General features: G+C 46.8%; 1 protein-coding gene across 1 annotated transcript; it reads left to right on the forward strand.

The window, feature by feature from the left end:
* The first annotated feature begins 8,357 nt into the window (after positions 1-8,357).
* On the forward strand, positions 8,358-79,331 carry LOC108921211 (reticulon-4 receptor-like 1). Its single transcript, XM_029251496.1, has 3 exons — positions 8,358-9,802; positions 76,899-77,350; positions 77,711-79,331. The coding sequence occupies exons 1-3, from the start codon at positions 9,790-9,792 to the stop codon at positions 78,575-78,577; spliced, it is 1,332 nt and encodes a 443-aa protein (XP_029107329.1). The 5' UTR covers positions 8,358-9,789; the 3' UTR covers positions 78,578-79,331.
* Positions 79,332-116,002: the final 36,671 nt, after the last annotated feature.

The following is a 116,002-nucleotide window of genomic DNA, read 5'->3' on the forward strand; positions in this document are numbered from 1 at the left end:
AAATTCTTGTTTAAAAATTTCACCATTGCTGCAGTGTAGTTCTTATACTATTCTTTTTTTATTGCTTTTTCAACACAAGATGATTTATTGTTCAAATAAAAAATGTTAAAATTTTAATTTGAGAGAAAGAAGGTACAGATGGAGGCAGGGAGATGAGGACTGCTGATACGGGAAAAGGATGGAGAGGAAAGGTCAAGGAGCTGTCCTCCTCCTGTCCAGCAATCTGACAGAGATGGGCTGGGGCCTTTGTTAGCTGGGCAAAAGTTTACAGAAAGGTCACACAACCTGCCTGGGGTCAGATGTCAATCAGAGTCAGTGCAGTGAACATCCAGGTGATATCAGTAGGATGTTTCGTTAACACCTTCAATGTTAATCAGTTTGGTATACAGAAAAAAGTTTGACGAAAGGACACACACAGATACACACACACACACACACACACTGCAAAACAGCTTCAGCATTGCTGTTTCCAGTCATATCATTGAAGTCCTTGGGGCTTTAATGCTATTTATTGATTTCTTCAGAAGAGGCTTTCATCAAGCATGCACATACATGGGGGCTGAAAGGTGAAATCACTGTGTTCATGGAAGCCAGGCTCGATAAAGATGGGCATATTAACAGCGGGAGGAAAAACTTGGCTGCAAGCCACCAAAGAGCAATTTATAAAATGACTACATATACACAAAAAAAATCATTAATTTGAGTCCCATAACCAACTGAATGTATGGCTGAAAATTCAGGAGCCTATAGCCCAAATAAACTGCGTAGCGAACCTTTGCATGATTCCATGGCTTACAAAGCCTGGCAAAAACTGAAAACTATTTGAAAACAGCTGGAGGCTTCTTTGTCAGACAACTTTAAGTATTCTCAATTTGATATGGAAACTTAGCAAGGTACTGACCCTAAACCACTTCAGACAGCCAGTCAAGAAAGCCCTGAGCTGGAGCTCCCTCCGGGTATAAGAGCATCAGCAATGCAAACAATCATATTATAACACCTGGCGCCAGGACTGGGATGAACTTGCCTCCACGCTCCATGTCAGCCAGGTAAACAAAGCCCAGCTCCTACTTCAGCTCCATCACTGGGGCTGAAACATAGCTCATCCTTTTGATGATGAACCAACATCATTCCCCACTGTACGTGAAACATCACAACACATTCTTCATTTGCCAAGTAGATTGAATTTTCCAAAGGGACTGACATGGCTTTTTGCAGCTGGATATTTGCCAGAGCAATGCAGATAAACTTCCGCTGATATAAATGCAATTTCCCATGTGGGACTGGAACCAGCAACCTCGCGGTCACAAGGCTGGTCCCTTAGGCACCGCAGCATCTGCTGCCCTATAGGGCTCACGGTGTGCTTGTTTTTGATGTGTCGTGTTGTTGTGAGCAGATGCATTCTTTTGGGTCGCACGCAAGCTGGTGCGTTTATCTGTCAGTCCTCTTGGGAAACGCCGCAGAGACTCAGAAGGCTCCTGGAGACACGCAAACTTGTTTTGTCTCTCGTTTTCATTTTTTCTCCATCTCTCTCATTTGCCTTTTCCTGCTTCTCCCCCCAGTTTCAAAGGCACAACAGAATGAGGCAGACTGGCACAGGGAGAGTGTATGCGGGGCGCTGGGGAAGGTGACCACAGCTACTGTAACTTGATTAGAGAGACATGTGGATCAAAGCAATAAAAGAAACCCAAAGGCAGAAAATGGAAAAAAAATACAAAAGGGAAAGAAATATAAAGAAATAAAAAGTTAAATGCATCCTAGTATCTACTGACCTGCTCAGACAACGTTCTTTTTATTAATTTTAAAACATCGAAATGAAACATGGTGAAATATAATGAAAACAAATAGTGTGAATGTATGTGGCAAAAAAATATTCCCTGTTGCCTAAAATGAATAAATGACTGTGATTTTCATGCAACAGACTAATCTGTAACCACTACATTTTGAGACTAGCAATAACACTGTAAAGTCACGTCTAATAAACCGCACACGCACGCACAAACACGCATATTTGTTGACTTTACAAGAGATTAACCCCTTGCTAAGAAAATGCATTATAATCATTAAAAAAAAAAAAAAAAAACTGAAAATTTGGCAAACCAGAAATGAAGGAAAAACATCCAAAGGTTCTGAAGTTATTTTTCGATTTGGTTCTTAAAGCTCTCCCTTCTATGGGCAATACTGTCTCCAAGCAAAAGTTAGTCACTCTTGATGAGAAAGTATCTGCATACATCATTAACTGTGAGGCTAAGGTGACATGACACCCAGTTTGATAAGTGCCCCTTTCTGACACACTCCGAATGGATCAGACTCACTGACCTTGAATCACGGGAGCGCTGAACATTAATAGTCAGAAGTGATGGATGCTACAAGCGAAAGACATCAACAACTTCTCCTGACTAAAGGTTACGAAAATCCATCGGAAAGGTAGAGTCGAGTCACTGAACACGAGCATGTTTCTGAATGCCACTTTCATCAGTGACTACCTACTCTTCCGTCCGGAGCTGGTATGGCTGGTATGGAGAAGGATGCCGTTCTGGTGAGATTGAGCTTTCATTGAATATAGCAAGGCTGTGCAATAATGCCCTAGACAGAAAATATCTGCAGGCGGTAGTGTTATTACATTCCAGGACCAATATAAATCTTCAAATTCGGAGGGAAAATCCGGCTTCTGCAGGTGATCATGTACGGAATTGTTCCACGTTTCTATTAGCAACTACTTTTTGCCTACAAAGCTCTGGTGATGATTTTTTCTATCCAAGCAATGGCTTTAGCTAATGAGTCAACTGCTGGGACAGAATGGAAAACCGCGCACCCCATAACCCTTGCGGAGAAAGCTGAGGCAGAGCATGGCAGAAGCTCAGGCCTCAATTCTGAAAGCAAATGAGCTGAAAAAGTCCTTGTGATGAGCGAATTTTCACAGTGTCTAAACCAGCTGGCGTGTCGTCACTTTGAACGGCGTAGAGGGCGAGAGGCGTATGACTCACATGGACTCCCTTGCAAGGAAAATGTCACAGAGGAGGGAAAAGCAGGGTGACAAGCGTAGGGGGGAAGGGGTTGGGGGAGGAGGCATTTTATACCCTGTCGAAAACTGTTTCTAGCGAGAATGATTTCTGGTACAGGTTTGACAGCTGTGTTTTTCCACAGGTGACCAGAGGCTGGTTACGGTTTGTGGACTCAAGGTTCTGGCACTTGAGCACAAGTGTGAAGGGCGCTAAAACCCCTGGGAACGACGTGCCTCATGAGGCAAGAGCAACAGGAGAGCGTGCCTCTCACACGCTCCCTCTCCGTTGACGCACTCCCGTAATGGTACACTAAAAAAACAGAGGGTGTAGTATTTAAGATACAGTATGTGTTGCTTTATATGTTCCTAAAGGTTGCACTTATGCTGCTTCTTCAGATCCCATCATCACTGCGGTTGATCGCTTAAGAAACGCCACCTCAACCGGTTCAATAAATTGCTTGCTTTTCAAATGGTTAAAAACTGTCATACTGTGACTTATGTAAGCCGCTCTGGATGAAAGCATCCACTAAGTGAATAAAAAAAGTTATGTTCATGTCCACACCTGCAGCATGAGATGGGTCAGCAGTCGGCAGCAAAGATCAATTGCCCCGTTCAATGGAACCCTCCATTCATATTTGTCTCAATCTGTTGTGGCAAATGAATTGCCAGAAAGTTGGAAGCCAGGTACATCAATCAAATACTTTATGACCGGCTCTTTTGGGAGGTTACCATTTGTTCTGATTGGTCCGTGCTCTCTGCTCAGTAGCACGCCTGGGGACAGTGGATTTGGGAGCATCTTTGGTGCTCCCAAGAAAATATTAAACATATTTTTATGTAAATTAAAACATTTACTACAAATCCAGTTTCATATATTGCCGTGCATGATTTTTTAGAAATATATTCGATTTTGCTACGTACATGCATGAAAATAAATATTTTAAGGTGACATTAACATTTTTGATATATGTGAGATGCATTTAAAAATGCACTAACATTTTTATTGTTTGGATTTCAAATCTATACACTGGAAATTAATTTTGTGCTAGAATTCATGTGTTAAGTATGTTAAACCAAGTGATAACAATAATTAGAACAAAATGGATAATAAACATTGAAAACTGCTTTAGATGCAAGAGTGCTTTAATAGGATTAACTCTTCTAACCCTTTCTGATATTGTCAATTTCAATACATTACAAGGAGAATATTTCATATTTTGTAAGATCACCATCATTCTCTATGCTTTATTTTTTCATTATCTCAGAGGACCACTTAAAGTAAATACCTACATCTTAGCTAGAATCAGATGTGTGCATGCAAACTAAGGACTTGAGGACTCAACATCTCACTGCCTGACATACATGCTCTAACCAATACTCTATACCACACACCTCCTCTCTCTAGTTAGTCATAACTGAGTCAATTGACATTTCAGCAGGCTCAAGCTTGAGTCCGCATCATAAACAACATGTGCACTTCAAACGAGGGAATCTAAAAATCCTTGTGATGATTAAGAAGGATCTCAGCTGTCCAGCCAAGAGTCCCAAGTCACATGCAGTGAAGTCATCTGGGACTTTTAGAAAGTAGACAGGGCCAAGGCAGTTGGACAGTCATCGGCCGGTTTACATAAGAACTTGCCCTTATCTTTCCCAAATAAGTGAGGTAAGATGTGGAGGTGCATAGCACTAAAATACAACCTGCGTCTTGGTAGAATCTTGAACTGCTTCTCCGTTGTGAAATCTTGGAAGATATAAAGAGCGTATTCATGTGCTCTTTCACCTGCATTCACAGAACTGCCAGGGTTGTAGCAAGTGTTCCCTTTCAATTTTCTCTCCACGTACACAAGTACAAAGTGCAAGTGCAGGCACATGAGGAAAAGACCTGCACACGTGTGTTAAATAATCACACTGTTTGTCAGTGAACTGGCACACATGAATATTCCACAGTGGGCCAGGCCTGTTGCATTAAGACTTTCACAATGACACGTGCATGCCGGTGCCAGGGGAACAGCTGAACGCAGTGTGTCTCTCATGGCACGGCTCGCTATGGCGACGCTCCTAATCAAGGCAAATTGGCTGCGATAACGGAGCCCCTCCTCCTTGGGGAATGCAGCTGGCCAAGCTCATCAGTGCACCAGTTTCTCCGCCTGTACACCTGGGCACATATTTACCTGTCTGCTGCCACTAAAACCACTATAGGTCACCATACTTCAGTACCCAACATATACCATTATATACTTATACTTCTGATACCAGTAATGGCTAGCTGGTGGAATATTAGTAAGAGCTGCCACCTTGCATTTCAAGGAACCAGTTTTGAATCCCACCTCCTGCTGTAGAGCCTTTGAGCAAGGTACTTACCCTGAACTGCTCCAGGAAAAAAATACCCAGCTGCAAAAATGAGTATATCATTGTAAGTAGATTCACATTATAAATTACTTTGGAGAAAAGCATCAGCTAAATACATAAATGCAATACTACTGCCATTTGACATATTTTAGTCCTCAACTCCTTTTTTCTTTCTTCATAATCACATTCTCATTGGTTTTATAACCCGTGAGTTTCTATAGATCTTTCCCATCTTAAACTAATTTCTTCTTTATCCATTACAACTAATCAATTTTTCATATCCCTCTTTTACCAAGAATGCTTGTCTGTTAGTATTTAATTTTCTTTGACTGATGTTACATTCAGACCCACGTGCTGAGAGCCTTGTGTTTCTGCTATGTAAAGATTCTTAAAACACTGACCAACAGATAACATTGGCCTTTTTGACCGCTGTCACTCCTTCATTTTCTGGGACCACTTGTCCATCTCAGAATGATGACAGTCCAGAACCTGTTTCAGAAACACTGGGCACAAGGCTAGTAGGGGATATCCTGGATTGGACACTAGTCCATCACAGGATAGCCACACACATACACTACAAGCAATTCTGAGCCACCAATTAACTTGAAACAAATACTTTTGGATGGAGGAAGGAAACCCACACAAACACTGGGAGAACATGCAAATTCTACATAAACTAAGCTGGATTCAAACCTATTCCCAAGCAGTTCCAGTGCTGGAAGACAGCACTGCTCCCCACTGCATCACCATTCCACTCTCCGTTTTAACCACGACCCAACAATATTTTGAGTTCATCAGCTAATACTCACACGGGCAAATGCAAAGAGACCCAGCATGGCTTCTTGGTGTGCCTTTAGCTACCAAACTACCTGCAAACATTTCCCAGCAGGACTGGCCTGCATTTCACAGGATAAATCCATGATCCTTCATGGCTGGGATTAAAACAGCACACGACTCACCTCTTAAATTTTATGACGCAGTTGTGATATGGAATTTCTGTGATCTTAAATTAATATGCGCCGACCCAAAACATAGTTTACAACATCAAAGAAGGCCTAAAGCTATTATGCTTCCTTACCCAACATAAATAATGTTTAATTGCCTTTGAAGAATTAGGTTTATAACTGAACTAAATATACACAGAAATATGTTATGTATGGAACAACCGCATATTAAGATGTGAAATGTAGTAACACAACAAATGGAATTAAAAGCTGGAAGTCATATTAAAATCAACTACTTCTGTTAATATCAAGCATTTAGACTTTTACATCAAATTTAACATGAAGTAGACGGAATCTGCGTAACGAATATATACATATCAGACAGACTAAACTGAATGACCTCAAAGATGGTGTTTTCTTTCTCTGGAGGACACCTGACTATGGCTGTTGTGGTGGCAACAGGAAAGACAAGTGTGTCTTAGAAACCAGCTGCCCTTCTCTAGGCAGCTCAGGCGCAATGAATGCTTTCTGTATGGAAACATTTGGTACGCCCAGGAAGCCTAGGTGTATCAGCACAGCAGAGAATTCACATGAGCATAGACACACAGGCATGACAATCAAGGAAAAAATACAACTATGTTTTCCTTTCGGGGGGAGTGGTGGTGCAGCGGGTTTGACTAGGCCCTGCTCTCTGGTGGGTCTGGGGTTTGAGTCCTGCTTGGGGTACCTCGCGATGGACTGGCGCCCCATCCGTGTCCCTTCCCCTTCCAGCCTTGCGCCCTGTGTTGCCAGGTTAGGCTGCGGTTTGCTGCGACCCCACTTGGGACAAGAGGTTCTGTGTGTGTGCGTGTGTGTGTGTGTGTGTGTGTGTGTGTGTGTGTGTGTGTGTGTGTGTGTGTGTGTTTTCCTTTCTGGCACCATGAGAGCTTGATAAGGGAGTGCCAGGTGGCCTGCTGCTGCTGGCAACAGAGGGTGGTATGGTGAAATGTCAGGGAGGACACGCCATCTGAGATGTACTTCACTCCATCACAATGGGATACCTTTTAACACCATTTAAAGTTCTGAATAAAATTGCCTACTAGGCAACAGCCATCACCATCGTCAACCTAGTCTGCACTATATAGCCGTATTCATTAACATTTACTCATTTGTCGGACACCTTTCTCCAAAAACGTAGTCTTAAGCTGACGCCTTTGCCCAAGGTAACTTGCAGTGTAGACATAATACTCTAACCCTGCTAAAATCTTTATACAGCTATACCACAGCAAGGTCGCACGTGCGCAGAATTGGCAATTCGGAGCGACCGGATAAGCTGAAACACACATTTTACTGTGGCAAGAAACCCACACGAATATGGGGAAAACATGCAAACTTCACACAGATGAAAGAAGGATTGAACCCAGGTCCAGTTGCATGGTACGGGTTCAACAGGGCACCAGCACTATCCACTGTACCACCTATGCTCACCAGAGTACAGCTTCTCATGTTCTAGACCACAGTGTGCTTTCATTAACATTACATTTACTCATTTAGCTGACATGTTTCTACAAAACAACTGAGAATGTTAAGCTACTTACAATTATTTACCTACTTATACAGTTAGTTATATTTTTTCCCGGAGTATCTTAGGGTAAGTACTTTGCTCAAGAGCACTACAGCTGGAAACCAGCGTTCTTTGGGTCCAAAAGCAGCAGCTCTAACCACTACACTACCAGCTGTCCCCATTACAGTAGCAATATAAGGTAAGGCACAGATAGAGGCCATTATGTTAGAAACCATTAAGAAGGGGGTTCCAAACTTTCTCTCGTTTTCACATGCTTTACTGTCACGTGTCTTCAGTGATATTTCTTGCATTCATTATATTAGCCTTCTTTAGTTTAGTTTAATGTAGTTTGTCAACGTTGGAATCTTTGCTCCGTGCGAAACCGTTAAGAAGACGACGTAAATAAAAAAAAAAAAGCGGGAGCGGAGTGCAGGAGGGCGGGAAGAGACGCTTTTAGCGGGAGCGCGTCACGTGCCGCACGGAGGACCGCGCGAGGACTTCGGCTGCTTTCCTTTCCCTGCGAGCTGTGAGCGGAAGGCGCGCGAGCGCCGGTGGCCCAAATTGGAAGCTTCCCGGGGAAGTCATACGGTCTCTTGAGCTCCACGTTTTCTCGGAGGGGGGGAAAAGTATTTCGGAGTAATTCTTGAAAACCGTCTGTATTATTATTGAAAAAGAAAATATATATTATATATATGAAGTGATACTCGCTTGAACTAAATTAATTATACGTGTAAATATCTGCATTCAAACAGGTGACCCTCCTGCTTACGTGAACGCACATACAGCAGTTCGGAGACGTGTGAGAAGTGAGGCACTGAGTGTCACAGTGTCAGGCCGGTATCCCGCAGGTAACGCGCACGCAGCAAAGTGTCTTGTGTGGCGTGAACTGGGACACACGGGCCGGGCGCGGCGAAGTATGGAGAGCCGGTCCACCGAGTGTCCGCGGACAGAGGAAGGCGCCGGAGACGAGCCGTTGTTGCGCTGAGGAGGAGCCGCCCGGAGCCACGGTTCACATCGCAGGCAGGCGCGCTGACTCGGAAGAGGAGTGGAGAGAGACCGGCGGGGGAGGCAGACGGAGCCTCCTGCCTGGGCGGCACAGCCACACAGCACTGCACTGGCTCTCCGCGCTGCCGACCGACCCGACCGCTCTCATCCATCACAGCAGTCACACCCAGCGGAGGAGCGCAGACAGCTGAGCGGCAGCGCTGCTCGGGACCGCGCAGGAGCGGAGGAGGAGGTGTGCCGACGGCCGGTTCCGAGCATAACGATTAAAAAAATGTGGGAAATGATGTGAAGGAAGCGGTTCCTCCGGACCGCCTGCCGCGATTCCGCGAGCGCTGTCAGTAAAGCGGCACTTCGGACCTCCAGCTCTCATTGCGTTTGCTTTCCGCCGCAGTTCCTAAATAACAAAACTTGGCATTCTCCTCGATATGTGGCCGTAATCTTGATTTCTGCAATTTATTGCCGTCACGTTTGGCGAGAAACAAAAAAACAAACACGCGTATGTGCCACCCGCCCGGTTCTTCCCCACACCGGCGTCATTTCGAAACCGTGCCGAGATATTATATGGGTCACTTTATATCGAGCTAGTCAGATCGTGTCAAAATATAAGTGAACATTTCCGAAAGTATGTGCTGTGTTGATAACGGAATATAATACTATGGGAGGAGAGGAAAAGACGACGTTCGGAGCACCTATTTCACTGGATTCGCGTGCGGAATGGATGGATACCGTCTTCTGCGCGAGACTTCGGGGGAATTGCCGTAATTTGAATTACTAATCAGTATCTTCGAGGCATCGGCAACCTGGAAGGGGTCGAGATTCGATAAGATCAGATGCAATAACAATATCAGTCACCGATGAGCTAGTCCCCCCGGCCGATAATGAGACGCAGGCTTTGACGGGAATACCACAGTTCGTGACTGTCAGAGGCAGCCGCCCAAAACACGTCCAACATGTTTAAACGAGGTAAGTGACCAAGTCAATCTAAAGAATTTCTGTGGTGTTTGCTGATTTTTGCAGCCATGTGATGATGATGTGGTGGAGGGAATTCTTTGCATTTTTGGAGAGTTCGTCGCGTCGTCAGATGTTAGGCTGGGGCAGAGGGGGGCTGTGCGTGTGTGAAGTCGTGCCCACGCCTCACTTCGGGGGCAGAGCCGGGACGCGCATTCGGCTGCGAGCGCCCCGCTCTTCTTAGCCCGAGATTCGGACATCTCAAGCGCCTCAGCCGGGCGCCTTGGGAACCGAGTCCCACCGCCGAGCAGGTGCTCCACGTGAATCAAATGTTTACCCGTTCCGCGTAATATCTATCGTACTGACGAGCCGACCATTCGTGCCGCAGTGCAGCTGAAGAGTTGTTTTTGCACGTTTTTTTTTTTTTTTCCTTCCCCCTCTCCGTTCTTACGCTGCGCTCGCGAGCCCCCCGATTGATCCACGCGCAGAGCGCGCGCTGCACTGTCTCCAGGAAGATGGTGGCGCGTCGCCGGCGAGAGAAACACTTTTCACAACGTGTTTCTTTACCCGTCGGGAAAGGTGGTCATGGGGTCACTCAGGGCGTGTTTAAAAAAAAAAAAAAAAAAAAAAAATAAATAAATAAACAGGGCACTTGACTTGTACACGAATATTCAAGAAGATCTTGTTCTCAGAAACCATTAATTTAATATTGTTCTTTTTCCGTAGAGTAGAACCAGTAAATGATGGATAACTGCGCGAGACATATATATATATATGTAACAGCGTACGTGGTGAAACTTCGTTGAAAAGATTAGCAGTTTCTACTGGTTGACCTTAAATATCGCCGTCTCTGGGTTGCTGCCCATGTTAGACTCACTGCTCAGCAGTAGTTTTTCTTGTGAAATTTAAGTTCCAAGTTTAACCAATATTTTTTTCTGTGTTTGTCAGTTATGTTCAAAGACTGGAAGTGCGTTTCTGAACGAACCCGAGGACTTGAATAAATAATTAAATCTGAGCTGTAACCTATGTCCCAGCCTTACAGTTTGCTCTTTTCTCCCTTAAAGGAAAGACATAGTGTACAGTGTAGGTATTTAATGTGTTGTACAGATGCTAATACATATGTTTCTTTGGATTTTAATATTCAGATGTTTTTTTTTTTTAAACAATAAACGCTAGTTATCTATGTAGCCTCTGTATATAAGATCACATTGCAGTTGTTTTTCTGAGATGGTTGCTGCAGGAGAAGCATTTTAAATCAACTTCTAAAACATCACAGGGCCCCTGATGTGCAACAGGAATATATGGTGATTTTTTTACAGGAACCTCTTTGTGTGTGAACTTTGACAGAAATATCAGGGATGAGTGCAAACTGACAAAGATGTCAGAGTGATTGGCTTCATTTTCCTGCCAACAGAAGTCCAGCAGAGATCAGTCAGGTAAAGTAGTTATACAGCTTGCAAAAATGGCAGGGAAAAAAAAAATGAGTATCCCACTTAACATTGAATCAATATCACAAGGAAGAAGGAGCAGCCACCACTGACATTCACTCCCACAATACCGCCTTTCTTAAATTATATAATCTAAAGAAACACCTTTGTATGGAACTTTCTTTCAACACTCATTTGTAGGTGAGAAATTCAACTCTCTGCAACCAGTTAATAAATGCATACTAAATGTAATTTTTATGTGAAACATCTTCTGCCTTTAACTTCTATTTAGTAATCTGTATTATTATGGGGCTCAAAGGTGAAGACTGAAATATGACTAGTTGTCTAAACAGAACAGAGAATACAAGGACATGTATTTGTAATATGGGCAAAATTATTTGGTCTGTTTTAAATTTCAAGTCTAGACCCCTTTGTTGTGTAGTCCCCACTGCATCCCTACCAGTCTACCATGTTTGACCCCGTACCATGCTGTACCTTAATCATCTACCAGTAGCAGGCAGCCACAAAAGGAACAGTACCAGGCAAACACTCAAGGACTGTGGTTGCCCACTTTTAAAGGGGCAGCAGGCTACTGCTTTTAAAGTTTGTCTGATGTGATGATGCAATGTATGCTTTTTGCAAGCAATCGTGGAAATCAACATATTTAGGACAGGCCACTAGTGCGTGTGTGCGTCTGCATGTATGTGTGTACTCGGCCACGTGTGTCTGCGCTCTGTCACTGTCCAGCCTGTATCTTAACATGATAATTATCATCTTACATATACTTTGTGGGAGCCTTTCATGAGAGCCACCGATCATACACCGTTTCACCTTAAGTGTATTATCCGAACAGCATATCCTGTACTGGGGTTTTATTTTACAATTAGTCTTTGGAGTCAGTGAGTGAGAAGGCCCAGCAGCCAATACAGTATGGCAGTTATGTACAGAAACAACCTCAGGTTTATGTATTTGTTTTTTTCCTTATACCTTTATGGAAATTAAAAAAAAAAAATCTCTGAAAGGATATCAGTACTCCCAGTGTGGCCATTTTGAGGAATATTTCCACAAAACAAAATAGCTTTTTATTAAAAGTTTACTTAATAAGTAGAAATGCCTTCTGTCATACACTTTCATGTTTGGAATTATAAACTGGGAATAATTTAATTCATTAAAGTGAATAATTATAAAATCCCCATTAAGTCAAGTAAGGGAAAGTATGTGTCTGCGTGCAAGTCCAGCATTCATGACTTTATGGCTCTGGATTGTTCGATTTCAGCTGACGGGGGTTTTAAAGTCCACGGTATGAAGCAGAGGGGGCTGAATACCCTGCCTTGGTGTACATGAACACAGGTTTTCTCAGACAGCAAGGTTGTACACCAATTAAAGAAGTAGGCTCCAATGTTAAAATACTTCAGTAAAAATATCCACCTGCATAAATGGCAATATACTAAGCTAACAAAATAATGCATATAGTTCAGGAAAAGAGCAACAGATATATTAATACATATTCTCAGCCTGTCTGATTGGTCTTTCAGACCACTATTAATGAGGTTCATCCTTGACTTTTTCTATTAAGTTAGATAGATCTATACATGGATTACATTTGCATTTGTAATAATGTTCACCTAAAATGGAATACAGTGCATAGACATTTATCAGGTGAGACAGGTTAATACTAGTTCCTATCACAGTTGAATATTCAGCCACAGTGCCCTCACTAGTGTGTGAGTGAGAGCGGATTTGATGAGAGCGGATCTCATTGGGTTCATTCTAAATGATCAGTCTATTTTTGGAAAGCCTACCAGGGTAAGAAGTATTAAACAGAAACCCAGGCAGTTTGTTACAGCTGTTGGTGAGTGTCATTTAGGCCTGCTGGGACCCAGATAAGCTTTTTTTCGCCTTATTTCATCTCTCCCACTATTTATTGTTCTCTCACATACGCATAATCAAGGTAAAGCAATATATATTTTCTTTACTAACATGAAGAAGACCGTAATCGTGAGCATTCTCCTGACTGGAACTGACCACAACTGAAATTACATATCCTTACCACACTCTCTCCACAGTTACCTAGAGCTGATGATTGACCTGGGCTACGGCTTGTCTTTGACAACCAAACTTAATGTGTTGCGCTCAAAGTTTCTTGTTGGTTCACTGTGCTAAGGATCTAAGTGAGCAGTACTGGAAACTGTTACAGTCCTCATCCTGTACCTAACATTGTGTGTATCTGATCACTCCTGTACACCTTCTGTCTATAAACAGATGCAGAAGCCATAACTAGCTAATTGATACTGAATACCTGGACCATTGTTCCGTAGTGTGGATTGACTGTCACTGTTGACATACCAGGCAAAACGAAATGATGAATGATCACCTAGTAAGAATAAAGATTTACTTGCCATGCCGCAGACCCGAGGGGCCAGCATCAGGTTATTTTAACCTATTTCAAAATCTATTGTGGCATCATTGTCCATAGCAGTTTCATGAATGGAAAGAGTTCTGCTACCTTTGATCTCCTGAGATAAAGGATTCTCTCCTCCGGGAACTTTTCATATTGTCTGGACGTCATGAACACAGGATCTGTGGAGGAAAATCTTTTGATTGATTCTTTAATTCGTTCTCTGTGCTGTAATCTGTAAAGTGTGACAATTCTGTTGTGAAGGCCACTTTCCCCAATATAATTTCATTGAGTGAGTACAACATTGTGTGGCTTCTGCACCTGAGTTCCTACATTGCTGGACTCCTGCTGGTGTCAGTTGTTCTCAACATGGGATTGCCTGTGAGACTCTGCTCTGCAAAAGAGGGGTTGTAGGATTGTTCTCAGAGGATCAGAAGGAGGGATTATGGGAATCTCAACCTCCCACTGATAATCAGGAAAGAATATGCAGCCAATTATGTTACTTCCCAGTTTCATCAAATTTTCATTGAGTTAAAAAAAAAAAAAACAACCAAATAAGCAATTTTTTTGAGAGAAGAACAGCACAGATGTTTAAAAACACTATAGCTGAAAGTATGTGTGAAGGAGTGTGGTAGGGAAAAATGCAACCAGCTGGGTGAACAGTGTACAGAGGTAAAATTAGTGAACATCAACAGCTGCAAAAACAGATTATTAGAACATAGACACGAAAAATAAAGGCTCTTCTAGTTTGCTGATTCTTGTACAACACACATCAGTCTCATTAGCTCCTGTTGTTGAGATGGTTTGAAAATGACATGATTCATCTTATGAAGAATAATTATGTAACCCCGAGATTACATATTCAGAAGCAAATAAAAGCCTTTTATGGGAAGCTGCAGATAACTGAGTAGATAAGGAATTGCGCTTGTGATCAAAAACCAAGTACAACTGCTGCTGGACATGACTGTTTCTACAAATCAGCTACAAAGCACCTGAAGTGTCCTGTTTAATTTGTAAGCATCAGTTAAGCTATGTACACTCTCCGTGTACCAGTAGAGCCCGGTAGTCTTCCAGGTGTCAATAAAGCCCTGTATATTTTACAAGTATCACTAGAAATCCTTGTTTCTTTATCTTAGGCATCTATAGAATCTTGAAGTGAACACTGGCAAACAGCTTCATACATGTTCAAAAGGTGAGACAACTGCTTAACTGTTTAAGTAAACATCATGGTAATGAAAATAACTGTGATCCCCTGTATGACAAGTTTAAAAAAAAAAAAAATTCAGGTGCATAGCTTTACTATGCTCCATATCTTTACGTAGAACTACGTGTGGGTGGTGCGAGAAATGAAATGAGGTTGTGTTAGGTATGTGTATGCAATCATCATTTATTGGCCAACAAATCACGGCACTCTCCAGATCAATGAAATCATACACGGCAAGAATAGGGCGATGATGAGATGTATAATGATGTGGTTAGCTGCATCGCAAGCTCTCCCAATTTCTTACAAAGACCATGTTGATGCACGAGCTGCCGAGTGTCGTAGGCGCCATTGTCGAGGTGAGCCTCAAACCAAACGTACCTCGGTCTAAATGAAAGTTTTCCTGCCGGCATGATACGTGTCCGATAGCGCGGCTCTCCAGCTACGAACTGAGGTGTGACGTCAACGCTGTGACGAGGTTCGAACGCGATGACGTAGCGCAACGCGCGGCAACTCCATAACGAGGCAAATGTGGGATATGATTTTCGCAACGTTGCCAGCTCGCTCGGGCTCAACCGGCAGCGGCCGTTCATATCTAGTTTGATGCGGCGTTCCTTCCTCTGTCCAACGATATATGCACCATCTCTCTGTGTCTTTTCATTTGCGAGCAGTACAGGCGAGAGGGGTTACATTTTTACGTGACGGTTAATTCCCCAACCCAAGTTACGCCCGCAGCCTAGTGAGAAGAAAGACGTGTAGTTCTACTAGTATGTCAAAAAAAAAAAAATCTCTACAAACTAACAAAGTGACTGGTGGCAAACCTATACATTGTGCAATCGCACAAAGGTCATTTTACTGACAAAAGAAAGGATTTGCTTAATACAGTGAAGGCTTGACAGTCCCTCTGTAGTACTGTCGTACTTGCAGCTAGTGTTTGTAGGGTGACACACAAACGGTTAAAAAGAATATTTCTTCAGTCGCGCATTGCAGGATTATGATCGTTCCGACAGTAAAGTCTCTGTGCTTTTTATTATTTCACCTGTTTTCATCCTAAAAATGTGACCTTTTCGTGACCCGGAGAGACACGTAATCTCCTTAGCCTGAATTGCTTCAGGAAATATCCAACTGTATAAGTGAGTGAAAAATATAGGTTTCTCTAGATAAGAATATCTGAAGTTATTCCTAGTATATCACTGTTCTCCCTCTTTTTATTCTCCACTCTCTCTGTACTCACTTTGATTTCATCTACTCAAAAACCACATAACCCACAAAACCCACCTGAGCTCTTAGGCAGGAACGGCATCCATTTTGTGTCGGAGTTTACAACAGAACTGCCCAGGCATGTGCTAGATACTTTATGGGAAGGCCTGAGATTCCTACTGGTTGATACACACAGTGTTGGTATGCCAGTAAGCATGTGCCAGTTTAATTTATTTTAAAATTCTTCACGATGTACACATGGGGGGTGCGGTGGTGCAGTGGGTTGGACTGCAGTCCTACTCTCCAGTGGGTCTGGGGTTCGAGTCCCGCTTGGAGTGCCTTGCGACGGACTGGCGTCCCGTCCTGGGTGTGTCCCCTCCCCCTCCGGCCTTACGCCCTGTGTTACCGGGTCGGCTCCGGTTCCCCGCGACCCCATATGGGACGAACGGTTCTGGAAATGTGCGTGTATGAGGTACACGCACACTGACCGAAGTCGCTTGTCCCAAGCAGGCTTGCGGCGAGCCGGAACCTAGCCAGGCAGCGCAGAGCGTAGGGGACACACCCAGGATGGGATGCCAGTCTATCGCAGGGCACCTCAAGCGGGACTCGAACCCCAGACCCACCAGAAAGCAGGCGCAGGCCAAATCCGCCACGCCACCGCACTCCCTCCCCCCTTATGCGATGTAAGCGTTTGTAAATTCAACTCACCATTAAAAATATTTATTAAAATACTTAAAATGCAAGTACAAAACAATAAATCATTTACTGCAGCTAGCTGAAAGCAGATTTTCAGACAACCCCAGATTACTATATATTGATTAGAATACAATCAATGTCAGTGATTGATCTAAATTATGGTGATTTTTTTCCACAGCAAAGTGTAGTGAAATAAACTGTTTTGCCTAATTAATCATTAAAAATGCCAAGATATGCTTCATAAGCAAGTTTGTGAACTATACCTATATAGCCGAGCGGAAATATTTGCAAGTGGCCGTGTCCTCATCTAACATAACACTTGGATGCTTTGTGAGTGGTCTGAATGGCTTGTTAATTAACGCATATAAAGAGCTACATTAACAACAAATGTGATGATGCCACAGACAGACGCTCAGTAAAAGTGTCTCAATAGCTTACAGTTTCACCCACATGGACAGGTGGATGTGTTACTGCAGATAATCAGGTTACTTCATGTCAACAAATGTACCAGCTGTTCATCTCATGGAATCTGTTCCAGGAACTTATTAGTTCCAACTCCACTTCTTTAAACAGATGCCAGAACATGGTTTTTGGCTGAAATTCTGTCGGTAACATGACTGTTCAGTGTTTAGGTTCAAATGCCACAGTTTAAAGTTGAAATTCTCTAGGCAATGCAAATGATGTCACCTGGTCCCTGTTGCTCCCTGGAATGTTTGTCACATTGTCACATGGATGCTTAGTCGCTCTCCTTGGAATGGTTAACACACACACACACACACACACACACACACACACACACACACACACACACGCACATCTGAAACCACTTGTCTCAAGAAGGATCCCAGCGAACTGGAGCCTAGCCCAGCAACATAGGGCACAAGGCTGGAGGGGGAGGGGAACACAGGGCACCCCAAGCAGGACTTGAACCCCAGACCCACCGGCAAGCAGGACCCGGTCAAACCCGCCGCACCCCCCCCCCCCCCAGAATGGTTAATAGTGAGGTGAAATGTTACGTTTGACCAAGCAGTGGGACGAAAACAGTTATGCGTACTTAATATCTAACCTACATCCAGATGTTATTTCCATTTGTTTCAATGGTAAAAAATTATATGCATTTCTGAGTCTCAAAACTGACACTAATTTATGCTAAAATCTGACCAACTTCCGTTAAAATGGACACAATTCAGTACTTAACAAGGAAGTTTCCTTTCATTAATTACTGTATAGTATAATACTGTATGACTGTGTACCTGCACTTTCAGCTTTTGTAGCTATTCCTGTTGTTTGTTTTAACTCTCACAATCAAAACATACATATATTACGCTCAGTACTGAATTAATTAGCTCTCACTGAACAAGCTGACATGATTCCTCGCAGCACCTTGGCTATGCTGTTAACATGGGTTGCATGGCTGTGTGTGGAGTTACCATGTTCTCCTTGTGTTTGCGAGGGTTTCCTCTTACAGTCCAAAGACATGTTGTAGGTGACTTGTTGAATAAATGGCCCCCAGTGTATGAATATGCATGTGCTACATTGCTCTGCTATTAAATTGGTGAATGACTATATGCTGGTTACTGTGGTGTATCCAGCATTAAGTCACTGTGGACATATATGTGCCAGCTAAATACATTTACATTTATTTATTTAGCAGACGCTTTTCTCCAAAGCGACTTCCAATGAACTCTATCTAGTGTTATCAGCCCGCACACCTTATTCACCAAGGTGACTTACGTGGATAGATACGCTACTTAGAATGGATATCTAATAAATACTACATAATAATCATTGTACAGCACTTTGGAGAAGTGTCCACTAAGTAAATAAATGTAAATATTTCCTCGGACCGCTCAGCTGTTTGAAGGTTTGAAAATCTGAATTCGGTCTTCGTAAATACAAAGATGTGCCTTGTAAGCCAATCTAGGGGCATTGAATGAAACTCCTTGCAAATCTAAATTCTCACGACTCGATTGTTTTCTGTTGAGCTTCACCAAGGCCCAAGCCCCAAATGTAAACCCACACCGAGAGCACGGTGGAGGGTGTTGGTGCTGCGGGAGTGCTCGGGCAAGGCTGGGGATTGCTCGGGGCTTAAAAGGATTGCTATGGCTTTGGATGTATTGTGTTGAAAGATGGGGACATCGGAACTGCCAGCAGGGTGGGTAATGTGCATCAACTCCGTCATTGTCAGTGTTTAGTCATCGCTGAGGTGTTAGTGTCGATGGGCTTAGAAAGAGGGCAGAATTAAAATGTCAATTGAATGTGTTGAATTCAAGCCTGGATTTCACCCTTCCTTTGCTGCACTGAGTCCACCTAAATGGCTGTTTTTACAACAATTAACTGGACAATTTACAATGAATTTGCCAGGGTTGGGAGTCGGTTCATTTTGCTGATTATAGAGCGCAGATGGACTGTACTAATCCCCTCAGCAGGCTCCTTCAGCAGCTCGGCATGGCACGCGGTTCCTGCCATTTCTACATCTCTTACAAAATCCAGAGGCCTTTTCCCACGTCTGGCCTCTCGTGGGAGCAATTAAGAACTAGATCGGCGCTGTCCTGCCACAGCTGCCTTCTCCAGCGGGACAGGGAACGACGGAACATGGGTCCATCTCCGGAATACTGATCAGCAGGGCTACTTTTCTTCAGGAGTCCCTGGACTGGCTCTGATTGGAGTCACTAGTAAGGCTGTTTCCTCATTTGTTCATTGTTAAAATCTCTTAACATGCTCGTCACACGGTTTCAAGGTTACGTTCTTGGAAAGACCTCATCCATAGAACCTTGGTCTATCAATGCCGGTTTACAATGTGAAAGAAAACGTGCAGACTTTCCCCTCTGTTTTGGAGTCTGATCGCAAAGTTTTTATTGGAGTATCTATTTTGGGTTGAACAAGAGGCACAGAGAGTTCACAGTTCTCTGGTACTCAACCAAAGACTATATGGACAGTCCCCTGTATTCATACTTTAAGAAGAGGATGTGATCATTGACAGGGTCAAGCTACATACTGCGACTTCCGAAATATATATTTTCATCCTTTGTGAAATGAAAACCGAAAAAGAAAACTGAGGAACGCAGATAATTCTGTTGCGATCCGGCCTTAGACACATCCGGTACAGAATTGAGTTGGATGTGTGTGGTTGGGGAAGTAGCATCAAGGGGAGGAGCTGGTGGGGGGGCTTGTTTAAGCTGACAGTGTTAACCAGGGCAACACATAAATCCTTGAGCCTGTTTTAGGGATGCAGCGCTTCCAGCGGAATAATCATGTCCTGAGTAGAGCTGTGGTACAGCTCCTCCTACCACGCACTCCCACACACACACTCTCCAGGCTTCAGTGTTTAGCTTGGTAATGGTCGAATGGCTTGAGATCGCAGCCGGAGCGGTGTGGCTGGTGAAATATCCGGAAGGTCATTTCAGGGAATTTCATACTTTGTAATATTTGGAAAACTGGAGCATAATAAATAACAGCGAATAAGTCAGCCCATTGTCTATTTTGTGAAACGTGATTGCAGGACCAGATGTTTTGTCTTAAGGTCTGTTTGAGGGAATTGCAGAGAAAGCCAGGCTGAAAACAGAATTGAATAATATACCAAACCCTAGTAAAAGGTAATCAAATACCCGGTGAACCATCTCCCCCTTGACACCACCCCAGCACCTTTTCCCTACCCAAATACATGGCATCCATCCATCCATCCATCCATCCATCCATGCATCCATCCATCTTCATTAACCGCTTGTCCTGGTTGGGGACATGGGGGTCTGAAGTCTATCCTGGAATCACTGGGTGCAAGGTTGAGAGGGGTACACCCTGGATGGGATGCCAGTCACATAGCATACTGATACTAAATATTCATCCATTCATTATCAATAACCACTTGTCCACTGCAGGGCTATGGTGGTCTGGAACCTATCCTAGACGGGTAGGACACCAATACTGATACTAAATGTTTCTGATCAAAGTCATCTGATGATGAACTTAAATGGTAAACTGTGTTTTAACATGCAGCTTTTTAACTGTTGGAAGCCCTTAGAAGCCCAGACTACTCTTTAAACACCAGGGTTAGAGTTTTCACTTGCTGCTGAAGCCCCTGCCCCAAGCCCGGTCCTGAGCCTGGTGTCCAACTGGCGCAGCTCTCTGAACAAACTCGCAGGGCGAAAGTCAGCGGGGAGCTAACAGCAGGCGTTGTTTTGATGGAGGTGGCACTGCAGGGTCATGGATGGATGAGACGGATTAGCGGCTGATCTCCTGTTGGATTTGAGGCCCGGTGAGCGATATTACCGGGACTGCTCAGTAAATTGTGAGGGGTGGGGAGGGGAGCTTTGTGAACTTGTTCAAAGACAAGATGATGCAGATGGCAAGGATGAAGCAGGGCAGAGTTTAGCATAGACTTGTAAGACAAGGAGGATAAACCAACTTGGCAGCGGCTTTTTAGTAATGATGTTTTTAGATGGCTTAGAAAGATGCTTATACTGAACAAAGCAATTTATGCATCTTTCATTTCCACACCTTTCCCAGTTCACACAAGGAAAATGAATTACTTAATTACTTCACATTCTGTGACTTGATGAAAAGCACTGCTGAAGTGCCATTGCTGCGCTCCACAGCTTTCAAAGATGTTGCGTGGAGTAGGTGTCCGCGAGGGCTGTGCGATCGAGGGCCAGGCGTTCCGGTTACCGTCAAGTAGGTACCTTGTTACTGAGAGAGAGGCAATGGCGACAATGGGTTAACATCCCCCGATGCACCGATGTGTCATACCCGTGAACCCGGCGGAACAGAAAGACGGACTCCCAGCTGAGGCGCGAGACTGCAGGGCTGAACAGAATGGTGAAGAGGGAGTGGAGAGGTAGGGGTTGGTGGGGTTGGATTGTTCTGAAGCTAGCGACCACAATCGAACGGCAGCCCCGGAGACTGCTTGTATAAATGTCAGAGCTGGAACAAAACAAACAGTTGGCCTCGAGCTGGCCCAAAGGGCATCGATCCACAAGCCCTGCTCCCCCCAGGAGCACGATGGGAGGAAAAACACCTATGCCGACCCATCCGAGGGGGAGAGGACAAGGATCATCAACAAATCGATACCTGGAAAAATCCGTGGTGCTGGGGCTCGTGACATCGTCGTATTCTTATCACGTTAGCATTTTTTTTGCCTTCGTATTACATTAGCCCTTTTCATTTTCTTATCACGTTAGTGTTTTTATTTTCTCAGCAGACACCAGTTTACGTAGCTGGATACTGTACTTATGTAATACAGGATATGTATCTTTGTACAACGCAGATAACCCTTCCGCGGTGGATTTAAACACGCCATTTTGGCGTCAAGTCCAGGGCTTTAAAATATCGTCATTGTGTTTGCTTACCCGAAGCTTTGTACGTTGATCCAAAGTGAGTTACGCGGCGTGCACTTAACTCATTTGTACAGCTGCATATTTACCGCATGTACTGAGATTAAATACCCTGCCCAAGGGTATAAGAAGATTGGCTGCCCCCAAACTCTCCAGCTTTGGTTATGCCACTTGATGTTGTAATACAAGAATCCCTAAATTGTGCCCTGCTTGCTTGCGGTGCGTGGGAGCGAGTATTGGTTCCACCTGAATGCTTACGCAGTCAGTCCAACTGATTATTGCCTTAATTGAAGTGATTTAGCTTTTTCTCTCCCTACTGATGTTAGGTAACCGAAAGAGCCGGAAAACCCGCACGCGTTGGAACACCGCGGGCGATCACTGTCATAAAGCGTTACGTTGATCTCCTCATCATCGCACAGCACGAGCCGTAAAGGTAAGAGTAGGCGATGGTGTCAAGTTCAGCGCTAAAGATGCATCGTAGAGGTTTTGTAACACGTTAAAATGCGCTCTAATCAATTGACAGGTTAAAACTAACAGCGTACTGGGACAAAACAGAACTCGGTCTGAGTTTGAGCCCTCCTTGGGGGTTGCTGACAGCAGTCGGAAATAAAAGACCACGAATCCAGGAGAAGTGCTAAAAGGTAAAAACAAGTAATAAGTTATGCGGGACCATGACCACCGCAGAGAAAGAGGCTTTAAATAAGAAACTAACCTTTTAAGATGTTATTGTTTTTATTGTGGAGGGGGTGCGGTGGCGCAGTGGGTTGGACCACAGTCCTGCTCTCCAGTGGGTCTGGGGTTCGAGTCCCGCTTGGGGTGCCTTGCGGCGGGCTGGCGTCCCGTCCTGGGTGTGTCCCCTCCCCCTCCGGCCTTACGCCCTGTGTTGCCGGGTAGGCTCCGGTTCCCCGTGACCCCGTCTGGGACAAGCGGTTCTGAAAATGTGTGTGTGTTTTTATCGTGGATTTTTTTGTGGACAAATTTAATTCGAAATAAACCGTATGTATTAGTGAGATTGTGATTTGTTTTTTTTTTTTTTTTTGTCGTTCTCCCGTTAAGTGTTTTTATAGATTTAATTCAAGTAAATTTCCTAGTCTCACAGCAGTACCCTGGGAAATCTTTAAGTCACGAGTCTATTTCCTGAGGCACCACACCCCCTTATGACTGCTGGTGTAAATCCTAGGACGGAAAAACTTCAATTAAGACTTAACCCTTTGATGGGGGGAGAAAGAAGAGGCAAATCAAATCTGAAGATGCTGAGCAGCAACCGTCCAGAAAAAAAATCTACCCGCCAGATTTCACACACAGGTCTTTGTGACCTTTCTCTGAGCCGCATCGTGGGAAGTCTGAGTTCAGGGCAACATCATGGCTACTTCTTCCAATTTGACTGCTTCAAGGTTAAGTTACAACAAATTTTGAAATGCCACCCCAATCTCTTCTCGTTCATTTACATTTATTTATTTAGCAGACACTTTTCTGCAAAGCACCTTTGAATGAACTCTATGTAGTGTTATGAGCTCACACACCTTATTCACCAAGGTGACTTACACTGCTAGATACACTATTTACACTGGGTTACTCATCCATACATCAGTGCAACACACTCTCTCTGTGTCACTCACACACTATGGGTGAACCTGAACAGCATGTCTTTGAACTGTGTGAGGAAACCAGAGCACCCAGAGGAAACCCACGCAGACACGGAGAGATCATGCAGATTCCATACAGACTGAGCGGGGATCAAACCCACCTTCTCTCGCACCACCCAGGCTTCTGCGAAACAGCAGCGCTACTCGCTGTGCCACCATGCCACCCATTTGGGCAGAAATCTTGTGAAATGGCTGCAAAATTGATCCAACAAAATGAGCTGGTGCACTGTGAAGTAATACAATGCAGTACAACAAAGTGCTAATCCACTGGCAGAGCCTATACGGTACAAAGCAGCACTAACACCGCTGCTGGATGCATACAGCCGCTGTCGTAAATCCAGCTCTGTAGTGCATGGCGACGCACGGATGTTGGGTCACTGGGTCTGCGGAGCTCGGTGCTGCCGTTGTGTGTTGTAAAACGGCGAACACGTTCTGTTGGTCTGTCCTCTGCCATCTTTCTGTTTAGTCACAGTCCGTTCCCTAGATTTGCTCGGTTGGTCTGCTGCAAAATCCCCTCTCTCTCTCTCTCTCTCTCTGAATTTGCACTGAATTATTAAAAAGTGTTTTGATTCCCAGACTGATTGTGAATCTAGGGCTGCGGCTTTCGGCAGTGCACTCCTCTCCCGTTTCCTTTTTTTCTAACCAGACGCTATTCTACCTCCCCTCTCTTTCGTTCTCTGTCTTGCTTCTCTTCGCTCGCCTCCGCTTTCATCCCGCTTCCTCCCGGTTTCGTCTCGAGATCCCTTCCCTGAACCGAAAGCTGACATTTTAGCAAAGTGAATTTACCTGCTCTCCCTCGCATCATTTTTGCGTTTGCACGGGATTAGTATATAGGTCAGGTTTTGAAAGTATGGGGGGGGGGGGGGCCACCGGTGCATTGGTGGAGCCAATATGTTGAGTATGGCCTAATGTATCCCACAATGCAACAGCAGTACATCTCAAGTGGCCTTGAGGAGCTGTGAGATCCCAGCCCTTCGTTTAGCTCCAACAACCAACAGAAGAGCCAACTGAGGGAAGGAGATAAGCACCGTGTAGCCCCAACTTCCCTGTGAGCTCCTCAGCCCCGTTCCCCTTGCCAGTGTAACACAGTATCTGCAGTCCACAGTCCTCCCTGACCCGCACAGACTGCGGCTTACGCGGCTCTGGGATCCATGCATATTTCATGTTGTATTACCTGGCCCTCGCGCCCCGGCTGCTCCGTTGCTGCATTTTCTCGGTCCTTTTCTCCGTGTCCTGCGCAGCTCCGCACAATGCTAATGCGAAAGGTGCCGAACCTTCTCGACCCTCCGCTGCTCCCCGGCTAAGCCCCAGCGCCTGGCCCACTCCGCACGTTCTTGTCGAGGACGTCCGGCGGGTTGGACTCTCCTCTTCCTCCTCTTGTACCCAGCAGACATTGCCGCCTTTCAGGTTAGCTGGGATGTTCGAAGCGCCGAGGTTTGCGAACGTAATGGAGGTTTCAAGCGTTGTTGGGGGGGGGGGAGGAGGTGGAAGAGTAGCACGGTAGCCTCGTTGGTGTACTTCTTGCTGCTCTTTTTCATGGCCGTGGGTTTGAATCCAGCCTCGGGCAACTGTCTGTGGAGTTTGCATGTTTTCCCGGTGTTTGTGTGGGTGTACTGGATTGGCTGTTCTTCCACTTTATAAAAGCCAAGTTCTTTACATGGACTACTCTGTGTGTGTGCGTGTGTGCGTGCGTGTGTAAGAGTGTCTGAGAGCAGGCGGCAGCATACTGGTATCCAAGGTGGTGGACAGATTTCGAGGGCTGGATTTTAACACTACGCTGTCTGATTTATTTAGTTTCAAATGAAAGCAGAGAAAAGATTCTCCTCTCCAAGCTTTCGGGCGCTCTTTATCTGCCGTAATCATCTGCTGTTGAGAGCTTCTAGGTACCTTGTAAGCTCAGCTTTTTGCCGGGAAAAAAAGACTCCTCAAAAATAAAATAAGGCGTTACATCCAGGTGGTCTATTGTGGCTCTTTTGTTTGCTCGAAAGACACTTTCATGCAAATTCAGACATGTGATTCCAGGAGAATTTCCTGTATTTACTAATGTCAGGAAAAAAAAAAAAATTCTCCTTGAAACGCGATTCGTTTATCGGAATCCGTTCTTGTAATTAAGCACGGATTCGCTCGGCCTTGAAAACAGGAGCGCGGAAGCAAGTTTTGAAAGGTTTTCTCCGAAGACGCCGAATTTCGATTTCGACGTAGCCTCGCCGATAAATGGCACGATTTTCGTGACCGTTGTTTGCGGCACCTCTGCGTGTGAAATGACCCTTGAGCTCGGCGCTCGGTTCACGACGCTCTTCCGCAGCACCGACACGCGTTTGTAGGCTGGACCGGAATTGCTCCTCAAAGCAATGAAAATAACGACAGGTTACTCCAGTCCTTGTGGATCTTTTAACTCATTCACCTTGGTGCCTCACCTGTTTGTGCCCCTGAAATAAAAAAAAAAAAAAAAAAGGCACATTCTTGTCCACCTGTGACTTTCTCATATCATACGTCGCTGTTGAAGAGAAGGTTTTATATATAATTTAAGGCAAATATATCTAGAAAGGACTTCGGAATGAGTAATAAAGACCTAAGATTTCGGGTCTTCACGACTGTGTCTCGGATTATTCTTTGAAGTCAAATTCCTTCTTTCTGTGGGTTTTTTGTTCCTTAGATCAGACAGCCGCCCTCGCCAGCTCTGCGCCTTGTGTGTGCTTGTAAGTGGAGACAGGTGTGTGTGTGTGTGGGTGTGTGGGTGTGTGACTGTACCTTCCCCCCAGTAGTAACTGTGCACATGTAAGTAGGAGACAGTCACAAAACAACAAATCTGTCCCCAGCCATGAGAAGACCAACAACTTTCCGTTTTCACGTCCCGTCCCCGAGAAAGAAAAGCCCGAACAGCCGAAGAGATGAAGCAAGAGCGTGAAGAGAGGGTGGCTAGGAGAGAGAGAAAGACGAGCGAGGAGAGAGATAAAGAGACAAAGGGAGAAGTAAAAGGTGAGGAGTCTGTGAGCCCCATTGGCGTGGGGGTGTTGGTGGAACCACGGGCCACGTCGTGCCAGGCTGCCCGGTCGTACCTACTTCCGCGTGCCACGAGCGTGCTGCCAAGCAAGCCGGAAGGCAACTTTCCATGAGCAACGCGACACCTAATAAAAATCGTATTACTTTTGGCAAGTTTAACACCGACACGCTCCGTGCATTTCTGGGGACAAAATTAGAAAAAACACAATTGAGAACGTGATGCATAATTCACGGCGCAGTTGGGAGGTGTGACGTTACTGGGGCACAGGGATGATGGCGAGGCTGCGGGCTCGTGCCGAGGAAACTCCAGCGCGTGCCGGCCCTCGGTATTTGGAGAAGTACGAATTGGAGAATTCTCCCAAAACCTCAGCTCCCTGTAGTGTTGTGGTTGATGGATGTCAGAGTTGTGGGCTGCAATCTCAGTCTCTCTCTCTCTCTCACACACACACACACACACACTTGCTCTGATCAAGCACAGACACACACAACCCCTCATGAACGACTGCACACACCTAGAGTGTTGCACAAAAACTCAGAAATCAGCTCCAACTGATGTGTACAGACACACACACACACACACACGCACACACGTAGATGCGCATGTACTGTCGCACGCAGTCAATCAAAATGTCAAGCGCTCTTATGCCGAAAGACAAATCTTCAGGTTCGAGACCTCCGTGTTAGATTGCAGCTTCCTTGTTTATCCCCGAACCTCAAGGCAGGGCAATAAGCGCTCGCCGCTCTTCGGCACAGAATTGAAGACGACCATTACTCTTCTTTGTCTTCGTCTGTCTCTGCCCGTGACTCTTAAGTGGAAGAAAAATGAGGCCTCCTCTCACATTTGTTAAAAACCACTTTAGAATAGTCTAAAGAGGAAAACAAAAAACCCAATTAATTTCAGTGTGAGAAATTGCCACTCTAAAGCGTTTGAACTGGTCCCGCCGATCGACAGCTCTGCCGTAAGTAGCTGCGGTGAAAGGCTAACCTACTTACGACGGGACCCTCTCTGACAAGCTCTTTGGTGCTATAGGGCCATTTTAAAAGTTCCTGTTTCAGCAAGCATGAAATGACTCTTTTCCAGAGATGCCGTAGGTGAAGGCCGTTCACGACGAGTATTATTCTGTTTATCGATGAACAGAGCAGGAAATGCATATTTAATGGGTCGGGTCCAGAAAATTATGAATAAATCCTTTTATTAAAGAAAAGCCACTGCGGGAATTGAACCGAACGTGAAGCAACGACACCTTCTCGCGTATAAACAAGATCAATCCCATTTGCGCGAGTGCGGAATCTGGAATCCGAGACTTTGCGCATCACAATCCGAAGCCTTTTTGATTTATTTTTCATCACCCAACTCGTACTACCTGCCTGTTTAAAATGTAAGTGAAACATCATATTTCCTCAACAAAAACATTTCATTAGAAAGTTTTGAAGAAGAAGGGGTGCAAACGGAGACCGGCGCTTACCGAGAGAATGTAAACCTGACAGTTGCGTGCAGAAAACAGGCCTTGCCTCTAATTCCTCTTGACGAAGTGACAGCGAGAGGAAATGGGAGGATCCAGAAACGAGTACGGTTTAGAGGAGGCAGAAAAAGTCTGAGGAGGGCTGCGGAGGGCAGGCGTACGTGTGGGGACGGGATGGAGGGACGGGAGAAGGGATGGAGAGAAGAAGAGCACTGCACATGTCATGATGGAGGTCTCACTCATTGTTGCGTAAGGGTACAAGCCCTACATGCTGCTCTTTGGGGTGTTTCTTCCTCTCTTATTGCATCTTGCTGAAGCTAGTAGGAGGACAGCTCGCAGCCTCTGTCTCCATTAGCCCTTCTCTCTCTGGGATTTCTGTATCCGGCATGTGTGACAGCTACTCCTATTGCTAGTGCAAAACTGCCTGGGCGAAGGCGTTATTGCCAACATCAGGGCTTGTTTGCTTGACCGATACTGTTATCCTGAGGGCTTATGCTACTGACATTGTCTCTGGTTCTATTAACCATTTGCACTTACAAAAACACACACACACTGGCTGAAACCGCTTGTCCCAAGTGGGGTTATGGAAAACCGGAGCCTAACCCGGCAACGCAGGGCGCAAGGCTGGAGGGGACACACCCAGGACAGGACGCCAGTCCATCACAAGGCATCCCAAGCAGGACTCGAATCCCAGCCCTACCAGAGAGCAGGACCCGACCAAACCTGCTACGCCACCGCACCCCCCACCGACAACCAGAGAGGTGGAAACCGAATACTCTCAACCCTCATGTAACGGGAGCTCTCGCAAAGTACTAAAGCGACTTGCGACAATATATACCATTTTTTAGTTTTTCCCCCTTGTGCAGTCGTTCTGCTTCCATACATGTCCGTGTCCGGGACTGAGCAGTTGCTCAACACAACAAGAAGTAAACATGAATATACAGTTACTGGAACGTTTTAGAAAATTACAGAACACAAATTCATTTAACTATGTACAGCAACTTAATTATGCTTAGTGCAAAACAGCATGGGGGAGCGCCTTCCTATCACGGCGAGTCTCATACAATTACAACCAATTACCGTATGTCTAATATCACAGCTGAGATAGCAGATTCGGTGCTGTAATTATTAAATCATTTAGCTGGTGCTTTTCGCCAGTGTGAATTACAGCGTTTCACACATTTAGGTGGTCATTTTTACTGGAGCAGTTCAGGGTAAGTATCTTACTCAAAGGCTGTACAGCAGGAAGTGGGATTTGAACTCGGGTTCTTCAAGTGCATGGCGGTGGCAGTTCTAACCGCTAAACTATCTGCTGCCGCAACACAGCGCCTCTAATTCCATAGAGTCTATATAGTTTTCAGATTTAAAGACATAGGCAGAGATCTTGCAAACTTTGTTTCATGACATAAACACCCATGATCCAAATGATCTAAATATCTCCATCCAGGATGTACCCTGCCTTGCAACCTATGCATCCAGGATAAGCTCTCGATCTTCCTAAAGCTGCATTGGTTATTGATAATGCATGACTGAATAAAAAATAGAAATATTTTACAAGCTACGTGTAATAACTTCCATTACATATACTGTATTGTACAATATGTTTGAGTCATTGTCGTTCATAAAAACACCTTTTATTCTGGTACTTTTATTAATTTTAGGGGACACTTTTTGTGAAAAAGCAATTTTTTTTTAAAGAAATACTGGGAATTTGACCCCCTCAAAACAGAAATTCCAGTGGATCGATTCCACAAGACGAGTTAAAGCTTTTACGAGAGGACTGGAGGTAAATGCTGTATACAGGAAATTGGGTGCGTGGTAGTTACGTGGTACTTACCCTTAAGCAAGGTACTTTCACTATATTACTCCAGTAAAATTAGGCCGCCGGATAAATCCGTAAATAACTGTAGGTAGCTTGACTCTGTAAGTTGCTTTGTATAAAAAATGTATGCTAATGAGTAAAACTTAAGCTGCCTGCGTCAGCGATGGCTCCTGTGTCACTGCGGGGTGCCAGTAAAAGACAGAAAGAAAAAGCAGCAGCAGCAAACTACGTGTTTGGAAATGAGGTAATTACTCCGGGAGCCAACAAACAAGAGCGCGGACTTCATTGATCAAGAGTAACTCTAGAGCGCAAACTTATCCGAGCACAGGCCTCTAAGAAAAACAGAAGGCGAACGATCTTGCGGGAACTGATCATAAGTAATCACCTTGTTTAAAACAAAGACGTGGTAGAACGTTGTCTCCATATGCTTAGAACATTAGGAGCGTAATGGCCGGACGCATTAAAGACGCTGAAACGGTTTTCTCCGTGCATCGCCGATGTGCCAGGTTTGTCGTGCTGTGGGATTCATCGGATGGTAATTAATGTGGCTGCCGCCGAGCGGAAACAAACGGACGACAAACTCCGGCGACAGCCTCCTGTCGCGCGACCCCACCGATCGCTCGCGGATGCCGCTCGCGAGCTGTCTGGCAGGGCGCGAGTGCCCCTCCGCACCCTCGTCCTCTAAAACCAAACCCCAGAGCCGCACGACTCGTCAGACGAATTCCGAGTCCGACCGATTCTCTCATCGAGTTATTTTTCCTTTCATTTCCATTTTTTCATCTTGTTTTCTCCCATGGGTGAGGTCCCCGTAATCCCGACCCGCAGCACGCAAATTCGCGCACGAAGACGCGCACAAAGACGTGCTCGGCGGGCGGTCCGGCCTGCAACCTTGCAGCTGAAAGAAGGCGCAATCTGAAAGGATCACGCAGTCACGAAACTGCCATACACACACACATACACACACACACACCCACGCAAATATATAAAAGGCATACACGCTCAGCAGCCCTGCAGTGTTGTGGTGAAGCCAGCCCGTAAGAGCTGCTCAGTGTGCGGTGCGGAGAGGCCTGCAGTAGAACGTGGCTGGGGTTTCTATGGAAGGTGGGCAGCCATGCTCCGAGGGAGAGAATACATTATTTAGAGTAGGTAAAACTGCTGCTCGCAGCCCTCTGCTGCACCCGGTGCTGATTTGCATCGGTGAATAAAGGGCCTGAGGTGAAATAACACTGTGCTGCTGGTACCGTCCTGGGCTGAACTGGGCTCCGGAGGGCCGAATCGAGACGCATCCTGTCTACTTTTATTATGGGGAGGATTTAGATCAGGATCGCTGTCAATACTTCTTTCAGACAAGAGCATGCTTTCTCTGTGAATCATATACAGCTCTTTTGACACTAATTCATAAAATTTTCACAACCATAAATACACAAGTACGTGGCACGGTGGCACAGAGAGTAGCGCTGCTGTCTCACAGCGCCGGGGTGGTGGGAAAGGATGTGGGTTTGCTCCCTGCTCGCTCCGTGTGGAATTTGCATGTTCTCCCCCCTGTCTGTGTGGGTCCTCCCGGTGCTCTGGTTTCCTCCCACACTCCAAGACATGCTGTTCCGGTTCCCCTATAGTGTGTGAGTGACAAAGATTGTGTGTTCCACTGATGTATGGATGAGTGACCCAGTGTAAGTAGTGTACCTAGTCAACGCGGTGAATAAGGTATGTGTGAGTTCATTGGAAGTTGCTTTGGAGAAAAGCGTCTGCTAAATTAAGTGTAAATTTACATATGTACGAGCTGGATGTGTGTCTGTTTGCGAGGTGGCTGCAGTTCTTTTCCTTTTAAAACTAAAAGGCTGCAAAAACATAACGCCCACAGAGATGCTCGGTAAAATCCTGGCTGTGAACTAGAAACTGCAAAGACTCATTTCAGCGTGGAGCAGTTTTATCAGCAACTGCTCGTCACTGTGATTCCACAGTGACGACCCATCGTAAATGGACAGTTAAAGACGCGTACTTGCATAGCTGCAGTTAGCTTCAGTCCGTCATTATGTTACTGACAGCGATCCACACCCTCAGAGCTTTGCTACACAGTTGCCCTGGCACCATGTTATGCTTATTAACTTGAAATGTGGACTTTTTTTTTTTGTAGGAACTGGGACTGTCTTAACTCAGCTGTCTGTGCAGTTTAAGTTGTTGCACTGCTGTACTTCCACTGGACTGCTGGTGCGTCTTAGTTTTCGCCTCCAAAGCTAATTCTGCTAGATGATGATGATGGCAGCAGTGTTCCTGTATGTGAAAGTGACTCCCAAGGAGTGGAAGCTTTTGTGCTGAACAACAGCCTTCGCCTGAAATTGCAAGCTCTGTCTTGCTGAGATTGGGGGGGGGGGAAGGGATAGAGGGAATGATAATAGTAGGAAGGGCATCATCTTACCCTATACGACTAGGAGGAGTCAGTTCGGGTTCAATAGACTGCTGGAAGATACAACACCGGGGGACACTGTATGCTAGATGGAGAATATTGAGATGTACTCAATATCAGCATGCAAAAAACACACATAATTAGAAATACAGAGAGTAAACACATCAGCACAAGTACAAACACACGTACGTGCACCCACACTGCTGGTGAGCGCATCCAAGAATTTGACTGCAGGTTGATTTGCTGTACAACCGGAACGTGCCCAACATAGCAAATGAGATACTTCAAAACACGAGGGGGAAAAAAATGTTTTTTATTTATAAACTGTTTCAAGAGCGCTGCCTGATCCAGCGCTTGTCACTGTGATCAGCTGGCTGTGCGAGGGAGCACGTAGTTCTTGTTGGAAGGCAAGGGCAGAGGAAATGACGGCTGTGCACCGCTGGGGATGCAGGTATCGGGTAAGGGAGGGATGCAAATCAATTCATAAACAGAGGTTGTGTTAACGAGGGAAAACCCAGACGCCTGGTACCCTCCAACTCTTGTATCCTATTCTCACCCCGCTTACATTTGCTCCCCTACCGATGCAAGGGACCTACCTATCAGATAGTAACCCAGTGAAGGATCTGAGTCCTTAAAGATAGTGCTGTTTGTCATACAAACACAATGTATTGGTTAATTGCTATTCCTCACTAAAGGAAAGTCTTCTTGTTAACTCCATAACGCTGTAACTATGCTGTACTGCAGTTATGGCAATGTAGGTGTCTCCACGATTGTACACTAGATATATCACGTTGGCGGTGAGAGGTGCTACCTTCCTACAGCCAGTGTCGCTTCTAGGGAGGCAGTTTCTTCAACTGAAACTACAAATAATCATAGTATTTTGTATGCAGACCTATGTATTACACTCCCTAAAAAAAAAAAAAAAAAAAAAAAAAAAAAGCCACAATGGCTAACAGACAGAGTCAGAGAATAAAAATGTAAAACGAACAAATAAGAAGAGCAAACAAGAGGACTCCCAGTGAGAACGAAATATGATTTCTTTACTGAAAACAGATTTCATTCAGATTATGTTTGATGTTCTGTCTCACAGCTTATTAGCATTGCCCTTAGGTATCGGCACTGTCATCATAATCACTGCAAAGCATTTACATCTGCAGAGATTCGTGCTGGACTGAGATGGATGAATGGTCTTTGCAGCATGCCAGCATCGAGCGGTTTAATATCAGATTTCATCCCAAACAGTTCAAAGCGGATGAGATTCTCTCAGCCAAGCAGCAGCTTAATGGCTAACTCAGAAAGCTGGATGGATAATTACAAGCTGTTTAAAGCCCGTCAGAGGGGAGAAACCTTTGATATCTCCCACTCCCGTATCACCTTTGGCGTCAGCGTCAGAGTCTCCAGCAGTAGAAAGCCGTCTCTTGCATTAAAGCAGGAGCAATGTGTTGGAGAACAGTGGCATGGAGATTTACCCGAACCTTCACTCTCCCTACTTCAAAGTCCCGTCATCCCGGTCCAGTTGTACACCAAAGAAAAAAAAAAATAAAAATGCACCTAGGTCTTATTATTCAATTGCTTCTGCAGCACACTAGCTAGGATGCGAGGACGTAAGCCTGATGGAAGCTCAGCTTGAAGATGTGGAAGATTTGGCTTAGAGTCGAGCAGGATATCAGAGATGTGCTTACGCATCATATGTGCGTGATGTCTGAAGAATCGAGGCGGCTACACACGCGTGGCTATATCCAAGGCTGTGTGTGTGTGTGGCAAGGCCACAGAAAGCAGACCGAGCTGAAAAACAGCAGCATATGTGAGCGTCCCCCGCAGTTGTCCACTTGGCATCGACAGATATCTGACCACCACTATGCCCTGGAGACAAAACAGCACAGCGTGTCCGATGTGAAACACACAACAAAATGGCAGTGACGGGCTCTTTAGAGCGAATATGTCAAACTGTCCTCCGCTTCCCACAGGCGATGGACATGGCCAGGAGACATGCTGCAGTCTATAGCTACTCACAGGAGGGCCAAAGGAGAAGGTTTAGATTCCAGCCAAGGACTCCTGTCTTGCAGTTTTCACAGTGCGTCTTGGTCTTGGTCTTGGTCTTGGTCTTGGTCTTGGTCTTGGTCTTGGTCTTGGTCTTGGTCTTGGTCTTGGTCTTGGTCTTGGTCTTGGTCTTGGTCTTGGTCTTGGTCTTGGTCTTGGTCTTGGTCTTGGTCTTGGTCTTGGTCTTGGTCTTGGTCTTGGTCTTGGTCTTGGTCTTGGTCTTGGTCCAACTGAGCAGTTAAGTAGTCTTATTGACTACATCCTGTTGATCATTATGAGTACAATTTAAATTTCCCTAGATGGAATCTACTTTGAACAACACCTAATGCAGGTATAAGTGTGGTAATAAAATATGTTGTAATTATTTCACCATTTTAATGCTTGGAACAAATTTGTACTGAAGTCAATAAAGAATTGATTAAATAATTTAATTGATCAAAGTCAAAGAATGATGGAGCAGACTTCCATCGTATGCTAATCAGCGATTAATTGAAATCAGCATCATTTCCTTTTTTTCACATTCTAGAGCCAAAGAAGAAATATAATTGAATTTACATATCTTTTCACCAGGTAATAGGTATTATACAACAAAGAGTAATTTCAGTGAGTTCTCAGCTTATGCTTTCAGTTTAGAATGAGTTGAATCGAGATGGTTTCACTGAGCAGATCAATCAAAGTGACTGTCAATTCAGCTGGAACAAAACCTGCAAACAGTGAGGGTCACCAGGTGCAGCACTGGGAACTGCTGACTTACCCTGCATGGCTTCATTAAAATAAACATAAAACAGGAAAATTGCAAGCTGTTTTTGGAGCTCAGGACTGCAGTGCTTTCAGAGGAAAAAAACAAATGTAATCAGGGAAGAGAAACAGGCAGTTAGAGAACAGAGCCCTTGCTGGGTATCAGTCAGTCCATGGTTAAGAGTGATGATGCACTCTACCCTGCCAGAAAGGAGGACTTCCATCACCCACAAGGCCTTTGAAAACATACATACAGAAACCACTTGTGCTAAGCAGGGTCACAGCTAACCAGAGCCTAACCCAGCAACACAGGGCGTAAGACTGGATGGGGAGGGGACACACCCAGGATGGGACGCCAGTCCATTGCAAGGCTCCCCAAGCAGGACTTGAAACCCAGACCCATGGGAGAGCAGGACCCTGACAAACCTGCTGCACCACCACACCCCCTCATCCTTTGGCAACAAACTATCGCAATATTGACAAGATCTCACGTCGATCCCCGGGTTTTCATGAGGCTTTTGTTGTTATTTGTTTTCATATTTAGATTGTATTTGGCATGTGGATGTCTTCAATGAAGGGTTTCTGACCATTTCACTGCAACTCTGTGAAAGAGTGTAGTCTGCAGCTTGGCAGCAAATATACATGGGCTGAAGCATTTCTGTATTATTTTTAAAATTTGCCCTGCGCTTACACAACTCAGTGAAATAAAAATATACTGTATGTTTCTCATTTCTGTTGATAGATGGAAAGAGTTGGTCTTTACTGGAAGGGAAAGGGTGGCACTGCAAAGGCTGAAATGGATACTGGCGCTACTGTCTATCAAGAGGGAATAATGTAAAAGGAAAAACAAGGTGAAGGAGGATGATGAGGGACTTGTAATGGAAAGCCTCCAGGAAGAGAGTGTGTGCATGTGCGTGCGTGCGTGTGTGTGAGTAGGAAAAGTCAGGATATAAAACCTAGTGGTCTCTGGGGTGAGGAGAAAAACTGGGGAAAATGACAGATGGACAAGAGTTTTCGCTTAAGGATGTTCAAATCTGCCACAAGCATGCGGTAAGTAAATGTCAGGCGGGGATACGAGGACGTGGGTGTGTGGGGGGGGGCGGGGGGGCTTACGCCGCGCTGGAGGATGCTGGGAAAACGACTCGGTACCCACTCAGCCCTTATTGGCTGCACCAAAGCTCCAAATACAGCTGTAGCCTCGGATGGGGCACAGCTTTACGTAGAGGTGTTTCTTGACAGCTAGCTGTTAAAGTGTGCTACGTTAAATCAAAGTCAAATAGACTGACTGAAGGTGGCCAGGGCCGCTTCTGCTCAGAAACAACAATGGATGTATGTTTGCGGAGACGCTTCAAATGTGGGCCTGCGGCGCTCCTGCTGCGCTACCTCCCAGTGACAAAGTACGGAGCTCCTACAGCAGCAAAATCACAGCACCAAGTAGGCCAACGACATCCCGCTGTTTGCTTGAAGGGCACTGGATCCGCCTCTTCCGGAACCACGCGAAGGACGTACGATGGGCGGTCATCACCTCAGCCCCGTCGTCCCGCCTCGCACGCGTCCGGCCGCAGGCTTTGCAAGGGACTCGGACAACGAGTCGCGGGCAAGCGGCTGCGAATCACACGTGAGCCACCTGTTTGTCGGGAGAGGTGAGCGCTGCGGCTCTGCCTCGATTCCCCAGCCGCCCTCAGGGATGAACGCCAAGTTGCGGAGAAAAGGATCCCGCGAGGGGGCGAAGGAGTCACGGTCGCACCGTCTCCCAAGCCCTCGACCGCATGCGGCGTGCATGATTAATGGCCTCGGGCCAGCGCGGAGACAGCGGGCCAGATCACGAACAGGCTGCTTTGTCTTGTTCGTGGCTGCTCCTCAAAGAGCCGGGAGCTCCCCTCGGCAACGCTGCTGCCACGCTCTGCGGAGTCGCTCGGGTTCTCTTCCAACTCTGGACGCTCTCGCGCTGAGTGGTTTCTTAGGAGAGACTCTTCTCCGAAGTGGCAAGCGTAGCATGCAATTTTACCGTTAGCCTTTTATTCAGCTTTGTGCTACTATTACTGCAATTCAGGGTAAACAACTTGTTAATGGGTTCAGCAGCAGTGTCTCTCCTGGGACTGCTTGCGTCGGTGTTGGACTTAGGGCCGTAGAGCGCCATGAGATGTGGGGAAGGAGAACCAGGTGTTTTTGCTTGGGTGGTGCGGTGGGTTGCACCGGGTCCTGCTCCCTGGTGGATCTGGGGTTCGAGTCCCGCTCGGGGTGCCTTGCGACGGATTGGCGTCCCGTCCCGGGTGCGTCCCCTCCACCTCCAGCCTTGCGCCCTGCGTTGCCGGGTTAGGCTCCGGCTCGCTGCGACCCTGCTTAGGACAAACGGTTTCCGTGTGCGTGTTCTTGCTGTGGTGTGTCGAACATGCTGGCAGTTGAACGAGAGACTCAAACTCTGTCCTTGCAGAGGGTCACGCTACGGACAATCCTTCCTGTGGACCCCTCAGCACCGGCACCTCCCAGTCCCTCCGTCCCGCTGCGATCGGCGTACGGAACGTGACCCCTGGCCGTCCTCCACGTCCGCACAGCGGAGCGGGCACGCGCGGCCCATCCTCCCCGTCTGCCCGCGCGCTATTGGCGCGCCGACGAGGTCAAGCTTTTCCATCCATCGAACAGTTCAGGAAGCAGAATAAATCGAGGGGCGGCGGTCCGGGCATGCTAATGGACATCAACAACAGCCACGGTGTCACCGACTGCAATTACTGGACTGCTTTGGGCTTTCGGCATGATTGGGAAATGATTACGGCTGGACTAAAAAAAAAAAAACACTTCAACGCAAAGAAGACGCGCAAAAAGTAGCAAAGTATGCAAATGGTCTTTCAGGGACGCAAATAAATTGGGCATTTTTTCGGGTTGAGATGTTCATTCGGTGCTGGGATTAAAGATTAAACACTGCTTTGTTCACCTTGCAGTGGCTCACTGCTGGCTGTCCTCTTCGGTGTGGGAGCCAAGGAGGGTGGGAGGAACACCAGACACCTCCACCGCACGCCTGGTTCTCCCCAGCGCCTCGGTTCCTTTCCGGAAGCCTGGAGGCAACCGAAATAAACTTGATGCCGCGCCTACGTTCGGCGAGCGTCACGGCTGGCGGCACAGATCGGAAGGCGCGGCTTCGCACGTGCCCGCGGCTTCGACGCCGCGCGAGCGTCAGCCTGCGCCGGTGAATCCCGATTTCTCCGGCCCCTGCCCCGGCCCTACAGATAAAACAGAAGTTCTTAAAGGCCTCTTCTTCCTCGCGTTGTTTACGCTGACCTCCTATTTCGGAAGCTCGAAAGGTGCTCGGCCGCTCGGCGCGTGGCCGGATTGAAGCCGCGGGAGTGATAGATGGGGACAAAGCTCAGCGAAAACTCATTCATCAAAGAGCATCCTCCGCGCTCTGCTCCTAACCCTTGTGTACTCGTGTGCATGACGGCATGTGTTTGCGAGAGAACTCGAAAGTAGGTAGGGTAACGTACCCGCTTATGCAACCGCCCGTCCTGGCTGGTCCACCAGAGCAGCTCAGCACGTTACGCAACTCGGCCGCTAATTGATTTTGCATCCCCGAATGTGGGCCGCTCCGGGCTGCGAAGCGTGTTAGCCTTGGGCTCGTGCGCGTTCTGCCCCGTATCGCCCGATGATGGACGCCGAGGAGCGGTCGCTCGTCCGCCCGCGCTCGTGCCCCACGGGGGGGGTGGTTCCGGGGCAGGCCTCGGGCCCCTCGCTCGGCGGAGCAGGCGGCGGGGCGGTCTTGAGCACAGCGTGCGGCGAAAACTCCGCAAAGATACAGCTCGAGCCTCCACGTGGGAGGAGGAGAGCGGGAGGATTTCAAAGCTCTCGTAAGGAACCCTCCGGGAACAGCAGTCTTCCGTTTTCCTTCCTTTTTTGGTGCGGCGCGTGAGCATGTGCGTGTGCGTGCGTGGCAACGCATCAAAATAGCAGCAGTAGGAGCTGAACCCGTGACCGGAAGGTTAACAGTTCAAGTCCCAGAAGAGACCCCGCCGTCGCACTTTCGGTTAAAACGGTCAGTTATTGAGGACACGGCTCGGGTTGAGACCCGTGACGGTGGAAACCCCGACAAGTTTCACGCGTAGGAAAACGGGTGGAATCACCGAGCGTAACGTGGAGCTATTGCAAAGATAGAAAAATGTCCTCGTATCCAAACCATCATGAAGTTCCACAGAAGACTCTTTTGTTTTGTCTTTTTTTTTTTTTTTTTTTTTTCCCTTTTTTCAACAATGACACAAGGGAAGTAATAAGCATGTTAGATTTTAATTTGTTCGATCTCACTCCTCCGTTGTGTCCTCAATGATGCCTGGCAGTTTAGTTCTCCATTTTTATTGCCACTCAGAATGCCATTCAAAGAGAAACTCGGCTTTTATTGTAAAAAGACGCGTTTACAGAAAAAGCCACAGATGCGGAACACAAAAAAATCTAATTAGGCGTTTGAAATTGCAGCGATGATGATGGCACTTGCCTACGCCGCCTTTTATTATTTCTCTGGGTGTAAGACAGAACAGAGGGGGGTGAGCGTGGCCTGCTATAACCTGGGGTGGAATTGCAATTGTGTTCAGCACAGTCCCTCTTAATAAGATTGCAAATTGCAGCTGGAGAAAGGCTGTGCCAACCTGTCCCCTCCCTTTCCCACCCTTCCTCTCACCCTCCGAGTCTGGAACATTCCAGCCTTTGACTTCATCCCGGGCCGCTTTGGTGCCCTTCTATCAACGCCCTGTGGGATGAGGGAATCGGAGTGCTGTCTGAGGCCACTGACCACAGGCCACAGCTCGCCGGTTGTAGCCGACAGCCCGCGGCGTATGGAAGAAAGACATATTGGGTGAAGAACCGTGGTACCAAATGGGTAAACACAAGGTATTTTGCAAAAAGTTGGAATGAAATGAAAATTATGATCCTAATTTTTGTTTAGGGGGCGCGGTGGTGCAGTGGGTTGGACTGGGTCCTGCTCTCTGGTGGGTCTGGGGTTTGAGTCCTGCTTGGGGTGCCTTGCAATGGACTGGCGTCCCATCCTGGGTGTGTCCCCTCCCCCTCCAGCCCCATGCCCTGTGTTGCCCGGTTAGGCTCTGGCTCCCTGCGCCCCCACCTGGGACAAATGGTTTCAGTCAGTCAGTGTATGTGTGTGTGTGTAATTCTTGTTTATGTGTCTAACTGATAGGAGACATAATCCAACATATGTGTTTTTATGCAAAATGGCTTAGTGGTTCAGCAAATAGCATTAGTGATTCATAGCTCCTGGGTTAGAGTTTCTGTCATGGGTTCAACTCCAGATTCCACCCGCAGTCCAAGGACATTTCGGGTGAACTGGTGACTGAATTGCCTGTATTGTGCGTACGTGCGGGAGAATGTTTGTGATTGCCCTGGTGTCCTGTCCACGGTGTACCCTGCATTGCACCCTCTCTCTGGGATAGGCTCTGGACCACCATGGCTCTGCGTTGGACAAGTGTCTATTGATAAGTGATGCATGGATGGATGGATGGATGGATGGATGGATGGATGGATGGATGGACGGACAATTTTTATGTATTTGGCAATGTTTTCAATGCAGCCCTGTCGTCAGCAGTAGGAAGGTTTCAAGACTCTTCTTTTGAGCTGCGCACTAATAGATCCACATGCTTTTAAACGTGCTTTTCGGCGCTCCATTTTAAAGCCACGCCACAACAATGAGTAAAGGATCTTCATCCAAATCCACCGATAGCGTTCCTTTCCTTTAAATGTTTGTGCGCTACACCGAGAATCACCTTACCGCAGTGAATGAAGAAATCTTATCCATGTCCTCCGAGAGTTCTTCATTCCTTTAAACGAGTTTGCATGCTTCATTTTAAATCCATGTCGCCAGAGTGAGTGAAGAATCTTTACCCATGTCCACCGATATTTCTCCATTGCTCTCATCCAGGCAATTTGGAAGCCATATCATCGGTAAATGGGCCCAATTTATTACAGTCTGTCATGCCCTTGATTACTTGTTTCGTTCTCATCTGCTGAACACGGATAAAATTTGACGGATTATCATATTTTCCAGTTGCCTATTTAAAGAGTTGTTTATTGAAGCCGTTCGAACAAGTACGGTTTTGGTAGACGTACATGACTTTTTGATCATCGCCTGAAAAAAATTAACATCGGGGGGGGATTTCTGATTCCTTGATTTGAAGCAGAGCAGGGCATGGCAAGGAGACCATCTCCCGGACCTGCAAACGAGAGCATTTCGTCTCTCTGTGGAGTCAGGATGTGGTCATTGTTTCGCCGAACAGACCTGTCTTCCTCCGTCCTCCTCCTTCTTTACCTTTTTTATTCCCTCTTTTCTATGACCCTGCTGTCCGTTTTACACTTTCCACCTCCCTTTGCCTTCCACGTTCCACCTTCTATTTCCCATCCTTTCCTGCCTCTTTTATCCTTCCCCCTCGCTTGGTCTCTGTCACATGGAAAACTTGCCCCCCCCCCACTTTTTGGTTTTCTTGCACTCAGTGACTCAGAAACAGTTGGCAGGGAAGGCACATGTCGCCCCGTCAGACTGCCTCGCTCACAGGAAATGACAGCGTTCTCTGTCACACCGTCCCACGCGACACCTCTGTAGCGCCGGTAACCTGTTGGAAACATGTACGCTGCTTTAGCACCCCCCGTCGCAGCGAGGGATACCCTGGTCAAGGGACCGGACTGACCGATGGGCTGCGAGTTCCAATTTTGAGGAGGGCCTTGCCGTTGCACCCACAAAATGAAGTACTTGATCTCGACATTTTGCACATTAAAAAAATGATCTCGGTCTATCTCGGTCCTAGTGCATCCCGTGTTTACGTGCTGGAGCTCAAATGCGAGCGCCATGCGTTCTGACTGTTACCAAAAGAAGGGGCTGGGAGCTGGAGATGTTCTATAAACAGTAGATCTTTCAAGAGATGGATTACAGGAAAGGGGGCATTTCCTTAGACTTAAGCGGTTTATTGACAATGTCACACGATGTAACATTTTTCACAGGCACAGTCTGGAGTGAGTGGTCTCTGCATGGACAGGTGATCGTTGAGCTGATGGGGAGGTGGTGGGTGGTCCTGCAATGAATCTCACTCAAAGCCTTTGCTTGGTTTGCTTGCTGACTACCCTTAGACATATATCTCATGCCCGTTAGCTCGTCTGCCCGCCTCTTCATATCTCATTTTTAGTCCTATTCATCAGTTGTGTTGTGTTTCTTTAGCGATCATTTATTCATCTATTCATTTATTCAGCGGGCTCTCTCATCCGTGGACTCGTCAGTACGGCGCTCGTTATTGTCGCTCCGCTAAGACGGAACGCTGGCTTAATGAGTGAAAAAGCTCGTCGGAGGATTCGGGACTTGTCGCGCCGACATCCCCGTCTGCTGCCGGGGATGAACTTTAATTTTTGTAGGGTTTCTTTTTTTTTTTCCTTTCTTCCAAAACCGGTCTAAGATCTCAAAAATGCAGGTGGCGCGTTGACGCTGAATTATCGGGGAGGCAGCGCTAGCGTGTCGTTGATCAAGGCGCTGTTCTTACGTGGCTTTATTGGATACTCCTAAATGGCTGTACAATTTTTACATTTTAAGCTTTGTAGCTTTGTCAGTCAGCATGGATAAGCTTGCATGCATATGTCAAACACACACGTAATACTTTAATACAATACAATTCGGCTAATATATTACAGTATCTTTCTTCAGCTGGTGTTGCGGGGCGCGGTGGTGCAGCCGGGTTGGTCGGGTCCTGCTCTCCGGTGGGTCTGGGGTTCGAGTCCCGCATGGGGTGCCTTGCGATGGACCGGCGTCCCGTCCTGGGTGCGTCCCCTCCCCCTCCGGCCTTGCGCCCTGTGTTGCCGGGTTAAGCTCTGGTTTGCCACGACCCCACTTGGGACAAGCCGTTTCGGTCAATGTGTGCGTGTCTTTGGAAAGTGGCTCAATCAGGAGCTGGAATTAGCAACGTCCTTTTATAAGCAAGATACACACACACACACACACACATTTTCAGAACCGCTTGTCCCATACGGGGTCACAGGGAACCGGAGCCTACCCGGCAACACGGGGTGCAAGGCCGGAGGGGGAGGGGACACACCCAGGACGGGACGCCGGTCCATCACAAGGCACCCCAAGCGGGACTCGAACCCCAGACCCACCGGACAGCAGGACTGTGGTCCAACCCACTGCACCACCGCACCCCCTATAAGCAAGATATTGTATTTTTATTTTTATTTTTTTTTAAAATAAGACCACGTAAAATTAAGACGTACTGTTCAGCTCTCGGTTCTGAGCTGAGCTGAAATTCTGCGAATCGTAGCAGCCGGATAACTTTCTGACTAGATAATCTGGGTCGTTTTATAAACATTAATTTGGCCTGCTAAAGAGTCATTGTTTATTTTAAGCTTTATGATACGCCTCTTGGACCGATCTTAATTCTTTCTGCTGCTGGTTCCTTCCGTGGTTCCCGCCGATCGTAGGGAAATTTAATTAAGCATCTGCGAGCTCTTCAATCACAGGGATTAGCCAGCAAGCGTGTCGGCAGGCAGGCTCCTTAGGTTACGAACAGGCGTGCGAGGACCGACGGAGCGCCTGAAGAAAACCCTAGACTTAATGGGGGATTGGACGAGAGCTTGTTTTGATTCACATACTTGGGCAGTGACCACTTGGAAATTAAACACAATATAAACACTTTGTGTTAGCTGAAAGCCTAGCCACTTCTTTCCGCCCAGCCATATGACAGTGAATAGAAAAGAACCACAAGTAAGCGGCATAAAGTGTTGAACAAATGCGTCAACGCCTTTCCTCGCGAGAAGCGGCGATCCAGCTGCCTTCGTGGGGGTTACGGACGAGTCGGCTGAGCTGCCTTCAAAACCCTCCGCGTATCTCGGCGGGCAACGGGCCTGTGCCGGCCGCTGCTGCTGGATTCGTGTCACTGGAAGGGTAGTTACTATCAGCAGCCAAAGTTAGGTTAGGGTGTTATTGCTCATTCGCCGTTCATGTCGAAGGCTTGGCCGGGTCCTGCTCTCTGGGGGGTCTGGGGTTCGAGTCCTGCTTGGGGTGCCTTGCGATGGACTGGCGTCCCATCCTGGGTGTGTCCCCTCCAGCCTTGCGCCAGGCTCCGGATCGCCGCGTGTGCGTGTGTGTGTGTGTGTTCATGCTGATGCTAGGGGTACCCAGCACACTGCTGTTGGAGTTCCCATACGAACAAGGTCTGGCACATGCCCAGTGGTGTGGTTCTGGATTTGGCTCTCAGTATTAACCCCAGCAAGAGTGCCGCTTTTCTCCACCTACGGTCGCTTGGTAGCCCCGCTCACAAGGGGTCCAAAATCGGAAGTCCATCGGTTCCAGGTTTTCGCTTTGGGGGTATGAGCTCCCTCTGTCCCTCAGAGCAAGTGAATTCCTTTCAGTATTCAGGAAGGGTCTCTTTTGGACCTACTCCTTTGTTGATCTCCTAAGAATTCCATAAATTTGCATCACACCATCTGTCAAGATCACGTTCGTAATTCCTATCCAACTTTCGGTTCTCTAGGCAGCCTCTCCGGTTTGCTAAATGAATGAATGTTGATGTGCATGTGTGAAAGGGAGACAGCAGTGAGTGCATGAGAGATAAGTTTGTGTTTGTGTGTGTGTGTGAGAGTGCCTGGTGTGAGTGTATAATCTATTACATGCTAAATGATGATGCTGATTGAGAGAGACAGACTGTAAAGGGGACTCTTCCACCTTGATGGCTGTCCTTGTTTGAAAAGGATGCAGATTTGGTGTCAATCCCTCTATAAACCGCTTACCTTGTAGGATCTAACATTTCTCACGGTGTAACGTTTCACTCTCCTGCTCCCGGACCCCATATCCTCTTCCCTGTGTCACTCCTCCCGTCCCCCTCCAGCCATCTCCCTCGCTCTCTCACAACCCTCAGCTTCTCCGCTCATCAGTTGCTTCACATTCCGGTCACACTCATCCTTTTAATTAGATCAGGGTCCAGAGAGAGAGAAAAGAGAGGATTCTCTTTCTCACCCGATCTCTTTATCTTTTTCCTCCCTATCCTTGAATTGCTGTCTGTCTCTCGCTCTTGCTGTCTCTCTTCTCTTTCGGTGATGTTGTGGCATGATACCGCTAATTGATTCATTAGGGGGACTCTTAATTCCGCAAGTCACTGTGGGTCCATCGTTCTGGGGACAGGGGAACCAGTCTGTAGCTTATACAGGGGAGTGGTCTATCCTGCGCTGGCTGAAGGTCTCCAGAGAGGAGCTCCCATCAAAATGTCTCCATAACCATTTACCTTAAAAGACACTGCTGGAGATAAAGTGTCTTCCCACGCATGCATTCGTTTAAGAAGCGGAAAGTTCCCATTGTGATTGCCAAACCCTGTCGTCCTGACCACGCCTCCCTGAGTGTATTTTTCAACATCCCTCTTTCACCCCGTCTCCTGCATTGCACCTCCTGGACCGTGCCTCTCCACCCCCGTCTCCTGCGCTCGGTATTGGGCCGCACCTCCTCGAAGGCACCCCCATCCATCTTCAGTCATGCAGAAAGCTCTCTCGCTGTGCCGGGCAGACAAATGGCACATCTTCCCTGATCCGTCCCGGTGAACAGAAAAAAACTCGGCCCGAATCTCTCGTGTGGTCCTGCCGCCTTTGCCGAGCTTTGCTGAGAACGTGCTGGAGATAGGTGGCCTGCAGCGGTGATGGCTCGGGGCTGCCAGTCAAGCGGGAGAAGAACACACCGGGGCAGCCACTGCAGCATGACCGCTCGCTACAAAACAAACATCGCGGCGTGAAAACACCTGCCTGATGCCACTGTAACACCTCGCTATTGCTTGGTGCCTGATAGTTCAGCCGCTCAACAGACAATTTCTTCGAAAGCAACTTCCACATCTCAGAGTTTTCACACTTGAAGATCGCTGTACGAATTGCATTTTAAAGACATGTGAATGCATTTTTTAGCAGCTCATGTTGTGTCTCTATCCTCTCGGGATTAAACCAGCAACCTTTGGATGCAAGATGAACTCCTTATCCAGTGCTCTACCCGCTGTGCAGAATGTGCTAATCCACCCTGAATCACCCTTTTCTGGAGGAGTGAAGTCACCTGTGAATTAGTGACAAAAATGAAGCCAGGTATCTGTTTTGGATGATTAAGCTGACTGACATCTGGAAAGTCATAAATTGTAGGCTACTATTATTTATTACTCCACTGATGCCTTATATAAAACAAATCACAGATTTTGACTCATTTATACAGGAGCAAATCAGAGCAAGTACCTTGCTTAATGGAGCAGTAGTAGTAGGGAGTGGGACTCGAAACAATAGCCTTCACGATACAGATCCGTGACATTAACTGCTAGCGTACCTTACCTATTATCCAAAAGTATAATAGAGGCTAGGGTATAAGTCTTCCTGGATTTAGGTGTAGTAGCACAGAACCCTGCAGATATGTTCCTGTCAAATATAAATGCATGGATTGTTTATCTCTGCCCACTTACACTGGCTGCATGCCAAGGTTTCCATCCTTCACTGCGCAGGCCCTACCCTGCCTCCTCGTCCGCTGTCCTGCTCAGGTGGGCCAAAGAGCGCTCCGCATCCTAATGCAGCGTGGCAGTCTATGTAGATAAGTCATTAGCTGCAAAGTGTAGCTGCCACCTTGAATGGACCCCATTAGCTAAACACTCAAGTATAAACAAGTCTGACCTACTTTCCTCACTGGCTTATTTCTTTATTTTTGTTGTTCCATGGGTTTCAGCATTATTTTTTACCCCTCTGACCCGTCTAAACCTGCTGGCCCCCACCATTCTCGCTCATCATTCTTGCCTTCCTTGATTAGGCCGTTTTTACCGCTACTGTACCCTCCTTTTCGCTCGGCTCTGTATTCATTAACGTCAACCTTGGCTCCTCTCCTGCCGCCTCATATGAGTTCACTGGCTGAGAATGTATAACCACGGTACACCACAGGCCGTACTGTCCCACACAGAGAGCTGGAGGTACCATAGCGCTTGAGGTACTGATCACGTGACTGAAATGGAAGACAGTAAATGGTGGAGAAAAAAAGCAGGAAGGTCCAGATTGACGAGATAGAGGGAACGTTGGTACGGGTCACTATACATAGACTGAAAAGTGTACAGGGAAGAGGGATCTGGGGTGTTTTCGGTTGTTTCCGCAATCATAGGACAAGTTAAGAACCCATTCCCCCAGCTGTTATGAGGCCAGGCCAGAAGCTTGATGATGGAACATCTTTTTCCCCCTCACGCCATTTCTCTCTGTCTCTTGCCAGCCCCCACTTCTATATTGCTCTTACCCTCCTTCATTTGATTTTTTCCCTGCCCTGCCATTCTTGTCTTGACTTTTCCACATGCTCCCTACCTCTTTTCTCTTTTACTCTTCCTATTGCTCCACTTTTTTCTCTCATTCTCTCCTTTCTATACTTATTGCGGTTCTCCTTCAGCCTCGGGTAAGGAGGCCATTTAAAAACACCGAGGCCCAAGCGCATCGCAAGAGGGCCAGTAAAACCATACAGCGGCACCTCAAGATCCACCAGTGCAGCAGCCCGGGTTGGGCGTTTATAAATGGAGCTTTTAAAGCTTCTTCGTCAGCCATCCTGTTCCCATTTATCTCATGCCTTCCTCTTATCCTCTCATCCATCCATCCAGCCTCCCTCTTGTCAAGGACATTGAATAATAGATGGGTAAAAACATCTCTTGACCCTAGCAAGCAGAAACAGAGGAGCTTTGTAGTAACAAAAGCGGCATGATGGTACTGACTATACATTAGTGCCCGCCATGCATGAAATGACAGGAGCACTGTGCACCTTTGTGAGCATGTGCTTGTGTGCACCCATGCATGACTGTGGTAATAACAGCAGGCCAACTCCTACGTCTAGAGAAACATTCTCTCAGTATTATGTATTTGTCATTTGTATACTTAACCGTTGGCCTCGTAGATCAACGGACACAGCTCATAGCCTATTACCCTACCCCTTTATACAGCTTGTGGATTTATTAAAGGAGCTCAGGTCAAGTATTTCACCAAAGAGGTCCCCAGGTTCTTTATACTTGGTGCACTACAAAAGCCCTCAGGCATAGCCCAAAGCCCAAGAATAACCCCTCAACATCAATGTCACCTATTGTCACCCTGCAGGATTGCTCACTTAATGAAGTAGCTACGGCTTAAATTTTCTACGTCATAAGTTGATTTCAATACGGATACTCCTCAAGCTACAACATATACGACTTATGATGACCCTAGCTTACAAAGGCCGTCCTATTAACCTTGTTAGATTATTTTTGAGTCCTGACATTTGAATGTAACATCTAATGACAACCGTTCCATCTGCTGCACGATAACATCGGTGAGCCGAGTCGCCACAAGGCACCCATATCTGATATTGTTTGGGTGCCTTGCCGTGATTGCGTTGTTTTTTTTTTTTACAAAACTCTTTGCTTGTGATTCCCTTCAAGTTACCTTTTCATTTCAAATTACTAGCAACGAAAAAGTGAGTGTTCTGGTGGTGCTGAAAAGAAGAAGGGGAATAGAATAGATTTATAAATAGAACTGAAAATAATGGTACAATAATAAAAAATTACAATGCTGTACTGTATTTATGTTCTTATTATTCTATATATTATGGGGAGGGCATGGTGCCTGCTCGCTGGCGGGTCTGGGGTTCGAGTCCCGCTTGGGGTGCCCTGTGACGGATTGGCATCCTTTCCTGGGTGCGTCCCCTCCTCCTCCAGCCTTGCGCCCTGTGTTGCCGGGTTAGGTTCCGGCTCGCCACGACCCCACTTGGGACAAGCGGTTTCAGTCAGTGTGTGTGTGTTTGTGTTATTCTATATTGATATTGTTTAAACATGAATAATGTGTGAAATTAGTGACAAATATAACAAAGCCTATTGTACAACATTAAAAATCATACAGGCTAATTGTTTGTATATCCTTGTTCATATAACATTAGAAGATCTTCGAATTATGACAAAGTCTGCTTACGACAGGGTAGTCGGAACAAAACCACATCATACGCTAAGGAAAATCCGTAATAATACAAGCTGATGCTGTGCTTCTTCCATGAGCTGTGATTTGCAAGCACTAAGAGCAGACCAAGCAGAGTGTAGAGATCACATAGGCTCTACTGATTGTATAAATAAGAATTCCTAGGGGAGTTTTAGAGCGCTATGGCCCAGGGGTCTGCCATTCTCTTTTGGGACTCAGGAGCAGGTAATCTGAGCGATGATGTAATCACTGGAGCCCAAAACTTTTAACCTCTTTTGACCCTAAAATTGCAGCGCTGTCCCCTGACACACACCTGGTCTTGGTTGATTGTGAAATGAGACCTGACCCCCTTCATTGATCCAGAGCACCAGCAGCCAGGAGCAGCAAGCAGAACAGAAAGCTTCCTGCCAGGCCATGTAAAAAAAATATTTTATTAGCTAATCACATGAGTAACTGATTAGCAAATACTTTTTATACACACTTTCCACAGATGACAATTTTACACAGTGAAACCATTCAGGTTTGATGATTTGCTTTCTGAGAATCCTATTTGCCAGTCGTTACAGATGGGCGTAGTATGAGATTCCATCCAATTATATACAGCATCTATTAGCATCTAGTAAGGAAGACAAAACTACAAATTGTGCATCAACTCAATCATATTTTTGATTTCACGTTTGAATATAAATTCTTTGGATTTTAGAATATCACCAAGTGGTCCTGGAAGTGTGACATCTAGCCTCCCGCCAAGTGACACTCTAGAGATGGTAAGTCAGGGGAAGATAATTTTCTTATTTAAAGATAAAAAAAATCTATAATTCAATTTGAAATATTAAATTTACAATAATGTCAAGAGAAACTACTCGGTGAATCAACAGAAAGAAGGAAATAATGGATTTAGCCTTTTCCCACATATATGGGAGTTAGCGTTTTGTTGTACTGATTTTATCCATCTGTTTTTCTTCTGCTGCGCTTGGCCCACTTGCGAGTAATGGGAATATCGATCAACAATCGGCCTAACGGATGGGGGAGTTTAAAGGAAAATCTTTCCCACGGGGACATGGCCATCGATTTGGGCGAGCGGGGTGGGGGGGTGCCGCTGGGGTTGGGGCGAGGGACAGTTACGAATATTGTGTGCGTCTCGGGGGTCTCGCTGGCCGTTCGAGTGTCTGTAGTTTCTGGATCTTAGCCACTATTCATAATATTTTTCAAGGAGAAACAATCACCTTGACTTTTACATTTTTGTCTATATCGGCTAAAAGTTTTTTCGTTTTATGTTAAAATATTTACACATGGAAGGGGGTGCGGTGGCGCAGTGGGTTGGACCACAGTCCTGCTCTTTGGTGGGTCTGGGATTCGAGTCCCGCTTGGGGTGCCTTGCGACGGACTGGCGTCCCGTCCTGGGTGTGTCCCCTCCCCCTCCGGCCTTACGCCCTGTGTTGCCGGGTAGGCTCCGGTTCCCCGTGACCCCGTATGGGACAAGCGGTTCTGGAAATGTGTGTGTGTGTGTGTATTTACACGTGACTTTGCATCATGTTTGCGATATGTCAAAACGAGGCCAGGAGAAATCAGGTTGCGGGATTCATCGGTTGACTGGTGGAACCTATTGACCCAAAGCACCGCGCCGTTACGTTGCGTGACATCAGATCAAACAGCCAGTGACAGCACTCCGCTGGCATGTCATTAGGCTGTGACAGAAGCAACACTGATGATGAGTAATTGTTCTGGGTGAGGGGGTGGGGTGCAGGTGGCAGGGGGCTGTTCAGCAATGACACCTCTGTCACCCCTACGGTATGAGATTAAACAGACAAAACAAGACATGACTGAACGCATCTAGTGTAATTAAATCATGGGTCACGCTGCATTTCCTTCACTTTCCCTTATCTTAATTGTGTGTTTGTGTCTGCGCATATATATGCAAATGCAGATGCTACAAAAGAAAAAGAAAAAAAAAAAAAAAACAGGGTAAGAGGATGGGAAAAGAGAAAAGGTATTGGTTATAGTAGAATTTAACTCAACTGCATAACCTGGATTTTTCACAGTAGCCTCTTACTGATGCTGATGATTGAAAAAAGAGGAACCACTATGGAGGTGACCAGTCATCTGCGACAAGTGGGGGTTCGAGCTCCGCAGACATGAACGGAGGCAGAGCCCAGCGCCGAACAAGGGTTGGGTCTATCAGCAATTAAAAATAGCCCGGGCCGTCGCTCGGTATCTGTTTACAATTCTGAATCAATAATTAAAATTTAATTACAATGATAATGGAGCAGCTTTCGCTGAGCTGAAAGGTTGCTGGTTTAAATCCTAGGAAAGGACGCCCTCTTTTAACCTCCGGTGAAATGTTTCACCCGAGGGCATGCATATCCTGTTTTGTAAATACTGGGCTGTTAATAACCGGGGAAACGGCATGTGATGAGACAATCTAATAAATGTTCGATATGTGCCGAAAAGAGACCAGCTGCTTGCGGAATCCCCGTCTGCATTTAGCGTAGATGAGCAGGCCTGCCTGCGCAGCCGTGGTCATTCTCGCGTAGCCGCCAAGTGCCAGAACCCACCACCGGCGTGCTAATTAGACCTGGGCCGCCCTACTCGATGAGCGGCGAGTCGGAGTCCTGCGGTTAACCCCGCTTCGGAGCCAGCGTTGGCTAGCGGACATCCCGACGCTGATGGAGAGACAGGTGCGGCGAAGCAGCCTGCGGGCGACCGGCCGTGAGAAAGCCACGGCCACGGACGTCTCTGCGGGGAGAAATTATACTTGTTCAACACTGTAAATCAGGAGCAGCTGTATTTCCCTCACTGTGCTGTTCCTCAGTTTCTGGAGGTTCTTGCGCTGCATGTTAAATTTCAGTGTACAGCAAGCTCAGAACACACACACACACATTTTCTGAACCGCTTGTCCCATACGGGGTCACGGGGAGCCGGAGCCTAACCCGGCAACGCAGGGCGTAAGGCCGGAGGGGAAGGGGACACACCCAGGACGGGACGCCAGTCCATCCCAAGGCACCCAAAGCGGGACTCGAACCCCAGGCCCACCGGAAAGCAAGACCCGGTCCAACCCACTGCGCCAACGCCCCCCTCTGCTCAGAACACAGTTTTCCTTAATTTTTTTTTAAAATAGTACTTCTCAAAATGAGAAAACAGGTCGTGCAGTGATTAGGGCGATACCTAACAAACCGAAGGTCCCTGGTTCGAATCTCTGCTCCTGCTATAGTACCCTTGATCGGTGAACTTACCTTGAATTCATGCACCAAGAACATATGTGAATTGGTGAATTAAACGTAGCTTTTTTGTAAACGTAGCGTTGCAAATTATCTCGGACAAAGGGAGCAACTACATTACGATAATAATAAAAACAACTGAAGAATCATACCCTTTTGGCAAATGCAGGGTGGCTGATCGCTGGGCTCAGAGCACTGTTGGAGTTGTGGGACAGTTACATAATGGGAAAGATCTGCCCAATTCTGTATTTTGTGTGGAAAAGACCAACTTCATATGGACCAGAACTGATGGACACGTCCATTATTGTCCTGCTGCTGGTGTATATATATATATAAAACGCATATATATAATTGCAAGACAGAACACAAAGAATCTGCATTACAGTATTTTTTCGGGTGTCACGCTTTCCTGCAGACCAGCATTATTTTTGCAAAGGTTTTTCAAAGGATTACAATGACAGCTACCGGGATTTCCTTTTACTGAAGAGGGGAAAAAAAAAAGATGGCGCTTTAATGGCTCCTTCTGCTGAGGAACCAGATCTATTTCTATAACGAGTGGGAGTTTGTGCCACCGTGGCCCGTGAGTTTGAAAGGAAACGGCAGAGCTGGAGCGAGGGCTTCGGGCTGCTCTGCTGCCCTCTGTCCAGCGGAGCGTGGAGGGACGCCGAGGAACGCGTCGACCCGGCTGCGACCTTTCCGAGATGAACTGTTGCGCTCTAACTGCTGACTGTAGATGGACCATATTCATCATAATAAGTATAAATACAGGGCACTCCCGTTGTTTCTGCGGTTGAGAACTGAAGCAGATGTGAAGTCCGTGCCTGTTGTTTGACCCACCATCAATGGAAGACTGCGATCATACCTCGAAACAGAAAGCGAAGACTGTTGCAGCCTGTGCCGTAACTGTCATCTTATCGTGCGCCATCGATGTGGCGTCCTGTAAGCAATATTGACGCCACCCAAAAATTTGTCATCACTCACTCGCACGCACGCACTGAAACCGCTTGTCCCACGGCAAGCCGGAGCCTAAGCTGGCGCCGCAAGGCGTAAGGACACACCCAGGATGGGACGCCAGTCCATCACAAGACACCCTGAGTGGGACTCAAACCCCAGACCCACCGGAGAGCAGGCACAGGCCAAGCCCACAGCACCACCACACATACACACACACACACACACACACACACCCCTGCTTGTCCCATATGGGTTCACGGGGAGCCAGCGCCTAACCCGGCAACACAGGGCGTAAGGCTGGAGGGGGAGGGGACACACCCAGGACGGGACTCCAGTCCATCGCAAGGCACCCCAAATGGGACTCGAACCCCAGACCAGGACCCAGTCAAACCCACTGCGCCACCGTGCCCCCCCTCCCCCAAAATTAGTCATTTTTTTTTACTTTAAAAAAAAAAAAAGAAATTATCTTCTGCGAGTGAACATCATGATCGACTGCCTTGCGTTTGGTCCTGGCAAAAACTCGACATTTCTCTTCATGTCAGCTTTTACTTGAGCTGAGAGCCGAGCCAGGAAGGAAGACGGGAGCGGCAGAAAGTACGGCGGGCAGGGCTGGGGCGTGTGCCGGAGAGCTGGAAAGAGAGAGCTAGGACAAGTCGATAGATAGCAGATAGCAGGGAGTATGTAAAGCAGAGTGTAATTGGGCCGCATGGACTGTGTAAAGAACAGAATGAAAGTTGATAAGAGGGTCCGTCAGGGACGGTGAGTGAGCGAGCGAGCGGAGAGACCGCGGCAAACAAAAATGGGAGCGATAAGAGATGCAAACAAAGCCTGAACAACAGATCGTATCAGCCACACACTCTCTAAACTGCAGAGACTAAATAAATAAGAAACGGGCTGCCTCTGCCTCACACACACACACACACACACACACACACACACACACACACACACACACACACACACACAGGGGAAATGGAACATATGAACGTAGACATACGGACATACACCTGAAGAAACACTACATAAACACTGTACGGCAGTAAAACACCAAAGGCAGGAGTTTTAAAATATTATCTCAAAATATCTCTATATCTACATAAATTCTTATAACACCATATGTTTTGGAACTCCTTCCTCATTTTGATTTATTCTTCTAGGCTTACACTAGGGGGGAGCGCGGTGGTGCGGTGGTGCGGCGGGCTTGACCTGTGCCTGCTCTCCGGTGGGTGTGGGGTTCGAGTCCCGCTTGGGGTGCCCCGCAATGGAGCGGCGTCCCATCCCGGGCGTGTCCCCTCCCCCTCCGGCCCTATGCCCCGTGTTGCCGGGTGAGGCTCCGGTTCGCTACGGCCCCCCCCTTGGGACGAGCGGCTTCAGTCAACGCGTGCGTATGAGCGCGTGCTTACGCTGGAGGAGATGTTCAACGCTATGTTTGTGCAAATCTATATATAAAATAGTGAAAATCAGTTGTAGTTCATTGCCAGCTCCCGCAGCACATTGTTTCCAGTGTTATAAAGCACAGACAGACAATCTGCATGCCGTGCCTTTCGATGCACTCATGGGGCCCGTCTACATGTATGGGTATTTCAAGCACCATCTCTCCTGCCCAGCTCAGCTCCTTGTTAGCGGTCATCCAGAGGGTACAAGAAGCGAGAGGATCGTGGGGAAACACGGTAAACCGGTCCCCGGACACCGGAGGTGGTCGGAATTCCGTCCGTATTCTTTTTGTAGAAGATAGGAAAAAAAAAAAGAGACATAGAAGAAAATGAAAAACTGAAGCTACCAACACAAGCAGCTGCCCTTAATTATGAAAAACTTACTCGGGCAGAAAGCGCTGGGATAACAGTACCTGCAAAGCAATTAAAACATAATAATTTTAATAAACTCTGGAAAAAAAATGTAAGTTTTGTAAGATCCTTAACCCCAGTACCGCGAAGAGGACAGGGGACATTTACGCTCGAGCCGAACCACCCGAATGAACCGCGTTCGAGCGAACCTCGATATTGCGGGGGATTGACCGAATTGCCTCGCTTGCGTTGCTTGTTTGCGCCGCAGAAATTCCACCGGGCATTCGTCGACGGAGCGCTCAAACACACTCGTTAGCATGCCCGCATTCGGTAGGCCGTACGCAGCGGTCCCTTCGGCCGCAACGTATTCATCGAGAGGCACACGAACGCACGCGATAACTCCGCGTCGCAGAAATACACACAAACATCGAGTTCAGCTCTGCAGCAAATAGCCCACGTGTGTTTCTTGATCTCTGCCGAAACTTAATGCCCGCACGCGCCACGCCTTCCGCTTGACCGCACCGAGCGAAACGGAGAACGAGAGCGGCCGACGCTTTCGGCCGAACGCGGCACGTCCTCTACGTGGCTGGGCGCCGCTCTCGTTCCCGAAGCCCGCCGTGACCCAGACCTCTGACCCCTAGGGGAGACGTACTCGCATCGTCATCCGCTGAATCAGAGACCCTACGCTCCCAAGGAAAGAAAGAAAGCCCGAATCGTTTCGCGAAGCGCAACCCAAAGCCGCGGGGACGTGAAGGGCGGCAGATGACTGAAGCCGTAACCGCCGCGGAGCACGAAAAGAGGGAGGGCCTCCCGAGTGTCGCGCGTCACTGTACAGTCTGGAGTTAGAGCTGACTGCTGACCTGAAATTATGTTTTATAAGAATAGTGCAGATGCCAGTCCCGCAGCAGTTCTTATGGAATTGTAACTCTTAACCCTTGGATTTAAAAAAAATCTTAATTTACGAAACCAGTAGCGCTGCTGCGGGGTGTAGCGATGTAGTGGTGCAGCGGGTTTGGCCGGGTCCCGCTCTCCGGCGGGTCTGGGGTTCGAGTCCCGCTTGGGGTGCCTCGCAATGGAGTGGCGTCCCATCCTGGCTGTGTCCCCTCCGGCCTTGTGCCCTGTGTTGCCGGGTTACGCTCCGGCTCACCGCAAGCGCTTTCATTCAATATGTGTGCGTAGTGCTGTTCTTGCCCTCTTCTTTTCTCTCAATCGCTTTCATACCCATTGTGCATGACAGCAGAAGAAAAGGACTCACTTACTGTGCACAAGCTGTTAGTGGGTGTGTGTGTGTGTGGGGCAGGCAGCGAGGGCAGAAAAAGGGGCACAGATGGGCTGATAGACGGGAAGTCTGTAAGGGAGCCATCGGGGGGGCAGATGGACAAAGGAATCGGTGCCAACGGCTACTTGAGAGCACATGTGCCACGGTGCCGTTGCCATTTCCTTGCCATAATGCCTCTTTCCTCACAAGTCGTTCCTGTTTTTGAAGGGGAAATAGGGCCCAACTCCCCGTCCCAGTTGACAGCTGGGCAAAGTGCGCCGAAGGACTGCTGGGAATTCTGGGGCAGAGGGAGTCACGTGGACTACGCGAACGATTCCAAGACGAGATGCCACTTTATGGCCCGTCTCCAAGCGTGCTTCGTAAGACCGTCCCCGAACTACAGAAAGGAGATTTAACGGCTGGCGGAAAACACGCGGTTTTGTGCGTGGCTACGATTATGATAAAGAAAACGCTGATCCCAAATAATGAGGGCCGCTGCTATCGTCGAGACTTTTTCAGCTCTAATGCGACACAAGACAAATCCGTTATCCGGCCTCCGTTTTTCTCTATTACGCCTTGTTGCCCGAGCACGTCCTCGGTGCTCGTCGTCGCCGTTGCCCTCAAACGGGCCCCGCTGTGTCTCCGCCACCAGACATACCGTCTCAAGCTGCTGCCGCAGTCTGATCGACCTCGAAAGAACGGGCTCTGTTGACATGGCAATAAGCTCGCTAGCAATTTTTATCGTTACGCTCCCACGTGGAACCCCGGCGCTCGCGATATCACACCGTAAGAGACGAGGCAGGAGACGAGAGGTGCAAGTTGCCCGTTGATGAAGGCTTTTATTTGCCCTTAGAGCGGGGAGAAGGAATGGGATGGGAAAGGGGGACCAGGGAACAGGTAGGATGAGGTTTCCTGCGGATTAGGGGGACTGGGAGAGTCGGGTCGGTCGGGACACGGGCATCATCTCTGGGATCGGGTTCGAGCTCGGGTTCGCCTCCGTCTCGTTCTCCTTCTCGATCTCTTCTCTCTACCGCTGGGCACCGGGGAAGAAACGGGGAGCGCGGTCAGCCCCGGCCGTGGCCGCTTTGCCCCCCGTCTCCGCCCCCTCCCCGGGCCGCCTCGGCGCGCCACGCGCACCTACGCGGCCGGCTGTCCGCGGGTCCTTTTCCTCGCCCGTCCGAATTCCATCTCGGCTATTTGGCTTCGATTTGCTTCGAGCGCTAGGCTGCCTTCCACGTGTTGCGGTTGTGACGAAGCAGTTTGTTTTTGCGGGCTTCCTTCAACGGACCCCCCGCAAGCAGGTCGGTTTTCTACCTCAGCAGACACACGCACAGCAAAAAACGCAAGCATATGTTCGTGGCATACTGCATAACACTCCGTGAGTTCACAAGTATTTACTTTTAATTGTATAACCATCTGTTAGCAATTCCCCTACTTTTGTGGGTTGCGCCGACCTCCAGGCGACCTTACCGCGGGACTCCTCCGAGCACCGCGGCGCTAACAAGCGCTTCCGCAGGGAGCAGGCCTGAACGCACGCGCTGGACCGATTCGTCGGCAGCGGGCCGATCTCCGGGGACTCGCGGACAAGAACCCCGTACGGATCCGAACGACGAGAAGCCCGGTGGCTTTGGATGAAATTCCGCGGGTGAAATGATAGTTGGAGAGCAAAGACCAACGAGCCCCCGGAGGACCGAAATGAAGAAATTTCCATTCTCCTCACCCCACCAGGAAGACAGCAAGACACAGAATTTGATATAAGACTCAAAAATATGAAATACACCCACCAAATGTTTCTACATGTAAATCACAATGACTGTACTTTTTCCCAGCTTGGTCCCCACATATAGCGGTCCGTCTGCCTCCCCCCCATCTGAAACAACTCCCTGTCCCACTTGTGAGGAGCAAGAGACCGCTGGCAGTCACGCTTTTGATTTGCTTCCGCAATTATGTCCATCTCGAAAAGGACAGTTTGGCCATTTGAAAGGAGGTTTGCCAGCCAGGCACTTGCTGAAGCCTGTTGATCTGAACAATGGGGGAAAAAAAAAAAAAAATGCCTCTAGACATCTATGCAAGTTCCCAGATACTTTTGCTGAAACATGTACAGCTGAGTGCTCCCCTCCAACTGGCCAGTCGTCAGACACGAGGTCAAAAGGTGCTTTCGAACTCCTGGACAGATATTAAGGTTTAGTTGCCAAGAGGAGCACAGCTCTTGTACCCTTGAACAAAGTTCTTGCACTGATCCAGAAACATGCAGCTGCATTGAATTGCATGGGTGCTGTTTCATAAGTTATGGATGCAGCTAATGAAATTAAGGACTCAAATAAAAGCAATTTTCTTAATTTTTCAAAAGTTATATTTCCTCTCTGTCGGGTTAGGCTCCGGCTCACCGCAACCCCACTGGGGACAAGCGGTTTCAAACAATGTGCGTCTGTGTATTTCCTGTCCTTAAAACCATTTACCATTTGCTCACATACAGGACCATGTTTTAAGGCATGTATTTTGAACCTGTGGGCTTTGATGACAAAGATACACAAGAACACGCACACCGGCTGGTCCCAAGCAGGGTCGCGGCGAGCTGGAGCCTAACCCAGGAAAACAGGGCACAAGGCTGGAGCGGGAGGGGACACACCCAGGACGGGACGCCAGTCCATCGCAAGGCACCCCAAGTGGGACTTGAACCCCAGACCCCCCCCAGAGAGCAGGACCTGGCCAAACCCGCTGCACCACCGCACCCCCTACGCAAGAACACTTTTTCACAATTCATCACAGTTCTTTTCTTAGGCGGTTTCATCTCTCTCTTACACCTTTAGATTTACTCATTATTCAGCTACAAATTCACCATCGCAACTTCAGTTAAACGTTCGTCTCTGGGCTACAACAGGAGCTCCGCAAGAAGGTCTAACACCGCTACCTTTTGGAAGAGTTCCTTCAGCACAAGCCCATGCGCTGGTGTTCACGCAGAGAGCCGTGTCCAGTCAGCAAAAACTCACCCTCATCAGCAGCAGCAGCCTAACCCTCCCCATTTATCAGCCCAGCGGTCAAATCTCTCCGATATCTAACACGTGCTCCCCCACCTCCCGCAAACCCATCCCTGGGGGTCCCTTCTCCGCCAACACATTCGTTGTTGGGATTTTAACAATGCTACCATTAATCTTCGTTCGCAGGTCAAGTGGAGTCATTTGCCGTTTGTTTTTTTTACTCCTTAATAACATTAAGGGTCTGCATGCAAAACCTTATGTTAAGCTGACCGTGTTCGTCTGCGCGCTGAGGCCGAGCGCGTTTGCAGACGGACACATGCACGCATGTGGGTGTAAACACACACATGTGTGCACGCAGAGTCCATTAGTGGACTCATCGTGGGATGAAAGGATACTAAAATCACCGCGTTGATTTCCTCACTCTGCGGCCGTTAGTGCCGTTCGCTTACCTCTCGTTATGCTAACAAGCTCTTTCGAGTGTTCCTCAATAATCCAATTCGGAGGCATCAGCCAACCGAACTGCTCCACGAAGCAATGCTCAGGTGCTGAGGAGAAACGCAAGTCAAGACGGGTGGCCCTTTCATTAAGGTTCTGTATGCAAAGAGACGCACTCCCCTCGACACGTGACGTTCTTCAGACAACGGTCGCCGGCCGCCACGCCCTCTCCGGCTGCCTACCTTAAGGTGGAAATCCTGACGCCGCTCACCTAGGGAGACGTTTCGGCCGAAAGGCCAAAACTGGGGCGCAGACTTCTCTCATTCTGAAGAGAGGAGCGGCCTTGTGCAGAAGGAGCGCGTTGCCGTTTCTGGTCTCCCACGCAGCCAACTTCCCGGAATCTTGGTTAACGGCTTGGAGCGACAATAGGCTATAATTAGATAATTGCGGAGCACGGGCGCTCGCATGGCATAGGAATTATGTAAGCCACCATAGGAGGCTGGTATTTAACGTTGACATTTCGCGCTCCCGGAGGGCCGCGCGCATTCCGATTTTTGTTATAACGCGACTTTTACTTAATTGTTTCAATAAACTATTTAAACTCCAAAGTGCTTCAAAGGGCTACGATATTTCTTGAGATGCGATCTGCTTTTTACAAAGAGATGTTAAAAATCTGAAAAAGATAAAGCTAATTAAGTCATTAATGGATTTGATCAAAACGCCACGAACCCATGGCAATTCAGAAATTGAGTTTGAGGCCGCGGGCGTGACGGAATCTGAGTCCCACGCTCGCACCGTCACGTCCGGAAATAGGATTTTACTCTTTTGCTGTCTAGATGGAGTAAAGAATCCACTCCTTTAATAAAAATCAACATGTATCCAATTTTAGCTGCTTCTGTTACTTGCTTTTCCCCATTTGGAAAAAAAGAAATTCCATCTCCTTGAGGTTATGTGAAAGTACAAGGTCTAGTTTTCTTATTTTTTCCCGAAATGTGTGTGTCCAAAAATCGGAACTATTTCCTGGTGTTTTGGGTTCACCTTCCGCTCTTTGCTCCTGTTACATGGACATCAAAGATACGTTACGGAGACGATGGGGACGGAAGAGGCCGAGAGAACACAGCGAAGCGGTCGTACGGGTGAACCCGTACGAAGGAACAGAGGCCAGGATGTACCACGCTTTGTTATTTGCCCTCTGACTGGGTCAGTCAATATTAATCAATAATTAATCAATAATATCAATATTAAGAAGCAGTGTCTTTTTGAGACTATCACTTAAAGAGGTACGTGGTCAAACCGTAAGTAATACTGCAGCCTAATACACACACACACACACACACACACGGAGTCACTCTTCCCAAATACAAAAATTTCATTTTTGAAACAGCTGTCAGAATGGATAACAATTGAGTTGAACGGTGATGCTAAAGCACATTAAGACATGCTGCGGCAGACAAAAAAAAAGTCCTTTATTTCTCACCTTAATGGATCTCCAGAGGTCTGCAAAGCCTCCAAACTGGAGCGGACCGTATGTTTGCGAGGGCGGGTGGGAGAAACACGGTATCGACCGGCACAATGAACCGCCTTATTAGCAAAAGCCCGTTTGTTCGCTTCTCTGCTTTCGGAAGGATTATTTTCAATTAGAAAAGATAAAATGTCAGGCATGCAGAACGGGAGCATGCTGAGTTCTTACAAATGTAAATAGCTGCGTTTCAGAGGGGATTTTGCCTCTGCGGAGCATGTGTCAAACAATCGGTCCGGGACAGACGGCTCAGCCTCGGCTTCCTTTGGTAAACAGAGAAATAAGAAGATATAATCAGTGTTGGTAAAGCGGCTGGTGTCGGTGTCAGGCTATTGGTGCAATAATCAATATGTCATAGGTTCCAGTTATGAGGAGAATCAAGGTGGTCTACCTATCAGAATTACTTTCAGATATGTGGCGAATGGTACTTTTCCACCTCGTAGGAAGACCGCAGCCTAAAGCCCATGAGATCTAAAGAAGGCGCCCAAGTCGAAACGGGATCCGTAGCATCCATCCTGAGCGGCGTTGAAACCGCCTTGGAGATCATTCCAGGTTCTTGTTCTTCGTGTTATAGACAGCCATTAGCATTTTTTTCCCCCGCCGGCCACTCGAAAAGATTTTCCTAACATATGTGTGTTAAATGAGCTGCTGAGAAGGAAAGATGGTGTTAAAAAAATCTAATCTGGTCTGACACTCTCTTAAAAAAGAGAATGGCCATATATCTGGAAACACACTGTGCTAAAAACTAATTGCAGACTGCTTTATAACATATGTGGAGGGTTTTTTTTTTGCAGCTGCAAAATGTGTAGATGTAAATGGCACGTATAAAGTAGGCATTGATGTGACTGTCAACGTGTGTCCGGCTGCTGAAACCGGACGTGGCGTGCAGACGTCGAGAGGTTCCACGCCGACGCGTGAGGCTGCTCGCCGCCTTCCCGGTGAACCGTGTGCCGGGCACAGCGCTCCACCCCGATCGTCAGAGATCTCCCTTTTTCGGAGACCCGCCTAACCTTCTGAAGTCCTCCGCTTCACACCTTCACCCTCGAGAAAGAATCCACAGCAGCAGTTTACCGCTCTCAGTTCCACACCGTGGCCTCCTCTCCTCCCTCCTGCGAGAGCTTAACTCCAATCCCACGGCAGCATCTCGCACTCGAGTCCCGAGCACCGGACGTACACGAAGTCCACCCCCAGTATAAGAGAGCCGCACAACACATCTTGCGCCCCATCTTTTGACACGCTCGGCAATAGCCATCGACCGCTTGCCCTTAAACCCGAAAATTAAGAGAGGAAAGCGGCAGAAGGACAAGGACGGGCAAAGATGGCCAGTGCACTGAAAAAGAGATAAAAAGAGACGGTGCTCGGGGGGGGTGGGGGGGTGGGTGGAGGTGTCGCGCCGCTGGCCCAGCGAGTCCGTCCCTGCCCTGTCAGCGTGGGTTAATATAAGCTGCACTCGGTGCCATGAATAATACACCAGTCCTGCAGATGAAAGGGATAAACATATAAAAGATTCAGAGGCTGAAGCAACATGTCACAGTGCGATTCCAAAGGGATGTGTGTGTGTGTGTGTGTGTGTGTGTGTGTGAGTATTTATATTTGTGCGTGCACTCTTGAGCGTGCTCGTGCGTGTACAGAGCTGCAAAACAAGAAGAGGCTTACTAAACAGAAGAATTCTCAAAATGCATTATTTCCACACAGGTATGGAGGAAACCTCAGAAATCGGCTTTTCGGAATTAAGAGATCCAGGACGGGTACAGCCGCCCCGTTGTCTTGTTGCTAGCCTGGAGATAAGCAGTAAGGAGGAAACTAATGAGTTTAATCACTAAATTATAATAGGAGTCAATCGCAGGGCCACACAAAGTGCCACCTAGTCTTTAACAAAAGGGGCCAATTTGAGTTTGTTAACAAAGATAAATGTTCCGGCCAGGCACGCTATTAGCCTCCCTCTTCAGCCCTCGCAGCATTCGCAGATATTCTCTTTGCTCTGTAACCCTTTTTTAATCAGATCAAACTCAAATTAATCTCATTAGTAAAATTAATGTGAATAAGATGCATACTTTCCCATTTTTTAATAAATAGCTTTTGAGGTGACAACGTACAATTCAATTATACGTGCCAGAATGACATATATGGGCAACAAGTAATAATTTAACACGTCCGTGATTAGCCTCAGAAATCGAACGGGGTGCGAGAGCCGGAAGTATAAGTTTGATCTATTTATTCATATTTTTAAAAGGCTGTTCGGAAAGAAATTATTGCAGAGCTGACGGGTGAGATGTGGGCGGCTGATGGTTTTAATTAAGGGCCTCTTGGCTATGAATAATGATGGAAATGCAGTGATTTTGCTCAGGTTGGGGTTCACCCGTGTGTGGACGCGCAAGTGCCGAGCAGCAATTGCAAGTAAGAGCCCACCGCAGTGTCCTGATTTGGACCTTTTTTTAAATGCAAACGAGTCAAAATTATATACATAATTAATGTAGTGCTAAACAAGAGACTCATTAAAAGCTTAGGTCTCATTAACAGCTTAAGGTACCTCCCTCTTTTATCTAAATACAACAACATTCCTGCTTCCTTTGCTCGGTTTGCATAAATCTTTTTCGGTCGGACTTTTAACAACTGCCTTCAGTCGGGGGGTTTTCGGTGGTAACCAGGCACACTATGTGGTTTCGCTGCAATTTACCGGGAACGGAAAGGTCAAACACAGATCGAAACCACCCATCCATAATGAAGAACCATAGGCGATGAGCTGAGACCCAGAACTTGCCGAAAAGCCCGGTTAAAGACCGACGCGTACGCAGAGTGATGAGTCATGTTGAGGTCTTAAAAAATCAGCCAGAGGCCGAACCTAGTCAGCCAAGACCAATCAGTTTTGTAGCGCTGCTGTTTTTTTTTTTTGGATTACAGCGAATATGCCCCTTCTCACACACACACACACACACAGAGGGCACATGGGTCAGCCCAGCAAGGTACTGGACGAAAAAACTCCCAGCCACAGTGCATGTCGAGCTCACGTTTGAATGTTGATGACCAGATAAAGCCACCTTTCAAGTCGTGAAGGCGTTGCCTATTTTGTCAGCATCATCGCAATATTTTCAAGAATTTTTTATTAATTTTTCACAAATTTTTCATGTAGGCGGTCGTATCCAGATAAACATCTAGGAGATTCCTTATTGAAACTGGGCCTCTATATTTTTGGTTACAAACAGTTCTTTAAGCATCGCGACCCCATAACCATTTGTAATTCCAGTGGACAAAGCCCAGATTCTCTTTTGGTTCAGTTCCCACGGAACGCCTAGTCTCTCCTTCCTCCCCCCCGTTTGCCATGTTTAGACCTCCAGGCACTCTCAAGTAATTGGGGTCATGCACCCTGGACACGAGGCATGCGGTGTAAATGGTGGTGCTACCCTAGACCCAATCCCCTTATACATCTGCTACCCTGCCTCTGACTTGGACTCACCTTGATCTACAATTATCAGCAATAAGGGTACGTATGATCATATAATGAATTCAATATTTACAAATATTTCCCATAATGCATCTGAGGAAGTAAAAATATTGCACACCTGAAGATTCCCGGTTGGAAGCCCTGAACACTGAACACAAGGGAAAGAACACTTAGCATTACCCCCCATAAAAAACAGTTTTTTCTCTTTTTTTTCACCTGGGATTTGAAATTACAGAGCAGTAAATTAAGTCTGGTTTTTTGGTGGTCATTTATTTTTTCTGACCTTCGCCTGGGACCCTTGGGTGGGGTCAGCGGACCGGTTAGCGGTTTGCGGAAGCTGGAGGAAGACGGGTTAAGAAGAAAGCCGAGGCGCCCGGGGGCATCAAGGTGGCAGCGGAGTTGATTATGGAATTTGCCCTCATGTTCAGGAGAAAGTGGATCCAGACTAGAGGAAAGTGAGAGAGGGAGAGAAGGAGTGGGCTATGTGAGGACAAGCAGCAATTTATAGCTTTACAATCTATGCGGAACGCACAAACTTGCAAACCCACACACGCTCAAATAACAGCCGCACGCAACGATAATGGGGCACACACAGGCGTAGATAGGGTATATATGCAGAACAACAGTCAGACACAAACACACACACATACGCACACTCACCTGTGGCTGTCACCTGCAAGTAACCACCCAGAAATGGTTGTCCAGAGGCCGGGACACATGGGCTGGAGATTGTGCAGCACACAGCGCGTACAGAAGAAAACATAGGGAGTGCAAGGTAAGGGAGTGGGAGGGATGAACTGGAGGAGCTGGGGTGTATCGTGGGCATTCCTCACCTCTGTCTGCCTCTGCCAAGCTCATCGGGTCTTTGAGGAAGAGGAGAAAAAAAAAACATGATGGGACTAACAGCAGCTGGGGCTGTGAAACCTCTTTGTATTGTCCTTGGTCTTGTAAAGTGTGTTTCTTGTTGTAGTGAGTTCTGAGTGTTCTTCCTCATTCCTGTTTGGGTAAAAAAGTCTATCATATTGTAGGTCTTCCTCTCTCTCTTTCTCTGTCTTACACACACACACACACACACACACACACACAGATACAAGGGCTGCTGGCTTTGCAGTTTGCGCAATTTTAATCTGATTGACTTATGTGACTGCTTTCTTGAGCCATCTGAAAAAAAGAGCAACGTATGAACATGTACTCCTTCTGGACAGGTTATCCGATATGCAAATATCATGTTTACGTGAAATACACAGTTGGTGAAATGCAGAAAGAGGGACCGACTATGCCGAAATACGGCATGCGCTCGAAGAGGGACCTGTAGGCGTTCGATTAATCAATTACCGCGTCGAACGTGGTTATATCCCATCAATCGCGGCTGAAAAGGCAAAGTGTAAACATGTCTTATCGCTCATAGTGTGTCGCCTACGTTATTACTTTCTTGTTCTTGTGTTCTTATTTTGAAGGCTACCATTTCCCAGGAGCCATCCGCCTCTCTCCAAAGTCAAGGGGATAATCTGCAGATTGGCCTGATCCTTCTTTTCTCTTTTAATTCTTTATAGAAAATTCCCGCCTGTACGCTGCTCTGTAACAAAGGAGCACGGTCATTCCCTGCTGGCTACGGGGGCCTGGATGATCAGTTGACGGCAGGTTAAAGAACTGGAGTTGTGACCAGGTGGAATGACGAGACAGCTGGGTATTTTGGCAGAGGAAACACCATCGGATGTATGAGCGGCACTAGAGAGGGACAATAGGGGGAGTCGACTGGAAGGAGTGGCGGTCGGCACCCCTCGGCGACCTTCGGCGTGCCGCGGAGGAGAAGCAAGCCATCCGTAGACGTACTGGTCGAAAGCGTTTCGCTGCCGGCCGAGCGATCCAGCACAACCAACTTGTCGCGCCGCCTCGAGATTCATGGAAGGACGGGTTGGCGCGTGTTGTGTTACTGCTGCGTTTGTGTTCCGACAAAGAGAGGAAAGGTGCGTGATGATGCGCGTACACGTGCATCATCAATCTACGCGAAGCAAACAAAAGAGGACCCGCTACAGTCACTTCCTCGGTCATGCCTGAATTTGACACGAGCTTGAAGGTCTGCACGGGCGACTACCCTCCCTGCACACCACTAGCTGCAGTCTAGACATCCGTTTCCATCCTCTGCATTTAGACGATCATTCGTTCTGCCCGCATCCGCTTCGAGTGACAAATCTGAAATGGAATTGACTGGTAATGCATAAAGATGGGCTTCGAGCATTAGTCCAAGCTGGATGCGATTAAAGATGACACCCAGGGAACGCCGCATGCCTTTAAATGTCATTTACTCTTTCTTTAATAAGCTTCCTGCGAACTCCCCCCGCGCTCTTGTCTTTCTGAAGATGGCATATAGCACAGCAGTGTGTCAGAAGATATGGCCAACGCTGGCCTGCACCAGCCATTAGTCTCGATCGAGAATTACATTCTTCTGTTATATCCTTGGTGTACAGACTAGAAATTTTACAGAAGCAATCCCAGCCTCTAGCGACCTGGAACAAGGGTACAACAGCAATACCGCTGCTAAGTCTCAAAAATGTAGCTCCTCATCCAGCACACCACCGACTGTCCTGTAACTGGCGCCGGTATTTCTTGCAGCGTCCTTGCGAACATACTGTCATGTCATTGAGCCAGTTAGTTTACTGGTTTCGAAGCTGTGAGCTCTGTCAGCCTTTTTCATCTCATTTTTACCCTTGATATTTGTAGTGCTGTTTTCCCACTAAAATTTTAAGTCCCACTGATGGATGGACAGCGAGAACAGGAACTGTTGTCCTTACCCTGGTTGGCCCAAGCGGCTCCTGTCTTTGACTCCTACACTCAACACATCATCGGAACCAGGAAAGAAGAAGAGTGCGTGCTCGTCCTCCTGCCTCACCCCAAAAAAGACTGCAGCGCAACGGCTTTCGGAAATGACTTACTATCATTCGTCTCGAAGGGGGCCAGAGCGCCGGATACACACCTTTCCATTTGTACCTCATAGCCTTGACGCGAGATTCAAACGTGAGAAGTGTAAAACAAACATGATGATTTCTTGACCGAGACTTAACCTCAATCAAACCGACTGTTCCGCCATCTGACTCAAAGTCAGTCGTATAATCAGCTTAATTATCTCATTCGCCGAACATCTCTAAGACCCACTAGCATCCGTCTCCTTTTAGTAAGTAACACCACCCCCACAGCCACCGTCGCCTTAATCCTTTCAGTCAGTGACCAACAGCCCATTCGAGAGTCACATTTCCCCTCCCAGGCAATGGCTAATGGCTATGGCCAAAATCGTCTTCTCGGTTTCACGCATGTATACACACACACACACACACACACACACACACACACACACACTCAAACTCAAAGGTACACCTTTCTGCTTAGTTAGTCAGTGCAACCCCCGTTGACTAGAATAAAAGATATTCTTCTTCCTGAGGCTGCTAAAAGAAAGAGCCACTATTCAGATTGTGTTTGGCGAATGTGCGTAAGCGTACGTTCCCTAAGAGCGTTTGAACACAGCCGGGCTGTGAAGAAGCAGACGCTGACAGCCACGGAGCAGTTAGAGAGTTCGGTGCCACATTTAAGCCCTCCCTCCACCCCAGATGCATGTTGGAGAAATTTTATAAAACCAATTTACTGTTCATCAATTTTATATCACACACAATTAGACAGCGCTCTTATCCAAAAATAAATGTAACATTACATTTAATGCAGCACACTTTGTCATATTCAAAATCCTGTTCCTTGTAATGCAGTTGGTATTATTCTTTGATGAGGTTACGAAGTGCGTAAGAAGCGATGTGCCATCTTTGCTTCTGATCTTCGCTTTGGACGTTCAAGGGCAGTAATCGAGAACGGAGAGGACGCTGGAAGTCTCCGTTTTGACATTTCCTGCTCGGCGCAACTCGCACGGTCGATCCCCGCCGATGTGCCACATCAAAGACTAGGGGTGATCACCACCTGGCTGCGGCAGCTTCAGAGCCAACAGAGTAAACAGGCGGCTGATGATCATATAGGCACCTACTGGCTGACACAGTCAGTAGACAGGACTGGCCAAGGGTACTCAGGTCCCGAGGATTATGGAAGGACGGGACCACCCAGATGGGAACCCGGTTACAAAATAGACTGCCGGGTATGCGTTCTGGAGGTGTGGGGTGTCGAACCCAGCCCATCATGCTGAATGTGTATCCTGGAAGAAGGTGAACAGAGAATGCCCCCCCCCCCCCCCCCCCACACCAGCTCCATCCCTAAGCAGCAGTGGCATACAGCACTTGACAGGCTGCATGGTTTCAACACTACAAACAATGAATGGAATGGGGGCAGGAAGAAAGGACACGGGGAAGAGAAAAAGCACAGGGAGGAGGAAAACAGGGAACTGAATGAGAACACAAAAGAGAAACACGATAAAGAGAATGATGAGAGAAACGAAGGACCTGAAGAACAGAACAATGACGAGGATGAGGGACACCGCGAATGAGATGACTACAGGAATGAGTGACGGGGGGTACCGAATGATGACAGAAGTGGGGGACACGGGGATACTAACGATGTCGGGAATGAGCGACGTAGGGATCGGAACGACGAAAGGAATGAGGGATGTGGGGAATGGAATTAGGGAGAATGGGGTCAGAGAGGAAGGGAGACCAACGTGGAGCAGCAGGAGCAACACGCTGGGGAGCAGGAACGTGGAACGAAGGAGATCGTAAGAGAAATGTCCGCTCCGCAAGCAGAGGCAGGACAGTCAGTAATCCTTGCCTGTGAGTGGCAGGGCAGCTGATTGTGTTTGCTGGAGTGCCTTAATCACAATTAGCAGCACCCAGGCACAGAGCAGCTAATGAATCGACTTTGCGCCTGGATCAATGGCCAGGAGCCGAAGGAGCAGAGTTAATGAGAAGGGATTACTCTCCTAAGATCAAGTTTTCATCCCCACTGTCCCTAAACCTTCCCGTGTAACGTTCGCTGACGCACGTGGGTCCGTAAAGAGCAGTGGGCGGGGCTGCCGTGCCTGGCCGGGACTGTGACGGACAGCTCTGCGGGCTGTGAAGGTGGACGGGAGGTGCTCTTGCTCCTCCTAGATGAGTCTTTCTCGTCGTTCCACAGAGCCCTGTAAGGAATCGGCCACTCACACCCGTAGCTAGTAGTATGGTGTGTTTCTGGGTGACTCTCTGAAGGGTGGCTTTGACAAGGTCACAGGTTTGCCCACAGCTTGTCAACAGGACGGTAAACGCGATGCTCTCTGTTAGCGCTCTCTGCACGTCTCTCATTACGTACGTACGTTGCTAGGAATCCTTGCACGTGTCTTCAAGCTTCTCTCGGACCCCATCTGCAAAATGTTCCCCGTTAAATAATTAAATTATTTCATTTCTGAATGATTCATCTTTAAAAGAAGCTAGCATGCATGTAAAGAGGCTTCGCAATCAGGTCATGCGCCAGCAAACCTGCAGTTTCACCAGCAGCGCATGGGAAGCGTCGGAAGGCGCTGGAGAGGGACCGATGATGAAGGAGGCCCTAGTCACCATCGGGGAGACGCGCCACTGTCACTGTGATTTATGGCCTGGCTCCTAATCACCCGTACGTTGCTGCCGCGTTAAATGAACCCGGTGCTTGTTGGGTCTGCGCTTTAGGCACCATTAGTATGAGCGGCTACATAAATGGGCAGGGGCTCCAAGGACCCTCGCGTTCATTGAGCTTATTGCCTAATGCATTCAACGACAGTGCGTTCTCACAAGCTGGAGAGCACTGTGATTTGTGCGTGCAGTATTATGTGCAGAAATCTAGAATCTGGCATCAGGATTTCAGGAACAAGTACACCCAAGGACATTTTTCAAATGTTAAGCACGTAATGTATGCTGTTTAAATGCTCATATTTGACTAACTGACCGTACCGTGAGAATCACGTGTCTTCATCTATATTTCTCTGTGTGTCAAGGAAATGCACTTTTATTTTCTCAGAATTGTGCATTGCTCCAAAGTGCCTACTCAATGAATAAATGTAAATGTGAGTCTATAGGAGAGATGTTTTCATAGCACCTATGCGACTCGGTGAGAGAACTGGAACCAAATAAGACAAAAGAATGAAAGCATTTCATGTATAAGAAAATATTGCAATAAATCACAGCAAGAGCACTGGCCTGATCAACATGATTGCTACAGAAGTGTGTGGCAGAGTATGATGGCTTTGTTATTAAAGGACTCTTTCTGAGGGAAAGCGTACAGATTGTTTAAAGCCCAGAATGGCAACTTCTGCAGTACCCTTGAGTAAAAAACCTTTACAGTCATCTGGAGCTATATTGGCTAGGGAATTTGATAGGATTTCAAGTAATATATAACTGATAATAAGACACAGACACCCTTTATTTACTCCTCTGATAAAGTCTTTTAGTGGCACTCTCAAAGAACACGTCATTTTCAACATAGTTTCGTATGTTGATTTTGATATTTAACGCAGCTGTGCTTTATATATTTTGTATTTGATATCTTAACCAGTTTCAGTGTAGAGATGTCATACTGAAGGTTCCCATGCAAACTAGTGTAGCAACTGAGCCGCGTTTCGCAAGCACATTTTTCCGTCTCCTGTCTAACGAGCGAGTTTCGCTCTATTGAAATGCTGAAGTTCGGTGACAGATCTGCTGTCACTGAAGGCCTTGAGACCATGACTGCAAAACCCAGTTCAATTACAATCCATCAGTCAATCAATAGCAGTTTTTCTAACTGCTCTTCCTACCATTGGTATCATAGACTCGTGCGGAAACCTGGAAAATTATTGCTTTACTCTTTTTTTTCATTGATGCTGTTATCATAGTTATGGATGAGAAGGTGGTTGGTTAATGGCTCGCTATGCAGCATCCCTGGAGGGGGATCTTATATAGGATATGGTAACGTGTGCGAGACCCTCAACCGCTCGCCTGCATGGACAACAAGAGGTCGATATGTTAAAGAGCTGAACGGTTTAGTAGACTTCCATTTTAACTTGCCAAAGGGGAACAACCATGATATCCTAAACTGCTCAGTAAACATCCAGCTGCATGAGGAGTTGTTTGCTGTTTAAGTCTCTTGAATAAAAGCAGCCGCTAAGCAGAACAGCAAAATGATGCAGGGCTCACGGGAGGCAGGGACACCTGCAGCCCCACCGACAGGTCCCTACCTGGGACCCTGCATCCCCCAGCCTCCCACTACACCTCCCTCCAGCTTGGAAAGCCTTTCTTTCCAACAACAACCTGGCCCGGCCTGTTTCCGCTCTCCTTGCCCTCGCTGCTGGGTCGGCGGGTCCGTTTTGACCGCGTCCGATTCCTTGTCTAGAAAAGCCTGTCGTGTTTGTGTTCGAATTTAATTTAGAGCTGTTTGTGATTTCTCATGTGCGTGCAGGTGAGCATTTTGTGTGCATTGCTGTGCGATTTCACCCTTCTAAAAGAGCATTCCAGTGTTTGGGTGCTTTATGCGCATGAGTGGAAATTCATCCACAGTAATGTGTGATTTTATGTATTACCATTTATTTTTCTACGTTTGCACCTGACCACTTTTGGGTATGCACGTGCATGTTTGTGTGACTTCATTACACTCCACCGGCGGCGTCTCCTCCGCTACTGTCACACATGTTCTCACCCCTTTCTCACAGCTCCTCTCTCCATCTTTACTTCTCCTGCCTTTGTCTTGCTTCCGAAATTCTACCTCCGGTGGGATTCTATTGGCATGACAAACAGTCTGCTTTGCCAAGCTGCTCAGGCATCCAAACACAAGAACATGAAAAGCTTCAGAACGACACAATTTAATAACCGTACGAAAAAGTGGTAGGCGCCCCGTGTGCTTGGGGTGTCACAGCCCTCCAGAATTCCATGGCCTCTCCACACAACGAAAGACCCAACATTATGGGCATGTGCTGGCCTGGTTTAACGTAGCCTAATCATTCGTATGATTACGTAACAGCAGTTGTGGGCAAAGCCTACAAGGCATCAAGGTAAATCAATGAGACCCGCATCACCAGAGCATCGTGTCCTACTTCCACCACGACCCAAAAACCAACGACAACCCTGTCTGCGCTTATACATTGTCACATGAAATCTCTCACGCTTCTCAATGTTTAGTAACTTCTAAATAACTGATGTCTGAACTGATGAGTTGTTTCACTCCGCCCCCCCCCCCGACATCTGTGCGCGCAAGCCAGGGACACCTGGTACCTGGAATAGTTTACCTTCATGGTCACAAAAAGACCTGATCATCATTCCCACCAGAATTTACCAGTACGGTCACCAAAATAATTAAGAAGGAATCTATACCACTTTAGCCCGTCTCTATTTCCAACCCTTACATAAACTGCTAAAGCCACAAATAGTCATTTGTTATGTTAATAAATGGCTTACAAGCATTACTTAAAATATGGTATAAAAACAAAGTATTGTTCTCAGCATGATGTCATCCTTTTCATAATCTTCATTGTTTAAGGTGTTAATTTTAGCATCTATGAATAAACTGCATATCAGGACAAAGCGGTTATTGAAACTGGATGGATGGCTTGATGAATCGGCTACAAAATATTAAGTATTTTAATTCAATCAAAATTTCACATTTGACCATGCGGTTGAGGTGTTACTAATGCTCAGAATTGCTCAGGAGGACATCACAAAATATAATTTGTTTCCAATTGCTACACTTGGGTAGGATAGATGAGAGACTGAAAACAATGTCTGGGGGCTTTTTCGGGAGTCCTTTGAACGTAATTCCGAACTTTCGCAAGTTTGTAAATCTCAACGCAAACTGCTCCGGCCAAAGCGGGATAAAGAAAGAAAAACAAACCGCCGGTGTTATTTTTTGAACATGTAGCCGACACACGCGCGTGCAGGAGAACATCTGGGCTGCGATGTTCGACCCCGGATAAAAGGCTTAATGCGGGCAGTTAGGAAGAGTGCTGCAGCCGTCGAGTTTGCAGGAGTGAGAGTTTGAAAATGACGAGTCAATGGACCGTCTCGCATAGCTGCAATCGTTCCTCTATCATCCATTTAACTTGATTTCAGCCTCTCTGGCATCCAAGTTTGTGCACAAAGCATCACTTAAGCTCTGCATGTTTCATTCAGGGAAAGAGGCAATTACCATGTTTCATGGTCAGAGTTGTTACAATGGCTAGAATGGTGTGCGTTTTGCCCATAGAACTTTTTTAGGTGTATTATTTTACCTTGTAGCTTTTCACCAGAAACCATAGCAAGGCTCCGTTAGTGTTTTGGTTGATGTTTATTTTGTTCACACTGGGTTGACAAACCCCTTTAATTTCAGATTAACAAGAAAATCCTTCCATTCATTAATTTCAGAGGCTCTTAGCCAAAGGGTCTTGAAGTTTTCCATCTAACATTTTGCGTGGAAGGCCTTTTTACTGGAGTCATTCAAATGAGGTACTCTGCCAGAAGAATGCAGAGAGCATAAATTCTGGAACTCCAGCTTGCATCTAAACTACCTGCTGCCTCTCCCTTTTATATATTTTCACAAGAACTGAGTTAATCCAAACAAGCTCTCTGAGCTTTTTTTTTTTTTTTCTTCTTTTTTGGTGTGTTTACAGACACAGTACCCTAAGTGGGAGCGCAATTGCATGACACAACTGACATCAGTAAGTGAATATAACAGCATCCCTCCTACTCTCTTATAAGCAAAAACAGGTTAATTAGCAGGGATGGTTTGGTTAAATCAAGGTCTAGTTTGATTGATTGATTGATTGATTGATTGATTGATTGATCGATTGAACAAACAAACAAGCTGTACAGATAATTAAAAATAATCATGGGACTTTTCCATTGCGTTCTAGAGCATAATTGTTACATAAATCAATGTCCTTTCATTCCCCCTTCTTGAATGGAATAGAAAGTTGCCATGGGGTCAAGAATCACACAGCGGTTTCATATCTCAAGCTGTGATACTATGCTCCCTGAAGCAAGCCTTCGGCACCATCTCCTGTGGTCAGCTGAGAACATGGGTTGTAGGAGAGGCAGAAGAGGGAAAGAGATGGAGACAAGTTTGACAGAAAGGAATGCGTGATTCACCAGACCGACAGAGACACATTGTCTCTTTCCTCGAAATCTCTCCCTGTCGCTTGCAAATCCAAACAGACATGGCTGGCATGGCGAGGCTCCGGGACGTCCAAAGCTGTTTGAATAATATAATCTAGTGAAAACGGATCATTGTGCAGTAAAACAGTGACACGACAATTCTCCCTCCCCTCTTTCTGATGACTCACTCTGCCTGTCCTCTTTTTTCTGGCTCTCTCATGGCTTTTTTTTTTTGCCTTTCCCTCTTTCCTTCCGCTTCTTTCCTGTCCTTATTTGTCTTTCATCTCTCCTTTTTTAATTACACTTCCCGCCTATTGCTTTTCTTTCTCCCTATTTCTCTCGTATCTTTCACTTCCGCCCTTCTCCGTGGCGGAAGAATGACGTGATGTCGGTCAATGAGCTTCAGCCAACTTCAGTTCCGTTTCGAACAGCACGGTCTGGCATGACCAGCACGGAGAATGTTTGCAGACTTTGACATGTGGTCGTGCGAGGGAGCAGAAGCATGAGACACAGTAGTGTCCCTGAAAGGTGTCACAGTTACCATTCACTGCTCCTCCGTGTGTCTAGAGCAAGGAGCGTCTGGGTTAGGGTTAAGAGCAACTACCTGAGCCCACCATGGCCTGACTGGTCCCACAAGGACAAAGCTATCACTTCCCGGTCTAGGGCACCAGATGCAACTCTAAATAAATCAAGAAAATAAGTCACCTCTTAGTTCCTCCCAAACTTATAGCGCCGCTGTCAGATGGTGAGCAATGCAGCTGCCAGATTTCTGTAGAGTGGCATTTGGTGATGAAATCTTGAGATGAGGAAGCAAAGTTAAAACCAATAACAGAAAGAGAAACCATGTGGGGTGCAAGGTAGGGGTGCAAGGTAGGACAGCAGGTGTCTGGTTGATAGTCCAAATTGATTAAGGCCTGGAGGCTGCAGATTAAATTAGTTTCTTTATCTAAGCAGGATCAGTGCTCCCAATATCTTGGCCCAGCGGATCCAGTTTCATACCTAATTAGCTCACGGACGTGCATGCAGCAAAAAAACGGCAAGATAACGAAACAAGGCCATTTGGAAATGATTTGAATCTGACTGTGACATGCAACCCCCCCCCCCCGAAAAGGGAGAAAGTTAAACAGCGATCGTGGATACAGCAGCCTAATCTCCCGTTCTCCACCTGTCCCCCTTTTTCGGCGTCTCCTCCTGTTTTCGGTTTGACCTCCTGCTCTCCGTCCCGCTTTCGATCCGTCCTCGTTCCGCCCTCAGGTTCAGAGGCCAATCCCATCCGTCACGTTGTTATTTTGCACCCCCCCCCCCTTTGTTTACTGTCTGATTTCATCCCCTGTCCTAATTTCCCATGAGCACTACCAAGTTCCTGTCTCATTTACATACAGAGCAGGTGCCTCACTCGATAACAGAACAAGGGACTAGGGAGAGCGAGCGCTCGAAAGAGGCCGATTGCTTGGGTTATTTTATTTTGTCGAATTCGGCAATACATTATCTCGGAAAAGGACAACCGCTTAGCGGAGAGACAGAGACAGAACAGAAAATTGGCTAAACGACAACCTGTTTAGCATTTGCCATTATCTAAAGTGCCTTTATTTTCCTAATGTTGCATCACTTTCAGTTTGGAAATTGAATGTTCATACACAGGGGAAACAGCTTCCAGCATTCGCGACATGCTTCAGGGTTAGGGTTGATAGTAAGTTAAACACTTACCGTCAGTCATCCCTCTACGAAACGTATCGGGCATTGCGTCGGTGTCGATGCTTCACGCGTGGATTAGCGAATCGGAACTCTTCGTTAATTGTGTTTTTTACGCTTTGTAGGTGTCGATGCGCGTGTCTTTCGGAGCCCGTTCGGTAAAGCAGCAGATGAGTTGCACTGGCACGTGGGGTCGCGACCTGCTCAGAGAGTGGGACAGGTGGAAGATGAGGCTCAGACATTCATTTAAACCTATTGTGAAAGGGCCCAGGAGCAGGCCGACCTCAGTCACGACTTATAAAAGAATAAATGGTCATTCGTTCTGGGGAAAAGAGTATTTCCTGTTCCAGAATCCCAAAGCAAAATCCTCCGTGACCCCAAGGTCACAAGAGGTTCTCTCGGTAGCTGAAGTTCACAGTCTAAAATTGAAAAATCAAAATGAACACCTTCTCCTTTTCTTTCTTCTCCCCCCCCTCCCCCCCCACCCCCGATGACAGGCTGCGGGCTGGAGGTCCTGCTGGTTCTCTGGGGTCTGAAGCTATCTTGGTCATGCCCACGCTATTGCATCTGCTACACAGCACCCAGTACCGTGAGCTGCCAGGCGCACAACTTCCTTTCGGTCCCAGAGGGGATCCCCAAAGAGAGCGAGCGCATCTTTCTGCAGAACAACCGCATCGGGCAGCTTCTTCGCGGCCACTTCAGCCCTACTACTGTCACGCTCTGGCTCTACTCCAACGACGTCTCTTACATCGAGCCTTCGACCTTTCATGGCTTCGCTCGCCTGGAGGAGCTAGACCTGGGGGACAACCGGAACCTACGGGCTCTGGCGGTGGACACCTTCCACGGGTTGAGCCGGCTCCACGCCCTGCACCTGTACCACTGCGGGCTGAATGCCCTTCCAAGCGGCATTTTCCAGGGTCTGCATAACTTGCAGTACCTCTATCTGCAGGTAGCGTCAACTCCGAAAGCCATTACATTGCTCTGGAAGAGCTGCTCTCCTCGACAGCGTAACGCTTCGAAAAAAGAGGCAGAGCTTCAGCATGAATTTTCAGGATTTGTTAATAACACGCCGTGGACTAAAAGTCACTTTTTCATTCGCTTCTCGGCAGGCTCCCTTGTCCGGGGAGACTGAATAGCTGACGTCGTAAACTACCACCTATTTATAGGTTTAGCGATTTACATCAGAAAACAACTTGCTCTAGGGGGCAATAGCAGGCTTTCTCTGGGGATATGAGGGAAAATTAATATGCCTTGAAAAACACATTAAAATATATGTACCTCTGTGTCAATGCTCTTTTTTTCTCCCTAGGACAACCATCTAGACTTCCTAGAGGACGATCTGTTTGTGGACCTGCTGAACCTGAGCCACCTGTTCTTGCACGGAAACCGGCTGTGGAGCCTACACCAGAACACCTTCCGAGGGCTGGGCGCGCTGGACCGCTTGCTGCTGCACCACAACCGGCTGCAGTGGGTGGACCGACTGGCTTTCCATGACCTGCGGCGCCTCACCACACTCTACCTGTTTAACAACTCGTTGGCGCAGCTGCCGGCGGAGTGTCTGGCTCAGCTGCCCTCGCTGGAGTACCTGCGGCTCAACGACAACCCGTGGGACTGCGGTTGCCGGGCGCTGCCGCTGTGGGACTGGCTGCAGCGCTTCCGTGGCTCTACTTCCGAGGTGGGCTGCCAAGAGCCACCCGGGCTTGCGGGTCGTGACCTCAAGCGCCTGCATAGGGAGGAGTTGCCTGGCTGTACCACCTCGGAGTCGCGACACCAGAGCAGTAGCCACCACCCAAACCTGCCTCACCGGGACCAGCATCACCCCGCGCAGCCCCCCTCACCCCTGCCCCACCCGCCCTCCTCGGCAAGGCCGGGCCGCCCGAGAAACTGCACCCGGCAGCGTGGCAGAGGAGGCAAACTGAAGGGGCAGAACGAGTCTAATGTCTCGAGGGAAGCAGACAAGGAGTACACGTCCATCGGCGGGGGCAAGTACGACCCCACCGACCCCAGCAGTTCCCCGCCGCGACGGAAGCAGAAGTGCCTCCTCCGGACCACGGTCGGCCCACCGAGCGGGGTCCAGAGAGCTGCGAGCGGAGGCGCCGCCCGCCACCGCTCCGCGCTTCTCATCGTGTCCCTGTCAGGCTTCCTCGTGCCCCTGAGTGCCGTAATACTGCGCTGAAAAAGGGGCGCGCTGCAGGGACGCAACCGTAAACCGAGTCACGGACCGACTCTGTCTCCTGCACAAAAGCACATACTTTTGTATACTCGTGGGCATGTGCGTGTATATGTGTGCGGGTGTCGGCGGGGCGCGTGTTGGTTTGTGCTTTAGAAGAGGCCGCGGGGAAAGGAGCGATAGGAATGGAAACACACTTCTCCTACAGACATGTCCACTGTTTCCTCCTCTCCTCTTGGGTTTCAATCTCTTCCTTCCTCTCTTTTCGTGCTTAAGGTAAGAGGACCAGCCTTGTTCCCAGACAGCCAAGCCACACAGCGAGTAGTTCAGTGGAAATCTGGTGGACGGTAATTACGGTTTGCTTTTCTTTTTTTATTCTTAGTTTTCCACGATCGTTTCTTGGCCATCTGCGCAGCCAATAGCTAGGGAATAAAATCCCAGCGGCGCACAGGCGTCAGCTGGATGCGGTACGTCGCGTTTGCCGAAGTGCTTTCATTCTCGGTCGCTAATTATAGACACTTTGAAACGGAGAGGTCATCGCCCGAACCAATAATAGATCCTAGAGGACCAGTCAGTATCAATGTACCCTGATCTATATTTGATATCGTATAACCTAGTCCGAAGGTGGTTAGTGCCCGATCGGATTTATATCGACTTCGAGTCCATCAGCAACTCATTCAGGAATTAGTTGCCCAGCAAGCCCTCATACATTTAACTTCTGTGGAATTTTTAAAAAATTTTTTTATTATTGTTTCTCACTTCCTCCTGTGTTTCTGTTGTTCATTACTATGTTAATACAGAATAAAAAGCCAACTATACTTAAGCTGCTATAATCTGAACTGAAGCCAGTGGGAGACTGTTCTAACCTTGTCTGCTTCAGGCCTAACTCTTTCACCAGGAGAATAAGCTGTGAACCTGATGTTTTACGTGCGTTTCTCGTCCCATTAATTCGCTTGTTTGTTCCTATGTTTCTTCTGGTTGAGACTCCTAGGTGCCACACTAGATCAATGTGAACAAGAACTCAGCTCACCCAAGGGGGTCAAAGGTCATATTACCTGTGACATATCCACCAGCTGAGCAATATCAGCTTGGACGCCTTTTCCTCGTATGACAAAAATGAAATAATCGTGGGGAAAAAAAATGACATGCGTTGCCTCCTTGTTCCTTAGATGGATGAGAACGAGAGGAAACTATGTTTTCTTGGTACGTTAAAGCGCGTTCCTGCTGTCAGTGGGGGGAAAAGGAAGAACGGTGGCATCCAGCACATAAAATGAGATGACGAGGACATTAGAAGCGCTCCCAGAACACGCGAGAGCATCACGAGCTGCCGCGATGGTGAGTCAAGACAGGACATTTCTGGCGGAATGTTTTCATCCGGTAGTTGATGGAGACCGATAAGCACACAGCGCCCACTGAGGACCACCGAACTGAAATAGACCCTTCCGCAAACAGATCCGGGGTCGGTGTTTATACTCACATGAACTCTGATGTGATCAGAATGACTATATCGGTGATCGTTTGCCGTATGTTTCCATGGCAGTAACATTAATAGGTGACAACAGGGTCTTTGCTTCCCCATACAGGGTGACGTGTGATTGGATTGTTTTCACCCCTTTATTTTTTTATGCGTAAGCTCATCTTGGAATAATTTTCGATCAAAAGTGCACAGTTGCTCTTCTGTCCCCCCTCTTTCCTGTCATCCCTCATTTCCGGTGACTCAGCTGTTCTGTTTGTCATTATCCGAAAGGAGAAAAAGCGGTTTCTATAAGCTATTAAAAGAAAGCTATGTTGGTATGTTAGCCACAAGTGTCCGTGTCCGTTCTTATTCGTGCCGAGGAGCAGTAGGGGGCGTGACGGGTATGGGGTGGTACAAGGCCACAAAGTGTCAGGACGGATGGGTGGAATGAGGCACACGGAACGCTACAACCTGTGCGCACACACACACACACACACACACCAAAAAAACAAACTTGCGACCTGTACTCACACTAAAACACAACGAGGACACGCATCAGACAGCGATTGATACGTACAAAGAAACGAGACCTGCGTCGCAGTGTCTGACCGCATTCAAGTGATACACGCTAAACGAAGTGCAGTTTTGCAGAGGATCTAAAAGCCGGTTGTATGTGAGCAGGGGACACATTTTTGCGTGCCACAGCGAGCCTGTATATGTAGTAGTTATTATTCAAGATACACACACTATCTGAACCGCTTGTCCCACGTGGGGTCGCGGCGAACCGGAGCCTACCCGGTAACACAGGGCGTAAGGGGGAGGGGACACACCCAGGGCGGGACACCACTCCATCGCAAGGCACCCCAAGCGGGACTCAAACCCCAGACCCACCGGAGAGCAGGACCGTGGTCCAACCCACTGCGCCACCGCACCCCTATTCAAGATACTTTTATGAAAATAAATTCTCTTTCTTTTCCCTTCAAGGAAACGGATATGAAAAATAGTGTGCAATTCAGTTTTTTTTTTTTTTTTTCTTTTATCTCTCCTGTTTAACAAAGTAGGTGTCAGGGTGGAGTTTGTGCATGGCTGGGGATGGGACAGGAGGTATATTTAATTTGAAGTACAGGACTGGCAACTGGCCCCCTGTGACCAGCTCCCTCACATCACCCCCACGCTCCATCAATAGCCTGCAACAAACACAGACCTCGCAGAGGAGCCCTGGAACAGCAGTAGGTGAACACGGCCGGGTCCGCACCGACAGATTTGCAGGTGTTGCTCTAAAGCTGGTGCTGCAAACGTTCACAATGACAGAGGAAGGGAGCTCAGAGCACTGAGCTGGAGCTCAGTGCAATCAGCCTGCTGGGCTTTGACCCACTGGGGCGTGAGGGAAGGGTCAAGAACCGAACCGAGCTCTTGCCGGAACACCCCTAAAGAAGTGAGAAAATTGGAGGAACAGTCGCTTTTCAGCGGTGGAAGGTGAACGTGTAATTTTGGCACACCTTCGTGGTGCAACTAACCTCCCTCTGTCATAGTTGTCCGATGGCACACACTCAATGCCGCGACTCCTGAGTTTTGTCAAATTTCAGCCAGCTCCTTATGAGCGCACTTGTCTCTGAGGATGGAGCTCCCGCCTTAGAGCCAGCGGCAAACACAGGGCGCTGGTGGGGATGCTGCTCCTGGATGGACCACGGGATCCCAGCGGCCTGCCAAGTAGAGCGGAGGGGTGAAGGAGGCGAGCCGGGAGCGGCAAACGGAGCAAGGAAGAGCGGAAATAAAAACAATGAGGGAAAATCCAGCACAATGGAGAGATAAACAGCGAATTAGAGGGGTGAATTGCTCCCTTTAATGGAAAAAAGCCATGTCAGTATTTATCTGTTGGTTCCTTGTTTGCATATAACCTTTGCAATTACAGTTTAGTGTTGCATTGATTTAGTTCTTTCATATGTATAGGCTGAGGATAAACATTTGTCATGCTAATAAATCAGCCATAACTGAATTATGATAAAAATGGAAAGCACGAGGAAAAGGGTGCGACAGAGAGCGAAGACGAGAAAAAAACAAAAACATGGCAGGAACACAATGCAACCAATTAAACTCGACATCCCAGGAAATGATTTTCCTCAGAAGGGAGAAGGGTCATACATGAAATAAATGTGAAAATCTCAGTAGGTGTTCGAAACATATGGTGTGAAATGCGTGTTGGTATTTCCTGTACGGCGTTTAATTAGGCTTTCTGTCTCGGCTTCGTTGCTTTAATTAAAAGCAAGCATTTGGAAAATTAAAATGAGAATGAAAGAAAGGAGGTGAGTTAAGTGAACAAGCAGTATGCAGAGGGGAGGTAATTAACAGAACCAACACCACCATGTCACTTGCGCCCACTGCCTCCCATCCCTCATACTGCAGTCCCATCTCCCTGATCACTCGAGCACCTAACACTGATCTCGCTGTCCAAGGTTTTGCCGTCTCTACGACTGATTTTGGGCGCTTCGCAAACAGGCGTCTTTGGGGGTTGTGCACAAATTCCCACAATTTGTCCCGATTTTGGACATTTTGTGAAGGGTGACGCCAAATGACGATATCCGTGACCTAGAATGGAAGTTTGAGCGTGAGGGAAAACCTTGACGTTAGTTCGGGTGAAATCGGCCGGGTGAACACTTTATTACCGCTCCTCCGGGACAAAGGCGGCTTAGTCATTGACCGCAGACGCACAAGCGCGCAGGGCCAGTCTCTGTCTGCCCTGTAGCTGATCAATGGCTGCAATTAACACGTGGATCAACTGCAGTGAAAAACAATATAGAGAGACCATCGCTCCGGTCCAGATGCGCGACATACCACGTAAGAGCGACACAAAGGGAAGGGACTCGCACAGCATTTTTAGGTGCGATTAATCACCTGCGCACTGTGACAGATCCCTTCCACACTTTCCTTCGATTCGGCACCTCTGTGCTGCTGGGTTCCCCGTCTCCATTAGCCTCGTGCTCCAGGTTGGTCCACAAAGATCTGGCGTTGGGAGCACCCTCTCTTCTTTGTGCCTGCCTGTCTTTTTGTATGTCTACACTTCCTCTGTGTGTGCATTTCTGTTTCTGTCTATACATGTGTCCAAGGTTGCATGCATGCGTTCGGGTCCGTACGAGCTACTCTTAATATGTCACTCATTGTCTGAAACAGCTTGTCCCAAGAGGGGTCGCGGTGAGCCAGAGCCTAACCCGGCAACACACGGGGCGTACGGCTGGAGGACGAGGGGACGCACCCAGGATGGGATGCCAGTCCGTCACAAGGCACCCCAAGCGGGACTCAAACCCCAGACCTCCTGGAGAGCAGGACCCAGTCAAACCTGCCGCGCCACCATGCTTAACACGTTCGTGTTTCAAAAGTGGGAACGGTTTGCTGGCTTGTCTATACAAGTTGGTAGAGGGCTCCTAATACACACCCGAGGAGAACGCCGAGCAGAGCGAAGCTCCGCTACTCATTGTTATTAGTGTAACCAGCACTGCAGGTCACCTTATGCCAATAAGGTACGGGCTGATTTTACCCCACAGTGCTCACTGAAAGTCACTTTGGAGAAAAGTGTCTTCTGAACGGATAAGCGCAAACATAAACGTAAACACAGCTTTAAGCGTGTTCGTCGCAGCAGACGGTGGGGGTCTGCCCACGCTCATCAAAAACCGAGCAGGTGTGCTTCAGGGGAGGGGTAGAGCCTCACTTTGCTAGCTTGCAAGCTGGCTGTTAACCTGTCACCGCAAAATATCCTTCACACCTGCAGGCTTAAAGCTGCTGAGAAAAGTAAAAAAAAAAAAAAATTCCTTGAAAGCGTGGAGAGTTGCGTGTCGTCGAAATCTTTGACATGTGGCATTTGATTTTGCTTCCTACTGAGAAAATAAATACACATAGTATGAAAAACTGCATGGGTGGAAAATATCCACTTAGAACCACCTACTACACCTCCGTCTATTTTCACGCCACCTCCCCTCCACCGTCGAAGTCCTTCCACGCTCATCTTCCCCTTTCCTCGCCTATCTGAGAAGTACGGAGCGGCGACAGCATCCCAGGCAATAGAAGAGACGGGACCTCCTTCCTGCCGCTCCTCTCCGATTCCTTCTCGCGAGGAACGACGGAGGAACGTTCTCCCGTCACCGCTTCCTCTCCCGCCGCAGGCTCTCCGGCAGGCCTCCGAGCAGAGGGAAAAAAAAAAAAAAACGGGCGCGACGCGTACGGATTCTCACGGAGCCGCGCGAGCCGCGCGAGGGAATTGCGCGCTCGCCCTGATTCTACACACAAAAGGAACATCAAAGCTATTCTCACCCGTGAATATTCCCACGCACAACAGACAAGCTCCTCTGCATAAGTGCAAACTGACACGCGCTTCCACAGGCTGAGTTCAAAGTTTCTGTTTTTTCCAGGGTCTCCACGAGGTGCTTACCCGACGTCAAAACGCAAATTTCGAGCCTCTGGGCTGTGGGAGAAATGACTGATAGGCTCTTTTTATAAATTGAAAGGTGCTCTTGCTGCCCTGTTGCTAAGAGGTATTTATGACTGTGAACGTACTGTATACTGGTGATTGTTGGGAGCAGGAGGGGCTCACACTTCTCGTTGTTTCCCCAGGGAGGATGCTGCCAAAAGCCTGTCTTTAACAAGACCCAAATGATGCAGCTTTTTTTTGTCTCTGATAAAGGCTTTCAGGCAAAGACCGCCCTCTTTCTCTGCACGCATGAATATTTATGGGCAGGCAGGTCTGCGGTGCAGCTATGCTGAATAACTGCCAGTTACCGAGACTCAACTCATATCCGCAGTCATACAAATCAGGACCAAGAAAGGAATAACCTCCCAGCTGCGGCATATTCGCAGCCCCATCTTAAAGTCGAATAACGAAAAGACAAGAGATTTCGAAAAACGGTACAAATCTATTTCGCCAAACGTCACTTCTTGACCGAAAGATGTTCTTTCGTTGTAAGCATCGGCTGCGGATCGTGTAGTGCTTTCGAGGAAATTTCCGCACCGGTTAACCTAAAGATCACCTGCAGGGACAGGTATTGTTTAATATTTACCAGCTTCGGCATCACTACGTGTTTGGCTTCCGATAGGCATCATGGTAAGAATCGTGGTAATGGGCAGCTGTTAACAAGTGAGATCCAACCATTCATGAATGTGAATAAGAGGGTTGCCTAGCAATGACTTTTCAGGAGAGAGTCAACAGCAAAAGGCTACCTAGATTCTCCAGCTATCGGCAGGTCTTGCCGCTCACCCTCCGGACCTGTGTGGGGTGGAGGAGAAAGCCAGCATGTATCCCTCTCCCACACACGCGCGAAACACACACGGTCCATTTTCTGCCCGTAACGGCACGGGTCCTCGGAAAAGCACGATGAAGCTGCCGAGCATCCGGTTCCTCTGGACTCCATTCTCCTCTAAGTCAATAAGCACATCTGCCTGGGGAGCAGTCAGTCAGGACCCACATTAGACTCCAAAGGTGGAGAAAGTCTGGGAAGAAGGTCTCACCGCAGATCCAGCCTGTGCCACAGAACAATTGCACAGACAGTGTGATTTTGCTTGCAACGCATGAATCATATTACAGCTGTTAGTCATTTATCGCCAGTGTTCTGGTTGACTTCTTCGTTATTCTGAAAAACCAGCAGGATGTTGCAATCGCAGAACATAATTATCCTTACGACAATAAAATTTTAATGCTAAAATGTACAGCGTGAGCAATAAAAAAACAATAATGAATGTATTTAATATGAAATTATTGCACTTAGCAATGTATTTCCTTATGCATCAAATATGTTAATTTTACTATCTTAACAGAAATATATGTATAAAATGCAATTAACAGATACAAGCAGCAGCAATGAGGATATTCTGAGTTTTCGGAAAATTACATACATTACTCGCTCTACTGTATTCCCACCGCCTGTATCGCCAACTCTTATCACATCAGTTCTTTTCAAATAATCAGTTTTGAAATGAACGTTCTCAAATCACTGTTATAAACGCATTTGAAAGAATATATATGCGGATGTGTGCATTGGCGAGTCTCAATGTGTTCCTCCGTCGTATTGCATACATGACCTTGCAAAGGAGACAAACGTTGATACTCTCAGTGCATAAAGTGCACTTTTGTTGTACGGTTTTGTTCCATGGCCGCATTTACATGGTTGATTGTTCATATTGCTTTCTCCCACCTCACCCTGGATTGACAACGTCTGGGCCGATACAAAGGCCTGTGCCAGAGGCTCTTACAAAACCAGGAGACGGTACCCCAACGCATGTAATGATGAAATTTTTCCTCATCAAGTTCAGAGATAGTTCCAATGAATGATGGTATTTTGGTATTGTGGAAGGACCACAAAAACCCGCCTCTTTCAGACCCACTCTTGCCCTGGCCTCCAGAAAGCGCTTCATATATTTGCGTCACACATTGTCACGATCACCTTTGCATGCCGTTTGAGTCTCGATTCAATAAGAGCGATGTGTATTGGACAAAACTGGTGCAGAAAAGAGTCTAGTTTTGTGAATTATTCTCCAGTGAAGGAAAAAAAAGAACTGCACTCAAATACTGTTTAATTGGTGGAATAAAGCAAATAGTAAAACTAGTTGAAGGACTGCTAGTCTTCCTGATATGATGAGGATAAGACACAAATAAACTTCGTCAGCAAACTAAAGAAATATGCTATACTTAAAAATTAATTAAAACTTTAGATTGACTTCCCTCCCCATCCACTTGTGTCTCGCTCCCAGTGGATGGTGATGAAGGCAGCACCGGAGCACCTGGATTTGTCCAGCCCACAAGCAAACTGTTTCATCTGATGGTGGATGATTAACTACAATAACAGCAATCTGTCTGGTGCTAATGACCTGCCATAACACCGGGGACAGTGCAAAGCCCACCGTCGCACTGAGAGTCTTCTAAAAAGGGAAGGTGAGAAGGGATACCTAGGGGAGCAGGTACTAATTTAACTCTACGCTTCTATTGTTAATTATTTCCTTTCATATTTTAATCACTGCCATTGTCATTCATTTTTATTATTGTATCCATTATCTGCAAGGAACCGCTTTCCGTCACTGCTTGAGCAATGTCACACCTCGTGTCATGCCAGCGAAGCAGAGTGAAATTGAAACTTAAAATCTCTGCAAGGAAAGAAGTCACAGTCAGTGATGAAGTGAGATGCACAAATGTTGTGCAGATCAGAAATGGTAAAAAGTAACTTGCTTCTCATCATATAATGGCGGTGGAGATGAGTGGTTCTAATTCCTTTTGCCTTTCGGCGGTGACTTGGCTTTGACTTTGCCGTGACTCAAGCGCGGAGCTTCAGGATTAATGTTGCATCATTGCCACTCCATCGGTGACAAAAATAAGATTAAAAAAACTGTCTAAAAAGTGCTCATTTCAGCTGATTTACAAATGCAGGCCCCAAAGAGGCTGGTGCGTGTGCAAACACCAAACACACCGGAGGTGTTTTCGCTCACTGATGAAAAACAGCAAAGATACTGGAGAAGAACACAAGGCCAAAGAGGAAGAGGTGATGTTGGGTTTATCTTCACAGCTCTTTTATTTATCATTTATTTACACTGCAGAAGTTGTTATCCAAAATAATTTACAGTACATGGTTTATGGCAGATAACTTTGGAGCAATTGTACATTTATTCCCACTTATACAGTTAGATTTTCTGAAGCACTAACAGCTAATTATTTTGTGCAGTGATTTGTCAACCATGCTTTTTATTACGGAGGTAATAATATGCCAGATACAGTAATAATTAATGCTAAGACTCAGTCATGAAAATCATTAAGTAGCCTTTTAATGATAATGAATGCGTACGAATGCAGTTATTGCTAGTTATGCACGCATGGCACACTCCATAGCCGCTGAAATAAGGCACCTAAACAGAAATGGTTTTGCAACCAGAAAACTTAGAGCAAAGGTGCTCAAACGATCAGAACGGTTGATATTTCCCATAATTCCCCAAAGTCACTTGATAAAGTCAGGTGGTTCCTTTCTAAATTGCACAGCACGATCTGCATTTGCTTGCGATCCCAAAATGCTTAAATTCCCCGTGTTTCATCGGGAGTAATGGCACCTGTTCTGACCTTCGGATATCTACTTAACCTTTAAAGCCCTTAAGGGAAAAAATTGTAACGCCATAATTAATAAAACCTGGTAATGGGGAAAAACAAAGATATAAAAACGAATGTACGTGAATACAACATCCGTCGTGCTATTTGGGGGGGGTGGAATCACCATTCAGATTCATTATCAAGCAGCCCTGTGCACTGAGAGGGAGCCTACTTGCCGTGCCAGTGATAATTCCATGGAGTGAGGCCGCATCATTTCACCTTCCAGATTAAAGTGATGGAGCTGGAACAGAATCATTAGTGTGCGGAAGCTGCGGTTCACGGCACTGCTGGGTTCACGCTGGGCTCCGCGTCCCCCGTTCTGTTCCAAAGACTGCTCGCTTTTTATTTCAGATGAGGCTATCTCCTCTGGAAAGTTGAAGGCCGCAATATCCAGAAATCAAAAACAGAAAAAGAAAACAGAAAGTTGGCAATGGTGTGCATGTGGGTGTGTGTGTGTGTGTGTGTGTGTGTGTGTGTGTGTGTGTGTGTGTGGGGGGGGGTAAACAGTGGAGGATGGGGGCTGAATCACAGACCAGCCTTTTCTTTCTGTTATTGCCTGTCAGCGTGTGGCTTTATATATTTTTCAATTATTATGTATTTGTCTAGCAGAGGCCCTTAGGCCGGGCGGCTTACAATGTTTATGACTTTACTTCCTCACCCTCATTTATATTGTTTTTGTGTGAGAATAAATTCTAACTTTATCTTAAAGTTTCAACAAGGGGATCAACGGCAGTATCCTTGGCTGGGTTCAAATCCACGACCATCAACCGCTGCCGCGTCAGCTAAACTCGGCTGACCTGGCTAAGGCTCACGTGGTTGCTGGCGCAAAGAGAGCTATTTTGAGCAACTGTACATTTATTCCCACTCATACAGTTTGATTTTCCGAAGCACTAACAGCTAATTATTTCGTGCAGTGATTTGTCAACCGCGCTTTTTATTACGGAGGTAGCACGTCGGCATTGGTCAAAGCCTGTGCCTTGCAGTCGAAAGAGCAGGTTCGAATCCTCCCTCCTACTGTAATACTCTTGGTCAAAGTAGTTACCCGGTTTGTCTCCGGTAAAAATTACCCTGCTGGATAAATGGGTAAACAATTTTATGTCCCGTAGTGTAAAAACTTCACGTTGTAAGTCGCTTAAAGGAAACGCATTGGCAAAATGTGAATACATAACAATAATGGGAAATATGGTTGATGTGGCTGCTATGACAGTAAAAGGCAGAAGAAATGATAGTTGTCCTTTAGACTGAAGTCTGCTGGAATGAGCCCCTGTTTATGGTCTTGCGAGCACATCTCCCAGACACCAGCGGTGGAGCCCCAGGGTGGACAGAGGCACAGATGGCAGCAGGCAGGGGGGCACTGAGTACACTGACTCTACTCACCCTCTATTTCATAGACTCCGAACTGCAGAAGAGGCCAGATTAACATGCAGAGCACAGTGGGGAAGGGTAGAGAAATAAATGAATAAACTGCCACTGGTTTTGGCCTGGGGCCCGCGAGGGTGGCGGTGGCAGAAATTCCCCTCCGAAATCATGTTGAGAGAAGAAGCAAGAAAGGAACCGCTGCATGATTAGCAGGAAAAAAAAGAAGAGTGAAATTTGGGGAACGGAGCAAGGGGATGGAGAATAAAGGAGAACAAAGGTGCCAGTTGGGGAAAAAGGAATACGTGCAGCTCAACATCATGGACAGGCAGCGCTGATCCATCGAGGGATTGCTTTGTGTTTTATAACAGGGAACTGCTGCCAAGGTAAGTACAAGACCTCATAGAGAACAAACTCATACAAACATAGACACGTCGGCGCGCTACAGCAGACCTCCTTCTCGTGATCTGATACTCCAACCCGCCCATCACAAGAGGCACTTCGGTGCACCTTCTGCCACAATGCAACAATCTGCTGAGGATGCCATGACCGAGTTATTTTTTCATCCTTCTCACCTCCTGCGCCCCTCTCGGGCTCTCCTTTCAACACACCATACCCTCGGTGCTCTGCCCTTTGTTCTCCCACTCAGGCCGGAATCCATTAAAGCGGCCAATCTGAGACCATGAGCCTATCTGTGAAGAGTGCCCACGGAGCTGGAGTCCTGACCCAGCAGTCAGCCACGCTCTCACCGACCAGATCCTCACAAACCACCAGCTGGTACACATGCGCACACGCACTTTGAGACAGGAACTGCTATGCTTGTATTTTGTTCCCCAAAAAGCCTAAGTTAAAAATGCAACATATAACTGATAATGGTGAGCTCATAACGTACCTCTTGTCATACGCACACAATGTCTACAACCGCTTGCCCCCAGCGGGGTCACGGTGAGCCGGAGCCTAACCCGGCAACGCAGGGCGCAAGGCTGGAGGGGGAGGGGACACGACCCGGATGGGACGTCAGTCTGCCGCAAGGTACCCCAAGCAGGACTCGAGATCCAGACCCAGCACACAGCGGGCCGTGGCCAAACCCCATCGTCACATAAAACGAGTATTTTTTACCTAGATTATTTTTTGACCGCATTTATTAGACATATGGCACTCGGCAGGTGCCTATCCATGCAAAAAGGAGTAACATCCTTTCTGGACAAAATGACTTACAACAGCAAACACGAGCCTCAAGATAGATGTCGGCTTTGGGGCACGCAACTGCAAGGCCTTTCAAAAAACCAATATCTTTATTGGTTCCATATATCTCCTACATGGCCATTTATTGAAAGAAAACAAACACATTAAATAAATCTCTTAGCTCACTTAGAAGAGCCTTCTTTCTGTTTCTTTCACACAGGTGTTGCAGACAAGTCGCGAAAACAAACGCTTGCTGTACTAACATTTTTGGGAGTGTTTTGCCCCAGGAGAGTGTGATTGTTTTCAAATCAATGTTGTTTTAAGCGCTTACTGCTATAAATTAATAGTGCAGAAAAAACGGCGGAAGTAATCCAATTACGAAACAAGTATTATTACCGGTGTGTTATTTGTTACTTTCATATAGGCCAATATAATTTTATGCCGCGCTGAAGAGCCCCAGTGTCTGTGGTAGAGACTTAACGCGGCCCCCCCGCCTTCGGTGTTATATTAAACACTGCAAGGTGCACAAACAACAGTATCCATAACAACATCAGGTCTGTCCGAAACACACTTTAAAAGCAGAACCACTCCACAGCGACAAAGCAGACCTGCAGAACACGAATCCACCCGTTCCTCACATAACAGGGTTAATTTGTTCCTTGGCTTCAAATTTTGATTGTGAGGAGGTTTAATTGCCATTATTTCAAATGGAAAAAAAAACAGTTTCCAGATTTAAAATCCTTTAATTAATCAAAATGCCAGTAGAAAAGGTATACGTGACAATAATAACTCCAACATAAAGTCTAAGCAAAAAGCACAGGACAGGAGGGATGGTCAACTCTAGACGGAAACATTTAACCCAAAATATTAATTGCATAATTTGGCTCATGGATGTTTCTGATATAAAGGAATAAGGTTGTACGACGCTCATGTCTTTCATGCCGCAAAGCGGTTGGACGTTATACCATTACAGGTGACTTGTAGCATTGCTTACAAATGTTATACACAACAAGGATTTTCATTTGATTGCAAGACTGAGGCTTTATTTACAGTAGTGCAAGTGTATTTGTGATATTAAAGTGCAAGGTACTTATTCTGAAATTAATGCAGTTCAAATTACCCTAATGTAGAAATCTGTGAATCTTAAGCAGTTTAACACTGTAAGGCACTTTGGACAAAAGTATCAGGTAATCAAGATGAATGATAATGCTGAATAACGCTCTAATTTCAGATGAGATTTATGTTTACCTTAACTGATGGCTCTGATTGTTTGAGGTTGTCAGTTTGACAGGAAGTTAGAAATATCCCAATGGTTTAGTCATGGCAAACATGTGACTAAGTTAATAAACTAAAAAAAAAAAAAAAAACAGCCAGACTGACACTTTTTGGTTTTGAGACACCAAGTATCAGGGTTCGGCAAAGTCCAAGAAAGGCCATTGTACAGAACAAAATAAACATTGTGGAAGTAAAATGACTGTAATGGGAAAAAAATGCTGCTGTGTTGTCTACTACGTTCCTTGTACAAAAAAGGATATATATTTTCACAAGCTATCGTACCATTTTTGTCGTTGTGTGAGTTACATAAGGGCTAAGTGTGTAGCACATAAAGACGAATACTGTAGCAATTAAGAAATAGGGTTATAATAATGGTAAGCATTAACACAATGCCATATTTCTGTAGATCTGCAAACAGCTATAAATGTGCAAATTGAACTACTGAAATGTTAAGACCTATAGGCCTGCTGAGTGGATTCTACAGCTTTCGTAATCACAAAGCTTAGTCGGATCCTATTTATACTGATTATCATCCCGACAAACCTACGCAAAGTTCTGTTTTGCCATGGTCACTATATACACACACACACACACACACATTTTCAGGACCGCTTGTCCCATACGGGGTCACGGGGAACCGGAGCCTACCCGGTAACACAGGGCGTAAGGCCAGAGGAGGAGGGGACACACCCAGGACGGGACGCCAGTCCATCACAAGGCACCCCAAGCGGGACTTGAACCCCAGACCCACGGGAGAGCAGGACTGCGGTCCAACCCACTGCGCCACCGCACCCCTGGTCACTATATAATGTCAGTGAAAACCACATCAAGGGTGTGATAATGACCGCAAGCGCAGTGATAATGACGGAGTGGAACTTACAACCTTCAGGTTAGTCACCTATAGGAGTCCCATAAAGCTTCAGTGTCAGTATTAACCACCCCTCCCTTGCTGGGCGCACCTCCTGCTCATAATACATAGGAGTCTGGGAATGAAAACGACTGATGTGTCCCTGTCGCTCTTTTGTCCTTGCAGCCAATTTCGTAGAATCTGGCAGTTCGGACTCGCGGCTCACTGCAGTCTCCAGTCAAGTCGGAAGAATCACAGAGCAGCAGACCCTGGAGACCCAGAACTGCCTGGTTTTAAACAGCACTGCTGGGTTGTCTCTTTATAATGCTCTTTCTCATCCATCGACCGGCTTCATCTTCTCTCTCTTTCTCTCTCCAAAGGATATTGCTGACTATAATATTCTAGCTGTGTTCTTATATTTATGACTATTAATGAGGAATACTCTCATACAGTTACATCACAAGTTTCTTTGGAAAGGCTTAGAAGCAACATTCCTTTGGTTCCTCTGTGTCAACGTGATTTCTTAACAGTATTGGACTCCTTCTACCCTCCTTTGCAAACATATGGAACATCTTGGCTCACATACAATGACTACAGTACTTACATTTCTGTTTGACAGAACAATTACTGAAGGCAACCAAAGAGATCATGGGAAAAAGAGAGAGAAAGTGGGTGGCATAGCACTTGAGTACGAGATGTGGGCAGAGAAAAGGTTCAGAAAGACTCATCTGACCCACAGCAAAGATGCCATGCGCTACAAACATCACAGAGTCAGTTTATCTGACAGCCTCCCATTGCTGTCATTGTTACCTTTGACATACTCACTCACTTAAGTAAAAAAAACAGCGCTAAGGTTCAAGTTAAGGCTCCAGATCAGAGAGCGAAGAGATGTCAGAGCTGGGAAAAACAACAAATTCGCCAGCTGCCTCGGGAGGAACAAGCTTCACACACCTGTTTTCTATTACAAATTGACATTTATTCCACATAAGTGAGCTGTGTACTGAGCAGACATGACAAATGTCTTGCCGACAAGACTTCAATTACTACTCCCTTTTTTTTACCCCCTCACTCTGTATAAGAAGCTTGTTATGAACAATTAATAATGGCTGACAGCAGGTGATGGATGTGGGGATAAACGGGGAAAAAAGCTTGTCAAAAACAGTTTGGAATGCATCATCATTAAAGTGCTCAGTTCCTTCATTTGCATTCCACATTTAATAAGCACGTATTAATTGCCTGATCAAAACAAGCATTACGGCGTCAAAAACTTGCAAGCAAGCTGGGAAAATTACTGAGAAATTTCAACGTCGTGAAGGCTGTGAAAGTGCTTACCATGAAAACAGGAATACCAGGTAGAGTAACACAGTAATGGAGCCCTGATGTCATACGCTTGCAGAAAGTATTTAGTTTAAAATACTAAGCTGTAAAATGTACAGTTGTATAAACGGGGAAAAAGTAAGTCAAACAGCTGCAAAGGAATGCTTCTGCTGAGCAACAGCCACAAACAAAAAGATCACTGCCATAATGACCATGTTCTGTCATTTCCCCCCAAAGCGGAGGTGTTCTCTACTGGTGTTGATTGGAGATTGTAATGAACGCCTGGGAGAGACGTGACACTGAATAACATCTTCTAGAGAACATCTTCTTTGAAGCTTCTCACACGTCAGGTCAAGAGAGCACACCCGTCATCGGTAAATGCGCCAAAATCAACAGCAAGCCCAGGCTCTCAAAATAATGGGGATGTATTATTTATTATCTTAAAAAGCAACTCTCCTTAATAAAACTGCTGATGCCTAATGCAGAGGCAAGGAAAGTGTTTAGAACAAAAATCAAGACTTTGAACGTATCCCTTTAAAATAGAAACTACACTGAAAGCATCCAGAAATTGCATCTGTGGGACCCATCAACATGGGCCAAAGGAAGCTTTATTCTACACACAGTGAAACTATTAGTGATAATCCTCATATCTGATAAATAGCCATTTTGCTTTGGTGGTCCTGGCATCGTGCTCTGAGAGTACAGCACGGTTGTACGCCCAAGTGTCACTGCAGCATCCGAGAATATGCAGGATGTGACAAGCAAAGCTAAGGGAATTGGCCAATCCTCCTTTGCTGGGGGCACACCCTGGCATAAATTCTCTTAACAAAGTCTAAAATATTAGCTACGGTGTCAAGCATTGGTGAAACTGTCATTTGTTAAAGTAAGGTTGAATTTGGTCTCTAGTTTTATAAATGTTGCATGAACCATGATGGAACAGGACAGAATGGACCATTTGCATGATGGATTTAAATGTAGCTCCACAAGCAGATCTCATTACTGCTTAGCGCTGCTACCTTTCAGTGCGGTTACCGCTCTCTCGTAATGGTAATGAGGTTGAAGTGCTCGAAGCCTCCAGCACGACATCCTGAGAGAACGAAGAGCCTGATCAGCACAGGTCTATACAAGACACTGTGGAACACAGAACGTTCCTGGGCTTCGAGCTGGCAGGAACATCCTGCCGATGAGGACATTGCTGACTCGGCTCTTTCGTAGGGCCCCTCAAAGCCTGCAGGGTAAACCGTGAAACAAAAAGATGTTTGACTGAGAGTCACGGAAAACGGGTGGGCGACGAGGAGATCGCTCCAGGAGCAATCTCACAATCGCGTCAACAGAACTCATTCGAGACACAGACCCGCTTTAAAATCCCATAAGCCTCTTTTCAGAGATTGCATCAAGCTGTGCTCCTCTGTTGACCCTTACCCTGTTACTTGCAGTCGAAACACGCCCTACATTCGGGCACACCTTGTCAGATTTCACTTTCATGCGCGTCTCAGATTCTTAGGATGACAGTGGCATCGGGTGAGGTGAACCAGGCCGTAAGTGAGACTCGGATGCGTTGTTCTGCTCTAAATTAGCAAGTAAACGTGCCAGTTGAGCATGTACCGATTTAAAACAACCCAAATACATGCCTCCGTTTGTCACACGTGTCTGAAATGCAACGTGGCGACCAGAAGATCTTGTCAAATGTATGTGTAGTAACACCCAACGAGCACTTTTCCGACGTCGCCGCTGACAGAACTTTTCTGTTTTATTTCTCTTAACATTTGGATGTTCAGACTGATCCTTCACCGGTAATTATATTGGGGCTGGAAAGGGAACTTTTGAGTTCAGAACGCGAAATACTGCACATCACTATGTACCAGGAAGGCTGACTATGAAACCTGAAAACGCTGGCTTAGAGCCAGACCAAAAAGGATTTGTGTTCACACAGTTCACAAACCTGTTGCTATGGTGAGAAAGTGCACTAGAGCCCGCTGGGCTGTTCGAACCCTTTGCTTAAGTGAGTAATTAGATCGTTTAGACAATAAACGAGACTAATTCCTTGTATAGAGCAGAATTCATTCGCTAATTTATAGCAAAATGTACTCCAATTTATTGCCTTATTAATAAAAGTGCTCAGGAACAATTGCCTCTGATTGCGTGCGATATCGTATGGCTGCTATGGCTATTTCTGACACCTTGAACATTTAGATGAAGTAAGACCATTTTTTTATTGCTATAAAGTAATACATTTCTGAAACATTAAGTCCTGCTCAGAAAGGCTGCAGATTCCTGTGCTACGCCACAATTAGTCACCGCGTTTCTTTCTCTTAAATGTTTGCCAAGAACGTAAGTGTGTCTCAGATTATGACTAATTTTATGTTTAACACACAACCGAGTAGAATAACAAATCCCTGCTGATGGCGGTTGCTTATTGTCACTTCATCTCGCCTTTTATATGCCTTAGGACAAATATGAAACTAGTATAAAATTTAACACAAGGGCACTTGCAGTGACATCCAGTGTGCAGATTATTCCCTTTTCCATGCAGAGTGCAGTTCCGTCGTACTACAAAGCAGCGGCCTTCCTCTGTCAGTCTCTAATTTAAAAAACGTCTGCAACTTTGAATGAGAGTGTGCTACTAATATCCTGTATCTGCAGTCTGAAAGAACACATTAACATGGCTTCGGGATGCAAAATAGGAATGAAATGAAAAGACGTCCTTTGGTTGCATTCAGACCCGGATGCTGTATTTCTCGTGTTTGTCATCTTTCTAGACATCAAAGAGTTCTGATGGGAAGAGTTTGAGATGCAGCCTTCGGTGGGGACTTGTGCGGTGCCATCAGGACGCAAATGAGACCAAGGGCAGCCCCTCACACTTGTAGAACAAGGTGGTGCAGAGGTTCGGAATGTTTATTAACACTTTAAATCAGGGACAGGTGGTAGTGTAATGGCTGGAACAACTGCATTTGGACCCAAAGGGGGTAGGTTCAAGCCTTACCTCTGACTGTTGTACCCTTGAGCAAGGTGCACACACTTTCGGAACCGCTTGCCCCAGATGGGGTTGCGGGGAACCGGAGCCTACCCGGCAACTCAGGGCATAAGGCTAGAGGGGGAAGGGGACACACCCAGGATGGGACGCCAGTCTGTCACAAGGCACCCCAAGCAGGACTCGAACCCCAGACCCACCAGAGAGGAGGACCTGGGCCAAGCCACTGCGCCACCGCACCCCATCCTGGAGCAAGGTACTTACCCTGAATTGCTCCAGTAAAATTACCCAGCTGTATAAATGAGTAAATAATTGTAACCTTAACATTGTAAGTTGCTCTGGAGAAAAGCATGAGCTGAATGAATAAATGTAAAATCAGAAGCCCAGCTGCTACATCCAAATAGCAACAGTAAACCTGTTCTGATATAAAAATATGTAAACAAAAGGAAATATAACCAGTCTCTTTGGACAAAAGCATTTACTGAAATAGCCAAAGGAAAAACAAAAAAACCTTGCAAGAGGCCCCCAGATCATTAAATTGCTGAGACCCTTGTGGTGAGTGTAGAAACATCTGCCTTGTTCCAAAGAAAATAATGTGGAAGTGCAGAATGCTGCCACTGTCTGCACAGCAAGCGGTCAAAACCATTCCCGAATCTTCTAAAAAGACTATGGGTTGCGGAGGGTGGGAGGTGCGTCAATGCCGGTCGTGAAAATTATCAGCATGGTGGCAGGCACCCAGCATTCGGCGCAGAGCGGAAAGATTTGCTCCTTAAACACAGTAGGGGGAGGAAGGCAACTGGATGGGGTCCGCAGACGGACAGCCTGCTGCTCCGAGTAATTAACAGGCAGATCAGCACGACAGCGCTGTTCCCCCTTCCCAAAACACAGAGGCCTTCACCCTCGCTCCACAAACAGAAAGCTCATTTTGGCGACACTTTTGTAATATCTTCGAGAAACCACAGGTCATTCGGTGTTAATAAAGTGTTATTAAAACCCACGTAAAGTCTTTTTTAGGGTCGCCCTCTGCAGAAAATGTCGCAACTCTGAAAGCAGAGCCGATGTTTTGATGCGAGGGGAGAAAATCAAAAGCAGAGTGATTACACAACAGGGTTTACTACAAGAATTGTGTGAGGTCAAGCCTCGGGATGGGGACCCTGTTGATGAACTGGTCACCTATGCAACAAGGCTGGATCGCTTTCGAAATAACCAGCTGCATAAATCTTCAACACTGTGTGCGATATAAACTTGCGCTGGACAAAGGCTAAAGAGAAATACGTACATAAAGGCTCACAATATTTAATAAGGCACACATACACACACGTGTTCAACTGTCACTGTGATGGACATAATACAGACTCTCACACTAACAACATAATTTACTCTTTCCACCCCAGCAAATCTCAGGCACATCTCAAAGTGGTCCACTGTGATTTTGTTCTATTTACCAGACTTGATCAACTGCTACACCCCAACCAGACCCCTTCGCTCGTCTGCTTCTGCTGGCTTGGTGGTCCCGCGCACGAAAGGTAAAGCGTGGAGGTTCTCGGTTCTGCCTCCGTTGTGGTGGAATGACCTTCCCCTCTCACTCAGAACTGCTGAAACTCCATCTATATTCAGGAGGGGTCTGAAAACTCACCTTTTCCAGACTCGCTTCACCCAAGATCTCTCCAGCTCATGTAAGGTGTAAATGGTCATGCACCGTAACTTTATGAGCAGCACCAGATAAGCCTTTACACAGCCGCTACTCCTGTACTGAATGTAAATGTTTGTGTACCTTTTTACAAAAAAAAAATCTGTAGGAAGATGATCAGGAATCGTCTGTTCTGAGTTTTATGCACCTACTTGAGCGATGAGCATTGGTGCATAAAGTGGAAAGGAACAAACTAGGTTTACTTAAGAATCACATGTCTCTTTCTCCTAATGTAATGCACAAATTGTATTTTCTCTGAGTTGTTCATCGCTTTGGAAAAAGCATCTGCTAAGTGAATAAAAATAAATGTAAATGTAAATGTATTTGTTTGTTTCCATTTCAAACCGACTAATTTAAAAATCCCCACTATTTTTCTCAGTTTACTATTATAGCAGGGACATTTTCCTTAAAAAGGTTAAAAAAAGAAACCCACAAATCCTGAGACACAAAAACTAAAGGCACAGTTCCCACTCCCCAGCAGAGGGACAGGCAGTGCAGCTGGCACACACACAGTCCAGTGCCCGCTGTACCCAGCTGGGGATGGCCGGGGGCACTCCGCTGGCACTATCTGTGGAGCTCAGGCGCGTCACGGTTCCTGGTTGGCACTTGCAGTAAGATGAGTCCAAGTAGCCTGTCAAAGAAGCTGCACTGTTTGAGGTCTTAATCAGGTTAAAGGCCTTCATGTGGGGTTTTGGACAACACCCTTCCCTCCATCCCTCCACACAACGCTGGGGTTGGAAGATCGCGACACAGTTACACGCACAGTTTTATCCCTGTGCAAGGTGTGAGCGACCGTTTTCATACGTCGTGTTCTACGGACAGCACACACACATCATCCAAAAGTGCTTGTCCCATAGGGGGTCACGGTGAGCCAGAGCCTAACCCAGCAACAGAGGGCATAAGGCTGGAGGGGGACACACCCAGGATGGGGCAGCAGTCCGTCATAAGGCACCCCAAGCAGGACTTGAACCCCAGACCCACTGGTGAGCAGGACCCGGTCCAATTCGCTGCACCACCGTGCCACTACGCCCCCCTATCTACAGCACAGAGTACCTTAAAGGAAATAGAGATGTGAGCGCACACAAGAGCTTAGTGAAATCCATCATGTTATATATGTCATGATGTCTGTAAGAGCAAATAAAAGTATTTATTTCACTAAGCTGCTGTGTGCTCTCCCGTCTCTATTTTCTCTAATTTGCTGTATATTTTTGGGATTCCAGAGCATAAGCTTGTTATTCGTTTTTTGACATTGAGTGGAGCGTGCCTTTTGATAATTCTCTATTCTATATACACCCATTGTGAGCTTTCAAAGCAAGCACGTCCTGCATAGCTCCTGAGTCTCATACAGAACTACATAACTTTCATTTACACACAAAAATCAATGGAATTACTCTACATGTGGCTGAAAAGCTTTTATTTGTGCCCAGTACAAGCTGTGTGACTGCTTCCATTCCACAAAAAAAAATATAGTGATGCGCAGATCTGGAGACACATCTGTGTGGAGCACTGCTGTAGTGCAGGGCACAATGGTAGACTTGGGGTCACAAAAGTTGTGTCATATATCTAGAAGGAAAGTGAGCCCTATGAAAAAGGTATCATTCTTCAGTTTGGGTAACAAGGTTTGAAAATCCACAAATCTCCCACCCATTTCAATATCAATAATATGGTTTCCATAGTAACCGGTGACTGACATACTGCATCTCTCAAACTGATGGGGAAATAAAAGGAGTGAAGATTCTTAAAAATGCACATACAGTGCACAATCCTTCATCCAAAAAACACAAGTATTAAGTGGGGGGTGTAGACAAAGAACACATGAGTAACACATGAAGGAGTGTGATGAGAGAGGCGCGGAATAAATCTGAAGCACAAAGGAACTTATTTTTGTTTCACATGACTAACAGTTAATCACGGGTAGCCACATACTGGCTTTTACTGAGAAAGGAAGAGAAGAGACAGTGGAATGGAGCCCTGTAGGAAGCGGAAGTACACACACACCCACACACACACACACAGAGCGAGGTGTACACGCACTCAAAAAGAGTGGCAGGGCACAGATTTACAAGTGAGCTGCTTTTAAGTGCTGGAAATAACCCAAAAGGAAAATGCCACACCTGTTCCCCACCTGTATGTCTATGCACTGCAAGAGGAGAGCTTACTAGACAACCTGCGGAGTATCGGTAAACCCGAACTCTACCTCAGCGTCAGTGGATATTCAGTGTGCGGTCTAGCCCCTTGGGGCATATTAACAGTCGAGTGCATAGGGAGAAACCTGGGGAAAAAAATTAAAGTGCGTACGTGTCGAAGTCAGCGCTTTCGTGAAGACCCCAGAGAAATGCTAGTTCGGTGTTAGCAACCCACATTTCTGAGTGAAAATTCCACAAACAGACCCCTCGGTCCACCCCACTCCCAGCGAGCAACACGCGCTGTCCGCTCGCATGCGTCTCTGCCATCCCTGCCCAAGGCTCCGTCTATACAGGAACTAATCAAAGGTTTGATCACAGCCCCGCTGTTTTTAAACACAAGCCAGGAGTAAAGTTAGAGTCGCCGGTGCGTTTCCATGGCTACCACAGGCCTCCTAGGTGTGAGTGTGTGGGTAGTGGGTGTGTCACAGTGTAAAAGGGCTTATCTGGAATGCACAGGGGGCCGCCCCGGTTCTCTGAGCACCGCAGGCCTTGGCGTACGGAGGAGTTATCAGCCAAGTCCAAGTGCTCAGGTCCCTCCGCCTTCAGTACCCGCTGACCCTTCGGCGGTTTCTAAATATATCCCATAACTCAACGCAGCTTGCTTGGGACTGTGCTGACAAGGGAGAAATGACTGAGTGACTATACACATAAAATCAGGAAACAACAGCAAACATAAAATAAAATAAAGGTGTTCGGAAAGGCATAAATGTAGACCAAAGTACAAGAAAGCGAAAGAAAAACACGGAGTTCCAAAGATGCACACCACAGCTAATAATTCACTCGTCTGCTTCTAGTTTCTGCCAAAAACACGGCCGCTTTTGAATTTCAAGTCCTCTTGAATATCGGCGCAGGACGCGAACTAATGTGGTGTTTCATCCTTCTGACCGGCACCTTTTTGTGTCTCCTCTCGTTATTAACATTCATCCATGAAAGGCTTTCAACTCTGTACAAACCCTCCCGCGGGGGTGCTGGTGATGGCGGAGTTCCTCTGTCTCTGTCTGTGTGTGTGTGTGTGTGTGTGTGTGTGTGTGTGTGTGTGTGTGTGTGTGAGAGAGAGAGAGAGAGAGAGCATGCATGGCTTGTAGCGTGAATGCAGACCACTGAGCCTGTGCACTAGTGCAGCGGAGAAGGTCTCGCACTGCGTGTGTTTGATTGATGAGATGAGTAAAAACAAAACCCAGCTTGGTGGGGGGTGTGGGAGGTGTGCACGCTCTACCTGCGTGGATGTTTTGTCGCAGAGCCATCCACACGGCACGGTACATCAGTAAGGACCCTTAAATCAGCCTGAAACCATTGATATGGAAAGATTAATGGGTCTAGACAACTTACAGTTGTTGATTTTGTTTATATCTATACTGCTATATAAACTACATGAGAACTCCATCATCCTAGCCCATCCGGCGAGCACCCCCAACGCATCCCCAAGACCATCAGCTGGCTTTTCGAGCGTATTTCACAATGAACGCCGAACGAAAATGCAGCGATGGCGAGAACTGCAAATTAAGTTCTGCTCTTCTCCTTTTATCGGTTGCCCTTGCAAACAGCAACAAAAAATGACATCTCCAGCTCGCATGCTCCCAGTGTTCTTAGTATCGCTGTGGTCACACACACACACACACACACACACACACACACACACACACACACACACACACGCCCACACCCACACGCTCCTGCAGGCTTGCTCCTTCAATGATTAGCATCGATCCTATCCTGCCAAGCTAAGATCTGTGAAGGCGAAGTGAAGACAATCAGAGAGCAGCTCGCTTTGCAAACATAAACCAATATTCACATTTTGGAATGAGCGAGGAAAAAAAACAAATGACGTGTGCACAAGCACACATGCACACATGCCAGGTACATGCAAACATTAAAATAAAGAAAAAGTCACACCGACTGAGAAACCTTCACGGTTGCGTGATTCTGTGTATCTGTGCACGTCCGTACATTCCAACCCCGTTGCGCTCATGTGACAGGCACCCGGCGGGGGCTGGCGATGGTACAATTCTTTAAAATTCATGAATCCATCCAGTAGTGTAAAAAGGCCCAGCTGCTAAAAAGGAGAACAAATTATTGATGGGCTGTTGGAGTTAACATTTCACATTGAGCCGTTAGTCCCAGAGCGCCTCCCGGCATCACTTTTAAAGGGCCTGCAATGTTGATGCTCAACACACCACCAGTGCAAAGGAGCAGGTCTAACATTGTGTGTGTGTGTGTGTGTGTGTGTGTGTGTGTGTGTGTGTGACAACATGTTACACACATCACTCATCAAACATGCTGGGCTCCGCACATCACTCCTCCAGCACACCCGGCTCTACACATTATATATATGACATGTCAGGCTCCGCATGATTTGTTCAAAACAGCAAAGTCTACACACTCATTCACCCCGCTCTGCCTCTTAGGCTCTCTGTCTTACTCAAGCACAGTATATCACATTATTTATTTGCTTAGGGGTTCCCTTTTTCAGAAATAACTTCCAGTTTTATGTAACAGTAACACTATAAGAGAATGATGCTTTCTTTTAGTCACCGTTGCTGCTGGATGCTATGCTTACTACGCAGTCCAGGTTAACCACTTTGCTCAAGGCTATAAAAGCACACGCCTTCCATGGACGTGAACTCGTGTTGGGCACAAGTCAAGGTTCTCAGGTAATATCGGAGAGTAAATATTGTGTACAGATACTTAGAGCTTTGTGAGCATATGCTGGGGTCTGCTATTGCGAGCGATCAGTACAACCCATCATTGATATATACACACAGTTGTGAGACTGTGTGTTAGTGTGAAAGTGCATTTATGTGAGAGAGAGTTTCTGTATGGCAGTTGGTCTACTTGAAGCCATTTAAGGCACTGGTGTTCAGTGACAAAGAAGACTTTGAGGAGAAATCCCATTGATTTAAGTAGTGAAGTTGCCCCCTTGACTGACACCTCCTTCACCCAGCACACAATAAACTCAATTTGAACCCTGGAATCAAAGGCATGTCAGTATGGAAGAACCAACCCAGACGGTCTCACTCAGACCTTTACCCTGAATCTTTCTGATGTTTATCGAAATGTACAAACAAACCCCACCCTTGATGCAAGCCTCTCTAAGGCTTCCCCTGGAGTCTACCTCAGCAAGTCACGCACAAACACGCAATCACGTTCTTCCATTCTGAAAAAAACCCTTCAAAAACATTTGAAAAAATGTCAATACCACAAATTTAAGCATTTGACTGCAAAAAAAATAATGACACCAATTAAAAATGAGAGGCAAACCATAGCAAGAAGACACCGAGTGTATCTGCCGTGGTGAGTCACAACATGTGGGAAGAGATGAAGAGCAGATTTCTCCGGATAGGACACTGGATGGCTGGCCTCAGTCAGAGATGACATCCCCCCCAGCAAGGGGTCTCCGCTGGATGGAGGGAAACTGGTCACAAGAAACGAAGGCTGAAGGAAGGAGAGATAAAGCCGATTAAGCACTGCTGCCGAACACTTGATTCAGGTTGCGCATTAAAATCAGAGCACATACACGAGGCACAATGTAATTAGCATGCAACAGTGAAAGTTTCCGCAAAACCCTCCACAGGCATCAAAATGCTTAAGTCAACATTAAAATAAGAAAGAAAGAAAATGCAAATTTTAAACATCAATTTCTTAAGTGAGAAAGAAAAAAGGAAAACTGCTTCGATTTCCATGAATTTAAATAATCCCACAAGTCTGCGATCCTGGGGCAGAAGGTAAAGAATCGTCACCTGGAAGCGAAAGTGAAAAACGGGGGTTTTTGAGGAGGTGAGCTGTGGTTTTGGCTTAAGGAGAATAACTGGCAATTATAAGCGGTCATCATGTCATTTACATTTACATGTATTCATTTAGCACATGCTTTTCTCAAAAGCGACATACATCTCATAGAAAATGCAATGTGTACAATGTTATGTTTTTATGCCCATCCATTCATGAACATATTCAAAGATAATACTCTTTGTGTGTGTGTGTGTGTGTGTGTGCTTATTCAGCGATCAGCCTGCCATAACCCTTGCAGCCAGGGCCTGCTTGGCTCCTAATTGGAAATCTGATGTATCTAGAAAGCATCGCACGATGACATTTTCGTCGGTGAAAACACCACGCATTTCAGCCTCACGCAGAAAGGACACCAAACTGATATAATTGGTTAAAGATGCACACTATAGCGGTTTGAGCGCCGAGGCCGAAAACACGCCGTTTTTGGGTCGCACCTGCATCCTGCCTTCCCAGTTGGGGACCAGATTTTCCAGATGTTTGCATGAGGACGTACGGCAGCACAGATGCATACAAATACACATGCACACACACGCAGACACATGGTACATACACCGAGAACCATACAACTATTCCGCACAAACAATTTTGTTTCTCTCCTTTACCGCACAGTACAGACAAAACTTTGTGGGTCAACAAAGGCTAAACAAACGTGGATAAGGTATGAGTTTTCTTTTACGAAAATCTCACATCATCTACCCCAGTAAATCACAGGAAGGAGTGCGATCGATATCCTAGTACAAGGCAGCAGAGGTCTTAACCCGAGTTCTTTCAGCAAACATCCTCTTTTGCAATGGACTGAACAGCCCAGGTGTGTGAGCCTCACAAGCGGGCCGAAGACAAGGGGTGTACGAAGCAGAGATCCCCGCAACACGGAACCGGTGATCAGTCATCATTGCTCCACGTGAACCCTCTCCGGTCTAACTGCTCCTCAGTCTCCTGCAGACGTTGTGTAATGACTCCTTAGTATTTGCTTGGCACACTTTAACAGCTCCCCGGCGCTCCCCCGCCACTAATGACTCCTCATCGCTCCTCTGCCGCTGCCTAATGCTCCCTCTACGTTCCTGCGACGTTCCCGGGGAAGTAGGCGCATTTTGCGGTTTGTTAAATATTACGAAGAGTTCACAGCGAAGCCAAGCCTGTTCATTACTTGTTTTCATATCTTTCTTTTATCATCTTTGCCTTCAGCCTAGATATAGAAAAGGACATCCCACCTTCTTCCTTTGAGCCCCCTCCCATCTGATTAATTACTGCATATTCCTGGACCACAGCAGCAATCTCTGCTCTCAACCTACTGCTCAAGGTCCTTCATTCTGCATCCTTCACATAAATCTGAAGACACTTCGTCTGAATATTTATATTCTATTTTTTGAATATAAGTGACAGGCATACAAGGTGGCACAGCAAGTAGCGCTGCTGTCTCACAGCGCCTGGGTGGTGCAAGAAAACATGGGTTCAATCCCTGCTCAGTCTATGTGGAGTTTGCATGTTCCCCCTGTGTCTGGGTGGGTTTCCTCTGGGTGCTCTGGTTTCCTCTCACACTCCAAAGACATGCTGTTCAGGTTCACCCACAGTGTGTGAGTGACAGGGAGAGTGTGTTCCACTGATGTACGGATGAGTGATCCATTGTAAGTAGTGTATCTAGCAGTGTAAGTCACCTTGGTGGATAAGGTGTGTGGGCAAATGACACCACATGGTATCCATTGTAGGTTGCTTTGGAGAAAAGCATCTGCTAAGCAAAAAAATATAAGCGACAAATATACATTTTCAGACAGACCCAAGTGCACATCTGGGAGAAATGGATGACTATGTGAGCCTAAGGGTCCAGGCACAGCCCTATGGAGTCTGCTGTGTTGGTGGGTCACACCCCACTAGCATGACGCCAGCATGCCATCTACGTCATCACATACTCATTCAGTTCAAATAACTGCGCTCATAAAGATCAGTGTGGGGCATTTATTCACAATGTGCTGTCTTACCTGAAGCCTTCATCCATGAGATCTGTTTCTGTATACTGAAGCATAGTCGTAGAGTTCATAACTCCATTTTTGAAATTCCTCAAAAAACTGTTATTAAAATAAGAAAACAGTACATTTTAATCACATTTTAAATTCTGAAGGTACAAATATGTTACACCTCCACAGCCTTCTATTCGGTGCTGACTGATAACCCATTCATTCCCTAAACACGTACAACATTCTCTTGTGGAATTCATGAAGACCGACCACACAAATGCCTGCTGTGGAATTTGTCTTTGTCACCCTTGTTACTGATTGCAGACACTGTCAAAGACCACATACAAACTTTAAACACTGTGAAAGTCAGTTGTGTTAACTCAGTCACGCACTGCTATTATGCTTGGGTGTGTTTTCCAGCACACTAATGGCTGGATGCAGAGGTTCAGGTCTCGTTTAATAGACACTTCAGAAAATAATTTGCTGAAGAAAAAAGGATAAAAAACAAAAAAAGAAAAAGCAAAATTTTTGCATTTTCAAAAGTTTGTCATTTTAAAACTCACGATGCACGGAACCCACGTACTGTGGGATTTTGGCTTCATCTGAGCACAGATCCAGGAAAACAATGCAATTCATATTTAGTGCAGCCCAATGTGACTGCAAAAGCATTGGCAGATGCTCAGTAGAAAAATCCCTAAGGATGGCAGCCTCTGGAAGGACCAGCCCCATTACGCCTCCTAGTGTTACTGTTCAAAAGCCTCCTCCGCTAGTGTACAACACTGTATTGCAGGACACAGTACAGTTCAGAGGTCACCAGCAGCAATCAAAATGCAAGGGTCTTAGATTCCAATGAAGCCTGATATCCAAATTTATTAAGAAAGTCAAGGAAAGGTCTCATTGACTCCAGTGCTACCTATCCAGGCCTGGAAAGTGGAGAAGAATAAAGATCCATGAATAAATAATATCTGAAATTCCCAATCACATCTCTCTGATCACAGACACACAACCAGCCACAAAGGCCACACACATACACGGACACACTGTTCGAAGCTGCTTGTCCCGAGCGGAGTTGCAGCGAACTGGAGCCTAACCCGGCAACGCAGGGCGCGAGACTGGAGGGGGAGGGGACGCACCCAGGATGGGACGCCAGTCCGTCACAAGGCACCCCAAGCAGAACTCGAACCCCAGACCCACCAGAGAGCAGAACCTGGCCAAGCCTGCCACGCCACTGCACCCCCTCACTGAGTATGACTCTTAAAAAAAAAAAAAAAAAGTAACGTTTCGTGTTTTACACATCTCTGGACAAAGCTGTTAAATAAAGAATGAAATGAATAAACGAAAGTAAATAAATAGATTAATAAAACAAAATCTTTGCTGTAAACACTTAAACATTTCCACCCACGGTGTCTTACAAATCAAATGTGAATCTGTGAACAGTGCCGATATTCTCAGAAGAGATTTCAAACTGTAATGAGAGAAATTTCCACAAACACTGCCTAGGAGGTTACAAATAATAACCACCAGCAGACAGCGGTCGAAAATCAAGGGATGATCGAACAACAGGAGCGAAGAGCAGAGGCCGAGCGGACGGAGGGTGAGACCATAACAAGCACTAATAACAGCGCTGGGCGAGCGGAGTGAGAAAAGAGACAGGATCAGACTGATCGTTACAGGTAGAACAGCAGTGCCGTGGAGAAAAAGAACAAGTTATGTGACGGCACCCGTTGAGTACCAGTTGAGCTGAGCTGCGGATTGTCTGGAGACGGAGAACGTTTCACGGTGAGTCGAGAGGAGCACAAACCCCGACGGTTCCATGAGATGAAAGCCAGAGGAAAAGACCCTTAAACGACTAAATGTTTCATAGTTCTATGGTCGCTGCGCTGTAAATGTTGCAACAGTTGGCGTTTTATGGTAAGCTTGTGGTTCGCCAGTCGATGTTTTTTCAGCCTTCAAGATTAAATAAAAACATTCATCACTGCAATGAAAAAATAGCTTGGACTAACAGCTGTCACTGGCAATGAAGCAGGTTGACATTGTTGCCATAAATGAACCATTCAGCATTGTCAACAGTGTGAACTTGAACACATAACTCAAGCCATTGACGCAGATTCTGCAAAAACAACAGTTTAAAAAAAAAAAAAATATTCTGATGACCAATAATGCTGAAAAGGTCTAGATTTAGGAAATTAAAACAGCCTTTGGCGAACCAAAGTACGTCATGACAATGGAGAGGGGGGTGGTCATATCTAGCGCTGCAAAGCGGTGAGGCAGCAGGACTAAAGAGGTTGCAAGTTCAAAACCCAGTGGAAATGAAGAGATGTAGTTATTTTGAATTGGACCTGTTCGTCAGTGTCGTGTGGAGAATGTCGTGCGGATGATTTCCAGCAGCACGCTCCCTTCGGGCGAGTTTCACCTTGACGGTGTGCCAAGGGCAGAAAGAATGATATAAGGAGGCAATCTGCGCTGTCCAATCAAGTTCACGAGCAATGCAAGACAATGACATCGAACTTCCAGTCATATAAATAAACAGCATTAATATAAACATCTCCCAGCACACAGAGTCTGCAAGGGAAATATGCAAGGGTAAACAATAATTTATGAAGGAGAGCTGTGCTTGGGAGCTAGTGACCAGGCAGGAATGAGAATGAAAGCAAGGAGGAAAGTGTGGCCAAGACGAGGGGAAGGACAAAGCAAGGCCGTGACTAACAGCAGCCGAGCGCCGGCTGCCCAGGACAGCCGGCACAGCGACGCTTACCGTCGGGATGGTGATGTTGCACAGCACGGCGAGGGCGACCCGCTGCGTTAATAGGTTCAAATCGGGCCAGAGAGGGGATGAATAAGTAATCTGTTCCTGAGCACGTTACGACATCTGCGCAGGAAGACAGCTGCACTAAGAACACTCGCTTCCTTGAGTCCGTAGTGATCCGAAGAAGGTGAAGAATGAATAGAGAGGGAGAAAAAATAAAAAAAAAAAGAAATTCTCCCAGGTGTTTTGGCTACAAAATACAGTTGAGCTTGGACACACTCAAAAAAAACCATTTGAGAAACACTGGACGCTAATGCTTTCCAACGAAAAGGGCCCTAGAATATAAATGTCCATCTGAATACAGGACAACAGCAGCACAATGCAGAGAAGGTCCTGTTACACAGTGGGGCTCAGTGATGCTGCGCAAGAGCGGAGCCCGGCACCAGGAGCTTTCCCCTTAGACGTGAGTAGAAAGTCCTCCAAGTCTCACCCAAGCAGCCGAGAGAGGAAAGGCGCCGAGTCGATGCACGTTCCTTCAACATTTATTCAGGACCACACATGCCTTACCACCTCCGAAGGATGTCGTATGGAAAAAACCGAATGTAAAAAAAAAAAAGCTTTCAGTTTCATCTGTTTCATCTATTTCTATATATTATTTCTGAACGTTCTTATTTATCCTGTGGTGAGCATAAGGGATCAATAATTAAAACACAAAAAAAGAGGACTAAAGCAGTTTACCTTTGATCATCGCAGCAAAAAGCCAGTGGATATTTTTTTCATGATGTTGAGCGAACAGCTTTATTGGCCCATGGACACATTAAAAGGCGTCAACACAGAGACCCTCTCAAGAGCAGCATGATTGATATTTCTCAGGCATTTCCTGCTGCATTATTTATCCGCTCAGCAGACACTTTCATCCGAAGCGACTTGCACAGCCAACACTTTTTACACTTGGCGCGTTCCTACAGCCGGCTATTAATTGACACAAGTCAGGGCCGTTTCTCGACGGTGAACCGGCAGCCTTTAGGTCGCATTTCCAGCTTCTTCAGCACAGCATAAATGAGATGGTCTCATTAGGACCGAAGGAATGGAAAATCCTTATCAGCACAGAGCCTTGACAATGTCAGATAAGGTGAAGTAAGCTCAGCCATACCCGCACTCAACATTTTACTACTACTTTGCCGCCAGACATTCTAGGTGAAACTTATTAAATTAAACGACAAGATTAGCTGTTCCACGTTCACTCATAAATGTGATCTCGAAAGGACGCGAAGGAATAATTATGCGTGCGCTGTCTGCATTGGGTCGCTTTATATCGTAATTCCCACAGACGATCGTTGGCTGTCACGCTCCACATCCGAGTTGCACTTTGTGCTCTGTGAGACACTTGGCAATGCCGCGCGTGTCCCTCTGACCAGCAGCAATATGTGCCAGAGGCAGCACTGACAGACAGAGCGGTAAGAGCCTAGAAAAGGTAAGCAATTGCGACAGTCATGATGAGGCCTGCCGGGCAGCTGTCTGAGCTGCTTCTACAAAGATGAGCACGGAGCAGCCTGTGTCGGCTACACATGGGATCCTCTGTGTTTGTGTGAACCGCATGTAATAACCGAGGTTCTCCCTGTCCCTCTGCGAGGTTATTTTCAGTGTTTACTTCTTTTGGGGCACGATCACCAGCGCTGTATGAATGACAGCAGAACTAGAGTTGGAAAACAAGGGCTGTGAAACACTCGAAATAATTCAGTTCTCTCCAAAAGGCTGGCTTTTTTTTTCCAGAAAGAGACAGGCAATGACTTTGAAATCTCGCTATGGGCGTACTGTTATTATTAGAATGATACTATATCATAATATATAGGGATATTATTATGGAATGATACTGAAACCTTTGTATGACTGATTTTAAAAATCACACTAAAACGTGCTCACATTCAGCTGATGCTTTTCTCTTACAATGTTAACACACACATCACCTGAAACCGCTCGTCCCGTACAGGGAACCGGAGTCTAACTCGGCAACACAGGGCGAAAGGCCGGAGGGGGAGGAGACACACCCAGGACGGGACGCCAGTCCATCACAAGGCACCCCAAGCGGGACTTGAACCCCAGACCCACTAGAGAGCAGAACCCGGTCCAACCCACTGCACCACCACACCCCCCTCTTACAATGTTAAGCAATCCATAATTGCTTAACCATTTGAACAGCTGGGTAATTTTCACTAGAGCAATTTAGAGAAAGCACCTTGCTCAAGGGTAGTAGAAGTACAAGTCAAACCTGCAATCTTTAGATCCAAAGGCAGCGTCTCTAACCGCTGCCCATTGCTTACTGAAGGATGACTGTGCAGGCAGAAACAGTTAACATGTAACCATGTCAAACAGCCCTTAATTTGTTGTCTTTGGCCCTAGGAGGTCTGAAATGTGCCAAAACATCATCTGCATCTGTGGAAATATTAGACTGCTTATTATTTTGGGGGTTTGGGGGGAGGAGTTGTTATTGCTGACATCTACTCTCCCAGCACCCCATCACAGCTCTGGCTTTGTGAAGACTCTGCGTTCAGAAGCACTCAGACAATTGCAGAAAACTTCCATGCTTCCTCACTACAACTCTGTTGTGCCTCCGAAATAAACATTTAAATGATTTTAGTCTTATTTTTCCTATTGTCTCATCTCTGTGCTTAGCCTGAGGGGACAGAGCAATGTCACTGAGATGGAGGTTAAATAAAAAAACAACAGTGAAAGCTGCTTATTTTGCTTAGGGGTGAAGGGCTTTCATCTCCGAGACAAAGCTGGTAGTTACCACAATCTCGATGAGGAAGGTGAAGAGATCGATAGAGGAGTGAGGAGACTGGTTACAGTCCTGACAGCTGAGTTTGGGATGGATGGATCTAGAAAACCTTTAGAGTGGTGGGGGTGTGGTTGCACGGGAGGAAAAAAACAACCAGCAGGTCCAAAGGGGCACTATGACTTTTTTCGGGAAATAGTTTTAAGAGCGTTCAGAGTCCCTGTCCTCCATAGCGTTGACAGAAACACAAGTCTCTGTCGATGCGGATGAAGCCTTAGATGAACCCTAGATGAACCAACGAGACAATATTGTTGCTATCCTTGACTGCGCATGGTAATCGACTGAATTTAAGGTGTTAGCCCCCATAAATCCATGTATTTTTTCTCCGAAGCTTTGTTTTCTATCACTTTCATCTGCCCTCACGACACGGCCACAGACCACAGGACAGAACACACGCCGCCATGAATACAGTTACAGCCCTCCATTCTCTTAGCATTTCAAATATGGTAAACACTAAATTTTCTAGGTCTTTCCAGAAAGCTGGTGGTCAGGAGTGAACAACACTTCAGCGAGAAGTTCTGAGGCTGGCAGAACATCTCCTTTATCGTTCCACCAAAAACGATTCCATTTGCGGCTCCAATCACGTGAAGCATTCGATCAAACTTCAGATGTCACTCTCCCGTCCTTATCCACCCATAATCAGCCATCAACAGCACTAAGATTTAAAAGTCAGCTCCCCTATGATGGAAAAAAGAACATGAGATATCCGTGGGTATGAACGCCTGCCTTCATAATTATTTGCACGGCACGGCACCCATCTCGGTTATCCGCAGCCATACATACGGTATGGATGCTCATTAGAAGCAAGATGTGCAGCCTATTCGGACGTGATGCCTCTCGGTTAGCTCGGTTTTTTAGGGTTCGCTCTTCAGCGGATGGGTGAGGAAGGGGGCGGAGGTTTATCAGATGGAAAAACAAAAACAAAAACAAAAAAGAAGCAAAGGAAAAAGGAAAACGGGTCTCCCATACAGCACACGGAGGTAAAGCCTGAAGGCTGGAGTCAGATCGAAGGTAAACCGTGGCATCACGCTGTGACAGCGCTGTCAAAAGCAGTGCAGCAGAATTCCATCACACCTCACTGGGGTTCCATTTCCACCTGACATAGCGCTCACTCCGCTGACACCTGTATCCACGGCAACTCACACGGCCCTTATGGCAATGCATGTCAGACACGACTGACAAGAAGCCAGGAGTACAACGGCTGCTTCAATCATCCTGTAGTTAATACTCAAAAGCGAGCTACGGAAGAGAAGCCTCGGTGTTGTGTGTCAGCAGGAATAGGGCAGGCGGGAAAACTGTTTAGGACGCCTCGTAACAGTTAATTACAAATTCCTGGTGCGTGTGGCGTCCGGAGAAGAGCGGCTGCTTGGGGCAACGGCGTCAAGAAATGAGTCTTCGGTCAGCAGTGGACAAAAGTGAGTCAGCAGCTGCACTTTTTGCTATTCACTTATTCTAGCTGTGGTTCGCCGCCGCTCCCCCATGTGTTTCTACCATGCGCCGGAGGATGCCGAGCTTCCTCGGCAGTTTCGTGTTAGTGTTTCATACTGGAGCCATTCGCTGAAAGCCCATGTGCGTATGCGCTGGGGGGGGAAGAAAAAGCACAAAGAAACAAAAAAATATTGCCCAGGTGCATTCACAGCAAGCATTAAATGAGTCCAGCAGAAGATCTTATCTTGTTTACACAAGAGCAGCAACCTTATCTGACAGTGTCAGAGCCTGACAAAGACTTTAATCCGCTTGTTTGTTTGTGTTCCCCCGCCCTCTTCCTCTTTTTATCCTTTTTCGCTTAACTCTTTGCGGAGGAAGCGCTCGGTCTGACCTGTACGCCAAATCTACGTCCGAATCTTCTGCGCGGTGCAATGACACGTTTAATATTTGCAGTTACTAAATTACCGAGCCAAGCCGAGCTCCAACGGCCTTCCTGAGCCACATCACGTAACCTCGGTTTACGTACCTCATTTTACCTGGCCAGAGTCCAACTCCTCTCAACTTGCCAACTATAGAGAGGAAAAAAGTCTCCGGTCACTTCCGGTTCTGGAGACTTCTCACCTTATTGTTTTCGTCTGTGGCATTTCCTGGTGTCGAAATGGGTTAGGGATGGGACCCGAATCTCAAAATGGAAAAAAAAATAAATGTATTCGGTATATTCATTCTTGTCAGAAAAGCTTCTATCCACGTAAAATCAGCAACACCGTCACAGAGCAGTGCATTGTGGGAAAATTGATTTAATTACAAAAAAGAAAAACTTCAGCACTGGCCTGAAATTGTAATTACGGCTCTTAAATGAACACGATACACACAACTGTCTTCATTTATACATATTTGTTTTGAGATACAGATACTTTGTTTCGGCTGGACTCGGTTAATGAGGCAGTGCAGCGGCGAATTTAATTTCCGGAGAAGATGATAAGGCCTTGTCGGCAGAGGCGTGGGGCGGAAGGTAAGAGCAACTCTGAGCACTGTTGAATCCTCACTAAATAGGCAGCGATGTCCCTGCTGCAGGCAGGGTGTCCGTCTCCACGCCCAGCCAAGGCCTGGCTCGGTGGAATACCTTCAAAGGTGCTCCGCTTGCCTTTGGTGAAAACTACAGTTCCTCCAGAGCCAGCAGAGATGCTGAGAAGCTGAGCCAGTAAAGACTCTCCTCCCAGGCACATGCTGCGTCCTGGCGTCAAGGAGCACTTTAGAGAAGCTGCTTTCGAATTTGTGAGGGGTCAGTGGAGGTTCACTTCCAAAAAAATCGAGTGACACGACTGTCAGAGATCCTGGTGTGAGGCCACCCACTCACACATGCAGTCATAAAAGGAGAAGGCAACAAAACCAACTCTCTCTCTTCAAGTCCGTAAACTTACATAAACAGAACAGCATGTGGAAAAGGTCTCGGTGAACCGGCAATCAGTCCCTCCTCATGACAGCTTTGAATTTTTGAGTCTCCTTTGAAGAGCTCAACACCAACATCTCCAAGCCAAGGAACCTCTCAAACCCGTGATCTGAGCCCAGGGGCTTCTGCCAGATTGGACAGATGTGCACACACACACGCACACACACACAAACACACACACACACACACACAACCTAATTACTGTATAACACTAAACTTCAGCAGTTCGGAGGAGGCCTGTTTAGCCTCAGAGATGCAGGTAAGTGGGTGACACAGCAAATAGCACTGCTGTCTCACGGCACCTAGGTGGTATGAAAGGACATGGGTTCAAGCCCTGCTCAGTCTGTGTGGAGTTTGCATGTTCTCTGGGTGCTCTAGTTTTCTCCCACACTCCAAAGACATGCTGTTCAGGTTCCCCCATAGTGTGTGAGTGACAGAGAGAGTGTGTTTCACTGATGTATGGATGAGTGACCCAGTGTAAGTAGTGTATCTAGCAGTGTAAGTCACCTTGGTGAATAAGGTGTGTGGGCTCATAACACTACATAGAGTTCATTGGAAGTCGCCTTGGAGAAAAGTGTCTGCTAAGTGAATAAATGTAAGGTCTGATGTCGGGCGCCCCCTGTTGGCACCTAACGGAGGTGTCACTGGCGTTTCAAACGCGCAGACACGCGTGTACCCGGTGAACGCAGAGGGGCAGCACGAGCCACAAAGAGCCTTGTTCTCGTCTTTTGACTGCTAATGTTGCCATGTTATCAGCGCCCTGGGACGCGGGGTCCATCTCTTTTTCACAGACACACAGGGTTCCGCCATTTCAGAAAGAAACGACTTGCTTTACGTACTGTT

The sequence above is a fragment of the Scleropages formosus genome, chromosome 4, assembly GCF_900964775.1.
Source record: "Scleropages formosus chromosome 4, fSclFor1.1, whole genome shotgun sequence".
Classification (NCBI taxonomy): domain Eukaryota; kingdom Metazoa; phylum Chordata; class Actinopteri; order Osteoglossiformes; family Osteoglossidae; genus Scleropages; species Scleropages formosus.

Bases quoted from the DNA above. Each gene is read 5' to 3' on its own strand.
- LOC108921211 (XM_029251496.1), top strand. The intron at 77,351-77,710 runs GTAGCGTCAACT...TTTTCTCCCTAG, and splicing joins TGCAGTACCTCTATCTGCAG to GACAACCATCTAGACTTCCT.